At 37.3% G+C, this 144,179-nt stretch overlaps 3 protein-coding genes across 3 annotated transcripts; 2 read left to right on the top strand and 1 right to left on the bottom strand.

The window, feature by feature from the left end:
* The first annotated feature begins 11,774 nt into the window (after nt 1-11,774).
* LOC145775152 (coiled-coil domain-containing protein 57-like) lies at nt 11,775-28,140 on the top strand. The gene is made up of 21 exons (XM_082586385.1): nt 11,775-11,963; nt 12,649-12,708; nt 13,433-13,600; nt 14,180-14,383; nt 14,746-14,925; nt 15,673-15,827; nt 16,328-16,459; nt 16,910-17,035; nt 18,170-18,290; nt 20,862-21,098; nt 21,210-21,296; nt 21,434-21,548; nt 21,971-22,081; nt 22,462-22,651; nt 23,241-23,412; nt 23,798-23,894; nt 24,690-24,842; nt 25,987-26,062; nt 26,248-26,345; nt 26,732-26,866; nt 27,414-28,140. The coding sequence occupies exons 1-21, from the start codon at nt 11,775-11,777 to the stop codon at nt 27,578-27,580; spliced, it is 2,973 nt and encodes a 990-aa protein (XP_082442511.1). The 3' UTR covers nt 27,581-28,140.
* A 1,850-nt stretch (nt 28,141-29,990) lies between these two features.
* LOC145786332 (low-density lipoprotein receptor-related protein 2-like) lies at nt 29,991-112,640 on the top strand. Its single transcript, XM_082598007.1, has 100 exons — nt 29,991-30,213; nt 42,192-42,308; nt 43,418-43,534; nt 44,021-44,140; nt 44,554-44,664; nt 45,005-45,124; nt 45,468-45,584; nt 47,460-47,600; nt 48,229-48,345; nt 48,821-48,958; nt 49,147-49,313; nt 49,822-50,045; nt 50,548-50,748; nt 51,327-51,532; nt 52,035-52,175; nt 52,514-52,717; nt 53,091-53,292; nt 55,501-55,626; nt 55,901-56,038; nt 56,702-56,837; nt 57,459-57,540; nt 58,778-58,884; nt 59,678-59,768; nt 63,785-63,917; nt 65,025-65,137; nt 65,565-65,684; nt 65,898-66,020; nt 66,160-66,291; nt 67,089-67,205; nt 68,139-68,282; nt 69,381-69,500; nt 69,980-70,102; nt 70,781-70,980; nt 71,182-71,366; nt 71,669-71,897; nt 72,290-72,470; nt 73,689-73,819; nt 74,360-74,521; nt 75,033-75,169; nt 75,559-75,687; nt 76,050-76,218; nt 76,766-76,910; nt 77,078-77,247; nt 77,888-78,017; nt 78,541-78,750; nt 79,080-79,212; nt 79,990-80,164; nt 80,371-80,487; nt 81,143-81,262; nt 81,524-81,644; nt 82,127-82,281; nt 82,884-82,980; nt 83,747-83,896; nt 84,362-84,521; nt 84,944-85,084; nt 85,688-85,813; nt 86,332-86,455; nt 86,691-86,817; nt 87,286-87,402; nt 88,203-88,351; nt 89,222-89,321; nt 89,453-89,649; nt 90,466-90,587; nt 91,536-91,676; nt 92,102-92,271; nt 93,400-93,612; nt 94,310-94,508; nt 94,826-94,918; nt 95,162-95,309; nt 95,771-95,910; nt 96,218-96,388; nt 97,252-97,381; nt 97,769-97,868; nt 98,300-98,429; nt 99,282-99,406; nt 100,096-100,218; nt 100,475-100,598; nt 100,982-101,103; nt 101,776-101,833; nt 102,266-102,355; nt 103,039-103,185; nt 103,620-103,711; nt 104,021-104,189; nt 104,549-104,610; nt 105,064-105,217; nt 105,820-105,920; nt 106,296-106,414; nt 106,705-106,861; nt 107,044-107,214; nt 107,544-107,694; nt 108,122-108,247; nt 108,527-108,664; nt 108,934-109,016; nt 109,412-109,591; nt 110,059-110,272; nt 110,620-110,696; nt 111,150-111,237; nt 111,594-111,759; nt 112,127-112,171; nt 112,386-112,640. Exons 1-100 carry the CDS (start codon nt 29,991-29,993, stop codon nt 112,521-112,523), a joined length of 13,935 nt encoding a protein of 4,644 aa, XP_082454133.1. The 3' UTR covers nt 112,524-112,640.
* A 23,527-nt stretch (nt 112,641-136,167) lies between these two features.
* LOC145774207 (splicing regulator SDE2-like) lies at nt 136,168-140,305 on the bottom strand. The gene is made up of 5 exons (XM_082585387.1): nt 139,979-140,305; nt 139,258-139,371; nt 137,685-137,834; nt 136,632-136,935; nt 136,168-136,448 (listed from the first exon to the last, which is right to left on the bottom strand). The coding sequence occupies exons 1-4, from the start codon at nt 140,269-140,271 to the stop codon at nt 136,635-136,637; spliced, it is 858 nt and encodes a 285-aa protein (XP_082441513.1). The 5' UTR covers nt 140,272-140,305; the 3' UTR covers nt 136,168-136,448; nt 136,632-136,634.
* Between the last annotated feature and the right edge of the window lie 3,874 nt (nt 140,306-144,179).

Genomic DNA, 144,179 nt, shown 5'->3' on the forward strand with positions numbered 1-144,179 from the left:
CCGAAAACATCTCAACCAAGGTGAGTTCCCACATTTGAAAAAACTCATGGCTTCAAAAATGGCTCTTCTTGGTTCAACGTATTTGTGCGACCAATTTTTTTCTAAAATAGGCGTCATGAAATTTTCCTATCGATCGGTTCTGACCAAGGTCATGGTTCCGACAGACAAACACTTGGAAATGGACTTCGAATTGCGAGCACTTCCATTAAAGTGAATTGGGAAAAAGTAGTCGGAAAAAAAAGCCAGCTGCAAACTTCTCACTGAACTCATATAAAGTCAATGTGACAATAAATTTGAATAGCAGTTTTCTTTAGATATTTATGCATCTTGACTTATTATTTCTGCAAAGAGATAACCCCTAATAATGCCATAAGAATAACATGAATAACAAAAATAAAGTACTTTTTTGTGCCTGCAAGTACTAGAAATCATATGATAAATAAACGTGCGGCCCGCGGTTTCACCCAGTTATTTATATCTGGCCCTCCTGTAATAAAGGTTGCACACTCCTAACTGATAGCGGTAGCCCACTGAAATTTGTGCAGATCTGTTTTTAGTATATTTTTGTGAATTATTGTGGGGAGAAATTGACAATAGTTGTGTCTTTCAAAGAAGGAATACGGCATTAATATTGAGATGCTGTAACTGTAACGTCCGCTTCGTCTATTTGATTGCGACGTTACAGTGACGTATTTTGTTTGTCGTTGTTGACCTTTGCTCTCTTTGAACTGTCTAGATTGCTACCAACAACACAACACATGAGTTTTAATTGAGTTTCACGTGTTCTTATTGTGCGTTTTTAGACAATCTTTTAAACACAGGTAACTTTGAGATTTCTTAATTTGCGACCGTCTAGAGCAGTGGTTCCCAACCGGGGTGCCGCGGCACCCTGGGGTGCCAATTGCAATGCTCAAGGGTGCCGCGAGATATTGAGATATTACAATACTGTGGCCCAATCTTCATTTTAACTTTAATTCGTTAAGTAATTAACGGGTTTAACTTTAACCGTTAGGACTGCTCTCAATTCAGCGGCACCTAATGGTTGGAATAATTCCCCGGCAACAACACTTCAACTATCGGAAAACTTCACTCTGCCAATCTCGGTAACCAGCCCTGCGTCAAGAGCCTCAACAAGTATGCGAAACTACCAGGAGTAACATATCAAGGCTTTGTCAGTCCGAGGATAAAGATTCAAAACCAACCAAACCAAACGCATCATTATTGCCAGGTTTCATGATTTTATTTTGCGTTTCACGGCGCACAAAGTCAAATTGCAGTGATGGATTATCGGATTGAGCGACCCAGCACGATTATAAAATTGCACAATTGTTTGCGAACCATTATAAAATTGGAAACTTTTGTTGGATAAAAAAATTGACGAGTTCTGGATAAAAATTCAAAATTAATATCTTTTCGTTGGAAAGAAAGCTATTGTGCTTTTGCTGCTGTTTTCTATGTCATAGGCTCAGAGGCGCCGGAAGCAGGGGGGGGGGCGAATGCCCCCTTGTCCTCAATTTTTCTGTGGATGGGGGAGCAGGGGGGCAGTGATACCCTTTTAAGGTCATGTAAGCTACTGCACATTTTGCAATATTTCTGCTATTCGATTTTAGCCTAATTAGCCTATAATCTTTCATTTTTGTCTTTAAAAAAAGTAGGCCTATTCACGACACAAAATTCTGTATCACAGTAGGTTACATCATTATAAGATAGTTTGATGCCCTTCCGTGCCATTGTTCTTTGTATAACAGACACTTGTACCATTACTCGATAATGAGCTGATAGATGAGCATTATAGCTATAACTTGTTTTATCTTAAAACTTTAAAAAATGGCCTTTCAGTAATAAAAGTGCCCTTTTTTCATAATCCTGCCCCCCCAGTCAAAAGTCGTTCCGACGCCCCTGCATAGGCTATCTATGCGAGAGTGGATTTTCCATATTAACGAACACAAAAACGAGAACAACTGCTTATAGTCGAGGAAGAAATGCGGGTGGCTTTATCGAATTTTCCCCCCAGATATTATGGGACTTTGTGCAAGAAGTCAAGCACAAATTTCATACTGACTTTTGAATAAATACATTTATTTGAAATACAGTACAGTTATTTGAAATACAAAAACGTCATCAAATAGATCCAGTTTTTCCAGGGTGCCGCAAACTATTTATCTCTTTGATAGGGTGCCGCAAGATCAAAAAGGTTGGGAACCACTGGTCTAGAGAAAAGCAATTTTTAGAATGAAACAAAACGATTTACAGTACTATTTACGAATTCCCTTTCTCAAGGATTGACAATTATAAAAAAACGAATAAATCATAATGGTTGTATAATTCAATGAAAACTGACGTTATATCGTTGACTAATAAGTTATTGATTTAACCAAAACAAACCACAGGTGCAAACACAAATGCGACAGAGGCCAAACATTATAAAAGATAAACAAAAACAGGTGGCTTTTTTAGTACAGTAGACTTACAAAGAGATAAAAGCCAAATATTAACAAACGAGTCACAAATGAATGCAGAGGGCTTAAATAAGAAATTTGGCAGTAACAGTAACTACAAGTTGGTCAATAACGTTCAGGAGCACGCATCTCATTGATGCATGGTATAATCTGTTTTGGAACATTTTCTGCTGTTTTATTGTTTTTAAATCTATTTTGCAATTTTTTTCTTGCATAAACAATTAATGAGCCATAAGAATTTTTGTGCAACAAAAATGGGCCACGAAAGAAAAAAGGTTGAGAACCACTGCCATAGCCCAGGGGTGTGCAACGTGCGGCCCGCGAAGAAAAATTGTGCGGCCCGCGAAGATGTGCCAATTTTGAATAGTGTGCGGCCCGCGAAACGTGTTTATAATTTAGTTTAATCTGGTACATGTGAACAATTCATTGTGGAGTGGATTATTGTAATTTCGCACCTTCTGTTAACCATTTTAGAAATTTCCCACCGGCCACCGCTCATCCGATTGTATTTAATTATTTGGAACGTCAGCAGATCAGAGGCGGAGCCCTGCTCCCGTCTTTGGCTTTATCGCCTTTTTGTTTGATCTCTTGGACCAGGGGCTCCAGACACTTCTTGAGAGTGGGGGGGTAATTTAAGGAGGGGCGGAAACAATGTTTTGACAACGACAAGAGGCTTATTGGATTATCGCATCACATATATACTTCTGGGAGGTCGCTCCCAGACCCCCTTTGCATCACTGAAAGCTTCAGTTTCTTATACAGCGTCTTAGGCGGCAGGTTTCGCGCCGAAGACGCAAAATTTTTGCCTTTCAACACGTTTTAAAATCGAAAATTACTTCAACGAATCTAAAATCGCGAGCAAAAGCTTTTTAACATTTGCCACATTTTTTGAGGTTTTTAGACAATTTTGTCTGGAAAAGGGGATGTACGCAAAAATTTCTCTCTGTATTCTTCCTTGGCTCAAGTCCTCCAATTTTGCACTTCAGACGCTAAATGGTTAGATTTAAAAGTTCAAAAGCGTTAAGGTTAAAACTTTCAGTAACTTAATTTACAATTGCATGAATACAACGCAATAACCAGTGCCATAACATCCTCAGTGAAAAAAAAAGTTTCAGCATCTAGGGTCTAGGCCAGTGTTTCTTAACCTTTTCAGGCCCAACGCCCCCTTTATAAATTGGAGAACTTTTTCCGTCCCCCCAACAAAAACGATTAATTAAGAAAAGCAAATATACATTTGCAAGCATGAAAACAGTATACTGGTAGTAGTGGTTACGTCATAATGGAACTCACCAGATTTTGTGATACTGTATATTGAAAAATTCCTGAATTTAAACTTTAAATAGATAGCGTTAGTAAACAAAACGGTTGATCAATCAAATACGACGATGGTGTAAGAGAAATTGTTTGGCTATCGTGCGAGCATGTAGAGTAGATTATCCAGACAATGATGTGACGAAATAGTTACGCTGGTTGGTAGATGGGTTAAACCAGAATGCCCCCTAATAGGGTAATCAAAACGCCCCTCTTAAGCCGAGATAATCATACCGTCCCCCTGCAAAATCAAAACGCCCCCCGGGGAGCGGTACCGTTCCCGTTGAGAATCACTGGTCTAGGCCTACATTCAATTCAGAAAAAAATAAAAGCTAACATGCATTAACTTTTACAACAACTGAAAATATAAAGACATTGAGATTGAAACAATGCAACTGTAGTGGGTTTCGTTCGTGAGTGGTAAAATCGAAATTAAACAGTTTGTAGCAGTGAGAAACTATGACGTCACACATAGTGCATTGTGATGCGTATATTTTTGACAGGATAGTAGTTTGGCGTTGCCTTGCGAGTCGGAGTTTCCAAGCAAAACCCTCAAAAGTTGTGCAACAAAATAAAAACATGAAAATAAAACACAAAAGTAAAAAATATATTAAAAATATTTTTTTAATCTCTACATTAGTGGGGGGGGGCGGGGGGGGGGGGGGGGATAATTTTGCATTAGTTACCCCCACTCCGATTGGTGGGGGGTAGTCACCTCCGTGGCCCCCTCTAACGGAGCCCATGCTTAAGACCTTTTGTAGAGCCGGCTTGCGTCAAATTTAGCAGTTGCCTAATGTAGGCCTAGCCTACAAGCAGTTGGATCAGAACAGAGAACAACTTCAGCCTAGCGGCCCATTCCTTGCCAAATTTGTTGAACCAGTCAAAATAGCAAATTTGTTAAAATTAGAAGTAAAGAAGTAGAGGTATGGGAAGAAAACAAAAAAAACAATTGAAAAAGAGCAAAAAACAATTGAATGAACTCAATACAAGACTGCAGCAAAAAACAGGATGCGAATCCTCAGAAGAAAACTGAATTTGGAAACTAACTTGAAAAATTGTTGTATGAATTTTTGGCTCGTTTCAAGGACTTTAAATCTCATGAACATTTGTTTGGTGTATTCTCTTCGTCATTCAACATAGACATTGACAAAGCACCTGGTGATATCCAACTTGAACTGATTGATCTTCAAGAGAAAACGGGTTTGAAAGCAAAGTATTTAGAAATGAATCTTGGCGATTTTTACCGAAAACATCTCAACCAAGATGACTTTCCACATTTGAAAAAATTCATGGCTTCAAAAATGGCTCTTTTTGGCTCAACGTATTTGTGCGAGCAATTTTTTTCTAAAATAGGCGTCATAAAATCTCCCTATCGATCGATTCTGACAGACAAACACTTGGAAAATGGACTTCAAATTGCGAGCACTTCCAATTAAAGTAAATTTGGAAAAAGCCGTGGGGAAAAGAAGCCAGCTGCAAACTTCTCACTGAACTCGTTTAAAGATTGTGTGACAATAGCATTGAATAGCAGTTTTCTTCAGAAATTTATATGTCTTAACTTGTTATTTCTGCAAGGAGATCCCCTAATAATACCATATAAATAACAAAAAACTACTTTTTGTGCCTGCAACTAGCCTACTAGAAATTATATGTTAAATAAACATGCGGCCCGCGGTTTCACCCAGTTATTTATATCTGGCCCTCCTGTAAAAAAGGTTGCACACCCCTGCCATAGCCTATTACTATGGAGAATTTCCAATTCATGTTTGTTGGATCCATTATGTTTTCGGTTCAAGGATTGTAAGATAGGCCATGGCCAGTCTGAAGCACAATCAATGAGCGAAATGATTGCTTTTGGTAGGTAAGCTAATTTAACTTTTTCTGTATCACTGGATTTTTATCTTCGGACTGAGAAAGCTTCTTTGAGAGCTCAATCCTGGTACCGTAATTTCACATAGCTAAGAGGCTTTGAACCGCTGACGCAGGCCTTGTTACAGAGATTGACAGAGTGAAGTTTACGCTTGTGTTGAAGTGTTGTTGACAGAGAATTATTCCACGTACGCTGCCACGTATTGTACCTGTTGATTGACTGAATCTTTATCCTCGGACTGGGAAAGCTTCTTGCAGAGCTTAATCCTGGCAGTTTCGCATGATGCTTTAAATTACTGACGCAGGCCCGGCCGCGAATTTTTTCCCACGAACTTTCTGTTACTTCGCATAGAGTTTGTATTTACACCGTGTGAATGCAAACGTTTTTCATTGGCGTATTTAGTTCAGTGGTTTCGTCTTTTGCCTTACATTCGTGAGGACATCGGTTCGACGCCCATCGAAGTCAATTTTTTTACATTGATTTTTGCGGTGCACAAAAGCTTTTCATAAAAAGTAAGGTTAGGGTTAATGGGTTAGGGTTAATCAATTCGGAAAATCTTACTTTTAGACTAGTGACTAAAATCAATTTCTTTTTTCAACCTTTTTTTTTTATCTTGACTAGACTATAGGTGTATCTCCAGGCTACGTTTTTTTTTCAAGTTCAATGTTTAGATTTGGACCTGGGGCATGAGTAGGCCTATTGGCTGAAAATCAGCTGCTGCGAGGGCGAAAATCGGTAAAAACAGTTACGCGCGCCGCCCGGTAACCAGTAATGGCTACACTTAATTACAGAAATATGCAAATGAGAGAGAAAATTCGTGGAAAAAAAATTCGCGGCCCGGCCACCGAGATTAACAGAGTAAAGTTTCCGATTGTTGAAGTCTTTGCTGCTTGTGAATTATTCCATCCATTAGATGCCGCTGAATGGAGAGTAGTTCTAAACGTGTATTGCTCAAGTGCTGTTTCTCTAACAGTTTGATTGATTGTTAAAGTGTGATAGATAGAACCACAATCATTCAGGAGCGACGTAGTAGGCCTACATTTAAATGACTGAACTGAAACTATGCTATTCACGAGGTGTGATGTCGTTAACTTCTCATTCTCGAACAGTCGTTCCTGGCAGCAGTCGCACTGGTTCAATACAAACGAAAAATCGAATTATTTCTGTTTAAGAAACGTATAATCAAACGGAAACTTTTATTCATCATATTTTAAAAATGTTGTGACCAATGTCTTAATACGGTACCGTGGTAGAAAGTTCATGATGAAATTCGAATCATGACAGTGGCGTATTCTGGTGGGTTGAACAAGGAAAGCAATAAAACTCCTCGGGGGTTAGAGCGTGCCGAAGGCAAGCGTATTCTAGGGGGTCCGGGAGCACGCCCTCCTGAAAATTTTTGAAAAATTACACTCAAATAATGGATTATAATGCTTTCTGGAAACACTTTTAAGGTAATATTTGTATGAAATTTATTAGCAGATAAACCGCTATTAACTTATTAACTTAAAAGTAGCTCTTACACACGAATGGAGAAAAACTGCCGCTAAAATTAGAGAACACCAAAACTCAGCTACACAAAAACTCAAAAACTGCACAGAAACCCAACAGAGTAAGCGATTCTGAAATTGCTTCCAGAGATTAGTTAAAAGAAACGTAAATCGCGTAAACTTTGCGCTGCTTTTTTTCTTTGTTTCTCACTTGCTTCTTCATATAGCCAAAACGAGAGCAAGGGATGCGATACGAATCTCTGCCTCCATGAGCTTCCAACATTTTTTAAATTAAAACTGAGCTGAAATCATACGGGGACATAAGTTAGAAGCTGTTTTAATTCGAGTTCAGGTAAAGAAATTGCAAAATCGTTTTACTGAAAAATATTATCTTCTCTTTTTTCAATTTTGATAGGGGAAGCAATGCTTCCCTTGCTTCCATTGAGAATCCGCCCCTCGATCATGAGATAGAATGATGAAAGATTAGTTTTCATCCCATCATCCAAATCTTCCATTCCATCCTTGACATTTTTCATCTTCCAACCCAAATCTGCCTTCCATTTCTTCCCATCCCATTCCCTGACAATCAGTGCCCAAATAGGCTAACCTTTATCTTCTTCTTTTGAATAAGTTAAAAATCTTTTATGTTTCCATTTATAATCAGAAGGTTTGCTTTGCCAACTTCTTTTCTTTGTTTCAATTTAACTTTTAGCCTTTCATATTGTTCTTTTTTTTCATGTGACCGGTGAATTTTATAACCTATGTATATTTTCAGCCTTTCGCCATTGAAAACCACTCAACTAGTCAACTCTTGCAAATTGTTTAAAATTCTTTATCAAATTTATTGATTGCCTTGGTGCTTTGTACTAATCCTTGTTTCCTAGTCAGAAAATGCTTTGTAGCCTATATGATTGCTTTACACTTTTAATTTGATACTTTCTTTTGGTGCACAATTCGGATGGTGCAAAATTTTGCAAATCTTCTTTGATCTTGTTTGTTTTCTGTATTTGCTAATGCACTTTCTGCTGTTTGAGTTTAGCGTTTAATGCAACTACCAAAAATCAACTAAAGTTACAACTTGACGGTTTATTCCGTATTCAAATAGAATCGCAATTCTATTTTCTCTGCTTGTTTGTTATATGCCGATTTTGAAACAAATAAATTGACTTGACTTGTCCCCAGAATAACCAATCGCAATTGCTCGCTGTCCAGTGAGTAGGCTACTCAGCCTGGTGTTGACTGCCAGGAAGAACGTTCCTTTCTACATAAATTTTAGCAAATTTAGATTATAATAGGGATTTCCCCTGTTGTGAAGTAAAAGCTTTCAAACCGCTACATTTAAAACCACCAAGCGCTTACATTTGTTTCCAAAGGAAAAGTTCAGGGCAGTGATAAAAATAGAAATTTGAAACTCAGAAATCTGCAGTGACAACCTAAAAAGTTTGAAGACTTTGCAGACCTTAATATTTACATGTAAATGGGAAGAAGCAGAACAGAAACTGGGAGCTGGTGTACAAAATTTCCGCCCTGGTCAAAAACACCACAATGTCATGCACTCATACATTGCAATCGACTAGAAATATATGGTGAAACTACGTACTTTATCTTAGCTTATACTGTTCATACACTTTATCCTATATCTCTTGGTCGATTTTAATCTTTGACGTAGGTTATATCATGTCATAGCATTTATGACCATGGCAGAGACTTGTACACCAGCTACCAGAAACTAGAACAGCATATCATCAAGGCAGCGAACCATCACTTGAACACTCTGATTGATAGTTTGGAAGTACCTACTTTCCTTGGCAACACCATCATTTATAATCAAAACTGTGAGTTGCAGCCTCTGGATCTTTTGGGTTATATTCCTTAAAACGTTTTCTGTTGACAAGTGTCTTGCTTTTGATAGATGTTACAAAAACCTGTCAATCCAAACACTGAACGTTTTTGTGCTAAATCAGGGACTTGTGCAAAATATCCCAGCTAGCCTACTACGGTACTTGGAGGAAAAAGCAGTTAAGTTCACTATTTGATATCCAAATGTAAACCAGTTGTCTTCTTGTTGAGACAGTTGATGATTTAATGTTAGTATCTACTTTGAATTTTCCAGAAATACTCAGCAGAAAATGAGTCATTAATATACTTAGACATTTGAATCATAATGCTATTTCCCTAATTGTATATAGTCAATGTAGTTATTGTTTATATGTATTATGGTAACTATCATATATATGGAAACCGTGGCCTCTGTCAAATTGTAAACCATGCAACCATATAGCATATGATGACCATGCTTTCCTGAGCTCAAAACATAGGCTAGGCTACATTGTATAGGCTAGTCCATATTAGTGTTGGGCGATATATCAAATTTTCGATACGATACGATATCTTTTCAATATCGATATTTATTTCAATATCGTTCGATAATTCGTAACTGCAAACCCCTACAAAAACGTTGCCGAAGCCAAACGGCAAAAGTTGAAATTGCCTCGGCAATTGCTGTGAACGTTTATTACGAAAAAAATTGCACCAAACATAGAAAACGAGAAGCGAAAAATATGCTAGAGTAGTCTATCACGACCGCACTGTTTGATTTGTTGTGATGTAATAATACCAAAAGCAGCGATAAAGCGAGCAACGCGATACGCACGCTGTTGCGGTGATTCACGTTGAATAACTCACGGGGAGAAAAAGTAAGTTAAATTTGCGTTGATTCAACGTTCGAGTCAGCACAAATCGATTTAATTTTCCCGGCGGGTTATATTGCGAACAATGCCCAAAAAGAAATTTATGTTTGTTTTACATTAATTAGACATCTAGCGACGTTGAATTATCATAAAATAACGTTAATTGCTCAACCAAGTACCGGTAACATATTAATCGCTCCCTGCGAGAAGATTGCCTCGATTTAGGTATGCACTAACATAATTTCGGCATAGTTGGGATACTGCGAGCTACACAAAGTCTGTTTGATGAAGAACTAGATGTCAGAATCGGAATCATCAGATGCTGTATCGGAGGATGAGGTTGTCGTGTTATCACTGGAATCGCACACATCAAGAGGCTCATCGCTTGGCTATAAATCTACACTGTCTTCGCCGTTCGCAATGAAGCGTCCACGTTTTGCCGCTTTCGTGCTTTGATACCCATCCACACGCCTCTTTCGCAGAGCTCCATCAGAGTGTTGACTAAGGAGCAAATCTATGGCTGTGGCATAACGACTAGGAGGAATGACTAACCCTAACCTTATAAGCGCTCTTGTGGCCTCGGCATTTTTATTGCCGACGCTAATGCGCCATTCATGTATCTGCGTCGGCAATAAACTAATTTCGAAGACTGAGAAACTCTTTTCTTAATTAGTACAAAAATATCGAAAAGTATCGAAATATCGAGTATTTCTTCAAATATCGTATCGTTTTAATTTTTTCAATATCGCCCAACACTAGTCCATATGCATATTTGCACTTTTTTTTGAGAAACTTTAAAAATTGTATTTTTTGTATTAGAAAAATATTTTCATACTCTTAAGCATGTAATAATTTGTTGCTATTGCTGTGTGCAGTAAATTAACAGTAGCACAGGTTGTGATTGCTGTTTTAATTCAAAAATGCGTCTAAATACCACTGTCATTCTGGCGGAGTAATTTTGCATAATCCGCCTAATAAAACAATCAATTTATAAAAAACACACCGCAAATAATGCGATGACAGCAACAACATGTGAAGTTTGTGAACCTTAATAAAAGCACTTGTTGACATATTTATTTTTATACCGTTTGAAAGTCAAGATGCCACTTTTTTATGAAAATGCAGTTTTTCTAAATTTGAAAACTAAAAAACAAGTCACATAGTTATCATAACAAGTTAAGGTTACCGTACACAAGTTGTGGTAACATTATTGATAAATAAACTGTTAATTCTTTTATGTCAAATTATTTTTAATTGCAAAATATTTACAAATTTGTGAAATGGACGCAATTACGTCAAAAGTCATAAATCCGCACATGGATTGATTGGACCCCGTATTGATATAGTACAGCAGAAGTCGCCTATTGTGACACTTTAAGGGACCTTTGAAAAAATGTTATTATAGCTGAATTCTACCTGTACTTTAAAGATAGGATTGTTAAACATTGACTTACACAGTAGCATACACATTAATTACACAAGAGGGTTATTACTTAGGCTATGCTCTTCATTTTAAAGAAATGTTTCAGTAATTTAATGAAGTAGAATAAAGTATTTGGTATATTTTGAATAGCATTGTAAAAGCAATTTACAATGTTGATATATATATTGTAAAAGCAATTTTAACACTGTTGTGCTATAGAATAATCAAATAATCAATCCATGGTTTAATCCCCCCTGCGGCCTGCTCACCATTGAACCTACATGTTTGATATTGCTGCTGTGGGTCTTGACATGGACTTCTATGTGTATTGCAATTCATGGTTGCTTTCATGTCTTCAGGAAAGATATCTAGCCAAAGATACTTTGATAATCTTGTTAGTTAATTGCCAACCAGAGTGATGATATTTTTTGGTCTAATCACTAGCTTGTAACAACGAATTTACTGCATTTTTTACATTTCTAGCATACATTACTTTTATTGCAGATAAAGACATTGTACAATTTGTCACACAAAATGCAAGTTAATGAATTAACTTTGCTAGAAATTGAAAATATTGCATCTGAAAAAGAAAAAGAGTGGCATTCTGTGGCTACTTTGCAGATAAAAAAACTACAAGAAGCTTTTGCATTCAAGTCAAAACTCCACGACAATCTTTGCAACAAGTTTGCCCAACTCAAAGATGATTTTAAATATAACTTAAAGGTACATTTTCAAATGCTAATTTGCAACTTTGTTGGTGTAGATGTAAAAATAATATTGTTGGCCTATTGGTTTTTGTATTGCAATTCAATTTTAGCACAACACATTTTTGTTGTGAGCTAGTACATACCCTCAATCTGTATTTTATCTTATGGCATGATATTATAATAACAATAAATAGAGCAAGAAACGAATATGTACAAATCAAAAATGATGTGAACATCAAGTTCATTGAAAACTGTACAAAATAAAACTATAAAAATGGTGTAAAAAGTGACCACAAACGATGGCATATTGTATTGAACTCTCAACGGAATGAAGGGAAGTTATGAAAGTAAACTTTACCATGCGCAGTTTTATTATTGCTTTTGGCAAGGTAGCTTGCTGTCTTCATCATTAAAACAAGATATTGCACTTGAAAATATCTTTTTGAACATTTACACTGAACAATTTGAACGATTTTTGCATCAAACTGTGTGAAAAAATTATTATTTCTAAATGATCATGAAACAAAATGTGCTAACTTCTATGTTATTTGTGACAGCATAGTAATCTTAATGTTTTCATGTGTTAGAACAGCTATTGTTGAAAAGGTTTTGTTCTGCAATTGTGTAAAAAAGTATGTTTAAAATTTTTCTCACTTAGTTTCTAACCCTAACAAAGTAAAGAACACTTTTTACACTTTCAGCTTTTACAAGAAAGAGACAAGGAACTTAAAAGTAGTGATGAAGATCACAAAAGATTAAAAGTAAGATTTTAAAAAGTTTGCTCATTTGCTTGTGACATAAAGTTGAAAACGTAATATTAAAAGTCTCATTTAGTCAACTTATCCTTTAGTACTGTAATAATCTTTTGTTTTTTGATGGACCTGTCTACATGAGTCGGAAGATAAAGTTATCTTCTGCACCTAGAACAATTTTTCATTGCCATGGATGTTTGAGCATATAATTCAAACAAGTTCTAAAAGTGTATAATATTAAAAGCAAACAAAACATTACTGCAAATAAAAACACAGCTCTATTTTAAACGAATTTGTAGGGATCGAGGTTTAAGGGTGTATCTGTGGTAAATTTGGGGTGCTAATCTCCAGAATGGCATCCAATTTTTCTTAATGTGTTCTAGTTTTTGAGCTATTTAAAACTATTTAACTGTCAGTCTTAAGCATATTGTTGCATAACCTATGAGGGTAGGTTAAACACTTTACACTTTGATACAGTTGCTAAATGTCACTTAACACCTGTGTCTTCTTATAATCATATCATGGCCGTAGAAAGTAATGTGTTTTAGGAATAGTAACTGCAACGTATAAAACGTAGATGAGAAACAGTATACAGAGATGTGACAAATACTAAAAGCTTGGTGGTGGCAATGAATTGCTGAACAGCAAAAACCTAATAGCAGAAGCCTACTGTTATTCACAACCAAAAAGGCTGTTGGGTTTTAAGACTGACAGTTTGTTTTCTCTTGTGCAGATCAATGAAAGCAAACTTCTGTGTGAGATTAGTGACCTTCGTATAAAAGCCGACAACATAAATGAAGCGTTGTGTTTGGAAAAGCAAATTCACGATGAAATGGAGATTCATTACAAGCAGCAATTGATTGACAGGCAAACTGAGCTTGAAATCATTCGAACTTCTAAGGTTGTTTTAAATTTCCTCAGACTCAGAACTTAATTGAATTTTCATCCACAGTGAATCATTATGCATATATAATTTAGTTTTTTCACTCAGATCTACATAATAATGTTTTTATTGACCCTAATGTCTTTTTATTACATTAAACAGAAATATTTTTACTTCACAGTATTTGCAAAATGGTATCGATACTGTGATTATTTTATTTTAGTTGGTCTTATCTTGGAATGGTTTGAGACATGTAGCGTATATACTTTGTGCAATGCAGTAATATTCAATTTTACATGCTTTTTGTTGCACTGTGCTAATTATGCAGATAGCCTATACTTTGACTTATGCGTTTTTTCATACAAAAAGCTTCAGAACAATCATACAAGGGTCGAAATGACTCCACCATAATTTTAAATCCATTCTCCATTGCAATTACTTAGCAAAAGCGAAATTGTTCAAAATTCAGGTCGTTTTTATGAGATTATAAGTCTGACTCCTCGCTACATCAAGCCCAGATTAATTCAAACGCTCTATTCATTAAATGGATGTTCTGGTTGTATTTGAAACCGCATATTTTGTGTTGCTGTAAATCAGAATAAAGAAGTGGATGAACTGTCGAACGAACTGCGCAAAGCCAAACACCAATACGAGCACAAGCTCACTGGGTTGGAATGCGAGCTTGAAAGTCAGAAAGCCGAATTTGTTGCCGAGCTTGAAAGCTTGATGAAAGAAAAAGAAAATCAGCAGATGGAGAAAGAAGCGAAGAATCGAAACGACTGTACTGTTTTGGAAATGAAGGTTATGCCGTATTATAATTTTAGTGTACATAACAAACAGCTAGTACCGTATATCTTTATCTTGCTGAGAGAGTATTTGATCATATGATCAATGCTTGAGAGGTATTCAGCTCGGCGCCCTTTGAGAGCAGGCTTATGTGTTGTTTTAGACATTTTAGTGAGATGCTTGTTGGGATTAGACACAAAGAATAACTTTCTTGCCTTTTCTCCACTTTTTTAAATCTTTATCCATCAGTTAAAGGATTGACTGCAACAGTAAGCAAAAAGATGTGATTTTTGTTACTGATAAACTTTTTTGTGACTTCAATATTACTTCTTTTTACTTTTCAAGTCAAAAGTTTTCTATATATACTTTTTTTATAGAACAAACTCCTTCGCAAAGAAATTGAGCTTTGTCAAGCAAAAGGAAAAGAACAAAAAGAAGCTGCTGAAAACTCTGCCAAACAAGTGGAAGAGATTCGAAGCAAACTGCAGAAGACAGAGTGGGATTTGAATGACATGTCTTCAATGAAGAATGCAAGGATTCTTGAACTGGAATCACAGGTAATGCCAAACTTTAAAAGTCTAAAAGCATTAAAACATACGTTTTGTCACTGCAAGTTACAATATGACAAATTGTTACACATTTTTATGAAGAACTGCTTAGCACCATTTATAGCGCTTTTAATTATAATAACATAGGCCTAACCACAACGAAGCTTTTAATTAGCACTTAGCTTTGTAAGAAGCTAAATATATAGCTACATAATTTGATGCTTAAATAGTAAATTATTACAATACACTATGCAATGTTTCCAGCGGTTGATGAAGATGCTAGATGAAGGTCCAGAATGTTTCATCATTGTAACGCACCAGATTGAACCGAAACAATAACAAATATGAAAAGAAACAATATGTCATGATCCATATTCTTTTTAATGCGGCTACCTTGAAAAGATTATTTTTGGTGTTTGTGCTTTATTATTCTTTTTATATATATATATATAAATTTTGTAAAGTACAGCTAAAATCTCTTGTGCTGTTTTCCGTTTTTAACATGAAACGTCGGAAATAAAAAGCTAGTTATTTCAACATCTTGTGATAGTCTAGTCTGCAGTCAGCGGAAGAACGCAAGAAATTAATCTATAATTGTATTTTACTAATACTCCAATGCCTTTTAGAACTTTGGTAACAAATTTACTCCAAGAACAACGAACGCAAAGAAAGCTATCGAACGTGTTCCGCTTCTACGGAACGTTCTATATTATGATGTCTGATTGTCTGTGATTACTGAATGACATTAATTTATAGGTGGGGCATTTACAAACATTATCCAGAAAAATTGAACAAGATTTTGAAGAACGAAGAAAGCATTTAGACAAGGACATACGGGGCAAGCAGGCCAATCTTATCGCTGCTAAACAGAGTGGTCTTGATAGGGAAAAGGCCTTTGATGATGAAGTCAGGTGATTATGCTTAGTATTTTAAACAATAGAAATGTTAAAAAAAGATGCACCAGATATTACAAGGAGCAGTTTTTTTTCTATACTAGACTCTTTTCATATAAATTCTTGTATGCTGTTTGCAAGAACTCTCCAATGGGTTAGTTCTGTATTGGTTGTCATGGTGATACGAGGGTCCAATGCAAGGGTTTTACAGATTGGTTTCTTTCATCAATGTATGAAAAAGCTTTGTTCGAAAATCTTAAATTTCGGAAGATGACATTATGTAATTGATCTTACTGTTCTTGTTGATATTCTGGTTTCACGATAAAGATAATCTAACAAAAATAGATTAGATATTTATGGTTTCACCGACTTGGAGGTGGAAGTTTAGTCGAGCTGCGAAGCTATCCCAGTGATGGTCAGTCTCGTTCGTGGCTTTGCCTGATCATCATAGACGTCCAGATCGCACGATATTGCTTTGATTTTTATTTGGAAACTAGATAGCAAGCTTATATTTTCAGAAAACTCAACAGCCAGCTTGATCTCTCGAAACTGGAAACCAAGCGGGCGATCTGGGACCACAATGAGACTAAGTCAAAACTCAATGAGGAGATTGAAGAGCTTAAGAGTGAAATTGACAAATTGAATCAAAAGTAAGAAACACGTTTATTGGCGGTGACCTCCAAAAAGCAGAATTATTGCTGAAGGGCGCTGTTAACAGTATTGCCCTATGGTTGACCACTGACCAGGTACAAGAATTACTTTACTCTCTTGTCTAAGCAATGATCACATTCACAAAACGATTGCGTGATTAAGACTTAAACGAAACGGTGTAAATCAATTGCCGTCGCAGTGGAAAAATAGTACAAGTGGCCCAGTACTACATGCTCGGTGAATAGACGATTCTATAAGACTGAGAAATTTGGGGTTTACGACTTGCGTTTGCCAAAAATTGGCAACACAGGAACACGCAATGGTCTATCACCAATATGCTATTCCCATATTGTTTCACATACTGCATAAGCCGCTGTCTGGCCAAAGAACAACAGCGGATTTTTTTACTTTTTAATAGCTCCAGTTCATATGTTATCTTTGACTTCCAGGTTAGAGCTGGCGATGGTGGAGAAGAGCAAGAGCGTGGTGGCCAGGGATGCTGAGATCATGATGATGAGGAAGCGGGAAGATGTTTTGAAAGCAGAAAATATTCGGCTAAAAGACAATATTGAAAAGTGAGGAACAATTTATAATTATTCCGGTATGAAAGTTATTACAAACTACTAGCTGGGAGTCAACTCTGTACAATGGTTATACTATTTTCTAAGATGAGGTCGTTGGGCAATTCCATTTCATTCCGAAATCGTGTCAACTTGCATACATTTTTCTTTTTTGTAAAATACTAAAATTTAATCCTGTATAGTGCTGAGCCGCTGACACTTCTTCAGTTAACGCCAAGCACATTTGCTCTCCAAAAAGTCTTATAGAAATGTTGCAAATGCAGATCAATAGAAAATTGACTTATCTGTTTTTTTTGTTTTTTTTTATTTATTGTAAATCCTACTTCAATGAAAAGAACTGCACGAAGAGCAATAGAGTGGTTTTGCTATCTTGCGGCGGAAACACGCAGCCAATGTAATTGTTTGGTGCACAACTGTGCATTTCAATTTGGATTACATTGCATTTTACGTTTGCTTTTGTCTATATATAGTTTTCAGTTCAGTAAGTGTGATAATTCCAATGTTATTGGTAGCCACTTTGACAGGACAATTTCTCGTAAGATCGGGCGATGACATCGCCAGCCCATCAGAACATATGTTTAAGTGACTACCGTCCAATTGTGTGACCCTTCTAGCATTCAGCCAGAGACCCTACTTTGAACTTTGTTTAGCAATTACAGAAGAAAAAAAAGGAGTTATGGTTTGGGTGGGAATCGAGCACACGGCATCGAAATGACTATCACTGCCTTAATCATCTACACCAAGATGTGGACGGCGAAACGTTGACTCAGTTTAGTTTATATCAGAAATGTTTGTTTTTTTCCCTGCTACTTCTGATTCCTTGAAATTCTGTTCAAGTAACTTCTGATTGGTTCGATGTTTCATCGGTTTTAAAAAACTTTTATGTTTAAGTACCTACCAAATTTCTTTGTCTAAACGGTCCTCGTTGGCTGTAGACGTTTTAACCTTGGAAATACTTGCTTACCTTTTCAAGTTCTTCGACATTACTGAATTACCCTTTTTCTTTCCTGTGTTGGCACCAATAGACAGCAACCAGTCTACATTGAACATTCTTCGCAAAAAAACTTATGGTAATCATAAAAAATACCTTTAATTCATCAACGTGCTGTCAAATAAATTTTACTTTAGGCACAAGAGGGAGATATCTAATTTGGTCCAACGTGAGGAAGCAGTGAAGCAAAGCAAGTTGCAGATGAAATTAGATTTGAAGCGGAAATGTGAAGACGCAGAATCATCAGCTTTTGTAAAGGTATGAAAAATAATGTTATAGTTATTATATTGTATGACATTTCTTGTATATATTACTTTGATTGATGTAAATTCAACATTGTCCTAAGTTTGGTTAATGTTGTTTGGTTTGGTATTCACACTGGCGCCGACTTACGGGGTTACGAGGTGGCCACGCCACCCCATAACCGCTGTGGCGGAGTGGCAGCCACCCCGTTTAGATTACATTACTTACTGCAAATAAATGTAATTTGAACAGACGTTTAAACCTTTTTTTGATCATTGGTTTTCGCTTCAAGTCAACGTAAAGCCAGAGGTGAACCAATACAGTATGGCGAAGAAAATGATTGTTTTTGTCACAAGCATGATACTCGCGTAACATCAAGCAAGCTACGTGAAGATTACGCAACACGTGGCTACGAGTTTTTTCCTTGTTGTTGTTGCGATCGTTTATTTGTTACTTGTCATAAGTCATTGTTACATTTGTTAGGTTTACAATGGGATTTATTAATCAATAAAATACGATCTTTCCATTGCCTTCCTCAAAAATCTTTTTTGAAAAATTTTAAACTGCTCATAATATCGCTATAAATTATGACAGCTATAAAATACTTGGAAATGAAATTATCTCGATGATTGATAGCTCCACCCCTAGGCCCCTAAATGAATATCTATTTTTAAATTTCATTAAAAAAAATGCAATGTTTGAAACTTTTTGAGTTTTATTTAAAAAGTGCACTTAGTAAAGTAGCAGTTTTAACGTTCTGCAAATTTACACGTAAATTACATGATTCTATTCGAGGAAAGCTACACCCCCTGCCTATTCCCAATAATAAAAGCAACCTTTTTCAATTACTCAAGATTTTGCATTTTGAATTATTTTCCGATTTCAGTTGGAGTGTGCTGTCATCTACTTCATGTTTTAATTTCTACTTTGTTATCTACTTCATGCAGTAATATTGCGTGTCAATGCGTGACAAACTGTGAGGCGGGAATTTATTGGTCTGACATAGGAGTTGCTTGTTACATCATAGAAAAAATTACGAAAAGTCGTCCATTAAAAGTTTTCACTGACATTCTAGTTTTATTCAGCTTAAAGATGCCACCGAAAAAGCGTTCAAAATTGCAGCCCTCCATTGAGTCTTTTTTTGTTGCGTCTAGTCAGGATTTTAGCCAGCATGAAAGTGACCAAACGCCTGAACGAAACGAAAGTGTGCCACTGCCAAAAGGCGTTAGCACGATCAGGGAGATGGAAGATTATCGTTGCTTTCCACCACCTGCGAGGTGGAGCGATCGTTTAGTCTTTAGTGCATTCAGGCGCATAAAAACCTGCTTGCGATCTACCATGACGCAACAGCGATTGAACCACGTTCTAATTTTAAATGTTTATCAAGCTGAAGCTTCACGGTTACAACTTGACCAGTTGACAGTTGGGTTGACAGAGCTGCTGTTCGCAAAAATATTTTTGCCAAATGTTAAGTGTCAGAGCAGCAACGTAACAATAAAATTCGCGACATACCTCCTGTGCTTTGTTTTAAAGTTGCTTTGTAAATTATCAAGCTACAAATCAGGTGTGAAAAAAAAATTGCATCTACGAAACACGCTTAGTAAAAATCAAACAAAAACATGCAGTTTGAAAGTTTTTAGGTTGCCATATTGTGCTATCCGCCACCCCGTGCAAAAATAAAAGTTGGCGTCTATGGGTATTTATATTAACTTACAACTTTCGTTTCTAATACGACCAGCTTTCAGACTATAACATCAATGAGGGTTCTTAAACTGTTGTTTATTTGATGTGGCTATTCATTGTTTTGGTTTATTTAGTTCTAATTCAAATCATTTCTTGAATTCTCTATTTGATTTTGCGAAATGAGTGATTTTTGTTAGTTTAATTTTTATAGGTATTTGGTCACTAATTGATTGTGCTAATTCTGACAACTTTACGTAGTTGCAGAAGCTTTGAACCACTGACGCAGGCTCAGTCACCGAGATTGATTGATTAAAATTTCCGCTTGTTGTTAAAATGTTCTCAAACAGCAAACCTGGTCGTTTTCAGACGTTGAATGAATGTTAAAAATGAGACTGATTTGCTGTCTGGGTTGCTGCTTGTAAATTACTCTGGGTGCCGATGAATGAGACTGATTTACTGTCTGGGTTGCTGCTTGTAAATTACTCTGGGTGCCGATGAATGAGACTGATTTGCTGTCTGGGTTGCTGCTTGTAAATTACTCTGGGTGCCGACTGCCGATGAATGAGACTGATTTGATGTCTGAATTGCTACTTGTAAATTACTCTGGGTGCCGATGAATGAGACTGATTTGCTGTCTGGGTTGTTGCTTGTAAATTTCTTTATTCACTGGGTGCCGGTGAATGGGAAACATTTTTTGGTTCGCTTTGCTCAAGCGTAAACTTCGACAGTTAAAACGTAGTTTCATGATTTTGCCGCTTGTTCGTTCACAAAGTGGAGCGCTCTACCAACTCCGCTACCGCGGTGGACAACCAATTCTTAGTTATTTAGACTGAAGCTGATGGAGAAGATAAACATTGTATAAACGTGTGATCTGTTGTTTTGATGTTGATATTTTCTTACCAGGCTGAAGATTTCGCCAATAACTTGGCCAAGTCACGTGATCACTCTGTCGCCGAAGCAAAGAAGTGGAAAGAAGAACTTAAAGAAACAAAAGTCCTCCTCAATGCGACATCACGAGATCGAGACGTCGCCATCTTGGTTTTGCAGAAGCACCAATTGACTCCGGAATTTGAAGCTCTACTTCTTGATAGCAGACCGGACGAATTTGTTGGAGCTAATATCGCATCAGTACATATTCAAGTGAGCCAAGCTTAGGTTCTGAAATTGTTGAAATTCGTATACTCTTCGCAATGATTTTTAAGTGTAATGTTGCACGAATGCACGTGCATTAATGCTCTTCACCATGACCAGGACTTACTCAAGAAAAACAATCAGTTGAAATCAGTTGTGAAGCAAATGACAGAGGATATGGAGGAACTGAACACAAGAAAAGATCGGGTTTGTCCTTTTAGTTTTTATATATATTTTTAACTCAATCTATTTTTTGACCAAACAGAAAACTCAAACCACACGGTGTGCTTACCTCCATAACTTAAAATGACAGACAAACAAGTTACAGGGTTCACGTTTTATAGATCCCTGGCGGAAAAAACGAAAACTCTGAAAATTACACAAAATCATTGGAGAAAGAGAACTTGGAACTTAAAAGAGAAAAAAGAAGACTGAAAGAGAAGCTAACCGAAGAAAAAGGTAAGTTTCATTTCTATTTGAATAAGATACTGAAGAAGCCGCCTTTACGTTGGCGAAAGCTTTATTAATAAATTATGCATGTTTCCAAACCTGACTGATTTTGTTTACTTAATTAGTGGAAATATTGTCCTTTATGAATGATGTAATACTGATGTAATACCTTTATGAATGATGTAAGACATACTATATAATAATGGGTGTTACAAATTTCCAGTCTGCGTTTCCCCGTTTTGTCTACTTTATAAGATGGAGACTGCTGTTGATAGTTACGTATGTAAATTTACATAGTTTTGTGGGTGAAATCATGTTTTAAGAAATAATTTGCGTTTCATTTATTTACTTTTTTCTTATGATTTTTTAAAGATTTTAAAATTAAAAACTGTATATTTGCTATACTAAAAAAATGCATGCATTGATGTTAGGCAACGACTTGCAGCATCCAATTGAATCCAAGAGCAAGGACTCCGGTGTTGAGATATCGTTAAATCACCCGAAGATACAAGAACACATAAAAGGCTTAAACCATAAAATAGGTAAATGCCTTTCTGGTTTTGATGAACTGAAGTTGTCAAAACACGAGTTGTCACCACCTAAAAATGTCCTACTTTAATTCTTTCAAGTGTTTGATTTGCTTTCCAGACATTTCATAGCTCATTTCTCCCAATTGATTGGTTTTGATTTTGTGTGTTCGTTGATTGACCTGGTTTTGTTGGCTACAAATTGTTGTTGGGTTATTAAAAGCGAGTTGTGATGAAATTTCACTACTGGGAAACAGTTTTAAACTTGTTTTTGCTTACATGGCATGGGCGTTAAAAATAACTTATATTCTGTTCTCATGTTTCATTCATCGAGCTCGCAACAGGAACAGTGGAACACCCTTTAATTTTAATTGATCTTAACTTTGTTCTTCCAGCAAGTTTAGAATCAGAAAGAATCGACTCCAGAGCTCAGTTGCAAAAGCTGCAAGCTAACCTCGACCACCAGCTGTTGATCGGGCAGCAGCAAGTTCAAGAAGCCAAAGCAGCTTCCACAAAGGTACAACAGCTAGAGCTTGAAGCTACTGCTACCAAACACCGCACGGACCAGGAAATAAAACGTTTAAAGTGAGTTTTTCATTAAACCGTTGGCCAGTAGTGCTTCTATATCGACTCTTGGCATACTTTTTGTACGTAGACTAAAACATGGCTAAACAATAATTACTATTTCTCGATAGAAAAATATTTCTTGATCTAAATTTCGGGAAAACTTGTCAACTAGATCAACGTTTTGTGATCTTCTTGGTCATGGTGTGGTCATTTTCCAACAGTTTAAAGTGAACGGAATCAACATGTTGTAATCTCGTTTGTCGTTATGTCAATTAATAAACTGCATGGCGCAGCCTTTCTGCTTTTTGAGGATTACGTTACCACGACCTTGTAGAACAAGTTTGCCTTATCTGCGTTGAGTTTATATTGCATTTCAAGATGAAGGACTCAAAGAATTGTTGATAAATGTGAATCGTATTTTTTAAATGGTTTTTGGTTTAAGCATTAACTTTTCCACTTTAGTTGCACACTTGTTCATAAGCAAAAAGGATTATTTATTCAGAGTTGAATAAGAGTATTATTTTTACATTGATTCAACGTCTACAAACAATCAATGGAAAAAGGATTGGTTTTGTCATCTGGAATAACATACCGCATTTTTTCTCAGGAACGAAATTTCGAGTCTTTCTCTTCGCTTTCAAGAAGCTCGTTGTGAGGCGGATGAATATTATCGCGGAGGGATACAAAACAACATGCGCGTCATGGAATTGAGCGAAAAAGTTTCTCAAATGACCATTGATGTGGCCTCGGATACCCCCTGGGTGACAAACTCTGCTCAGGTAGAGTAAAAAGTTTTAAAAATACTCAACCTTTTTGCAGTCATCCGACGTCGCTTGATGTAATTGCGATGGTTCATTTTCTCTAACTATGTTATTGAATTAATAAAATCTTAAGGATAACGAATCTCGACAATTTAATCGTTTTTGTTTTACTGCAACGCAACAATAAAGTTAATAAAGCAACACTTCTTTATGTTTTAATTACAATTTGTTTGTGAATAGAGGAGTCCGGCGATCCCTATATTTTCTCTAGCTGAAGCTGACCTGGAACGGTCGCCATTTTTCAATGGCACAAGTTGAATTTCAAAAATGAGTTTGATAAACGTAAGAAAAGGCGGATTTTCTGGCTGGGTATAATTCTCGTCTCAATTTCATTGATAAACAGGCGAGTCTAGTTCAAGACCTACAAAACCAAGTCATGCACTTACAAAAGCAACTTCATCTTGCCAACCTCCGCGCCGGTTCACCTACTAAACCAGCTGGTGAGTGGCAGAATAGATTACTTGTTCGTTGTTAAATTATTGACCAAATATGAGTCAGTTTCTTAGTGTTTAGCTTGGTATCCATTTTAGTCGTTTTACATTGAATTGACGTCTTACTGCGTTGTATCTAATGTAAACAACTGAACTTGGTATGGTAGTTCAAGTAACGACCAGCTCTTCAAACAGACCAAAATTTTGCAACATGTTGCGGCGACGTTAACTTGATGGAAAAACGTGTAAATTTGAACGTAGTTCTTGTCTGATTTGTCAAATTTGAAAGGGCGCCGGTTCGACACCGCTCGAGCATGCGGCTGTGTCTGTGGCAGGACACTTAAAGGCATGCCTGAAGGTGGACACGAAGATTGGCTTCCTTGCCTTCCCGTCCACTTAATCTAAATCTGCAACCACCGGGTGTAAGCCTGGATACGACAAACAAACAAATAAGTGCCACATGGTTTAGATGTCCCATCACATTTTATTTAATCTATATTTCTTGTCCTTTTTTTTCTTTTGTTGGGTCGCCGACTTCAATTACCATGCGGTTTCTTCCTTTTTATAACGCTCCATCCTGCACCCTCATCTTGCAGCCCCACTTAAGGAGAATTTTCAAGGTCCTCTTTTTTTTCCCAAAGAGGAAGTAAACTTTGCTATTCTAGCGGAATCCATCAACCATAATTACAAGCTGCCTGAAACCGGTTACAGCCAGATCTTGTAATGTAGGAGATGCGTTTAATGAGTTACCGGAGACAAGTTGTCGAACTGGTACATATTGGCTTATCATTATCCTGTTTTCAGTGGATGGTAGCGCATCGGTTCTTCAACGGAAGCTCCGTGTGGCGAACGAGAGAATTAAGAATTTGATCCATGAGAAGACAATGCTCCTGGAGTCTGGAAACAAAATGAGAACAGAACTAAACGAAATGAAAGAAAAGGATAAAGGCGATTCAGGTACCGGGGCAGCATTGACATCAGAATAAAAACAACAAACTCATATCTTTAATATTTTGACTTCTTTAGGAAAGCGTTTGCCATTCTTGACCACAAAAAACACTCGTTTTATCGAAAAACAAGTGATTTTGTAATAAGAGTGTAAAAATTTGTAATGTTGATTGATGATGTTGTAAAATGTAAATCATAGAACTTACTGCACCTCAAAATTTTGTAATCTAATAATTTGACAAAATGTTGGTTTGGATGTGTTTATGTCGGCTTTTAAAATACCTTTTGATTAGCATTGTATCAGACGTTGTATCTGTGATAGCTTACATAATATAATTTCGTTAAACATACATGTTTCACAAGAATGTGAATTGAACTTTGTTTAACTATTTGACATGGTATGGATAGTGATTCAGAGCGACAAAGCAAGTAATCATAACCCTCCCTGGTTGCACACTTGGACAACTTGATATTTGGAATTGTAATTTTTAAATTATTTACTAAAATGTCGGTTATTTTAATTCTCAACGTTTCACCGATTAGTGAAGCGTTAGGCTATTTGAGATAGCAACTCTTCATTCATATTTTTTACTTTTTTTTAAAGATATAGGTCTGCCAAGCATCTAGTTCCTCATTGTAAAATCAGTGACCACTTGTATTGTTTTAAAGATACTGCAATAATATAAAGCTTTGGTAGAGAAGTTTGCTTTGTTGAAATAGTCAAATTTATCTTCGATTTTCATTTTATGTACATTGCAGTTTTAAGTAATTCCTGATGAGGACACTCGTACGTGTCGAAAACGTTTGAGTTAATTTTTTTAATTATGCTATATCTCCGTGGGTTATAAGCAAATTGTTCGTAAGCAATTGTTCGTAAAGCAATTGTTCGTAAAGCAATTGTTCGTAAAACAATTGTTCGTAAACTGTTTTTCGTAAAATGAAATCCGTAAAACAATTCTTCGTAAAGCATTTCTTCGTATACATCAAATTTTAACTGCATGCACGAAAAAATGCTTTAGGAAGAATTATTTTACAAAGAATTTAATTTTAAACAAAGAATTTAATTGTTTTACAAAGAATTAATTTTACGAACAATTGCTTACGAACAATTTGTCGGACACCATCTCTGTGTAATACGGCGTTTTTGTTACAGGAAAAGACCTTTTTGGTAAAGGAAGCGGGGATGGAAAACTGGATAAAATGGAGAAATTACAATACGATTTGACCAAGTAAGTGCAAAAAATAAAATGACAAAAAATGAGAAAATAGTGACCTTGTGTAACATATCTCACGTTATTCCAATGCGTGAGCTCAAAGTTAAGAGAATCTGAAAAATCTTTAAATTTTTGTTTTTTTGTAACAACCCTGATACTTTGTTGAATGAACCAATCTGGTGTTACTTTTGTTCACACAGACAAGAGTTGGCTTTTGCCCAACGTTTCACCCTTCCACAAACTGACACTTCTTCATTTGACAATTCATCTGGTGATAATTTCATTTCTTCCGATTTGGGTGAGTTTAACATTTTGATGATAATCATATTTGTGACCCCAAACAATGCATGATGGATCAGGTACCCCTGCACCTGCGCCATATTGTAACATCTCACTTATTTTAATCTGAGATGATTCCGGCTTGGTATGGCAGCCGTGTAATGCTGTATGCAAGTCAAGAATATTCGTTTGGATTCTTGAGAAGAATATAGATAGACATTTCATATTTTCATTTAGTTTAAATCTTTTTGATAAAGTACTTAGTTCACCAGCTTCTATTGCAGTATTGACTCAGTAGAGTACAGAATATTGAAACAGAACAGAGAAGAACTATTTATAGCATCGTATATGTGCTGCTTTGGTTACTTTTTCTGCTGCAAACACTAACGGTCATTTGACGATCAGCACCAGTGACGTCATCAACCGTACGAAGCCAAGCCGAACGACGGATGGTGATGTCATCGATGGATGACGCCTCTATGAAAGACCTTTGGAAGATGCTGGAACAAGCTCCATCAAGTCCATCCATAGCTAGTGAAGGTAGATACAACGGTGTGTGTTTTTTATGTTATTCCGTCTAGCAAAAAATGCCCTTTTTACTTCATTTCAGCGTTTGACGAATAATGTGAAAAGGGCAATGTTGCTTGCCTTGATTATGACGTGGTAGATCAACATCAACTACAGACGTTGTCAATCTCTATGCTCTCATTTACATCTGACCGGCTTCCTGAAGACAAATTATTGATTGATTAATGATTGTATGAACTTTCGTCTTCGGACTGAGAAAGCCTCTTTTGAAGCTTAGTCCGAGTTGACCCTTACTAGCTATTTTCATATTAAAACGTGTGCATTGGTTGTGCTGGTTTCCTTCGTAAACTCGTTTTCTATCTTTCAACATGTTCTATAGGCTAATGTGTTAATGCTAGAGCGTAAAAGTATATTCAAAGATATATTGAATCATTTGCAAACAAAAGTGCTCAATAGGCTACTGTATGAAATGTAAAAGGTAGACTATTCTTACCACTTATATTTTGTTTCATTTTATTGAAGTTGGTCCAGATCTTAATAGATAACGCATGTTTCTCAGGTATTGCAAAAGCTTCTGAAGCTCCACCTATTTCGAGGAAAGAAACTACCGATCAGCCAACCAAACAGCGCTCCTCTCTACCCAAGCGAAGGATTGTTAAATCTAAACCCAAAGTACGGAATTACAACTTCAAAGACGACAAACAGTTTCGGGCAAAAAAATCATAGAAGTTTTTCCAGCGTTGAAATATGATTTGAAATTGTACAACTACTGTGAAGTCGAATTGTAACAGCGTGTTCTGCTTTTACTCTTGTTTTATTGCGCTAGAATTTCTATTGTTATAGTTTGGTGATAGTTTATTAAGTTTATTTGATATATTATTCACTGTTCTAATCATAGGCGTTTGTGCTAAGGGGGGTATGCAGCTGAAATTCGCTTGCACCATATGTTTAAGTTGAACATCTCAACTGTAAAGACCCTGCTTAGTTTACAAAGATTGTGATTTCCCTCCTCCCAGCTGCAAAACCTGATTGAAAATAAACTTATTTTACCAAGCACGAGCTTTGTAGGCTTCCTATTGTCTTGCGTTTATCCCAATGCTGACACTCAAGTGCACTGGGCGTTACGTTAACGACTGTCATGCATTGTTCAGATTGTGTTTCCGATGAAGAAGTTTGCGTAACGGTGAACGAAATGACTTCTTGGGATAAATTATAATTTGCTTTGACTTTTGCTTATTGACTGGTTGAATTGAAAGTTGGGGCTCAATACAATAGCATAAAATGTGTCTTGGCAGTGAATGAATACTAATTGAGTATCATGTTTCATTGAAATTAAATAGATTTGATGAAATTGCAAAATCGGTTTCAGTATGTTTCATTTCTGACCACCACAACGAAAAACAATATATGCCAAACATAACAAAGGTCTAGAAAAAGATAGAGGCGACAAAACGCGAGCGTTATAACCTGGTTGATATGCAAGATAATCAGTTTAAAATATGGCACGACCACAACACCTTAAAGTCTACTATTACACAAGCGTCTATTTACTGTAAAGCTGTGTTGTTAGCGTATCATTTTGCATGCAACACTACAGTTCAGCAAAATTCATCTGTAAACGAGAGTGACGAGCGTTAGCTTGCGTTTAAAGTTATAGGATTAACTTTGTGACAAAAATACTGCTGATAGGCCACGCAAGTCAAATTTTCAGCTTCGAATTGGAACAGTCAATTTTATTGCCATGTGAACGAAACGGACTGACTCATTCAAATGTTGGTTGGTTTTTGAATCTTTATCCTCGGACTGACAAAGCCTTGATAGGTTGTTCTTGGTAGTTTCGTATACTTGTAGAGGCTCTTGACGCATTGCCGGTTACCGAGATTGGATTTACTAGGTGCCGCTGCCGCTGAGTGGAGAGCAGTCCTGAAATGCGTTGCTCAAGCGCACACCTTGAGAGCCGAACCAGCCGCATAACCACTGAGCTTACAATGTGGCCATTTTTTGGGTGTTACACTTTTTTTCAGCAGGTTTTAAACAGTTGGGTTGCAGTTTGCTCAATAGCTGTTTAGATCTAGGCCTACCATATTTTCATCGCCTAAAAAGAGGACACGTTTCGCCAGCAAGTAGAATTTTTCGCTTGAAGGATCGTTTACATCATTTTACAGTAGAATTTAGATCATTACAGTATAGGCCTACGCAGCAAAAGTTACCGAACAAGAAAACAGATTGACTGAAACTTATTTTTTCTCATTTCTAGTGCTTCCTTTAGACAACAAATGGTTTTATATTTTTAAGAGTCAGCAAAAAGTGAAAAAAATACCTAATTTTTAGACAGTTTCAGTCAGACAGCCATGATTGCAAAAATGTGTCAACTCAGGCACGATCTCCAGGAAGCGAGGCCTTAACTTTTTCAACAACTATGTCATTCCACTAAGTAGAGTGTCTCGAATCATGTGATCTGTATAACTGACTTTCAGGCGGCAAGAACATTTAGTAGTGAATGCACATATATCCGCTTTTCCACGCTCACGAGCTGCAAAAGCGCGAAATTTTTCATTGCGCATTTGGTGCATAGCCATAAACTCTGTCCGTAACACACTTGTGGCGATAGGTATAACGGCCAGTTGTCGCATTGCAAGCAAAAGTTCATCCACAGGTTTACTCACTGTTTCAGCGTCAGCTTGGAGAAGGCTGTCCCCTAGGGCTTGGCCGGTGCATTGGAATAATTGGGCTGAAGCTGCTTCATCAGAAATTCTGCAACCTTCTTTGAACGCCGCCCATCTTCTGGTGAACACGTTCCATTCTCCCGGAGAAACTCCAATGTCTATAATAGGTCGAATAAGCTTCGGACCAAGGTTTTCGGTTGTCGAAACGTTGCCGCATGACAAATATGTAGTGAAAGTTGACGGGTCAGGCAGAATCACAAAACGGAATCGACGTTTCTTGCGAGTAATTCCACATACTAAAGCATGTGCCGATCCCACCCCTCCTCAACCAAACGTCATTGCTCACCCACAGATCCTCCCATCATCTTCTTTTGCCCAGCCTCCTGAAACGGACTACTGCCCTCCCCTCCCTCCACATTTCGAGATAGGCCCTAGCCCAGAAATTGGAGAATCACCGATGTTGCCTCTCGATGCAGATCACAGTTCGCCTGCACTCTCCTGAACCACACCAGCCTCAAGCCCAAAGCTTTGTGAGCCACAGCACTCACCTGACCCTCCAAAGCAGCCGATACCTTTTGGATTCAGTGGAACCAACCGAACCCACAAGTGGAGTCCGTCATATTGAAAAATCGCCTGTTCTGCGCCGTTCTACGCGGTCCCGACGGCCGGCATTGGATTCAGACGCATCCTCCGGTAAATGGGTAATCAAGGGTTCGAGCTCGTAAGTCTACAACTTCGCCTAACGAGCTGGGGTGATGCACAAATGCCTGCAGTTAGCATGCTTCCTTGATTACTTTTGCACTCCTTTTGTCACGTGTACTCCTCAGGCAGTACTCTGTTTTATTCGTATCATTTCATTCTACCAGCTCAGTGGCCGAGTGGTTTCGCCTTCGGCTCTGCTGTTGGTAGATCTGAGATCGATTCCAGGTCGGGTCAAACCGAAGACTTCAAAGCGGTACCGATTGTGTTCTATCCTACATAGCGCAGTGAGAATGAGTCGGATAATAATGTGATAACATGGTAAACCTGATTTAAATTAAAAATGAGCCCTGTCGCTAAACGACCTTAGCTCTTGTAGAGCGACAATAAATAAAAACCATAACATTATTATCATTTCATTCTGGCAGGCTAGTGAACAACAGCTTCTTTTGTTCTAGTTCTAGTGTTGAGTTTAACAATCTTACGTTGTGTATTTTGTTGCAGAAATTGCGATTCGATCATTTTTCTTTTGTTATTACATTTAAGAAAAATAACCGTCTTTGTTCAAATACCGCTAAGTCAGACTAAGTTACAAAAGTGAGTCAGGAATCATGGTTATAGTTGCTTAGAAGGATCCTAGTCGCTGTACTCAGCCATGCAATGTAACATAACGGCAAATCTATGTGTCCATGAAGCACTAGCCCCAAATGCGATTAGGCATTCTTCCAAAAATCAATTGCTTGTAATTCCCTAGATTTCTATGCGAGACGCAGGATTGCGCTAAAAGCCCGCGATATTTGTGCAGATCAAGTGGATTCTAACGCACGTGACGTCAGAGGGAGTGCTCGGGCGCTACAGTAGCACGTTTTTCGTGCTTATTATTAACAAAAAACCCTCAATGTTTTTTGCTTGTTTTTTTTGGCAAAAACATGCATGTTAAATAGGCCACAAATAAACTTGAAGAAGTCTTGGGTTGTAGGGCGAAATTCCTCTGAAAAGAGTTCAGCGTTTAAAGGAAATTGGAATGGGTTTGAAAAATAATCTTTCAATCATTATCTTCGATCTGCTATCGCAATAGGCCTAGTTCATAGTAAATATTTTTCCAGACGTTCAGAAAAATTGTGGGCTGCTGCCATAATGACTGCATTGACTCCTTCCTCTTCTTGTGAATATGGTGTTGAGGAACAGACCGCAGATCATATCATTAACGATTGCACTATCTTGAAACCACCTAACGGAGTGAAAGGTCTGCGTGTCTTGGATGATGAAGTCAAAGACTGGCTGCTCTCTAGTAGCCTTCCAGTGTAGTACTGGAACATCGTGAATCTGGGGTGGTAGACTAAAAGTGGATTCACGAAGTTGATTGATTAAATCTTTATCCTCGGACTGGGAAAGCTTCTTGCAGAGCTTAATCCTGGCAGTTTCGCATACTCGTAGAGGATTTGAATCACTGACGCAAGGATATAAAGTCCAGGGGTGGGCACAGTTGTTCAAAGAAAGAGCCGCTTGCGGATACACCATAAACACCAGCGAGCCGCAAAATCAGTTGACACAAAATAACACATCAGCGATAAAAACACAATGATTGCTTTTCCATATCAGTTTTGTACTTGACTCGCTAATCTCTGAAAATTTGGACGATAAGTTGCTAACGCTGAGCGAATTCTTCCAAGTGTTCATTTGTCAAGGTTGCACGATGTTTTGGTTTTACAAAGTTCATTGCAGAGAATAAAGATTCATAACAATAAGTCGTAGATAAGACAGAAATGAGTCGTACACTGGTCTTTTTGAGTTGTGGGTATTTATTCTCTGGAACATGTGGTAGAACTCAATGGTAGAGTGGCACTTACATTTTTTAGAACCACAGCTTCTTGCATGTCAGTCAGTTCCATGTCTACAGCGGACATGTTAATGGCGAAAGGTTGGCGAATTGGACAGCCTTCCCTGACTACATCGTTGAATGGATTGTTGAGAATGAGCGATCTTCTTGGCGTCAGCACTACCTGACTATAGGCTACTCACTATAGAACAGCGAGCATTGTGTTTCACTAAACATACCGGTGTAGCCTCCATACTAGCCATCAAGACTTTCCCCAAAAACATGTAGATGGGCCCAGCCTCATGGGCAAAACACGTGTCTATCGCTGAGTTCTTGCTACACTCGACTGCCGAGAAACACATGTTTTTGGGAAAAGTGTTGAATTTTTTTGCTATTTGTTTTTTAGGTTATGTGGCTGTGCTAACTACTGATGTATAGCCTACTACATGATTTTCCATTCAGACACGTTTTAAACCATTCAAGATTTTGCCACCTTTTCCCGTTCGTTAACGTGCTGGTAGGTCTATATCGATTTTTGTAGTTAGTATCTTTTTCGTCTCGCACGCGATAATGACGAAAAATAAAATGATGATGATGATGAACGGATTTACAAGGAATGCAATGCATGGCTTTAGCTCCTGTAAATTTGAAACGTTACAATTCTATTGTTTAACAATGGCTACAGTAAAAGAGAGACTCCTTTTTGATCTTTGTATTGTATTGGGCGCAAATTAGATTTTGAATAAAGTGTCACAAATTTTAATTTTTACCAACCGATTTTTGCGCCCTTATCAATGTGGCGCCCATGGCTCGTGCCATGCCTGCCATACCCTAGGTACGCCACTGCTTAGTTGACAGCGCGAGATAACATTTATGAAGTATAATCTTCCTTTTTTTGTAATATTACGATTCAATACAAGAGCCACAAAATTTATGTTGTCGAGCCGCATGCGGCTCGCGAGCCGCAGTTTGCCCACCGTTGATATAGACCCTCGGCCCCAGAGATTCACACCACGATAGTTACAGCATAGTTTATTGCAAGTATTTTATTGGTGGTTTCATCAATTTCTTGTTTTTCTTTAAAGGTTGCGGACCCTTAAAATCATCCTAGGTCCAAAAGCCCCTTGGACCCGCTAGCCTAGTCAATGCTACTGACTATCGCTGTCAAGAACACAGCTAGGTGTAATTAGATAGTAGCATTGTGTGGTAAAATTCAATTAAAGTTTCTATATGTTAATTGATTTCGTTGCCTTATCTGCCTGCCTGATGAATATTCTGGATAGTTTGGCTATCTGACTCCATTAGACTCTTTCCACACAATTGTTACTCAAATTATAATTTTGAAGTTCTCAGAATATGTTCATGTAATTTTGTAGGTGTAACGAAATGAATTTAAGAATTAGTATGTAGAGAAACAATATTGTAATTTAATACATTTTAAAAGTCCAATTATTAGCACACAAAATACGAAATTTATTTAACTTTCTTTTTCTATGTATCTAGTCTATCCTTCTAAGTTCTAAAGACCAAATGCGAGCACTTTTATGGTCCGCTCTCTTGTATTTATCTCGGGATCAGCAGTTACATGAAAAGTTACAGAATCTTGAAGAAGTGAAAGAAAAATTTATTTCAAGTATTAATGGATTGCTGCAATAGCAAGATATGTGTGATTGTGATCCAACAGTACCATACCGAGGAACGACTCCAAAGCGTGCATTTCCTGTTTCGGTTTACACTGTTCACAGTATTCGCCATGCAATAAGACTAAGAGCTACAAGTTACGCCACAGTCACTATATAGGTCAACTTTTATTGCAAAAGAATTCGCAAAATTTTCCAAAAATTTTATACGTAGGCTATATAAATTGTACAAAACCGGAAGTTATATAACAGTTTTACATTCGCTTTAATAATTCAGTACAGCAAGCAAATAACAATTTTTGTTTGAAGTTTTACAATGGGTTGAAATAATAAACCACACAATAATGCCCATTATAAGCACAATATGAACACAGTTGTAAAATACAATTAAAATTTCTCATTCTCATGCGGTTTCAAAAGCCATTACATTTTCACCGCTTCAGTACTTAATGTTTGCTTAACTCACTGGTGATAAATTTAACGCTTGCACAATGCGTATCAGGCAATAAATGACTCGTAAACGCTAAAATTCTTGTTTTTTTAATCTCTGCATCAAAACTAACCGTGAAAATGAGATTGGAATGATAAAGTCTTTTGAACGGTTTATTTGTTATTTTTGACAACTTTGCATGCATTCTTGTCACCTATTGTATCCAAAAAAGCTGTTAACTGCGGGAAGAATGCCTCTTTTTTTATAACACGCATTTGTTGTCAATTTGAAATCAAACTTTTGAAGAGTAGGGCATTGTTCAACCTTCTTTCATGTTAAACTGACGCAATACCATAGAAACATACATTTTTTTGATTATGAAAGATGACTTGCGTTATTTGCTTTAAAGTGAATATAAATCATTTTAAATATTATTGATGAAGTAGTTGAGAGAACTCAGCCGAAGCTAAGTGTAGGAATTAGCCTGTCATTATGTGAAATCGTACTTTCTACCATAGAAGCTGTATAGACCTTAATCCCTTTGGTGTTCAGTTACACTTTTGAACAGGTTTCAAAGATTGTTTAATAGCACATTGGAATAAACTAAATAAGCATTGTGGCATTGTGGCTTAAATTATCTTTTGGTGATATAAATGGAATCTAATTCTAAAGTATTAATTTTTTTTATATACGTTACTTATTTTTCTTCACGTCAGCCATAAAGACACCGAACCGAGTTTGATCAACTTGAATCATACAAAGCACCCTCATCATACTTTGACTGTCTGCTGAAGTTCTCGACAGCTAAGAATAGAGAAACATGGTGAAGCACAGGCAACCCGCTTTATACCACAAAGCTTTTTTATCTGCTGTGATAAACGCCAAAAATCTGAGTAAAAGGTCTCTGCCCAGACAGCAACATCCACCATTTTTACGTGTAAAATGAATCAATGTAAAATGATGGATTTTGCTGTGTGGGTAAAGAGGTTCATTGGAGCCATATTGATTAACTCCTTCTTTATTAAGCAATAATTTGAATGATTTGCATCATAACAATGTAACTTACTCTAAGAGTAATACAAATGACATCCCAAAAGATTGGAAAACATTATTAATGTTTCAATAAATTGAAAAAGAATAATTCGTCTTCTTTGCTGAGGGTAGCTGGAAATAACCTAATTCTTTTGATTGCGTACTGACTTGAGTTGAGTTGACTCCAGTCAGACGTCAATATTTTCTTCTGTGAAAAATTTTCACCCAAAACGCCATTATTTTAAAAACAATATTTAAACTTTAATTAAAGAAAACTAAGTTCAAAGTGATCATGGTTTCTTCAATAGTGTTGTCTACATTTACTGCGCATAAAACATTTAATAAACTCAATCAGTAATTACCAACAGCGACGATCATACGCATGTTATTTAAATGATGTTATTTTTTCCAAGGCGCCAGTCCTGCAGACGAATTAATCCAATGTTTCTTTGTTTATCGTCCATTCTTTCTATCAGTCAGTAAAAGAAGACTTAATGAGGGAGGGATTGCGTTTGGGAAAAGGGAAGCAAAAAATACTTCTCTTTACTTTTGCTCTAGACAAAAAATATCAGTAGGCTATGTTTTCTGCGTGTATGAACTTGTTTATATTTTTGCAGTTGCAAATGTAGAAAAACAACGTACACAAGATGACGCTAAAACTTAATTGCAAATTAGTAGGCCTAATGTTGTAAAAACCCCAGACATAGTTTCAGTATCTGCTAGCATAACAATTTATTTTATTAGTCAGTAAGTAAGAAATTCAGATAAGACGAATCCAAAGAAATTACCAGTAATATTTGATATAAGAAAACTACCGCTTACTATCGTGTAAGCGGGAGAAAACTTTTTCTCAACATTGAGAAAATTCCAAGTTTGACTAGTGAGATTGCTAGTTAAATACTAAGAAATATAAAACATCATCTGTAACTGTATTATAAATGCGCTGCGCCCATATATGCTTTTTCAATGCGTCACGAGTTAGTTTGACAGCGGTCAAATGGACTCCCTGCTGAGTTTGATAACCTTGAATGATGCAAAACACCTTCATCATACTTTGGCTGGCTACTGACAATTTCTACAGCTGAACGTGCAAAAACATAACCAAACTTGTTCTTTTTATAGCATAAAACTTCTTTACCGGCTACAAGCAACATCTGGCATCCAAGGCCTACAATTCGTCTCATTTACTGAGGTGGTCAATAACTTTCATTACTTGTAACAAGTCAACGAAACTACTGTAAACAGTGGAAGTAAAACCGATGATACGCCAAAAGATTGATAATGACATTGAAACAGAAGTTTTTGAATAAATTGAAACATACTAAGTTATTTTCATCACCAATGAAGGTGCAATTCATAACCGATCAAGAACAGTATCATACGGCTTCTGCAAATTCGTACAGCATGTCTAGAAAATGCACAAATGCACAGCTTATTGTGTTCTTTGGCGATTCATCATCGGTTTTGAGAATTACAATGTCATCTTTGCTTGCTCTTCTGTGAGTTTTCAACAAAATCTCTGTAACAGTGTCCTACAGTTGAAGGGAGGAATGATTTGAAGAGGCACGTGAGTGTTTAAAGTTTAAACAAGTAAAGTAGGCTACCACAATGTGATGTAAAATCATAACCAAGACCGCCATTTATACAGTAGCCTACGCATTATACACTTGTCTTGCCATGCGTCTGGCAGTGACACTATTTATTTATTTATTTATAGGCTAATGCTTTATTTTTTAGAACATGACTGTTTGGAGAGCCACCGTATGCAAGAACTAGTTAGGTCATTGTCCAAACTAAAGCTACAGATATTGATGTTTGGTAGGAAACAAAACACTATTTTTCTAAATTTGAGTCTCAACCTGAAAATAATAGGCAACAGTCATATGTCTCTCTCATAGCTAACGAAGCTACGTGTAACCTAAAAATACAATATCCACAACTAAACTTTAAAAAAAAACTTTGATAATGTGGCATTGTAGCATAAAAAATTGACATTTCAAATAAACATTTTAAATGTTGTTACAAATGTAACTAGCCTACTACAAATAGAATTCAAAACTAACGGCTGCTGTGTAAGTGTGCATGGAAATCGTCGATTATGAAGACTAACCTATTCATTACTTTCATTACAAACTGTTATAAAACGTCCCGTTTATTAATGGTTCATTTAAACATTGAATTTCGGCGTTGGTAAGATTAACCGGCTAGCTACTAATGACATGTGATATTTGTTTTTTTAAGTGTGGTAAATGCTAATGCATCATCATTGGCATCATCGCTTCGTAGTGTATACAACAGAAACCATTAATGTAAATAAGCTTTTCAAACGCTTGAGAAAGTCTAGATGTGTAGAGGAAAATGATATTGTACTTTAGATTGGTTTCATTTGCGTATGATTCTTGCGATACGCTACCGGTCAACCTTATACGCTACCTTGCGATACCTGTCAACGCTACTGCTTGTATCAAATACAGTATGATTTTACGTCATCACGAATCGCTGTGATAGCATCCGTAACTAAATAACTTGTTGCCGGAATTAAAAGTAGGCTGACACAATCAAGCTTGTGCAACAAATTTAAAATTCTTTATTTGTTTTGAGTTGCACTTTCAATCAATCAAAACATTACAAAAGCATAGAAGCAAAAGTAGTTTCAATTCATTCAGAACGAAAGTGAAGCACTTGCCAACACTTTTTGCAAACTTAAGAAAACTTTACGCATCTTGACCACTTAAAATCCTGTCAGGTATTTCCTGCCGCTCCAATTATTTTAGAAGATAAGGAAATGGCCCTTATGTGAATCGAAGACAGTCAGTTTAGAATTTTAATTGTTCTCAATTGGGAAAAGAATTTTTAGCAACAACCTAGTCATAAGAAATTTTCAGTTGCTCTCTAAATCAGCTTCTTAATATAGAAAAATAAATCGCAAACAGGCTAAACAACATATATATTAACATTTGCTAGTGCTGGTGTGTCATCCATCACCAAATATTTTGTGCTCATAAAGTTGTTGACTGAAGGAAGCAAAAGTAATGAACCACAAAAAAAGTTGAAAAATTATGATTGTTTTTTGTTTAGTTTGTTTAATGCGGACTAACTCATATCTGAGAAGACAGTATAATGCATCATTACAATTCATATTTTCTCGAAACTTTGGATGTCAGCAAGAAAGACCGTTCTGCAAAGTAAAAAAATACGTTAGTTCGAAGAGTGTGTTTGGAATAATGACGATAATTTCTATGCAAACAAACTCACTACAATGAATGCACTTAAATATTCAGCAAGCAGCAAGTAATTAAGCAATAGTCTATTTTTTTTCTCTCAGAAAAAGGTAGGTTGTAAGAGAACAAGTAGGCTAAACATGACCTCAAAAACTAGTAGAAAAATATGAAATCAAAACATTTCTTCTGTGCACTCGCGCTTTTTTGCTTAGCACTTTGAGCATTTTGACATATTTAACATTGCAATTCATCACATAGATTGCAAGTTTTGGAAAAAACATCACTAGTTCTTGCTAAACATGAAGCCAGCTGTTTTGGAATTAAAAATGTTGAATATTTTTTAAGCATTATTTGAAAATGAACATTTTCTGTTAAAACGTTTACACTATGTTTGAAGCGCAATTTCAGACCAACACGCTGACAGGCAAACATTCAAAGATCCGATTCAAATAGAACAAATTTGCTTATCAGCTTAAATGACCGATCAAAAGCGGAGAGCCAAACATAGATCCGCTTTGCTGGTCAGATTATAGAGGTTCTCATATTAAAGTAGGCTACAATAGCTATTTAAAAGTTTCTTAACGTAGAAACAACACCACAATTGACAGAGTAATCTTTTAACAGGCTGTACTTCTTAGTTCTTGTTTAGTATTTGTTTAGTGCTGACAAAGAACTACGAAGTCTATGAAGCTGCTGCCAGCAATATGCTTTCTGCTTGTCTCCTGCTCCATTAGCATCATCGATGCGCAAGGTAAGATATTTTAAAAAGCGGTTTGTTTTTAACTTGCTTGCAAAGTAACTTTTTCCAATTTTAGACGTAGGCCTACTTTGTAAAAAATATCTTAATAAAAGTACGAAGGTCAATTGTAACAGCTAAAACTGGAGTCAGTTTAAATAGGTCAATCTTTGAAGTAGTGTGAAAGTAAGCCAGTTAGTTTTAACTTACAGTTATTGTTGAAAAGATTATATTAAAAGACATTGATTTTTTGTTTTATTTTGGCTATATTAAGCAACTGAAAAATGCTTTCACTGCAATGTCTTTAATTTGTACTCTGTTATCGACTGATGGTCAGATAGAATACAATCTGTGGGAGTAGGATCAATTTCAAGCTTTAACCTTACGACTTAGTTAAACCAGGAAGGTTATTTTTTCTAATTAATGTAAAAAAATTAACGAATGTCTAAATCTTAAGGTTTTGGAGAATTACAGTACTTGTTTTGGCTTGTAATGAAAAGAATAACCACAACAACACTTTGGAAAAAAAGTATGTCCCTTTCAGACAATCTAAAAATACAAACTGTATATTGTTCCGCTTGAATGAGTTTGATATAATCGTCACGATACGCCCCAATCATTTGCGGTTAAAAAAACTAAATTTCTGTAGTTTGCCTTTGCGAATTCAGTTGAAGGTAAAAACTGTTTATATATTTTGTAGCTAAGCCTTGTACATAGGCAAAGTACATAACATGTAAACTGTCGTGACGTGTTTAAAACAAGGTCATGAAAAGTCATGTCCCAAATTTTTTGTAGGCCTACAATAGCTCTGTTATTTGATGTACATTAACAATAAAACTACAGTACCTACATTAGATAATGTTCTTCACATCCGTTCTTACAATGTATTTGAGTTATTAGTGTAGCCTGCATTGCATTCGTGAAAACAAAAACACTGATGTTATAAAAGATTTTGACAAACCGAACATTTAATTTTCCAGTAATTGTCACGTCACATCCAAAGCAGACCTGTGCTTTTCCCAGTGTTACCAGTACGAAATATTTCCCCCCCATTTGAAGGCTGTTGCAAAATTAAATTAAGATTGGTAAAATTTAGCATTCCTTGTAAAGTATATCATGTTAGCTTTCGTCCTTGAAATGTGCACATTTTTTTTTGTATTATAATTTGGAAGCACACCTCTGTGAGTTGACAGTTAGGAAAATATTTAAAGCATTGGAACTTTTCTTAACGGTGTTGGGAAATTTACTGGTGAATGTCTGGCAACCTTGGTTTCTACTACCGTTTTCGGTTTAATAACTTGTTCAAGCGAGATTGCGGTTTGTCTGTGCAGCTTTGAACTTCGTCAAATTAAACAAGGAGTTTGACTTTTTTCTTGTGTACCAAATAACGCAATGTAAAGAACAAAACAAAACGTTGGTAGGCTAAAGTGGTAATCAAACGAAATGTAAGAACGATGAAATATAGGTTAATGTGCCTACAGAGTACACAGTATAGATGTACAATAGACTTGTAGAGTGTATAAAGTACAGAAAATGAAACCATATTTGACATTAATACACAACAACATGACTGACATGGAAACGAAATGTACAAAATTGAATGTTTTTGGTTTCGAGATATTGAAAAATTAAATCAGGAAACAGCGTTTTATTGAAAAATAGTAGAAAGGTTTTTGGACAAGATTTTTTCTAACGTTTACACGTTTAACGTTATTAGTGTAGACCAGTGCTCTTCAACAGGGATACCTATGATCCAGGGGCGTGTTAACCACTCCGTACCCCCCAGTTAGCGAAAGAGCCATGGCTGATTAGGGGGCTGTTCCAGACAATTGTTCACCTAATCAAACGTCATATAAAAACCGTTCAAGTCTACTGAATATTACGTCATGGAAGTTGCTAGAAAATGTGCCAAAATTGCACCATCGTTCATGGACTTGTGTCAAACCTGTTTAAACCTGTTTCAGTTTGAAACCTGTTTAAACATGAAATATTGCATCAGCCTCTGGAGCAGGTGTTGGGATGACTTCATAATTGTCTTGCATTATTGCGTCACAGTACTGCATACGTGAATTTGAGATATTGATATCTATTCTGGTCATTCGTGAAATGGTTGCTTGAGAGTTAGTCGCACATTTAACTGTTTGCTTAGTGCTTGACAGCTGGACAAAAATTCCGTCTTTATCTAAGTAGTTTGTATTGTAGTGACAGTTTTTAGAGGTGTACGCGTTGCATCCCGATTTCGATAGCCGCGGGCTAATTTTACAGGAATACACTTTTTGAAAAGACGTTTCGAAGGAGTGTTTCTTTTTCGGTCATTATATACAGACGAACGGATTCGGGAATCTTACGTTACAATTTTCCCACAAAGAGATTATGGTTTACCGCTGTGACCAGGGGCCACTCATTTTAGTGCGTCTAATTTTTTAACTGTTTAAAAAATAAAAAAGATTACTACAGAAGCTCGATGATAATCAATAGCTTAAAATGCAAGGCCGTATTTACTGGTTTCCAAACCTCCGACTGGAGGCTACCTCTACTTAGGGGCCCACTCATATAGTTCGTACAGTGTTTATCGGCTTGTAATTTCACCTTATTTTGCATTATAAAATTTTCTCGCTCGCTTTGCTCTTTCAACCACCTTTTATTCACATCGGCGATATTGGGCAAGCATATAGGGTTTAAGGCAGTGAAAAGTTTTTGTGTCCAAAATACTAACAAAATGATGCAATATTCCGAAGTAAACACTGCTCATTGTAATAGCTTAGGTAATTAATTATTAAATTGATTAATTTCAATGTGAATCGAGATAGGTTATGAAGTGAAAATGCTATTGGTGAAAGTGGAGACTCATCAGGTAAATTTTTGAAGTTCTAGCCTGCTGATAGACTACAACACACTAGCCTATACATACAAACTTTCACAAAATAAATTATTGAAATCCTTCTGCGGTTTTTGGAAATGGTAGGCTAACTTAAATTTTAAACCAAGGGTCTCAAACAGGCAGCCCGCGAGGCATTTTTACACTTTGAAATAATTAACAATTAGCCTACATATTTATCATTAGACTGTTCTAAATACTCGTTTTATGTTAAAGGGTGTCCTGGTGAGTTTGAATGTGCTAATGGCAGGTGCATACCCTCGAGCTGGAGGTGTGACGGAGTGACTGACTGCCAAGGAGAAACTCACCCAGGATCAGACGAAAAAGATTGTCGTGAGTAGTTGTGACTGTTACAATAACGCTAAAAACCACCTTTCCAAGCAGCAAACTCGTCCTTTTTTACATTGCTTTATCTATGTAAAACTTATTGATTTGCTGGCTTGGTTAGGCCAAAAGTATGGCATCATAGTTGGTCACAGCGGTGAACCATAATCTCTTCGTGGGAAAATTGTAACATAAGATTCCGGATCTGTTCGTCTGTATGTAATGACCGAAAGAAACACTCTTCTGGAAACGTCTATTCGAGAATTGTATTTCTGTAAAAATAGCCTCAAAGCTGTCGAAAATGGGGTGCAACGCGATACACCACTAAAAACTTGTCACTACAATACAAACTACTTAGATAAAAGACGGAAATTTTGTCCAGTTGGCAAGCGCTTAGCAAAACAGTTAAATTTTATGCGGCCAACTTGTTCAAGCAACAATTTTAAAATGACGAGAATAAATTACGATATTTCAAACGCACGTAAGCAGTTACTGTGACGTAATAATCCATAGGCAATGATAAGATATTCAAGCAACTGTTCAAGTTTGGCTCACACCTGCTCAAGCCCGGCCAACACCTGTTCAAGTAATTAAAGATTTAACGGTGATGTAATGTTATGCTGCAGCTGCAAACGGTTGTGCAGTTCAAGATTTAACGATGATGTAATGTTATGCTGTTTTCTAGCAACAGTCCATGACGTAAGACGTCAGGTTTTGTAGACAACGGTTCTATGTGAAGTTTGATATGAAAATTGTCCGTAACAATAGTAAGCTAAATTGACGAACATTAAACAAGTGCTGCATTTAAGATAGTTACAGCAATATTTATTGCCCCAAATTATAAGCTTTTCTAACTGAATTAGCACTGTTCTTAAATATCAACCCATTGTGAATAATAATTATATCGCTTTATGAAAACACCAATAAACGTGAAAAAATGCCAATTTAAATAAAAGCATAATTTTCTTGAATTTATGGATTGTTTGCTTTGTGTTGAATCGGTTTTTGCGACATTTTAAAAAACTGCAGGTCATTGCTGAGAACACAAAATATAAGCTTTTAAATATTCTAGAGTTGTTTTGCATGCAAGATAACCAGTTAAATCCGGTTTGTTCTAGCTGCTGCTACTTGCGCATTGGATGAGTTCAAGTGCAATGATGGGAAATGCATCCTTGGTGGGTTTCGTTGTGACGGCGACGAAGATTGTTCCAACGGGGAAGACGAACAAGCTTGCCGTAAGACAAATTGAGTTTATGGTTTGGTGGTCCTGGTCGACTGATCGTGCAAATCAGGCTTGTACAGCCCGCTTCACAAATCAAACAGCTTTTCATACGTGCTTTAATACTGTTTAAGATTTTGTCATCTTTCCCTTATAATCCTAGGCCTATATGCGATATCGAAAAGCATATTGGAGCTAGTACTTTTTTCTTATTTATGAAAAAGACAAAAATAAAAGAATGTAATCATATTGCAACAAAAACTTTTCAATTTTTTTTCTATCCCGATGTCTTCTTCAAAATACTGTTTTGTTCAGATTAAATCTATGCTTAATCACCTGATTAAATTTGATTTTGTATTGTCGATAGATGTGTTTTCTGGCAAAAATTCTCCGTCTTGCTACAAGAAGAACTATCTTTAGCAAGACATGTATAAATTTAAAAAATAGAGCTTGTGAAGTTTTTAAAAAAGCTGGTCTTAATATTTGTTTTCTTTTTTTCAAGCTGGAACCAGTTGTGATGCTGGCGAGTTTACTTGCTCGAATAACTTTTGCATTCCCTCTGAATTTCGATGTGATCACGTGAACGATTGCTCCGACTCGTCAGACGAGGGATCCGATTGCGGTACGATAAGCGTTTTGTATTGTAGGGGTTACAGGACGTTACACTGGTCCCTAAAAGCTCTTTATTATTAGGACAAATTTGTGGCATTTTGCATAACGTAGATTAGTGTGTAACTTTGTACTGTTTATTGCATAAATATGATTTGTCGTGGGCTTAAAATTTTAGAAAGGATATAAACCAGGATTTGTATTCTTCAAGTAAACAGGTTTTTTTGGTTGGCAAGTCTTTACGAGTAGGCAATTTTATACAAAAGTTAACCTCGATCTTTATTCTTCTACAGGTATTTTTTTTCTTTATCAATGTTGTTTAGAATATGTTGCACTATTGAGCGCGTAGAACCAGCAATTACGACACTTGGAGGAGTTTTAATGACGATTATTCTAACGAATACAGCTTTTGTTTTTGCACCGCAGCATACGAGACTTGTTCAGACCAGAAGTGCGGTAATGGAGCTTGCTACACCACGGCTCAAAGATGTGACGGGCAGTTTAATTGTAGAGATGAGACCGACGAATTCAACTGCAGTAAGCGGCTTCTTTTTATGCTGTGTAGTTTATGTAATATAAATATGTAAGTTGCAAAGCAGAAATGCTTTAATGCTATTGTCAATTTTGTGGCATGTTTGCAGAAGTGTTGATATCACACATGACTTTTAACTCTGACTTTGTTAGTTTGCTTTTTTATATGCAGAACAAAAACCTACCGCAGCCTGTTGATTTTTTTTATATTAATTTTACTAGACTTTGTTTGCTCCACAAAAGCCAATTCTTCAATTTGTTTCATCCTTTACTTTTTAAATTGTTTGTCAAACACGTTGAAATTAAAACGAAATGAAATTATTTAAGGTTTACCTTTTTTTTTCAGCCTCTATTAAATGCCCGACCGGACAGTTCCAATGCGACAATGGAAAGTGCATTCCTCAAAGTTTTGTTTGCGACGTTTGGAACAATTGTGGTGATAGAAGCGATGAGCCGGACACTTGTGGTGATGAATTAGGAAAAGCTTAACTCCTTTTTGCTTTATTCTAACTTTTAGTACGAAATTGGAATTCTAAGGCTCAACCAATCACAGTTGAGCAAAATAAAACCAAGATAAAAATACTTCGAAACAAAATTTCGTTGAACAGTTTTGTTTGAAAGATTTGTCACGAGATAAAATCGCCTCGTATAGCACATAATTCGTTTCCATCGTTAAGGTTTGCACCAATGCTGTCTAACTATCAAACCAATTCAGAGTTTTCTTTTTTCTTACGATGAGCTGAAGTGTTGATATTGAATAAATTAGCAGACAATATTTCTTAATCTATATACTGTATTTTCCCTCATAGTCTACCCATCCTGTCCTGGCAACACGCTGACATGTGACAATGGGGTTTGTGTCAATCAAGATTTCGTGTGTGACGGTACCGACAACTGTGGCGATGGTACCGATGAAAAGAATTGCAGTGAGTACGAGGTTTTGGTTTTCACCGCACGTTCAGCTTAAATTAAAACTGAAAATTAAATTTAAAATGTTGAAAATTAAAACAAATAGAAGCTGTTTTTTTGACCAAGTGTTCACTTACCACTTTTTGAGTTTAATACAAAAACTTATTTGTAAGGTTACTATAGAAAGACCTTTAGCTTGATTTGAGCATGTTTACATGATTTACAGTAAAATAAAAGACCCTTTCATGAAACGTTTGTTTATCAGTTTTGATGGCGTTCAATTTAAACAAGACTAAATTAATGGAGTAGACAGGGGTCACCAAATGGCGGCTCGCCACGCTGTAGCCTATCGCTGCGGCCCGCGGAAGGTATCAGCGCACAAGTATAACCAAAAATACTTTTCTTGAGGAGTCAATGAGCATGAAGGCAAAAAATACTTTCCGGGAAGCATATTTTCGCTTTGCATACGATTCCACCGACCGACCATTCGGATTGTAGTTCTAGGCGGGGTCGCTTAAAGTTATTCCAATGCGATCCAGGCACATTGTCACAGTGGTTGATTAAAACGTCTGTTTTCGAATTCCGAAGTTGTCTGTGAGCATAGGGTTGCTTATTTTAAGTTTGTAAGTGTCATGTAAACACTAGTGTGCGTTTCACCGTTATTGTGTTTTTCGAGCAGTGTTCCTGTTAAGCAAGTTTTTGTTAGCAAAATAGGCCGGTATGCCAACTCAATTTATAATAAATTGGCAAAATATTTTATATAAATTTAAACACATTTTCTGGTTGTATCAAGAAAATTAAATATCTTCTGACAGGTGTTGGTTGTATTACTTCTGATTGTATTATGGTTGTATTTTCATAAGACAACTTCTGGTTGTATTATGAGAAAATATTTAGTTTGGTACTGCAAAATGTTGTTAATCAACAATTCTTGTCATGCTGATAAGCACCTCAAGTGACAGTTGTCTAATAATCAAGAAATACGGTTCTATAGATTCTCACAAAAAGATGAAAAACCAACTCATTGCTTTTTTAGAGGGAACACCGTTCATGAGTTACGATAGAAACGTTTTTTCGGTGATTTCTACAAGCGTTTGTTTCATGGTGCCAAGTTTCTTTCTCCCTGTTATTGAAGCCTATTTTTCGCTGATATGTTAGCAGCATAACAGGTCACTGTTGTTGCCTGTATTGCGATGTGTCAAACATTTCTTTGGTTACTGAAACTGTTAATTGCAAGGTATCTTTTGTGAAGCGAAGTGACAACATCACTCTTGCTTGGCCATGAATATTCCAATGAAACCGTTCGCCTCGCTACAAGTGCGCAAAACAAGTGGCCTCGTTTATTAGACATTGTTAAAGAAGTCAAAAGTGTTGTTAAAGGAGCTTGGTCTGGCAGTAGCGTTGTTCGACTAACTTTGTTGCTGCGATATTCTAAGATAAATCGTAACAACATGTAACGCTGAATACTGGGTACGAAATGCGTTCTTTTCTAGCATAAGAGTCAACCTATTTAAAATTTTATTAGTGCGGCCGGCCACAGCTCTCCTAAGTGCCAAAGTGGCCCGCATTCAAAAAAGGTTGGTGACCCCTGGAGTAGAGAGTTTAAATTGTGTGGTTGTAAATGAAGATGGCTGTAGGAGTAGGCCTATATTTCTTATCCTTGTATTGTTTTCAATTTCCAAGGTACGCACTTATAAGCGATGTTTAAAAAATTTTATTTGCCAACTGCACTCATGCTGAAAATTAAGCTATAGTTGCTAAATGTGGCCTTTTACGGAGCAAAGTAAACAATAACAAATTTCAAAAAGCAAGCGGAAGCTTCTGATTCTAGTTTCGTTTTCTAATTACCCTCATTTTGTGGAATTAAATTAAATGTTTGTTTTTTACACAAGACTACGACAAGACTTGCTTGAACAACCAATGGAAATGCTCAAACAGCAGTCAGTGTATCAACATCACGCAATTATGCGATGGGTCGCCCGACTGCGAACACGGTGAAGACGAGACAAAAGAAGGGACGCTGAAAATTTGCTGTAGGACCTGTTTCTTGCTTTTTTGAGATTTTATTACTTTTCTGAAGTTATGTAGGCTAGGCTGTCAAAAAGGATAAGTTATAATCAGAAAACAAGGATAAAACTGGTTCAACGTGCTATTGGTTGCATTGTAAGTTACGATTTTTGAATGTTCAAACAACAATACATACATAATTTTAAAATTGTTATTGAGACTTTAATTACCATATTGTAAGCCAAAAATGTATCAGTTTTGGAATATTGTATTTTACTTTTCTCGTCAAGTCTTACAAAGCTTACAGAGTTTCCATTTTTTAACTTTTTCTCGCTTAATATCAGCTTAACAGAAATTGCAATTTTAATTACGCCTTCATTCGAATTGCAGTGATGTAATTATTCTTCATGTGATTGATATTGTTTTTAAAACTTTATATCAATTTGCCATGTCTGCAAGACTGCAACTAAGTTTTTTTTTTAATACAGCTTTATTTTTTTAGAAAAGAAAAATAATGGCTTTTACACCGTGCAAGCCATATGCGAAAACTTCTGACTTTTTAAAATGCTTTCAACTTATAAACAACAATAAAACTTATTTTAGCCACACTGTCAACACCGTAGCGACTTACAAAGATTTTAACTCTTCTTTCAGCATCAACAAACTGCGGAGTACTTAGCTGCGACTTTAGATGTCGGTCAACCCCTTTTGGCGGGATTTGTTACTGTGACGTAGGTCTGCAAGTGGCCGATGATGGAGTTTCTTGTGAAGGTGGGTTTATTCACATTTTGTAATGTTATGTAATGTAATACTGTTGTTTTGCATTTATCAAATGCTGGCATTTGCACAATAGCCTACAACACGAAAAACTTCTACGCCATGAAGATGAGAAAAGAACAAATAGTGCAGGCTACTTTTGGCTGTTTCGTAACGGTATGATTTTCAATTAACAAAGCCTGTCATAATAAAGCATATATTGTATGTATTTAGTTAACTTTTGAAAGCAGTTATTAAATACCAATCACTTTTCAATTTTTACGACTGTCTTTCAACAGATATCAACAATTGCGATTGCAACATGATATTAGATCGAGGAATCAGTTTTATTGTCAGTGAAATATTTTGAGAAGAAACCATTTTCAATTGACATAAAAAAGCAATTATTATTTCCCACAGTTTACGACTAAGATATTAGATTGTGAATGCGAGATCTCTTTCAACCTTTTCCACCATCTTTTGTTATCAGACTTTGATGAATGCTCCGTGTTTGGGCAATGCGAACAAATTTGTGAAAACACTGTTGGATCTTACAAGTGTTCCTGCGCGGACGGATACGCTTCGGAGATGCATGATGGTCATCTCCACTGCAAAGCTGAACCCGTTGGTAGGAAGACCTTGTTTTTTTAAACTACACAATCAGTTTTTTTACACAATGTAATAGCCTGCATAGTACCTTATGAAATATACGATTGTACATCATTGCACTCCTAAGTACTGCACTGGTGAGATTTAAGGTTAAAACGGTGACTTATTTTACCATATCAATATCAACTTCTTTACTTTTACTTGTAGCCGGTGCTCCAAGACTGCTCTACTCGGCCGGTGAAAACATAATTTCCTACGACATTGCAAACAATCGGGAGTATATTGCGGTGTCCGATGGTGCAGACAATCCAATGGGGGTGGATTACCACTACGAGAAAGGAATGTTATTTTGGGCAGACAGTGGATTGAAAAGGGTGTGTATGGGCTGCTTAAAACTTTAACAAAAGTTAAAACCGCAAAAATTGATTTTAACCGTGATTCAGTATTTGTGAAAATCAATAACTTACCAGAACGGTTTTTATAGTTTCAAAGCGATTTGCGCATGATATGTTTGAGTGTAACTGTTCGATACGACGTGCAATTCACACATTTAAAAAGTTTTTTTTTTTTCGGTTTATAGACTCCTATACAGTATACATGCCCCACTCTCTATATTCAGTAAGTTGTTTCACTGGTCCATTGGCATGGTCTTAGTGTAGACATGTCCGCAGTGTACTGTGCCTGATATTAGATCCAATACAACGTGGCGCAGAGGATTTACGCTGTTTCAAAGGCGCTGAAAGGACTTTAGAGATTTGTAACACCTCTGTGTGATCACCATTCAGACGTGTTTATGGTTCACTGATTTTATTTTGTTTATGTCTGTTATTTTTCTCTGATATCTTCACTGTTTGTGACATCATAATTTTCTTCTCTTTCCAGATCATGTCGTCAGATCTGAATGGGAATAATCAAAAAGTTGTCCTAGATAAGGCTATACAAGATCCTGAACAGGTTGCCGTGGATTGGATTGGAAACAATCTGTACATTGTAGAAACGTTAGTTTCTCGTATTGAGGTTTGCAACTTTGATGGGAGCCACAGGTCAGGGCTTGTCACTGATGGGATTGAAAAACCAAGGGGCCTCGCGCTTGATCCAACGAAAGGGTAAGTTTAATCGATATGTAACGGTTGGTTTAAAAATGTCACGTTTCTGTAACATTTGTTTGGTTGAGGTTAAAAATTAAGTTTAGTTCATGTGTAAGTTAAAAACTTTAATAGCTGCCTGTTTTAGGAGAGGGCTACTAGGCAGAAGTCTCACCGTCTGGTTAAATGAATTGATGTGTTGTTTTAAAGCTCACAAACTTACCACAAAGATCTATTTTACTATGGCAATCCTTTTCAGCCTCATCTTGGACGGCAGCGTTTGGCTTCCAGTCCAGATGCTATTATAGCGATGTACAGATTTATTTCTCTATGCAGTCAAACTCCCACTAATGAGCTTTCTCAGCTGTTAATTTTAGGAAAGTCATCAAAACAGACCAAAACAACACTTGTCATTTCCCAACCAGCAAATCCGTCCTTTTTACATTGAGTAAAGGTCTTGAGACGTTGAATCAACGTACAAAAAGACGGATTTTGCTAGCTGAGTTGAATCTTATCTTTGCAGATACATGTTTTTTACCGACTGGGGTAATGACAACACGAGGCTAGACAGAGCCTACATGGACGGCAGTGAGATCTATACCTTGGTTAACACTAACATGGGGTGGCCCAGCGGAATATCTTTGGATTTCGTGTCAAATCGAGTCTATTGGGTTGATGGGAAATTCGACTATGTAGAAACAATTGATTATAACGGAAAGGACAGGTAAGTTGTGATGAATAGATTTAATCACTTACTATACAAAATGGACTAACAATGCAGTGAAATAATGTTGTAATTTTTTATTTCCTGAAATACGTTGTTTAATTATGCACGTACCACAACAAAAATTATCTTTGTTTTTCTTTGATCGTCATCGCCATGCTTTAACTGTTTTGTGTATTTTAAAACAGTTTGAGAAAATACGTTTTTCCCAATTTCTTTTTTTTATCTGCTACCTTTGTTCATTTTTACTTCTGGGCAAGGTGTATTCTGCTTTCAAATTTCGATATCACGAAACATTCTTTTAGTTTCTTTTGAGACATTAGATGCAGATAAAGACGAAATAAACGATAGTTGCCAATAGCATGTTTATTTACAAAACTGAGTTACCCATTACCCGACAGCTTTGTATGTGATTAATCATGTTTTGTGCTATACTTTTCCCTCTCACTGGTAAACTTTGTTTCCTTCTGTTCAAAAGTTGCAGACGGCGTCAAATATTACAACAAGTAATAAGTTCCAATAACAAAACAAGTTTTCAATTGTGCAGTGTTTCCATCAGCATTTTTAATATTGCCCAGACGCACCATATTATCTGGAAGTACGACACTGCCACATCCCATTGATATGACCATATTTGAAGACCACATGTACATCACTGATTGGACCAGACTCGGTGTTCTAAGAGCCAACAAGTTTGATGGAAGCGACTTTTCTATCTACACAACCACCGGTGGGGCCGACCCATTCGGGATTGTGTCCTATCACCCCGCTAGACAGCCCCAAGGTAGGTGTTTCCCCTCTAAAGAAGCGATCAGACCTTTATTTGGTTTTGCAGCCAGCGACAGTAGAAATATTAACAATTAAGAAAGCATGCAGTTTCCACTTTCTGAAAATGCAATTCATGCATATTCAAGTTAAATCTTTGGATAGGTGCTTCTGAACTTGCAGCTTTAGAGTAAAAGTTAAATCAGTGCAAAAAGTAAGCAAGTTAAATCAGCCTAAGATAACTAAAATAGTTTTATCAGCTTGTAAATATAATATAAAATAGGCTAAATGGAATATTTTTATACACTATTGAAATAACAACCGTTTTATAGGTTAACGTTACTACAATATTTCAATACAAATATAAATCTTGTCATGAAATTAATAGTAACTTAAATACAAAAAAAAAAAAAAAACGCTTTAGGTTACTTAGTTATAATTCAACACAGCCAGACCACTGAAGCTATCAACCAAATTCCATGTAAAACATTTTTTTTTATAAATTTTAAAATGTCTTCTAGTGACCAACCCGTGTGCAGTTCAAAATGGCGGATGCGACCACTTGTGTGTCCTCAGTCATGCTTCAGACAATGACGGCCTCGGGTACAAGTGTCTTTGTGATCCGGGATTTGAGACTAATGTGGATGGAAGGACTTGTTCTGGTGAGTGATGTTGAATAGTGGCAATATTACGTTTCATAAACGTTAAGACATTTGCCAAACATTAAAAAAAAGGTTGCATTTACGGAATATTTATTGAAGTATATAAACAAGGACGTCACTTCAACTGTTTTTGTTCACAAGCATAGGGTCCGCTGCACAGGTAAACAAAGTTATTTTGCAGTCAACTAATTCCGGTTCACGTATGTAGGTCTTTTTACCTTGTTGTTTGACTTAAAAGTAAAATATTTGGTCTAACAGTCCGAAATACTTTACATTATCTTTTTTCGTAACAAAAATGATGAAAAATATGTCTCATCCTAACCAGCCTTTCTTTTCAGTTGTGGATTCTTTTTTGTTGTTCAATACTTACAATGCAATCCGGGGAATCCCCACCGGACAATTTGACAACAAAGATGTGATGTTGCCCATCCTTGCCGACAGGCAAACGTTTGTGTCGGTTTCTGCTGACGCACCGAAAGGTTATGTTTATTATGCTGACTCATGGAAAAAAATTATTCAACGAAGACTTGCGGACGGTTCAGGTTTGTGCTTGTTCTTAACGATTTTTCGTTTGCTTATGTCAATGCTTTTATCATCAAACATTAAGTAGAAGCTCTGCAGAAATGTGTATCTTTTAACTGCGAAGAATTTAACTCGTCGGTTATTTTCTTCAAAATCTCTGTATGCCAATAGATATCAGACCAAAATCATCTTTGATTTGTTCAAGTTTTTTTTTTTTCAGATATATACAAGAGGTAACATTACGTTCTTCATATTGTGTTTTCTGGTTTTCATATTATTACATTTTCAAACTTTATATTAAATTTTTATCAAATACTTGCAATTTACTGTAACAATTAGCTAAAATCGGAAAAAAACGCATGAAATAATTTTTTTTATTTGTAAACGTCGCAGACGATCCAACCGATGTCGTCAGCAATGGGATAACCTACGTCAGAGCTATGGCTTTGGACTGGGCCACCAACAACCTTTACTACAGTGACAGCGGGCGCCGAGTCATTGCTGTTGTGAGGTTGGACACAGATCACGACTTAAGAAAGAACCTTTTCACCGAAGTATACGCACCCTTGTCAATTGCAGTGCATCCTACACGGGGGTAAGAAAAGCATTAAAAAAAAAACATACTACAATTAGTGTGGCTCTTGCCCTTGCTTTTCTTTTCAAATTGAAAAACTAACTTATAATCAGAAAACAAGGAATGAATCTTAACTTTTTGTCAATGTGTTGAAAATATCATAAATTGTATTTGTATTACACCACACTGAGGCCCATGACGAACTCATTTGCTTACAAACTCGTGCCCTCAAATAAGTTGTAACGGGGCCTGGCTCCAGGGGCCAGGCTTCACCTATGAGTTTTGATATTTTCCATTTACTGTGCTTACCTTTAGCATAGTCAAACTCAGATGATCATACCATAAGAATGTAAATATGTTTATTCTTTATGGTCATCATCGCCGTATGAGTTCTTTATGGTGAAGTTGTAAAAATTTTGTTTTGTTTTTTCTCGCTTTTGTTTGTTTAGTCAGTTTAGAATTTGCGCCGCAATCTTGAACAGGTTAAATAAACAGGAATGACTCCCGGCTTAATGAATCAAACCATCTCGATAGTGTTGACTGCTTGTTAAATGGCAATCAGCTGGAAGTACTTGGTGTATTAACCCAATCAGCAAATCAGTTTTTTTTTTACTTGACGACGTCTACAGACGTTGAATCAATGTAAAAACTTAACTGGCTTGCTGTCTGTTAAGTGCCAGCTGATTAAAATGTTGATTGCGCCTGCAATAGGAAGTCTTGAAAGCACTCATGCGTATCGAACCGTTCTGTTTTAGCTTCCGCATGTTGAAACTAACACGCTTTGCTGACCATAATTGATAAGTAGGCTTATGAGAGTTAACAATGGTTTGTTGGTTTTGAATGTTTATCCTCGGACTGCCATTTGACGCAGGGCCAATTACCGAGATTGACCGAGTGAAGTTTGCGATTTAGGTACAGCTGAATGGAGAGCAGTCCTGAAATGCGTTGCTCAAACGCACACACTCTGAAAGCCGAACCAGCGCCGCTTGATCTTGATTCGGGCGTGTAACCACTTAGCAAAGTGGTGCAACGGAAAACAAACTTTATGGAAATATGACTTTTAAAAACATTGAATCTTGACGTTTTTTTGCAAGTTGAGTCCTTTTTGCGTAAATTATGTATTTGAGTAATTAAGATCAGCAAGCGAAAAAGGTTTTTTCAATGGTCGTTACTTTTGTTACATGTTTATCCGCTTTTTTATTTTAGTTTATGTAAACTAAAAAGGAAGTGACTGAAATTATTTTCTTTTTTGAGCTCGTGTTTTCTTTTTTTGACCTATTCCATTCATAGACAAACAAAACCTAACAACCACGTCCACACGGCATTTAACACAATATAATAACATCAAAATAAACTAAAAATTACAAACGTTTTCGACCGTATTCTTGTTAGCCTTAATTAAGTAACCAACTGACTGATGTTCTCCATAAATTGAAATTAAAAAACTGATCAACATAGGCAAATGCTAAATGTCTTCACATAATTTTGCGTCATTAATTTGTGTTTTTCCTTGCGCAATTGAGCGCCTTGTGATTTTGCCTCTCCTCTGCCTTACCGCTTCATTCTTATGCATTTCTTTTTTCGATTTTGTGTACTGTAGGCCTACTGTATATACACAGTCCGATGTATTGAGCTTTACGCATGTTGCGTAATTCTAATAAAGCTGTTTAATCATAAGCCTAGAAATGACATTTACGTTTTAACAACATTGCAATTATATGTTGAAGTTCACTGGATTTGTAGGCTACAACACTACAGCGAATATATTCTTTAAATATTCTTACAAGCTAATATTAGACTTAGTTATCATTGATAATTAGAAATTAATCGTAATTTATATTTACATCACATTAATGTCTTAAATTTTATTATTTAAGGTAGACTGCAGATGCATCAGAACATGGTCTATTAGTAATATTTGCGGTACAACTCTTGCAAATTAGTAAAGATTCTATGTCTATGTTGACGGTGCTCTGTCACGTGAAAAAATTGCAAGATTCCTCTTCCCTTAACAAGCAATGCTTAGCAATACCACAACATTTAACATTATAACAAAACATTTTAATTTATTTTGTTATGTTATAGTGTTAAATGTTGTGGTGTTGCTAAGCATTGTTTGTTTAGGGTTAAAAAAACAATTTCTCTACCCACATTGTACAGTATTATCTTTCCATAACTCATAAGATTTTTTATATCATCTCTTTTCAATTGTTCTCTGTACAATTTCAGGCTGATGGCTTGGTCCACTGCCGGTCGTCCCGCCAGGATTAGGACAGCCTGGTTGGATGGGTCTCATGCTGTTGATCTGGTCAACACCACCATAGGAACACCTTCGGATATATGCATCGACTTAGTGTGAGCATTTGTTGATAGATGATGATTGATGTCGAAGCCTACTTTAACAGTGTGTTTTTATCAATTGAGTAAAAGTTACATATAGAATGGAGAACTCCTCGCAATAGCACAGCTTCCAGCACAACATTAATTAACGTTCTATAAAATACAAATACTCTAAATCACAGAAAAGTTACTTTAGAAAATACCACGTGCTCTGTGAATCTTTTTTCTCAGTGTAAACTTTACTTATGAAAGCAGGTTTAGAAGTTCTTTAAATATTCTTTCATTGCAGATCTGGTCAGCTATATTGGCTTGACAGCTACTTCGACAGAATTGAAGTGATTCATTTAAACGGATATGGAAGAGCGCAATTGAAAATCAGCCCGTCTTTGCAATACCCATCATCGCTGACTTATTTTGAGGACTATGTGTTAGTTTTCTTTAATTTAACACATTTTTAGTTGGTTGACGAGTCTTTATCCTCGGAATGCAAAAGCCTCCAATAGGTTATCCCTGGCAGTTTCGCATACGTGTAGAGGCTTTGAACCAATGACGCCGGCCCGCGTACCGAGATCGACAAAGTGAAGTTTGTTGAATGTAAATTATCCCATACACTATAGGCCGCTGAATGGTGAGCAGTCTTTAACTGCGTTGCTGAAGCGCACACCCCGAGAGCCGAACCAGCGGCACTTGATCTTGAATTTTTTCTTGTGTACAATGTCTAGCGGCTTGACCAACTGAGCTAACATGGCGAAACTGAGCTAACGTTTTTGTAATATCACAATTAATAACAATGTGTTATAGCACTGTATCGCAGATATGCGTTGCTCTCAGCACTCAGCAGACAATCTACGAAAACTTTTAGTTAAGCATGAATCTAGTTATGGCTGTTCGTTTGCAATAATTTAGTTTATTAACCAAAAACTGCATAAAACACTATGCTTAATCAAGTATTAACTACTTACTATGCTTACATCAAGTAAAAAACTATAGCTTATATACCTGCACACATAAGCCATAGATGCTTAAACGTATAGCACATCAACTTTATGCATTTGCTTGGTAGTTAATTTTGCTTTATGTTTATCTACAGCTACTACACAGATTCGAGAACCGACGTGTTGTCGAGAGTACACAAGTATGCCAATAACTATCCCCTCAATGCGGAAGTTGTCAGAGAAGGAATTCCCTTCGCAAATTCAATGTACTATTATGACAAGGATCTACAGGTATTGTCTACCGGACTGTTTTACCAAGAAACAACTTGTCTTTCTAAACTTAAAGAAGCTTACATTGAATACTGTTCATACTTCTGCTGGCACGGTATGTGTTGAAAATGCAGCAATACTTAGCTGTCTATGATCTGATTGCATTTGCAAATTTCTTGGCATGAAAATTTTGAGGATCTTTCTTACCGATTGGTTTGTTACTACCACCCCATAGAGCAATGGCTTTCAACTGAGAAATAAATTTACTTCCAAATTTCGTTTCGTCAAATGGGTAAATTTACTAAAGAAAATACAAACTGGGCCATATCATAGGCTACATGTCAAAATCTGACTTGAAACGAAAGATGGAGGTAATTTACCTTCAGTGAGTCGGCAACGGGTGAATGAGAATAAAAAGGTCGAAAAACCTGTGAAGTATAGAGGTTTGTTTTGTTGCGATATTCACTGTTGGTCAGTGCTGGTTATATCGATGGTTTGACTGCATCAAGGCTATTGCAGAAGAAAACCTAACAAGAAAATATTTCACAATAACCTCCAACAATAGAGAAGGCTACATGTTTACCTAAAGATGCCTTAGCAATGACGCAGAGTTGTAGCATGTTTTTCGATGTTTTATTGCAGAACAAATACGCTTCAAACCAATGCAACCGACCGGAAAATCCAAACGGACAGTGCCAGCAATTTTGCTTTCCCATCCCAGATCGTGAGTAAAACAAGAAGTATTTTCACGGTTTATCATTATCATTATGTTTCACGATCAGGAACAGAAAAAGCAAGCGAGAAAATAAGAAATCTTCAATATTCAATGTACCTTTGTGACAATATAAAAATAGTGTAATTAACATTCATGTTAGATTGTTGTCATTCTCTTTTGTCGTAAAGCTCTTAACAACATATTTGCTTAAAGATGGGATTTATTACAGAAAGCCGGTGTACAGATGATCTATACAGTAGTATGGTAGACTACTACAGATCAAGAAAATGAAGTATTTTCTGACAGGTGTCAAACCCACAACAATGCTTGATATGAACGACTCGGTTACATGTCTTGTAATGCAAGGAAATTTATATTCACACGAGTCAGTTCAATCATATATAGCTAAAAATCGATTTTTAGCTATATATGGTTGAACTGACTCGTGTGAATATAAATTTCTTTGCATAGACTACTACAGTCATTGCAGTATTTATGGTAATTACTTTGACTCAAATCGGGGTTTGCCGCGCCACGTTCGTATGAAGCCTACAATGTTTTAATTAAAAAATATATATATATATAACTGCGTTCAGCAAAAATATTTCCCACTTTTTTAAACTTTTCCCAACTTTCCAAGTTCACATTTAGCCTATATTTTTAAAGGAGGCACCATAGAAAGGTAAAGTTTTGCAGTTAAACTGAATGTAGCCCAATCTTAATAGCAATGCCGTTATAAAAAATAAATTTTTGGAAGCCAAAGAATAAAAACACTCAGTAATGAAGCAACTATATGAACTATAGCTATGCTTGTCCAACATCTAGCCCGAGTTACTGCCACTTTTTCACGGGTGTAAAAATGTAGAGAACCTCAATGCTTGGAGCAGCAAAGAAAAGGTTTAAACGTCAAAAGAAAAAAACATAAAAAAATTTAATTTACAAAATAAATAATATATATATTAATTCAATTTTGGTAAAGAGACAGATCAAACCAAGCAACCACACGGCATTTAATGTAATATATTATTGTGTAGATCAGTTATTTATTTTCAATGTAGATGTAAAATCAGTTATTTTTCGTTACTTGGAAAGGGCTAACATGTGTATGGCCGAAAACGTTCGTAGTTTATAGTTTATGTTCAATTTAATGTATGATGTTAAATGCCGTGTGGTTGCTTGGTTTTATCTATCTACAGTATATAATTATATTGTATTCATATAATTATTTTATACAAATATGAAATAGGTTCTCGGGTATGTGGATGTGCTGATGGTTTCAAGACTGGTGCAACGTCATTCGCCTGTATCCCGGATCCGGATAACCGTCCTCCACCGTTGTGCACAAGCAGTCAGGTCAGTTGAAGACGAGTTGATATCTTCATCGATACACCATTGTAGTGATTTCCTGCCTGCTTACATTCAAGGTGAATCAAATAGAGCTGAAAAAATGTGCTAATGAGTTGCAGTTTCTAAAAAGGCAAATTGTCCGCCCTGATAGCTCAGTTGGTTAGCGCGTGACTTCTGGAACGAAGAAGCTTCAAGGTCAAGCGGCGCTGGTTCGACTATCGGGATGTGCGCTTGAGCAACGCACGTTTAGAACTGCTCTCCATTCAGCGGCATTAATGGATGAAATAACTCCCCAGTAACAAGACTTCAACAATCGGAAACTTCACTCTGTCAATCTCGGTGCTGAGCCTGCATCAGTGGTTCAAAGCCTCTACAAGTATGCTCAACCGCCAGGATTAAGCTCTGCATGAAGCTTCCCCAGTCCGAGGATAAAGGTTTAATGAATCAATCAATCAATGGAAAAAAGATGACATTTTTGTTAATACTTTCTTCAGTCCGCCACGTTTTATTTTATATAATACTCTGTTAGGTCCGAAGCAGTCAAATAGTTTCAACAACTGAACAGCAAAGCAAATTTTTGACGAGTACTTTAAAAACATATTTTTCAAACAAAAGTAGCTTGCTCAGTGAAGCTTCTTGTTCTTACTGTAAGGTAAGGCTTCTTACCCATTGTGAATACAGTGACAAGATTAACACAACAAAAAGTTTTGATTGAAGACACTTCTTTGCCGTCTTGATATTTTAAGACGTTTTGCACTCCAAAGCGTTATTTTTATTTTTATTTGTATGTATTTTCCAGTTTCAATGTGACAATGACAGATGCATTTATAATTTCTACCAATGTAATGCAGTCGACGATTGTGGAGATGGTTCCGATGAAAAAGATTGCGGTGAGAAATTCACATTCAGATTAGTTGTAGCCCACAGTACACTGTAGGGTGGAGTGAAAAAATTTTTTTTTTCCAAATCAAAAAACATGGGGTCTGTATACAGGCCAAATGACCCAAAACGGCTTTTCAAAACATTTTTTGGGGGTAGCTGTCAATATTGGCAGTGCTACCACCACCTGGTGGCCACGAGTAAGCAAAAATTCTTAAATACTCCATAACTTTTGATACACACATGCTAGAAGGTTGGTTTTGGTGTCTATAGATGCGTAATACACATGTTTATATCTACTCTAAGAGACATGTTTTCTCTAAAACACTTGTAAATTGAGTTATTAGCAAAAAATGATTTTGACTGAATTTGACTGATCATTTATAAGTGGAATTTACTATGTACTGTAGTGTAAGGCCCTGGTATGCTGGTACTGTATATAATAATGTTGTATGTGTAGGAAAAGTAATTTACATGTAGTATTTTATATATTATAATGAATTACAACTTTTTCAATTCACCATTCTTTTTGTAATCAGTATCACATTATATTTAATCATAAACCCAATTGGCAATTAATGATGTTTTAAATTTTGGCAAATTCAAATTATTTAAATCAATGACATTTTAGATTGTCACAATATAGTTTACTAATTTACTGTGATAGCAATATTCTTAACATTAGCTTACCAAGTTACAAAAAGCAATTTACTATCAATTATTTAATTTACATCAATCGTGTTGTTCATGTTTGTATTATCATTCATAATCAAATTCAAAATATTCATTACTTTCGTCAACAGCAAAATTGTTGTTTCGTGTCATCTCTTTTCATTAGTTTTCTTGATTTCAGTTTTTGACGAATCATTCCATCACGTCGAGCAAAACCACAAACAGATGCACTTGCTTCGGTAACAACTTTAATATGCCTTTCCACGGCTTGGTTATGGCAAGGATGATTCATACGAAGGGGTGTTCTCCTAATTTCATCAATGTCGCTATTTGATAAGCTTCTTAGAATGGGTGGTTCTGTCAGCTCCAACACATTCATGTTTACTAGTTTGTAATAACATTTTGCACCAAAGTTTAACTTGGGAATAATGAACTTCCTGACAGTGGCTGTAGAAGCAGGCGTCTCTGATTGTTCATCCTCCTCACTATCTGATTGCTCCAATGCCCCACCATCAAAGTTGTCTGAATCAAAGATTACAGCTGATGTTGTTGCATTACCACGCAAAGCATGTATTTTATTGACGGCTATTCTTCTGGTATCCTCATCTTCATCTCCAAGCATGCCAAGTAATATATTTTCAGGGTTTGTGAAGAAAGCATTTCGTTGCAGAGTTTTCAGAGCAATCTTCTGTACTTTTGAGTTTGGAAAGGTCATTACTCTTCTAATCATGTTGTAGAAATTTTTGGCACCATCAGATATTGAATGTTTGCGTTTAATTTCAAACCAAGAGGGGAAATAAACCTTTATGCAAAATTCTACAATAATGACAAGCTTTGGAGATGGCGTTGATACAGAAACATAAAACCTTAAGATCCTACATGCCAAAGTTAGCCATCTTGAGTGACACAGCCCACCGACTTCTAATAATGCAAGATCTGCATCCACATCACCAAGAATTACCACCCAACATATTCTGTACGAATAATACTGATCCGAACTGAGATCATCCACAATAGCATTTGGTAATTCTGGAAAATTAACACTGGAGATTGCTTTAAATGGGACTATATCCCAGTCAGAAACAGATCCAGATAAGCATTTCCCAATATTTCCAGAAAAGGAATCAGGCCCCTTGGTTGAGCCATCAATTTCCATAAAAACATGGCGCAAAGGAAGCTCATTGCAATGGAGCAAACAAATAGCCCATTGTAAAGGCCTACCTATTAGTTGTTCCAAGCAGTGAATTGCCCCTCGATGGGCTCCCGTCATGGATGCTGTACCATCGCTACCTATCACACAAAGATGATCCAAGAGAACAGTTCCTTCCAATTCGTTATGAAGCACTTTTGCAATACTGATGCCCTTTCCATCTTCAGGAATTACATGAGACAAGTAGAACTCGCCAGGTTCCCCTACTATTACATAATGCTCTTCAAGCACAGAATTGCGATAATATTTGCCGTTAATTTGGGTAACACTTTGAGTTGAATCTTTCCTTCCATCTACGTATATTCCATCGACGTTTGAATATAACTCATCATCGTTCTTACGCATTTCTTCTCTGTATTTAGCTCGTTCTCTTCGCAACTTGCAACGGTCTATAACAAACGTGGTTTCTTCATTTGTTATAATGCCATGGTCTTTCAGAGCGGCGGTTGCTATTACAGAGGCAACTCTGTCAGACACACCGTACCTGTCACATGCCATAGCCAAATTGTGATAGGATGTCCTATTTTGAAAGCCAATAGCAGGAACTTGTGGACCAATGAATGATGAAGAAGATGAAACATCACCATCATCTTCAGATTGTGATTCACCACTAAGGGATTCCAATGACAAAGAAGGTTGATTATCTGACACTGAAGTACCAGTAGATACAATACTAGCATGTGCTTTTCTAGCAAAAAGAACATCAGACGGTGTTAATATTTCAACAGAAGATGATGTTTTGGCAAGCCTTGGTCCTTTTTGGTCATTGAAGAATGCATAGTCATCGTCTGACATTCTCAGTTGATGTTGCTTTTCATGTTCTTTACGTCGCACAATATCATAACAAAAGATATCGAAAAGTTGGTTTGCCTTTTCCATGAAGTCTTCTATATCTTTCTCATATTTTGCTCCTCTTTTTTTTTTCGGGTATCTGTTTAGACGACAGAACTGTTTTACAAGGTCAAATATTTTGTGTGCAACTGTGGTGTGATGTAGAGTATAAACATTGCAATAGATCCAATGATTAACCAATTCTAGTGCAATTTTACTGGCTGTTTTTTCTTTTGTCCAATTATCTTCGTGTAGTACTCGTTGTAAAACATCTTTTGCAGTGGGTAGCTTCCCATCAGGAAATAAACTCTTACTTCTGAAAACATAGTCTTTGTGCAATACTTTTTTAACTTGTAATTGACTTCTTGTTCTCATCATAATGAATAATAAATAGCTTTAAACAAAGTTACAAGTAACTTATGATAAATTGTATTTCTGCAAAGGAAAAAGTATAACATTAAATGTTATTTTTGTTAAATTTTAATGCAAAAATCAGTTTTTTGCAAATAACTTAATTTAGAAGCATTTTAAAGAAAACATGTCTCTTAGAGCAGATATAAACATATGTATTTTGCATCTATAGACACCAAAACCAACCTTCTAGCATGTGTGTATCAAAAGTTATGGAGTATTTAAGAATTTTTGCTCGCTCATAGCCACCAGGTGGCGGTAGCGCTGCCAATATTGACAGCTACCCCCAAAAAATGTTTTGAAAAGCCGTTTTGGGACATTTGGCCTGTATACAGACCCCATGTTTTTTGATTTGGAAAAAAAAATTTTTTTCACTCCACCCTACAGTACAGTACTGATGCGTAAATGAAACTGGGAGGCTGCACGTAAAACAAGATTGAGATAATACAGTGGGGCTTGGCTGCATTGTCAAAAATTAAGCTCAATGTTTGGTTTTAATCCAAGATACCTTTCACACAAATTTACTTGCGACTGTGTTATGATATTTTGTACGATTGTGCTTCGTAGTTTGATTACGATTGTGCTTCGTAGTTTGATTACGATTGTTGATTACGATTGTGCTTCGTAGTAGTTTGCTTTTATTACAACCAAACCAGAAAATATTAGAGAAAAAAATTTCAGTAAGCGAATATCTTTTTATTTCTTTTGTTGATATTTTAAATGTAGGCTAGCAATTTTACCAGCAGAAAGTTTAAAATATTGAGACTTAAAGTTGAACACAAAAAACTACAAAATTGAATCCAAAAATAACTTTTTTTCACAAGTGGTATAGACTTTACAGTTAACATAGAAAACTGTGTGGAAACGAAAAAGCACAGAATTTCAAAATGACTTCATTTGCAGGAAACTTCACCTGCCCCTCCTATAGGTTCACATGCGACAATGGCAAGTGCATATACTCGAGCTGGCAATGTGACGGCGAAGACGATTGCGGCGATAACTCAGACGAGAAAGAAGACGAATGCCCCGAGCCTGCGTAAGCACTCAGCAATAAAACTGCCTTTTTATAACATGAAACTTCTTACAATTTTAAAAAAACTTTTGTCTAACACTTTAGCGTGTGGTTTTTTCTTATTTTTTTCATCAGCAACATCTTTGTCAATATTTAACAACTTCCAAACAATACCGGCTATTTTTTTAGAAAATTTTTGCAGCCATTGCATTTTTGTTGTATTTGTATAAAAGTACATCCAAGTAACAGAATAAAATCAAGTTTTGAACTAACAAGATTGAACATTTTCAAAGTTCACGTGATAATACCGCCTTGATAATGTTAAACATAACGGTAATACTTATAGCTAGTATACCTTTTCTGATGATGCTAAATCCAGGCCCCGATTTAGGGGGGGGGGGCAAAGGGTGCAGGTGCCCCGGGCCCCCCGACTTTTGAAGGGTCTCCCTACGTGGAAAAAATGTGATTTTGTGTTATAATTTTTCCTTTCAGCCTTTAAAGTTTCTGCAAAATGCTGTGCAGTACCGGATTAATGATACTGTAGTTGTAGAGGTGATTTTTCGCGCCGTTAGAGCAAAAAAATTTTTTGCACGGGAGCCCATGATCTAAAAGTGCCCCGGGCTCTCCATTAGCTAAATCCGGTCCTGGCTAAATCCCAAGTATAAGTAACATAAAAAAGTATAATAAAATGGTATAATGTACAAATAATAGCGTAATACAATATAAAAAATACAACAATAAAAATAGAATCACATTATAATAAAAATGGTATAATTGAAAAGATGTAATAAGCAATTAAGCATTATATAGTTCATACACACTAGAAGTTAATTTGCCTTTATAAATCTTGCACTTTGCGCTGAATCAATTTCCTTTTTTAGGACTTCAATAAAACCAACTGTAAGGATCTGTGCCAACAATGCGAATCATTAGATAGCCTCATACTTATGTGAATTATTTTAAACGTATTTTTGGTAAAGTAGCCAACCGCTTGTAGATGAAGTAGGTTCCAGTCCTACTATTTTCTTAGTGCTATTTTTTCACATGTTATTTCATTAAAGATTTTTGTCAGGTTGTCTAATTGTCAGTTATAATTGTACTGAAATAAATAATTTGGGACGAATTTTAAAGGTCTTGTCGAGACACGCTGTTCCAATGTGACAACGGGAAATGCATTTCGAAAGTTTGGGTCTGCGACTCTGACAACGACTGTGGCGACGGAAGTGACGAAAAACAGGATCTTTGTAAGTGACGGTACCGACATGGACGAAGGTGGCCAAAGTCCTGATAAGGATGCATTCTTCAAAACAAAACTATTTGAGCTAAAGTTAAAAATATTTACTTGAATTTTAGCTAAAAATAAATTTCAATGTCCATTCTAAAACGCTCGATCGGTAGTAGCGACGGGCGGTGTGTACAAAGGGCAGGGACGTAATTGTCCAAGTGCATTAAGTACGCCATAGAAAATAAATAAAAGATAATTCCACCATAGTACAGAAAATGCACTTTAAAATAAAAACGTTTCATACTGTACATAAAGAGGTACACAGCAATAACTTCAAAAATGCACAACCGACAGCACGTGCTCTGGGTAGGTTTTTAACCATTTTCTTTCGGAGAGCGTACAACCACACCCATCACTGTTTACCTTTAAAAGAATCTTTTGTGTAGGCGAATCCCGCACATGTTCTTCGAATCAATATACGTGCCCTGATAATGTTTGCATCCCTCTCTACATGAGATGCAATGGAAACGACGATTGCAACAACGGTGCCGATGAAGACGATTGCCGTAAGTAGAAACGGCAGTATCTCGAAACTTTTACTTCTACGCGCGAGGACATCCCCGATTGAGCGTCGTGCGAAAAGTAGAAAACATTTTTTTATTGTTTGCAATGCGTGGAGACCTTTAAGTTGGATATTTTGTTTTTAAGTTTTGATGTTTTGAACACACACAGTCAAATACATGGTTTATGTTATTTGTTTTTTTGTATCGCATTTCTAGCCCCTAAAGAATGCAACCCGAACTACAGCTTCGCATGCAGCAGCGGAACACAATGCATCAGCCTCTCTTACAAATGTGATGGGATTCCTGATTGCAGCGATGGTTCAGACGAAGATGAGTGCCGTGAGTAGGATAATAAAAGCAAAGTTGGTAAAGTGTAAGATTGTTTAAAAAGTTAAAAGGCAAAAACTGCCAAAAAGTTATTTGATTTTTTTATGAACATTTTTGTTTGTTGTTAATTTCAGCTCTATACTTTTTTCAGCACCCAAACCGCCTGGCCTTTGCGAAAACGACGAATTTCAATGCCAAACCAGCGGAATCTGCATTCCCCAGGGGTGGCGGTGTGACGCAAGAAGAGATTGCGACGACGGTTCCGATGAGCCGCCATCTTGTCGTGAGTGCCTTTTGTTTTGCTTGAACGTTTTTGAATTGACACATCCTGTTGTCTCTATCCACCTACTGTCTTTACTGAATTAAGTGAGACTGTGTCTTTGAGTTGTAAATGGCCCGTTGAGTTGCATTAGCGTACCTTGAAGTAGGCTTTTGCAGTTTGTTGTTTTGAATACTTGCTGAAAGCACGCTATTGACTCTTGACGATCTGGAGAAACTGGTGGCCGAAGATATCAAATCAAAAAGTGAAGATCCCAAATGTAGATACTAAACTCTTGTTTAGCAAACGTTTCGATAACTAGACTATTTTCATCTTCAGTGGTACTGTTTTCATTTTCAATTCAATAGCACAGAAGATAGAATTAGTCTAGTTTTCGAAACGCTTGCAGCACATAAGGGCTCTTTATTTTTTTTTATTAGATTGACCAAAAATTCCAATTATTTTGCTTCTGAACTTACCATTGTCAATCAAAACTGTACAGAACTAGTGATCCAGGCTAGTAAGGCAAAGTCTATAACGTAAAAAAACAGCGAAATTGATCCTACGTGTGGTATAAATCACTAGTGAATTACTTTAATCATTTAGTTTTTGTGAAGCCAAAAGAACGTTAAATTGTTTATGTTACTGAATGCTAATATGTTTTATAATGATATACAAACCTTATGCTAAACGTCAATCGGTTGCACAGTACACACATTGCAGTGTGTTTGGTCTGCTTGTGTAACATCCAAACATGTACAATGTGAGTGCGTGTATCTCATAGGTTAAAGAAACTAAATTCAATTACCTTTTTATTTCAGCTCCCTATACTTGCGCTTCCTATCAATTTAAATGCGACAACAACATATGTGTGAGTCGGTATTACACATGTAACGGCAACAACGACTGTGGGGACAACTCGGACGAAAAAGACTGCCGTAAGTTTGTTATCGTATCAGTAGTGTAGTAGAAAGATGAGTCCTTTCTTGCACTACATGACCTTGATACATTTAGGTCTTTTTTTTCTTTGTGATCACCATTGCAGATACCGGGACGACCGTAGGGGTAACTAAACACGAAAAAAAGCCAAAACATAATATTGTCTGAAACAAGACTTGGCGTGGCCGCATCACCTCAATAAAGGAACAAATGCAAAGACAAAACTTAGCTGTTAGAAATGTAGATGTGGAGCAGTGTATTTGAAACAAAACTCGGTCAGTCTAGAAGCTGAAATCACCAACAACATTCTGCTGATGTTTGCAATGTTTACAAATAGACTAAAAACAATGTTTAACCTCAATTTAAATGATTTAAGTTTATTGCGCTACACATTTAACTTGGCCACTACCACCATGATACACTATCTGAGTGTTCGGTATTGCACAAGACATATCTTTCAGTTTTCTGTGCTTAGTATGACAAACTAAAACTGCTTTTCCGCATACAACGCAGCACACAATGGAAATGTTCTTGTCATTCTTTTTTAGGCATTTCTGACGAATTGCTATTATACGTACGTTATTATTTGATACTTGGAAGAAGTTTTTCTGTTAAAACGGCCATCTTGGTGTTTTGTATCGCTTTTGTTTAGCAATATGGTTGTGTTCTCTATTCAGTTTAGTGCGAATTGCCTTCGCGGAAAACTTATAAACATTAAAATAAACAACATTCAAAAACGAACCGAAGAAGACGTTTTGCTGTTGCTTTATCTGTAGCAAAACGGCCATTTATCAACTATTTTCCATCAAATAACAATTTTTTTTAGTAGCATCATTAAATTCCTATTAAAATTGTGATTTGCAGTGCATGTTATTTCTACACAACGACGCTATTCTGACGACTGATAACGTAATTTTATCGCAATTTTGCAGCCACCCCCCCTCCGACCCTTCCCCCTCCACCATGCGGCACCATGGAATGGGAATGTCCCGTTGACAACTCATGCATCAGCTACAACGAGTTATGTAATGGAGTCAGCGATTGTCCTGGGTCGAGTGACGAAGGAAGCTTCTGTGGTGAGTCCGAAGTTTTTTCAAGAAATGGAACCGTATCACAAAGACTAGATGTCACTTTCAATAATTGGTTGTTGCAGATTCATTTTTCCAGCTGTTAGCCTAAAACCAGTATGTTCATTTACTTGTTTATGGATGCCGACCAACGTAAATAACTAGTCGTGTTTTATTGGTGATATGTTTCATGTTTAGTGTCTTCTTGAAACTATTGGTCACAGCGGTAAACCATAATCTCTTTGTGGGAAAATTGTAATATAAGATTCCCGAATCCGTTTGTCTGCATGTAATGACCGAAAAAGAAACACTTCTTCGAAACGTCTATTCAAATTTGTATTTCTGTAAAATTAGCCACCTGGCTGTCGAAATTGGATGCAACGCCGTACACCACTAAAACTTGTCACTACAGAACAAATTACTTAGATAAAAGACGGAAAATTTGTCCAGCTAGCAAGCACCAAGCAAACAGTTAAATATGCGACTGACTTCCAACAAACAATTTTACGAATGACCAGAATGATTTGCAATATTTCAAAAGCACGTCAGCAGTTTCTGTGACGCAATAATGAAAGACAATTATGAAGTCATTCAAACAGGTGTTCAAAGCGGCTGATGCAATACTTTATCATTCTAGGAACAATGAGCCAAGATTGCATCATTTTTTAGGAAAAATTCCATGACGTGATACGATAAGATTCAATAGACCATGTCGGTTTTTATATGACGTTTGATTTGGTGAATAATTGTCGGGAACAACTATTATCTGTTATTCCATCACCAACTTTGTATCTCACCACTAGTTGTTTCTATGTTTCATCCTTTTAATCTTGTAGGCTATACATAACGGCAAATAGGGCATTTTTGAATTTTCAAGCGTAGCAGCTGATTGCATATTATTGGCATTGTTTTTCAAAACGAAGATCAAAGTTTTTACAAACAAGTTTGAACTTTCCTTTTTTCGAAAGATTTCGGCTCGACCCACCATTGGTTAAATTTGTTATGTGGTTAAGTTGCTTATATGAAAGCCATGCAAGCAACAACATTCGAGAGATACATAACATATAGCCTACATAAAACATGTAATAAAAGCATTTCAAATTCCAGATACGAACGCTTGCAATGGGTATGGCTGCACGGACAACTGCGCTCAGCTGCCGTCCGGTCCGCTGTGCTGGTGTAAAGGAGATGGATATGTTTTGCTAAATGACAGCAAAACTTGTGCAGGTAAGCAGGATAGTAGTAAAATAGCTAACATACGTATTAAAAGTTTCAATTGGTGAACAAGATTTTTTTGAATTTGCTGAAATCAATCAATGATGATCACTGTATAATTGATAGCTAAGAGCTGAAGGAGTTACTGTGGCGTCGAACAAAGATTAAAAATAGCATGCAAATATGGCATAGCTTCGCTAGAACGTTTACACTGCCAACTGAGCAATAATGACGTTTATCGGATTCCTAAACGTAGTGAGCTCAGAGCATCATTATCAAACCCCAAGTACAAAAACTAGTGTCGCATCAACTCATATCAGACTATATTGCTTTTGGTCCGTTGAAAGGCTTATCAGACTCCCAAGCTATGTAGCAGCAGTAATTTATTACACCTTCAAGGAAACTTTTAGTATGTTGGCACTTTACAATTCTCATAACCTGAAAATATTTAACAATTCAAATCATAACTCTATTATCTTATTTCTACGCAGACATAGATGAGTGCAGCCTCAACTACTGCAGCCAACAATGCGACAACACAGAAGGATCTTTCTTTTGCAAATGCGAAGACGGCTACAGGCTGGACACAGACGGAAGAACTTGCAAAGTCACCAGTACGTTTGCAGAGAAACTTACTGTTGTTATGCTGATTCGTCTTCCAACAGAACTGTCCGCAGTGTTTGGATAATGGTGTATACATCACGTGTATGAATTGTAATGAAGATACGCCTCGACAGCTGAATTGGTTAGCGCGTGACTTTGTTAACGAAGAAGTTTCAAGATCAAGCGGCGCTGGTTCGACTCTCGGAGTGTGCGCTTGAGCAACGCATTCTAAGGAGTGCTCTCCATTCAGCGGCAACTAATGGATGGAATAATTCCTCGGCAACAACATTTCACCAATCGGAAACTTCACTCTGTCAATCTCGGTGACCGAGCCTGCGTTAGTGGTTCAAAGCCTCTACAAGTATGCAAAACTGCCAGGAATAAGCTATCAATACTTTGCCAGCACGAGGATAAAGATTCAAAACCAATCAAACCAATGCCTAATCAGCAGATAGATCGATTCATTAGACTGATTGATTGTTTCAATAGCAATGAAGAGGAACACTCTAGTTTTCGAAACGTGAACACGAGTTTAGTATCTACATTTTGAGGTCTGTATTTTTTTATTAGATTAATTTTGACTTTTTTTATATGTTGTTTGGTAGAAATGGCATTGCTTTGATTTGATGCTTTTTTGCATCACACGTAAATTTTAAGTTATTTATCAAATTTTTGTGTCGATCATGCAGGCGACGAGCGTCTTCTTTTGCTGTCAAACAAACGATACATGTACCAGTACAACTTGGATACCAAGCAGTTGAGAGTGCCTGTATACTCGTCCGACATCGAAGCTCTTGATTTCGATTGGGCATCTCGCAAAGCTTTCTTCTCTGATTCCTCGTATGGATTTGTTTTCTCAACATTCTTGAACGGCACAGACAAAAAAACGGTAAGTTAAAACAACGGATGGAGTCGTCAGCCTGAGTTGAGAATGCTTAACGTTAAGGAAGCTAGACAGACTACTGTACGTCAAAAATACAACACATGTAACATTATAATATTTCATTGCTTTTATTTTTTCTTGAAACAATTTTACAGCATGCGCAACTACTTTTCAAAATATCGAATCACTCTTTGAATTCATCACCAGGTTTTCCGAACTGGACAAGCAATAACAGAGAACATGGCTGTGGACTGGGTTGCGAGAAACTTGTACTGGACCGACTATGAAGTTGGCAGCGTTGAAGTCATTGGACTGGACGGGAACCACCGGGTAGTGCTGCACACAGAAAACGTCACGAATCCAAGGGGGATTGCGATCGATCCCAGAGATGGGTGAGATGATTTTTTAGTATGACAATTTAGAACCAATAAGCTGTGAACTTCAATCGTCTAGTTGGTTGTAAAGTAGAAACCTGGTTGTGCAAAATAAATTGTACTTAGTCAATGACAACTAAGCATTCCAGTCTTTGTATGATCAATATCAGCCCTTTGTATGATTCAAAATAATTTTCTGTGATTTTATGCTCAACTTTTATTTTACATTTTAAGTTAAGCCAATCTTAGTCTATAAATGGTCACACATTTCAATCCCAACGCAAAAAAAACTTCAAACACTGTTGTTACGTGCTTCACAGATACCACTACCTATTTTGGACTGACTGGGGTCAAAATCCCAGAATTGAGCGTTCTGATATGGACGGAAACCATAGAAGCGCCATCGTTACTGACGAACTGTTCTGGCCCAACGGCTTAGCGATAGATTATCCCAACGACATGGTTTATTTTGCCGACGCCAAGTTGGACTTTATCCACCGGTGCGACTACCATGGAGGGAAAAGGACTGAAGTGTTGGCTGGAGATCTGGTGAGAGATTTGTGTTAATCGAAATAAGAACCCTTGTTTTGCAAATGTACAAAAGTTACTTAATTTTGGTTAAAAAATTAATGATTCAGGCATGGTCTTATTTGACTAATTCTTTTAAGAAAAGTATGAGAGCTTGGCATCAGGGTTGATTACGTTATTTAGCTACCCTTCTGATACTTTAAGAAGGTAGTAAATGTAGTTTTTAAAGCAGCATACTACCAAAGAAAACTTTAAATGTTTTCTCAGTGTTTTTTTCATAAAAGAGGCTCTCAAAATTTTTTCGGGTTAAATAGAAGTAATTATGTTTGGTTTCATTTGCTCTGTTTGGATTTTTGCATGGCACTGAGAAATCTTTTTGTGGTGTTAATATTTATTGCACATTTCCCTTTTAGATATTACGCCATCCCCATTCTCTTACCGTGTTAGAGGACACTCTATTCTGGAGCGACTTAGAAACAAGAACAGTGTCACGATGCAACAAGTGGAATGGTAACAACAACCAGAGCACCATCCTCACTGGGTTGATCTACCCGTCCGACATTGTGGCTTTTCATCCTGTTCGCCAACCTGCTGGTGAGAAACAATATAGAACAGAATTAATATTGTTATGTCCGGTTGTGGTGATTGGTCACAGCGGTAAACCATAATCTCTTCGTGGGAAAATTTTAACATAAAGTTCCCGAATCCGTTCGTCTGTATATAATGACCGAAGAAACACACACTTGAACTTCTTTTCAAACAGTGTATTTCTGTAAAATTAGCCCGCGGCTATCGAAATGGGTATGCAATGCCTACACCTCTAAAACTGTCACTACGATACAGATTACTTGGATAAAAGACGGAGAATTTGTCCAGCTAGCAAGCACCAAATAAACCAGTTAAATGTGCGACCGACTTCCAACAAACAACTTCGAGAATGAATCAGAAAAATTTGTGATAACTCAAAGGCGACGCAACATTTCATGTTTAAACCGGTTTCAACAGGATTGACACGAGTCTTACGGACGATGGTGCAATTTTGGCTCATGTTTTAGGAATTTCCATGACGTAACATTCAGTAGACCCGAACGGTTTCTACATGACGTTTGACCAGGCGAACAACCGTCTGGAACAGTGATGTTTAAAATTGATTGGAAAGAAATACTTCAAACAAACTATACCTTTTTTAGGTTCATAAAGTCCTTTATTTCAAAATATAGGCCTAGATACTTCTTGATGCTTCTGAGATTATTTTATTAAAATAAACATATTTGATTGTGTGATGGTGAAGCGCTATAAGTTATGACTTATGACCAAACACTTTTTAGCCGTAAAGCAATTGAATACGTGAATTCGAAGAGGATCCAACACCATTTTTTTCTGATTTTGCTTTTTGTATTTTGCCGATTCTTTTCAATGTTTTCTAAATGATACTTGAAAAAACTGTCTAAATTTTCAAGCTTAAACATGAGATATACACCCCTCAGTGTTTCCATTGGTTTTAAAAACGATCAAGTTCCAGCAATTGGGCTTCAATTTTTCCACAGAATCTTCATCGGTTGTAATTTTCTAGCATTATACTTCTTTCCTGTATATCTAAGCATATAATCGTTATCGAAATTCCACCATGAAAACAAATGACCAAAATAATTAAAACGCATTTATCTTAAAAACACATTTGAGGGAATTGGGCCTTTCTTGAATTCACGTATTCAATTGCAATTCGGGTTTGAAAAATATGTTTTTAACCATTTAAATGTGAAAACAACCAAACAGTTTCTACATCGGCTCATACGTATTAACTGCCCTCAGGTACCAACTACTGCCAGGAAAGTCCTTGCTCTCACTTGTGTCTCCTTGGGAACTTCAGACCTCGCTACTACACATGTGCCTGCCCGACAGGATCATCGTTAGTGGATGATCATACTTGCAAAGTTAACGATGTATGTAGACGTTATCACAACGCATTGGGCTAAAATTAAAAAGTATAGCGTTCAGCTTTTTTTTTGTTTCTTGTATTATGATATTCGAATACTGCGTATGACTAATGATTAGCTGAATAAACTTAAATCGAAAATGACTGTGTGCACAAGGCATCTTTATTCCGGTACTTAGAGGAGATATTAAATAAATTTTCTCCCAATATTTAATTCATATGCCATTTAAAGAAAAACAACTAATTGCCGTAGAAAAACGTGTTTTCGAATATTTTTTTTTAATTCTTGCGATGCTTGCAATAGTGTAAAAATAAATAAGAGGAAAAATATCAGTACGGAAAAAACATGAATGAAAGAAAACTGGTTTCCACAAAAGTAGCTTCATAGAATTAAGAGTTGCAGACTACAGTTAAGAAAGCTCAGATATTTCTCATCAGAACCATTTTTAAAGAAACTAGATACATTTTTAAATATTCTTTTTGTTTATAGTTTATGCTAATACCTAATGCTTCATAAGACCACTCAGTTGACACTCAATGATTCCAGACTGACTTCTTGGTTGTTGGGACCCCGGAAAATATATTCGGGATCTCTTTAGACCCGACGGACCAAAACAACGACAAGATGGTTCCAGTTACCAACATCGAGAATGGAATCGATGTGGAACACGACGACACAACAGGAATGATCTACTGGGTGGAGCAATCGGTACGGGAGATGCTTGATAATTCTATAGGACCGCTTAGGCATGAAAATATATTTCAACATAGCCACCTGGAAACACGGCTGATTTTTCACATTTTTGTAGACTTAATTTTGTTTTCAAGTAATCAGTGAACCATGGCAAAATGTGACTTTTATTAAACTTTCAGTAAGACTGTGCAATAGATTGAGTTTCGCTTTTAGCAGCATGATCGTTGCTTGTCGTTTGTATCTACATTTGTGAAGTTTTAGTAAGACTGTTAGCAAAGGTACCTAAAAACAGAGAAACAAAATTGGGTGTATCCCCAGGTAGCCATATTTTCGAAAAATATACCCTTTCCAAAAAACAACATGCTTTAACATTATCACAATTATTTTTCTCACTTTTCCTCCGGTTATCGAAAATTTTTTCTATACTTTACCGAGATCCCAACCATGACGCAGAATAATAAACAGGCAATTGCTTAAACCATTAACTGCTGTAGTACATAAATTAATAAATCATTTACGTTTTTAGAACGGCATCATATTTCAAGTGAACGTCAATGGTAGCATGAGGGGTGTGTTTGCTGGCTCCTCCACTGTAGGAGCTCCTAACGCTCTGGCCGTTGACTGGATGTCTAAAAATTTATACTACACTAACCCTATTGGAAAGTAAGCGATATTGTATGGCCTATCCATGCTGTGTTAATTCGTAGTTTTGAAAGTGCGCAATATTTTACAACTTATGCCACTATTTTATATAGCAGGAAGATTTTGTTACTAGGACATCGAGCTACTGTAGCTCAAGTATGCAAAAGTGACAATTTCATTTTCATAAGTAATTGTAGTTACAGCAATTGACGTTTAAAATAAACTAATATGATTGCAAAACAATGTAGTCTGCTGTAAACCATTACAGGAACATACCCTACAAATTTTCATAACGATGTTAATAAATAACACTGAAGAATTGGCTATGGTTATTGTAGCAGTATAGAAAAACTTAGATATTTTTTTATCAAGATTTCCATAAAAAAACTTGTTCCCTCTCTGCATTTCAGGTCGATAGAAGCAATTAACATAAACCGGGGCACCAATGGACGACAGTACCGCAAAGTTATCCTTAGCAACATCGGCAATGAGACAGGGGTAGGAAGTCCAGTTGGAATCGCAGTGGACCCTCTAAATGGGTAGGCGTAAACCATGCAGGGTAGGGGTATATCAATTCCAATAGCAACAAAAACAAAGCAGTGTGTGATGGTTTTTATTGTATTCAAATTTATTCTCCGTAATGAGAGGGTTGGACGTCAGTAAATTTCGATCCGGCTTGATGGCGGCTTTCCACGTATTCCTATTTTGAACGTTGACCGCCACAAGGTTCCCCTTTCGGAGGTCACTCCGCAATTTATCGCACCACCTCTTCTTTGGGCATCCACGTGGATTACGCCCTTCTACTTCTATCGACTGAACCTGCTTAGGCCAGGAGTAATCTTCCATTCGTTGTACGTGGCTAGCATGCAGCTTATATTTGATTGATGCAATAACTTTTCAGCCGACTCTACTGGAGTGACCAAGGTCTTGGCAACATTCCACGAAAGATATCGACTTGCAACTTGGACGGGTCCGACGTGAAGAATCTGGTCACCGGTGATTTGAATGGCATCCAGCATATTGCGCTCGACATACTGGCAAGGAAAATATACTGGGCCCAAACAGGAGCGGTAAAAGCAATACGCAGTCGTACATAGCGTTAATTTTAAGATTGTTGCATACATAAAAGGATTTCTCAACTGTTACTATTAGTATCTTTCTAACCAAGCATAGTTTTTAAGAAAAACAAGTATTCTTGAAGGGTGCAAAGGTGCATGCTTCTCAAAGTTGCTTTTTGTTAAATATGCTCTTAATTCACGCACGCGTTCAGGAAAGGCGAAAGCTACATACCTGACAAATTTACATTTCAGAATTGCAAAAATTAGAGAGTGCAGCGTTTCTCAGCACATCAAGCATTTTAAAATTTCAACTAGACTTTTAATGACCAAGAATAGTTTGTAGAATCTAAAACTCAACCGTCGTTGACATTGTCAGTTCGACTTTGTTTTTTAAATTTTTGACCATTAAATTATGCTATGGGTAGTTGGATGGCAGTTTTTGAAATCCAGTGTAGGATATTTAATTTCATTTGGTTTTTGGAAATATAATCGCAAACAACTTACCATACATTAAACAATTTGTGTTAATTTCCCTTTGAATTAAAACCCTTTGTTTCAGATCAAATCAGCCGGCTATGACGGAAATGACGTAAGAACAATTGTCTCTAACGTGGCCCAGCCCATGGGTGTCACTGTGTTGGATTCCTATGTCTACTACACAGACACAAGCCTTGAACTGATAGAGCGTGCTGACAAAAATAACGGTAATATTAAATTTAGTGCATTTACATAATATGTAATTTTGCTTGAAGACTAAATTGTTGATCAGCAAAAAATGTTATTAATTTCTTTCTTTCATTAATTTGTCAACTTCAAAAAAAATATTGCAAAAACTTCAAAAAGAAAAACTATTTAAAAAAAAAATACTCAGGAGACAACCAGATGACCCTCCGGACCCAGATCGAACAAGCAACTGCTCTCAAAATCTACAACAGACCTCAAGGTAGGAAGAACGCCTGTTACCATATCGTTGATTGTGAGCAATTCTGCTTCCCTGTCGGTCCTGCTGGATTCACTTGCGCTTGCGGTACTGGATACAAGGTGAATATGTTTGTAGACGATTTGTTTGTTCACAATTTTGCTCTTGTCTTCTTTTAACAACAAAATGTTTTAGTCATGATTTCGTCTCAGATTAATTGGGCTTGCTACGTTAACATAAATTCCATGAACGCTGGATGGATTTCAAAGAAAGTTTCAATTTCCAAAGCAATTTTGTTAGTTAAAATAAGATTAAAGTCGAATCACACTGCTACACCATGCTTCATACAATGCATGAATTTTCTCAATACATTAAGCTGAATAACAAATCAGACACGCTGAATTGCCACTGTGTGAAAGTTGAACAATAAAAACAAAAAGGACGGAGGTTATGATGCAGTAGCTCTCTTCAGGAGTGAACTTAAATATCGAATTCATCATTAACGCTTCGAAATGCTACTCTTTATCACGGTTATTAAATTCCCTGCTTACGAAATCCAAATCGTATTGGTCATGTCTATTCATGTTGCAAACAGACAACATGTCTTATGTAAACATATTAAACTTGAATATGTTAAACTTGATCACTTTGCTCGGCTTCGTATGCTTATGGTTCAACAAGACAAACACTCTATCGAAGCTCTATATTTTATGTAGTTGATTATTTTTTGGAAGCATGACGGTCTTTTCAATGATTTTTCAGTTGGGCAGCGATGGCAAATCGTGTGTTCTGTACGAATCTTTCGCAGTCGTGTCCCAAGGAACTCTGGTACGAGGTTACGACTTGGAGACAAACAACCATGGCGATGCTCTCAACCCAATATCGGGCTTCCGTGAGTTGCTGCACTGTTGGGTTTGTGGTGGAAAAACGCCTCCAATTTTTCAGCCAAAAAATAATCAACAGAAATGCTTTGGCAGTGGAGTTGTTATCTAACATAGTTTATTGCATTATTAGTACGCCAGGTGATATATATTAAGTATTGTAATACTGTAGTAATAATAATAGTATTTTTATAGCGCCACATTCATAGTAAAAGCAATACTCCTAGACGCTGTACATGACAATAGCAAACAAAATTCAAATCACACAAAGTATCGCATAAAATAGAAATTCTCAGACGAGTCTTAAATTCGTTTTAGTCTCCTGCGTTCTTTCGAGTTAATAAGTCGTCTTTTATTATAATGATTATATTACAGAAGCACATATCTTTTTTTTATGTTAAAACATCCCATAATTAAAGTGGCTTACTGTTAATTGCAAACTAGCGTTTGGGTCATGGCAAAACGTCATTTAATGTCCTGTGTGGTGTCATTTTCCCACATCACTTTGATTGATGTAATGATTTTCAAATACAGTCATCAACTGCACTGCCTTGGATGTTGACATGTCCACCAAGACACTGGTATGGTCCAACTATTACCCTGGTGGAAGCTATGGAGGATATTACGGTTCAAGGTACAATGTTCTTCGAGCGTGGACCATAGACGGCAGTAGTGCGAGAGATTTGGTGCGTGACGGGATTGGCCAAATTGGAATAACCAGCGTAGCTATGGATTGGGTTGCTAGTAAGTGGCCGCATTTAAGACTAAAATGTGAAGTTGAATAGTTTTAGGTTGATTTAAGAATACGGTCGCTCCAAACTCACCTAGGCCTAATGTGGCTCACTTCATGCATAGCTGCAGCTACTGTTGATTGATTAAAGAAAGTGGATAATTTTGCAACTTTTTTGATTCCATAAACCACAAATCTTTCCAATAATAGTAATTTTTAAAACAAATCCCTATCACCTCGTTGGTGTATTTCACTATTTACGTAATGCAAAAAGGAAAATTTGATAGTGGAAGCTTAGTAAATTACTTCATAGGCTACCTCAGTGTAATAATCTTCTTGACAGAAAACATTTACTTCATCAACGCTTACACCGATGAGACGTTCATTGAGGTGGTCAGAGTGGACAAACAATATCGAGTTATCTTACTGAAGACAACCGACCAACCAAGAGCTATTGTGATCAACCCTCAGAAGAAGTATGTAAATATTAGTCTAAACAATAAATACTGTACTATTAATACTACAAAAAGTGCTCAATGCCAAGCAAAAAGCCAAGCAGAGCGAATTAAGTCAAATATAGTTATTAGTGTCTAAACCCTTGACAGCCTGTTTCATCTAAAGGAGGATCATCAGAAGGTCCTTATTCAAATAAAATCAAGATTTCTATTTGATTAAGGATCTTCTGATGATCCTCCTTTTAGAGTGAAACAGGCCGCCAAGGGTTTAGACTTTAGAGACTAATAACAATATTTGATTAAATATTAGTCTATAAATAAAGTGACTTGCGTTCTTCTGGTGACTTGCGTTCTTCTGGTGACTAAAGGCTACTAGGTTACCTCCTGATGTTAAGGATCATTTTGTCAGTATGTTTTTGTGTCGTGCCATTTGTTACTGAACTGGTTGTGTTTACCTGTTTCAGCTCACTTGATTAAGTCAGTCATGCTGACTAACGATACGTCGGTAATAAAAGCTAGGTATCATCCTTAACATCAGGAGGTAACTTAGTATAGTCTATAGTCACCAAAAGAACGCAAGTTACTTTAATTATCAAATTTCCTTTATTGTTTTCAAATCTCTTCTGAAGAAGCAATCTAACTTACTGCATTTTGCCACCATTCAGGAGCTGAATGGAGCAAAATTGTTTAAAAGACTTGAAGTTTTTTTCCATCAAAAGTTTTCCAAATTTGTAGAGGTAGATCGTTTACTATTGTTCGTAAAAGACGCCACTTTAACACGTGGAATTCTGTGTCAAGGTATTTGTATTGGTCTGACTATGGTCAAAACCCAAAGATAGAGCGAGCTCACCTGGACGGCACAAACAGAACAATCATGGCACAATCTGGGGTTGTTAGCCCACGTAGTCTGGTTGTGGATTATACCACGCACGATATATATTGGGTCGATGAAGCTGCGTCGACAATTGAAAAGGTAGATTGAACATAGATATGTTTTTTCAGTTGATTACACGATTTTGTTGACTTACTTTTTCTCACCTAACGCTATTTCCATATGTAATGGTCAATAAGTCATGTATGTTCGTTATATACTTTCTAACTGACAAAACCAATTCTTTTTACATTGATTTGAAAAGAATTTGTTTTGGTAACTGAATTTCTTCTTTACTCTTTTTCTAGATGTCTTGGGATGGACGCAACAGAAAGATTGTCAGGTCGGGCCGCAACTACCCAGCGCCCATAGGAATATCCATTTACAAAGACAAAATGTACTGGATCGATAACAACTGGAAGACGGTAGGTTGCGATGTTAGCTTTATTTTGTTGTAGAAGATTGAAATAAATACGAAATTCGTATAGGAAATGAGACTTGAGTAGAGTCTACAAGAAAAAATGAATGTGAAAATGCAATTGCCAAGCATTTTGAGATGGTGCCTAACAAATAGTACAGTATTTAAGATTGGATTGGTTATACAAATTGTTACATTTACAACCAAAGTGACCCATGCAAAGCAACAATATCCTATACTGGCATTTTATTTGTAGTATTATCACCACATAAATTAGTTGTACACATTGTGTAGTTGAAGAAATGCTCTAATTCTCACAAACAATGTTCACACATGACTTTTTGTTAGTTTTCAATAATTTTTCTCCTTCACAAAATAGCACGTCCTCTACTTGGTTTCGATGACGCAACAAAATGTTTACGTATAAATATAAAGAAATAACACGGTGAATTCATAAACTTAATTTCACGCTAAGATTTCGCTGTACAAGTGTGGTTTCAGTGTAGGCTATTATTTTGTCTTTTCAATGATATTATTTTTCCAATCTTATATTGCTATCGACTTTCAAGCTTGTATGACGTCGGTTTATTACAATTGCGTTCAACTGTTTGCAATGGAATGTGGTCACAACGGACACAAAATATTTTTTGACTTCTTCTTAGTTATTCCGAGCCAGCAAAGACCCTTCCAACACAGACGAACGAGAGGAAATTCGGGCTGGCCTTGACGCAATGCAAGCTCTTACAATCTACGACAAGGAAGTTCAACCAAGCGACACCACGGTGATTATATTGTATATAAACATTGTTGCTTGTTACTGGCACTTTACAGTTTCAACTCCTTGTTTAAACATTCATATACTTATCGGAAAGCTGTTAGAACATCAGACAAGATTTTTTTTTCTTTTTGCTCAATACGAATGCAGAAATGCACATAAGAAAAATATCTTACTTTTGCACTTGCTTTGCTTCAGAAATACGCTACCAAACGTCTTCATAAATGTTTAGTAATTTAGCCTTTTTTATTTTTTCTCTACGTAAAAGAACAACCCCTGTGTACCAAACAACGGCGGATGCGACCAACTTTGTTACGCCATGCCCGACAATACGAAAGTATGCGATTGCGCTTATGGAAAAATTCACGACAATGGAGTCGATTGCACAGGTAATTTCACTTTTTTGTTTTTTATGTTCATTTTTGTCAATTTTCCTTCTCTATTGTTCTCAGTACAGAAATCCTGTGTCGGAGACCAACAAACTGAATTGGCATGCATAAGAAAGGCAGAGTTCTTCGCCAAAGCTGCATTGCCTGCACTTCTTTGCTGTATAAAAAATAAATATTACTTTAGTGCAGAGGTTGATCTTAATGTTTTTGTTACGTCAAACTAACACATGTGCTGTATGAAGAAAGGACTTGTTATACTGTCAAAGCATGATGAGTTGATGACTAAAATAAATTATCGTTTTATGACTAAACATATCTCCCAATTTAAAGTTGCTTTTTACCGGAAAAAGAGAACTGAAATCTGATATATTCTTAAATTATATGTTTAATACTTCATGCATCATGTTTAACTCTGTAATTTATATCAAAAATTTAAGTTTTATGACATCATCCATGTTGCAACCGATGCATTCGTGTTGCAGATGTCGACGATTACGTCATTTACTCGACTACTAATAGCGTGGCATCCTTCCACATCGACCCAACTGACCACTCGCAGCCCTTCACTCCGCTAAGTCTACCTTACCCCATAGCACTGGCTTACGATAAGGAAGAAAACAGAGTTTATTTTGCAACGGTAGGCGGTGTGATTAAACTGTGAAAAGTCGGCACATAGCAAACGCTTAAAATGATGTTTTTTTTTGTTTTTTTTTTATCAAAAATAGAAGCTGAAACTTCCCAATCATTTTGGTATTTTTATGCTGATTAGCAGAAGGGCATATAACTACAAGAAAGGTGCTTAGTAAACAAAACATAATAAATCTATAAAGTTTTTACAGTTTTACTAATGTTATTTGACATAAAGAATACAGTATTTGTTAAATGATTTTCCATTCTTGTTATTAATATTTGCAATAGAGCTTCTATCAAGTAGTACAGCTCTTAATTTACTGGTTTGACAGATTTAATACTCAAAAACGATAACTTACTGATCATCTGTCACATCTTTTGATGAAACATGGTTTATAATTATGTTTTAATTCTTGCATTAAAGCTGATAGAATGTGTGTTCTTCATGAAAATATTCCTTATGAAAGACGATGAGGTTTTCCAACATTTTTGTACTACAGTTTTGTTTCCGAATTGCATGGCAACGGAAGAAATATAAACATCAAATATCACAACCAGATTAAAACGAGTATTGTCTGGATTACAAAGCGTTTATTCTTTCTCACACAGAAGCAAGGATCGTACTCCAAAATCGGCTACTTCTCTTTAGACAGTTCACCACCCAGACCTTCGTACATCCTGACATCCGGTTTAAGATCTCCTGAAGGTGCAATGTCTCATAATTATTTTACTAAAAACTGCTACTTTTGTGAAAATCTTTGTTTTCAAATTTAGCTGTTTAGAAAAAGTGGTCAACTTATTGCCACTTGTTGTAAACTGCACCTTGGGTGACAACCAGGCGCGGATTTATGGGGGGGGCCCAGGGGGCCCGGGCCCCCCCAAAATTTTGTGAAAAATTGTAGAAATTGTATGTTTCCGCATCAAATGGTTTGATAAGCTTCTAAACAGCTGATATTAGTCCCTCGGCATCACAATTGATGAAAATGGTTCTTTTAATGTCTATTTTATAGCATATCGTATATGTCGTAGTATCATTGTTCATATCTGTTTAGCCTTTTCTTTCTTTTTAATTGATTTTCAAATTTTCTGGCCCCCCCCGAAAAAAACTCTTAGATTCGCGCCTGGTGACAACCAAACTCTTTCTAGAGTCTAGTTTCAGTATCGTGTTGTCGGTCAGTGTAAGTATAAGTACATTATTATAATCATGAAAGCTATCATTGTCAAGAAAGAAGCTATGAAATCTATCAAGATGCCAATGATAAAGAAAAATGCAGAAGTCGCTGCAGACAACTGGTCGACCCTGCTGTTTCGGGATGAAGACCAGGCTTTTTAAAGCAAAATAGAGAGAGAGAAAGAGAAAAAGAAAGGGTTATCGTTGGATTTTCAATTTTCTAGACAGCAATTACCTGCAGTACGTCATGACTAGTTGTTTTTCTTCCGCAAATTTAAAATTTCAAGCATTCATGTGTCAGGTTTGGACTTCGACTGGCTACACAAGCGGCTGTACTACACGGATGACACTCTTAACATCATTGGCTCGGTGGGAGTTAATGGAAGGAACACAACAGTTGTAATAACTGGGCTGGATAGACCGAGGGCTATTGCTGTGGATCCCTGCAGAGGTATCAGATGTGTTTACAATATTAATTTGAATTTACTAGTTTAACGCTAGAATGGACAGACGTTAATCTAATTTACTACCTAAAAAAAAATAAAAAATTGCGAAGCCGGGTGGTGAGAACGTCTGCTCGACGTTCGAAAGGACGTAGGTTTGACACCGCTCCAGAGCACGCGGTTGTGTCTTGGCAAAAGACACTTAATGGCAAGCCAAAGCGGAGCAGCTGACTCGAAGACTATATGTCACTTCGCTGCTTCCTGTCGTCTGTTGTATCGCATCTGTGATTGCAGTGTACTGTATGTTATCGCAATGGGCGCAAATAAAAACACGAATCTTATTATTAAATCAAAAAGTTTAGAAAAACTTGTGAGTGATTTAATTTTCTTACGTAGATTACTGTCGTAAGAGTTCATGTTCTGCTTTCTTACGCTAGAAGTCTAAAAATGTAAAGAAATGCTGTAAATTCCAGGCTTTATATATTGGACCGATTGGGGAAGTACGGCCAAAATAGAAAGAGCGACTCTTGCTGGGAATGTACGAACAACCATCGTAGGGGACGACCTTTATTGGCCGAACGGTTTAACCATTGACTTTGACGAGGACAAACTTTACTGGGTGGATGCCCAGCCGTAAGGAACATTTCTTTGTTAACTATCTGTTTTAATCAAATCCATTTTTTTATATCTTTTTAAACTCTTTAAGAATTGGATCAACATGGTGCAATGCTGTGGTGGTCAACAATGCGATATCAAAGAAAATGTTTGTTCAATAATTTCAGTGTCTTTGGACGCTGTTTACTGCTGTGTACTTTTCTAATGCTATGTCGTATAAAATATCGCTTCTACTTTTTTCTAGACCTCTGCTATTTTTGGCATGTATTGTTTTTCGTTGTGACGGTCAGAAATAAAAAAAAGTTTACTACTAAACAGAAAGTTTTGAGTTTAACAACCCAGTTGTGTGGCAAACATTGGTTGCTAGCAATTGGTAGGATGGTAAGAAACAGTTGGTTCAAGTTAAGTTTAACGTTTGTATTTGTGTTATTTCTGGGTAGATCGCACGAAAGGATTGAAAGAAGCAACATGGACGGGACAGAGAGGACTGGAGTGTCGATGAGTTACAACCATCCCTATGCAATAACGGTCCTTGACCAATTTGTGTACTGGAGTGACTGGCAAACTCTGACTATATATAGGTATTAGCTTGCATTACGATATTCATCGGTGATTGGCTGAAGCCTTTTTCAAACCCTGTTCTGACAGTTTCGCAAACTTGTAGACTTGTGGAGGCTTTGTCCCACTGTCGCAGCCCCGGTCACTGAAATTGACAGAGTGAAGTTTCGCTTTGCGCTGAAGTGTCATTGTTTATAATTAATTCATGTATAAGTAATTCATTAAAACCGGTTCCGCAACACGAATTAAATTTTATTGAAATACTATTGTGAGTGTTAGCCTGGTCAAATGTTTTAAGGTTCAGACTAAGGAAAAAAAGCTATTGATTTGTTTTCTTAATTAATTCATGCATTGAATGCCACTCATAAAAATCATTTCTTGAAGTACCATATTCAAGCGTACACGCCAATAGTCGAATTGTTGTTCCTTAAACCTGGTACTTCAGTGGTTGCAGGTTCCGGTGTTTGTAGACTGATATCTATGGCTCAACAATCTCCATAATTCAGGATTCAGTAAAACAGTATATAAGACTATCTCTAAAAACACAATTTTTATAAAAGTGTAATTTATTGCCTGTGCAATACATCGCTGCCTTTTTTTGGTTCAATTTTTTGTTGTATTTAAAGAGCAAACAAGGAAGATGGCGGGTCCGTCACACCAATGACCACAAGGCTTACAAGTTCACCCATGGACGTTTTGACCATCTCTCCCCGTATGCAGGGCGAATGCAAAGGCTACAACCCGTGCAAAAGGTTGTCGCAGCAATTAGTGTTTTACACGTTGTAGTTGATTTGACTTTTTGAAACATTGTTGTTATCCCTTTTAAGATTGTGCTGTTAATTTGCGTTCATTGGATGGTGGTATTTGCGCTGCAATCTAATCTTTTAGTATAATGTTTAAGAATTGATTTCGCTATAATAATTGCATCTTCAGCTTATTCAAATAGAGTTTGAACAAGCTGAAGATTATGCTTTGTGGCCATTCTCAATGACACAACCAAATGAGAAAGTGAACTTAAAACTTTTTTATATCGAAATGAAACCAAGCAAAAGCGAGACGAAGAATTTTGCTTCGAAACGATATATTTTCAAATTTTGAAATATTTCTGTTTCAAACAATCCTATAGTAGAAATGTATGAAAAAATGTTCATCACAAATTTTACATTAAATTAAATATCGCTTTTTACAACATTGGAGGCCTTGGATTTACAACGTATTTTTCGTTGCACAGTGGGTAAAGCTCTTCTGTAACTTTGTTTCGCTATTTAAGGTTCAATGGAGGATGCAGTCACATATGTACGCAAGGTCCCAACAACATTGCCGAGTGCAGTTGTCCTACTGATGATCACAAAACTTATTATCTTGCAAACAATGGAAAAGAATGTATTGTCGATGTAAGACAAATGCTGTGTTTTCTGTTGTGATCCTTCTTGTACTACATTAGCTTTAGTTGTAATTCTATTAAATTGCAGTAATCATTTGCAATCAAGTAAACAATTGTTGGTAAAAAACTATTTTCTTCACAAACAACAACGGTTTAATTCTTTTTTTTTTGTGTTAGCTATGGGCCTGAACGTTTTATCAACGTGTTTTTACTTCAAAATTTTAACACCTGCATTTCATTTTCAGAACGGGCAAGATCGATGCAGTTCCAACCAATACACGTGTCCAAACGGAGAATGCAAACCGCCCAGCTACGTCTGTGATGGCTACTCCGATTGTCAAAGCAACACTGATGAATCCGCAAGAGTTTGTGGTCAGTGGCGGAAAATTTATCTTAATTAAAGACTAAAAATCAAACTTATCATATAGCCACCGTTTTAAAGGCTAAACTTTTATCATAATCGGAGCACTGGTTTCTGCTGATTTTGTTCAACTTTTCGCTAGTTACATTTGCGCACATTAAAAGAGCAACCCAGGCACTCTTCTTTTAAGTCATATAAACTTACTTCAATTACTTCAAAAACTTTATTTTATAAAGCTGCTTACTGCTTTTTGGCAATAATTTTAATTAACCGTGTAAAAGAACCATATACCTATGTACCAATGGACTTTTCAATATCGCTTATCAGTTATTGTTTGATGCAAGGCTGTGTTAGTTGAGTAGGCTCTTTCTATAATTTTTGAATTTTTTGCATTTGTAATGGACGACAATCTTTTGTATCAAAATGCACCATTACGTAGGCGTATTGACTGTTACGTTAACCATCACATTTTACCACAGCGGACAATACTTGCCCTCCCCACGTCCATAGATGTCCCAGTGGCAAATGCATTCCCGTCTCTTGGATTTGTGATTTTGACGATGATTGCGGTGATGGCTCGGACGAGCAGAATTGCAGTAAGTGTTATTGATTGATATTCATCAGAAGTCTGGATTATGCAAGTAGTTCTCAGCTTCACCAGCATACTTGCTGCTACAACGACCTTTATATGATTCCAGCATAACCTTACCAAGGTTGAAACAAGTCTTTCATTTAGTCCATAGCAGTTTTATGCGCTCATTGCACTAATTCCGCCTCAGCATAACTCATGCCAAAACACAATAAAAAGCTTTTTAACTTAAAAATCCATAGAAACAGCAGGTAAAAAACAAAAAAAATACAAAAACACAAAAAATTTGAAGTTTTTGAGTAGGCTATCATACTGTTCAATTGTTCATATATAAGTTAAGTATACACCAAGTCTTAACCTTTTTAGTGCCTCTTGTCGATTTTCTAGAGTAGGCTACGGTAAGTTAACTTGTCGCAATCCCTAATACAAACTTTGAACTAAGTTATGCAATTTTGCTGAATATGTCAAGTTAGTTTATTTTGTTTCAGCAGGGTCATATATAAACCAGCAAGCAGAGTAAATGTGACTGTCAAAACAATGCATTGTGCAACTGCTGGTTAGATTCTGGCGCAATCAGAATGGTAGCGAAACACCATAAGTGGTCATCTAGTCAACCATCACCCCACAACAATAAATCTAACTACACGTTCATACACACAGGTTTGCAGAGGCTGGCACACTTTAAGAAATAAAAAGGGTTTAACCTCTGAGATTGAGAAACAACTGCTGTTGGTTTGAATCTCCATTCCCCGACTGAGAAAGCCGAGAAAAAACCAGCGACCAATATGAGTCTTTGTTTTCTTTTAGATCAACCCACTTGTGCCCCTGGTGAATTTACTTGCGCCACTAGCAGATGCATATCCCAAGATGACGTCTGTAACGGATATGATGACTGCAGAGATGGTCAGATAACTGACGAAAAAGATTGCCGTGACTCCACGTGTAATCCGAGCTATGTAAGTATATGACTTGCCTACCTTTTACAGGCCACCATATCTTAATTTGGAATATTAGTAAAAAACACCATTCTCAAATGCATTAGCATGTTGACCACTTCGTATCCAAATAAAAAGTGATATAACCCATTAGGCTAAACCAGGAGTGCCCAAAGTTTTGTAGCCACGGGCAGCATTTCGCTATTTGCGATTCTTGGCCGGCCGCATTAATTTTTTCGCTTATTTCTGTTCTTGAGTTCCGGGCTAAGCTTTGTATAAGTTATTATAGGGTAACTAACCACGAGTTTGGTTATACTGTATCAAAACAACAGAACTCCAATGCAGTTTTATTAACTCCAATACAAGTTCTGAAAGTCATGCCGCTTCAACTGCAAAAATTCAAAAAATTTTGGGAAATCTGTTTACAACTAGGTCTACTAAGTTTTCCTCATCATATCACTTAAGAATGTTATGAGCCCAGCGGGGCCCGCAGATATTGTTTACGCGGACCCCACTTTGGTTACCCCTGTGCTAGACTTCAGATATTCGTTAACTTTACGTCAAAGCTAACGCAAGCGTATTGTACATCATCTTGTTTAATGCGTCAACTTTGACGTAAAAAAGTTAACATTCTTGACTGTAATTATAGAAGCCATAAGACAGCATCTTAATTAGAGACTTCCATTCTTCTTCGACTCGTATTTGAAAGGCTAATGCCTACACTCTTTCTCTCCTACTCTCTCTTTCTCCGCAAATAAATAGCACTTTGAAATATGTCAAAGGGCTGATGAAGTAAATGAGCGACATGGCAGTGAGATGCTAGTTTTGAAGGAATAGATCTTGAAGTTGATACGAAGCGGTTCAATCTTAAACATCACCTTAATTTCACAGCACAAATGCAACGCAACCAACCTATGCATTCCAAAATCTTTTCTCTGCGACGGAGATGATGATTGCAGAGACAACAGTGATGAAGACCCACTTTTCTGCGGTAAGGAAGATTCTGTTTGTAATACGAATTGTAAAAATCATTATTTACGTACTGAGACAGTTTTCGACCATAAAGCCTTCGATATGTGATTTTGTTGTTCTTTCTTAATCAGTTGTATTTTACGATTTCAGCGGGCAAGACATGTCCGTCAGGGTTTTTCCAATGCGCCAACAAGCATAAGTGCATACCAAACTACTGGTATTGTGACGGCTATGATGACTGCTCCGATGGCTCTGATGAGCCTGCTATTGGCTGTGATCATCCGTCCGTGACATGTCCGGAAGGGTCATTCAATTGTGACAATGGACAATGCATCGATACAGATTGGGTACATACTACATATAGCAAGTTTTTGAAAAATACCATCTTCAGTTAAACGTTTACCTGAAGACACTGGCGATATTTAGCCTACTTGGCATCGATAACACTGTGATCTACTACTACAGTATCATAGCCGATGCGGCCTTTGATGAACTAGATGCTCAGTTCGTAAATTCTTCCAATGTTCCCTTTGTCGTGCAGTGTCCCAAAGTGTTCTTGGTTGGCTGATTGATGTATTTCGTTGAAAATTAGATATAACAACCATAACTAACGTAACTAACACTGTGATGAGGAGCAAAAAATACAGTTGTCTCATTTATTATGTCCAAAAAGGGTGTTTGCTGTTTAGCACTGTTAGCTCATGGCGGGGGTATCAGAAAAAGTTAAAGTATCACTATGCTACATCAATTAGTTGAAGTACGGGACTTTAGTAAAGTCCCGGGTTGAAGTGCAAGAAATCCTTGAAATTTAAAAAGATAATTTCAAATTTTCTGACTGCTGTTAGTCTAATTTTTGAAGAAACTAACTCTGATCACATGCGTAACTCAGATTTTCATAGGTTACACGTGACCATTGAAAAGTTAAATTAAGCTTAACTGTGCAGCCAAAATTCTTTGGATTCAGAAAAAAAAGCACATTTCAAGTAAATTTCTGAAAAGTTTCATTAAAAACATTTATTTATTTGTTAGTTTATCTAACAAACATTTATAGATATTTTAACATTTATTTATAAATAAAATGTTAGTTTATCTATTTACCAACATCTATCAAACATAGTTCAATGTAGAAACGATATAATTTTTGTTTTTAATCTTGACTGCAGATTTGTGACGGTGAGAACGACTGCGGTGACAATTCAGATGAAGATTCTCGTCACGACTGCGCCAGTAGAACTTGCAATAGCGACGAGTTCACTTGCGTTGCCAACCCGCCTGGGTCCAGCAGGTTGACTACCTGATATTTTGTTTTTCACTTGTGACAAGTTTTTGCTAAAACGGATCTGGTTTTACCACACTTTGTAGTGCAAATAGGTCTTTAAAAGTGATCTGTATGCCATTTAAAGCAAAATCTCATTCAAGATATTTTGTCACTAAACTTGATAGACCTAATAACTGTGTCATTGGTTCTCAAATTCTCTTGATTAACGTGGACCATGGTCACCTGGAGATGCGGCCTGATTTGTCACATTTTGCAGATTTAAATTCCCGCTACTGCTAGTGTCTGATTGAAATTTTGTTAGATTTTTTACTTTTTGCGGATTCGTAATGATAATTATAAAAGCTTTTTGTTGCCTTGGAAAAGCAGTAGAAAATGAAAAAAAGTAAGTTGAAAGACGTTCAATCAGGCTGTTAAAAAGCGATTAACAGTCTGACTGAAATTTTTGGAATCATATGGTTTTGTTTGTCAACGTCTGATGGTGTTTAAACCCAATTTGTCACCTTGGAAAGACTGTAAAACAGACGTTAAAATATAATTCAGATATAATTTTTAGAAAAACTCAATTACGCAGTCACCAAAAATTGACAAAGTTTAGAAAATTCTGCAGACTGACAAATCAGGCCGTATCTCTAAGTGGCCATGCGTGAACCTACCTATTTTGCTTTATGGTGGGCCTCAATTTCTAAGGCATAATTCAACTAATTTTTGCAGCAAAAAAATATAATATTTGAAATTGATTAGTCTACGTACATATTAATTGTTTTTTTATTGTATTCGTGTGCATTTTTTTCCAACCCAATGCCAGGAAGAGGTAGGCTATGTTTATGATGACGTGACTATGAAACTATGAAGTCATTTTTAACTAGTTGTTTTCTTAATTTTATTTGCTTTTTCTGCTTTAACGTTGAACTAAACAATTACGGCAATATCAAACTTTTTTACTTGTGTCCACAGATGCATTCCAGATTATTATGTCTGTGATGGGGAAGCCGATTGCAAAGACGCTTCAGATGAGTTGCAAGATTGCCCGCAGAGGAATTGCACTGACGGGGAATTTGCTTGCAAGAATGGACTTTGCATCAACGATATTTATACGTAAGCCTATATTATACATTGTCATCTTTACGTTTTTTCCCCTTTTGGTCATCATTTACGGCTGAAGCAGGCCTACCTACGTTTCATTGTTAATGCAAATGCTATAATTTTGATCAATTGGATGTCTTTAAATATGAAGTTGACTTACAACAAAAAGATTATTTGTAGCCTACTGTAATATTTCTCGTAACCTATCATTTTAAATCTTGCAAAAAAGCGATTTAGTTATGATCACTATTCACCAGTGTTTTCAGGGGTGTGATGCAATTTGCAAAGGCGGCAACATGAATTAATGTTGTCTTAACTAAATTTTTCATACTTCTGGCCAATAGCGCTATAATTTCAAGAAGACGTAAAAAAAAATAACAAAAACACCTTTCAGAGTAGGAAATGAGAATAACTGGATCTCTTTGTTTTTCACTTAGCTGTGACCACAACAACGACTGCGGCGACTACAGTGACGAACATACCGACTGCGTGTATCAGACGTGCGCGTATTACCAGTTCACGTGTGAAAACGGAAAGTGCATATACAGCTGGGATGTATGTGACGGAATTGACGATTGCGATGACAACAGCGACGAAAGGGATTGCTGTGAGTATTTCTAATGGAATATTACGTTGGTGTTGCGTCACAAACCGCATAATAATGTAGCCTACATGACGGCGGTTTTACTAACTGCAAAAACATGTAGAAGAAACCACATAACTTATGTACCTAGCGGAACCTAAAAAATATGCAAGTTAGGCTACTCCATGATGCATGTGCAACTTGTTATTGTGATTCACAAACAGGGATCGCACGTGATTCTATCTTGATCTTTCCTAAAGTGATCAAAAGTTAAACCACATCTTTCCATCGTCCCCACAACTGGTCTTTGTGTGCATAAAAGTTTTTTCTCTCTCTCTGTGTGAAGCATCAGAAACTGTTTTGCTATTGATGAACTGTTTGAGAAGGAGTCGACGGATGTGGCTCACTTTCCTTCCCTGCTCTTAGGTGGTGTGTGCATTCAGACTTTCAGTGTTTTAACAACAGGTCGTAGGCCATGCTAATGTCATATCAAACCAGTGGGTTCATTAATACAATTCCGTTTCTTGGTTTTCTTGTTGCGATGGAAAGCCAGAATTATAGCTTTTGTAAAACAAAAGTTTATTGAAAAGCCCGATTGGTAAAAGCGATACGAAAAATGATATGTTTCTAAAATCAAACAAGACTTTGCTCTAAGTGTTTGTATGAGGAATAAAGACATTTTGAAGATTGCAAGCGACCCTAAACAATGAGCTAACAACTTTCTTGCATGAAACAGCCAAGACAGCAAATCAGTCACTTTTTGCATTGATTCCACGTCTGTAGAAGTTTCTGGTTCTGTAGACGTTGAATCAATGTAAAAAGCGAGTGGTTTGCTTTGTGGGAGGTTTGCTGTACCGGATATTTTGATTTTCTTCATCCATCTTAGAGTTGATTATTAACTTTATTGGTGCAGTAGTAATGTTTTGTGAAATTATTACATCGACATATCAATGACATGAATGCTTCAAAATTAATTTGCTTCTGATCACTTCAATTTCCACACTTACCAACAACCTTTCAGAGAGGTTCAAGGAGTAAAAGTAACTTCAAAGTAAACCCTTTAGAGGGTTCTTGCATATCTATTAAATTTAACTAAACAGTAGTAACGTTTACTAACTTATGGAGGTAATCTGACTGTAGCAAACTTTTTAGCAACGGCTACTCCAACCTGCCCCAGCGGTCAGTTCACATGTCTCAGCGGTCAATGCATCGACGCGAGCGTAGTCTGTGACCGAAACCCAGACTGCACCGACAAGAGCGACGAGTTGCGTTGTGGCCTCAATGAGTGCGCCCAGATAGAATCGAACCAGTGTGCACAGATTTGCGTTGACGAACCGACCAGCTATCATTGCGAATGCCAACCTGGTGAGCGATCGAACTTGTTGACATTGAAAAGTTGTTTTTGGTTATTTAATGCACTGTGGATGCAACATAAAGCAATGTCATGTGCTGTGGGATTATATTGCTAGTATTGTAAAGTACTAACTGCTGAATGCAATGTTTTTCTGCGATGTAGCGCTCCTCAAAAACAAACGCATTTCTGCTATTGTGGTCATACAGCAGGGAGTTTGGAAAATTGTTCTGGATTTCGTCTACTGATCTGATCTTACGGTTTATCGTATCCAGGCTTACACCTGGTGATTAAAGATTTAGATTAAGTGGACGGAAAGGCAAGGAAGCCAATCTTCGTGTCCACCTTCAGGCTGGCCTTTAAGTGCCCTGCCAAAGACACAGCCACATGCTCTTGAGCGGTGTCGAACCGGCGCCCTTTCGATTGCCGTTCCAGGGCTCTCACCACTCGGCTATGCAGCCAACATCTTACGGTGAATCGGTGATGCAATGACTCCTAAAACTTATACTAGGCGACCATAACTAAAATACAAAAGCTTAGTTACTCTTTTAAGTAGGTATCCAAAATAATAGTTACTAAACATCCCCTACCGCCTTTTAAGCACCTCAAAATCAATTTCGATAAAGTTGATGATAAATCGGAAATTTCCAAAAAGGTAATGTCATTATGACCCTTATATCCTACTCACCCAACAAAATGTTTTACAATTAGGTTACCGCCTCATGCCTGACGGCAAAGCTTGCCAAGATATCAACGAGTGCACGGAGACACCGGAGGTCTGCTCACAGTTGTGTGACAACACGGAAGGCTCTTATTACTGCAAATGTGGAAATGGGTACCTCAGAGAACCAGACCAAAAAACATGCCGTCAGAACTCAGGCATAAACCCATACTTGCTCTTCAGTAACAGGTAATTAATTATGTAGAAAGAGCAATCTTTCTGGCTGAGTACTCATCAGTACAACAAGCATTGCTTTTGAGCTCTGTGACATGAAGTTATGGTGCGATACTGATGAGCGCAGCCTCATGGGCGAAACACGATTCGATCGCATTATTATTGCTACGTTAGACTGCCGACAAACAGAAATAATTACTATTTAATTTTCATTTATTTGGGTGAGTGTAAGCGAAATGCACTATCCCAGCACCAGTCACTGATTGTTTTGACAATTTGTATCGTTTTTCGTATTCAACAAAGTGATGTCGAAGCTTTCTGTTACTTTACAGATACTACATCCGTAGCATAACAACAACAGGCAGCAACTACCAACTGGTAACGCAAGGCCATTCCACTGTGGTAGCTTTGGACTATCACTACAGGTCTTTTACACAGTTGCCATTGATTTTTGTAGCTAGTTGAGTTATAAAAATACGATGAATATTTTGTGACCTGACGTTTAGCAGTATTGTAACAATGTAATTACGTTTTAGTTCATTTTTGTTGCTTTCAAAATCTGAATTAAGCTACCAAATTCTCTAATCTAAGTATGTAAAAAACATGTGTTGTATAATCATAATGTATGATAATACGATAATTGACGTCGCTTCGATGCAAATTTGCAGCGACAAAATAATGTTCTGGAGCGACGTCACTCGAGGAAACATACAGAGCATGAAGTTTGATGGAAGTGAAAGGAAAGTAATCCTTAGTCGAGAGGTGCCCAACGTGCAGGGCATGGCAATTGAATGGGTGACAAGAAAACTTTATTGGGTACGTTTTAGTTTAAGCTAATTGACGAAGGTTTTGTTTGCTTGGGTTGTTTCAAAATTAACTTTTGGTTGAGCTGGAAATATAAACCACCCAAACATCATAACGTTTCTACACGTTGTCTTTTTACGTGTGTTCAAATTTTAGGTTTCCAGAACGTGCGTAAGGCAGCATTTGTTCTGTTCTTGAAGTCTGTAAGATCCCTGGCACAGTAACGTGTTGCAAGCTATTGATACTTGCGCTGTTTCAGAATAACACTTTCGTAAAATAAACCTATCTTTGAAAAAGTTCTTAAAAGGCCTTGCACCAAGTTAGTTTTCAAAGATAAATGTCTAACTGCAGACAAGCCAATCAAAATAAAAATATAAAATAAAACAAATATAAAAGACAATCTACTGTAAAATGAAAGTAAAAAATATGATGAAATAAAACGTAAAAAAATACTAAGAAATCTACGATCACAGGTGGACGCTTCTGTAGACGCTTTGTTGGTATCTGAAATGAACGGTACAAGCCTGAAAACTTTGATAAAAGGTTGCATTGATGTAAATAGAACATATTGCTTCGATCAGCCGAGAGCTGTGGTCGTCCATCCCAAAAAAGGGTAAGTTAGTTTCTCAGTAAATAACTCAATGGCTTAGCGATTTTTAGCTAGTGATACAAATAACTATCAGATCTCACATGGCTTGTTCTTTGCTTGTGTCTGTAAAGTTTCCGTAAATCAATTTACTGGTTAAATTTTATGATTAACTCATTATTTCAATCAAATAAGGTAAAAACAACTTTTACCGAGCAATGAATCAAGGCACCTATTATTCAAATTAGCGTGCAGTAAACTTTATTTTGCGTCAGCAATCGCTACTAATGTCTCTGCCTCGTTAACGCTCTTTTTCTATGACTTGCATCTTCAGAACAATCTACTGGACGGACTGGGGGGTAAACCCATACATCGCCCGTGCTGGCCTCAACGGTATCGATGCGACTCCCATTGTGACGTATCGAATCAGCTGGCCCAATGCCCTCACCATCGATTACGTCACGGAGCGCTTGTACTGGGGTGACGCACACATTGACGTAATAGAGTGAGTACATTTGATTCTAGGTTACATGGTCATCATCATGTGTCGTCTCCGAGCCGGAGGTTGGCTGTCAATTGCTTTCACACGTCACGTTCTTCAGATACTCTTTTTGCTTCTTCAATGCTTGACAAGTCACCCCACTGTTTTACATCATCTCTCCAAGTTTGTTTTCTTATTCCTCTGCACATCTTTCCTTCAACCACACCTTCAATTGATGTAGTTATCCTACCGGTCCTCTTAAAATATGTCCCGCAAATTTCATTTTTTGTTTTTTGTTAGTTTTCAAGGATTTACATCATGATGAATTTACTTTTTAATTCTTTAACGCATTGCTGCAATCGAGTAGACTTCACAAAAAGTGATTCAACTAAGTTACAAAACATAAAAGTCTGTCATAAATTTGTTGCTGAGAAGCTTGCTAGTTTAGCGAGAAAAAAAATGCTGAGAAATTGTATTCAGCATCAAAATATTGTAATATGTCATTACTTTTCTGCATTAATTTTTCTAGTTTCAGATTTAGGTTTCGTTTTGTATCACGTTGCATTTAATCTGGCTTAATTAGCGTAGAACTTTTTTTTTCATTACTTTTGATCTTGGTTTGCGAGAAGCGTGTCAGTCAAAATCTGATAACTTCCTTATGTGCTTTAATCCACTACATGCCAAGTAGACTGTTTGCTTTCATTACAACCTCAAAACCCATTTTGGGCTTCCAACATTAAAAATCATAACGAAAATATTGAAACAGACTCGATAAGTTAATAAAACTTTGCATAAATTTGGTCACCGAGTCACTTTTCACCTCCTTTATGCATCTTCGAAAAGAAAAAGTTTGTTTGACAATGAGGTTGTAATACACTCGCTTTCAGGTTCAGCGACTTGCAAGGAACAAACAGACATATTCTGGACATGCGACAGAGTCCTCCTCACCCATTCTCCATAACATTCTTTGAAAGTTACATCTACTGGACTGATTGGAACACACTAGCCATGTACAAAGTATGCTTGCATCAATGGATTATCTCCCGCAAGTAAACGTGGGTTCTCTTTGCATTGATACAACGTCTGCAGATGTTATATCAATGTAAAAAGGATCCACTTTTGCTTGCAGTTGCAATGTATCTTTCGTTTAGGGTCCGAAAAAAGCTGGACAACAACGTCGTTTCAATTTTACTGTGGAACTCGGTAATTCTATGAGATCACATCTTGCCTCATGAAATTACAATAAATCATGGAAACCATTACCCGACAGCCGACACTAATTCTTTCTCGATTCTGATAGGCTACTCGAAAAACCTTGACTAGAGTTCATAGTCAAGTGCTTTTTCGCCGCTGTACTACATGCATAAACATCCAACCAATCATATGCCTTTCCAACTTTTATAGGCACATGCACTGGATGGATCTAACTTGCAGATGTTGGTCAACACCACCCATCGCCCATACGACACTCATATTGTGCATCCATATCGGCAAGACTCAACCTGTAAGTTATTTTTTTACTTGAATCAATATTAAAACTCCAATGACAACAGAAAGCTTTGAGCGTAATTAAACCGCAAAATTATCTTTCTGAGAATGATTCAACTTAAAACATCTTGCTATTTTAAAAAGCCTATTTCACTTGGAAATCAACTCATGTTTGGTCCAAGAAGCACTTGTTATATTTATTATTCTTTTAAACCCTGATAATGCTAAAGTTTGAGAATAGTTTTTGTAACCTGGAATTATAGTTGGGAACGTTATCTTACATTTGCGATATTGTGTATAAAAACCAAGGAACAGCCTGTGGAACAGTATTAAAACCTTAAACTATTTTTCAGTTGAACTAGCAGCAGTACTGTTTTGCGCACCACTCAACGTAGGAATTACTATCATCAGCTGCAGACGAAGCAAAACTTTTTATCTTGATTTTAGTAAAAAATCCATGCGCTGTAAATAACGGTGGATGTTCGCATCTGTGTTTGCTATACCCTGGTGGCGAGCATAGAGAATGCATATGTCCGGATCATTTCGTCTCCATCCATGTGGGGTTGGACTCAAACAGGTAGGTGACCAATGCTTTGATGTAAGTTTGCTCGAATTATTCTAGCGCACAGTGACTTGAAGCAGGAAAATGTCTATAGTTTGTTGTTCGTACAGAAAGTCTCTGATATTACAAGCGTTATATGTGGCAGAACCCTGCAAACTCTGCTTTTTCATCCTTAGACACCAGGTTTTCAACGTATTTATATCTTAACAATGACATTTCAGCAGAATTGCCTAGACGTTTGTGGCTTACACCTAAGAATTTTTACTAACGTGAGTTCCCTGACCAGTTATTTTTGGATTGTACCTAACTTTATGATACAGAAATATTCTACTATACATCTTCAGGATCATTAAATTTTCCTCTTGATAGCTCAGGTGTAAGTTTTCATTGCTGAGGTAGTCCTGATTTTTAGAAGCCTGTATAGAGTTTGTTCGTTCTCAGGTCGATTTGCTTAAACAAACACGTTTTTTTGCGTTTTATTTACTTTACACTGCTTCCCATTTATTGCAGGCTATCATGAAAGACTTTGCCATTAGTGTCAAATGTTGTTTTTTTCTACAACCTTGTAATAAACCGTTTGTCAAAATTAGGTAAACATAACGATCAAGTCATATGAGACATCAAATGAAAAACATTTAGCAAAACATAGATTAACACACAAACATAAAATGCTCTTGTCTTAGGTACTCCTCGTAGCCTAATAGCTTAAACTTGAATCGTGAATGACGCACAAAGCAATAAAAATAAAATTTTTGTTGGTTTATGATTGAACTGACTCGTGTGAAAATAAATTCGTTTGTATTACATAAATACATAAACACGCTTTTGTGCACTTTGATACAGATTCATACTTTTTTTCCTTTCCAGATGCGTACCACAATGCTCTTCCGCCCAGTACCGCTGCGACAGCATCGAGAAGTGCATACCAGTGTATTGGCAATGTGACGGCGTCAAGGACTGTCCCGATGGAAGCGATGAACCCGACACATGCCGTAAGAACTTGTGACGTAATAAAAACTTGCACTTCAGCTATTTGACCATTCAACTTTCATCTGAACATCGTTGATAAATATTGTACATTCATTAGAAACATGTATTTTGGTTTTAAATTTTTTATTGGTTACACTACTTGTAAAGAAACTAAATACGACTCACAAACGTAAAAATTAGTTATTTTTTTAAAGTTTCCGAACTTGACTGATTTTGTTTATTTAAAAAGTCTTAGCTTAAAAGTTGTGGCTTTTTGCGGCTGTTGTTTTTTGCTAGACCCTTGCTATGTTACAGCAAGGAGTTTTTTTTTTGCTTTTTGTCGAAAAGAAAGAATGAAACTGAATTATTTTCTTATTTTATAAACCGCTCTACAACCATCGCCAGTCACGGCAACTCCATTTTGTTAACAATAACAATTTATATAGTTTTGTGCGACGTCATCGTTTAGTGTACCACGTCGACATCAGTTCAGCAGGTCATAGTCCTAAGAAGACCGTAGGCATTCTCTCTAGAGCAGCGTACTGTTCATGCATGGGAGGAATCAAAAGCTATGTGATAGGGGCGCCACTCCGCAATCAACAGCATGCCTTTAAGTGTTTTACCAATGAGATCGCCACATGCTCTTAGGGGGAATCGAACGTCGAACGATGGCTATCATCACACCGACGTACATCTTACATTTCCTTTCCAGCGCCGCGTCATTGCGATGCTGGCTACTTCCAATGCAACAACTATGAATGTGTATATCCTGAGTACATATGCGATGGAAGGAACGACTGCACTGACGGAAGCGACGAAACCAACTTTGATTGTAGTAAGTATAAACTCGACTTTGTACAGTTTATGACACAACCAATTTTTTATTATTTTGTGCTGATTTATTTCATTTCTTAGAGTATTTTTTCGTATATTTTATGATTTTTTGAAGTAAAGATAACGTAATTATTTACAAGCGCTTTTCGTTGTGTTGGTAATTGATTTAATCGTGCCAACTACTAATGACTAAATCTTTGATTAACAAAACTAAATGTCGTGCTGTAGCTTCAAAGGGCAGCTGTATTTTTCCGCAGGCGACTACACTTGCACGGAAAACCAATTCAAATGTTCCAATGGAAAGTGTCTGACAAACGCAAGGGTTTGTGACGGAAATGACGACTGCGGTGACGGCAGTGACGAAGACCAAGCTACCTGCGAGTAAGTGTTGTCCATGCAAGATTTTTCTATTGTCGATTGTTATTAAAGACGCGGACTCTTTGAACATGTCAAAATGGTTTCCTTTTTTTCATTTGAGCTCAGCATAATAATAGCACGATGATGATGCTGGGTATATCTTGGAGTGCTACTCAGGAAAAGTTTAAATTTGTCAAACTTTTTAAATGACAAGAGCAACCGAAGGCACTGAACTACATCTATTAAAGCACTTCTACAAACTTACCAGACCGGACTTAGGTCGGTGATTCAAAGCCTTTACGCGGAAGCTATGCGAAACTGCAAGGAATAACGTACCAGAGGCTTTTCCAATCCTAGGAGAAAGATTTAAACTTTAAACCAACCAGTTTTGTCGCATTTTATTTCAGTGCGAGGACTTGTCCTCCAGGCAACTTTCAGTGCACAAACAAGAGATGCATTCCCAGCAACTGGGTCTGTGACGTCGATGACGACTGCGGCGATGGCAGCGACGAACCGTCCGCGTTTTGCCGTGAGTTTATGAATAAAAAACTTGTGATTGCTCGTGAATAACAAACTCACAGATCGATTGTAAGAAAAATAGGATATTGCACTTAATGTGAGGTTATAATGCCTCATTACTCGTTTTCTTTTAAATTATATAAAAGAGTTTGAAAGTTGTGTAATTTTCGATGTGTGGAGCTACATGTGTTTGAGAAGTTGCTGACCTTATTGTTTTTACTTACAGATACTTACAGTTTTTACTTTGCAAAATCACATGAAAATATAATTATTCAATTCAAAAATCTTAAACGCTGCAAATTTTGTTACTTTTTGTTATAGCTACAGCAATCGATTTCTGACAGTAGGCTAACAGGTCATGTGTTTTAGCAGGGTTGCATCTTTTTCGGTACAGTTATTTCACATGTAACTATTTCCTGTTAGTGCAATAAGCCTACAAGAAACCAACCAATTTTGCGTTCACTTTCGGCTATGTCATCAAGTGTCATCTAACATATACCCGCTTGCTTTGGATTGGTGTCGAACCCACTTTTTTGTGATTGTGTTACAAGCATACTCACCATCCAGGCACATAGCCGGTTACAAATCCAATTAGAAGTGCATCATGTATTGTGAGCCATGTGGATGAAACGATACAATCTACAAACTAGTGCTAAATTTGAAATGTGTATCTTGTTTACAGATGGTACGGGTCATACATGTGACATCGATTCAGAGTTTTCTTGTAAAACCAACTACAGGTAATTTACATTATCCATAGCGTATGCCTTTATCAATACCGATTCTCTGATTGTGTTTAAAACTTTAGTGAAGTAACAGATTTATCAGAAACCGTTATGGTTCAATGTAGTTTTGATACTGTTTCGTTTTCACCTGTTTTATTGCAAGTACGGATACATTAGTACTCAGTTGTTTATCGTCAAACTTAAGTTTACTTGTAACTTAAGGTCGTCAAGTCTGCATTGTCAAAAGTTTGTTATTTTCTAGTTTATAACGTGTTTAAAGAGGTTTTCTAGGTCTTACCTGTGTAACTGAAATAAAAAAATTGAAATTGATTGGAGGCTTTGGGTTTTATCACATAACGCAGCAGCTTGCAGTCTTTTGTCTTCTCATTGCGAGCTGTGATAAGTTATTTTGTTCGTTGTTGAGTTAAAATCATACAACCCTTGCAGGTGCATACCAACATGGGCAGTTTGCAATGGTAACGACGATTGCTATGACAACAGCGACGAAGAAGGATGTGCCGATAGAACTTGCCACCCGTGAGATGTTTTTTCTTTTTTATATTTATTTGCTGCTTGTGTTTAGAAGTGATTAAAATATTGCACAAAGAATAATACTAGAAAGACTTCCGAAATGTGTCCATTTATAAAACAAAACTATACAGCATTAGACGAAGCAATGCCAGTGCTCGCGATATGTTATTTATATTTATTATGTTGAACATAATTAACATTATTGTAACGTATAGACTTCTTAATAACGCAACACCGATTGCTCGAGAAAATTTTGACAAAAAAGAAAAAATTCTTAGCCTCATTTTATGAAACTTAAAGCTAAAGCAAAAAAAATTAAACATTTTCAAACCCTTTTGAAGTTTCCTAAATCTACTTTGAAGAATCATCATCATTCATCTGGCGTTTGTTCTCGCTAGCAGGGGCCCGCCAGTTTTTGCAGCCCTTTTGTCATGCTTCCCGGTTGTTGGGGTTGAAGCTACCGAGATTCTTTGCATTGATGTCTTCTCTCCCCAACTTTCTAGACCCATTAAATTCTTTTACTTTTGCCAAAGAATACTGCTTACTTTTAGTTTAACTGGGCAAGCGTGATTGCTTGCCATATTACACACTTGCCCATGCTGATGAAATTTATCGTAGGTCAACTTCTGTTTGCAATGTAGACAAAAATACACAGACCTGACTAAACGCTAAACCATGCTCTATTGCAGAACTGGAGATTTTCGCTGCACAAACCATCAGTGCATTCCGATGCGATGGAAATGCGACGGCTTCAACGACTGCAGCGATGGTTCTGACGAGGCGGCATGCGCACCTCGAGACTGCACTGAAAGCGAATTTAGATGCGACAACCAAAAGTAAAGTTTGTTTTCTGTACAACTAGAGACAAAAGTATATTAAACTCTTTGTTGAAATGTTGTGATGCCATTTGGAAATTCTAAGTGAACCTTTAGTATCACTTCTTAAAATTTAACCCTAGCTGCTCAACGTTAGCGGTAGACTACTTAACATCGTGTGATTAGCTAAATGTTTTGTTATTTAGAAACAACGATTGCACTTTTGCGAATCAGGCATTGTAGTTTTATGGTTGCACTTTGTCTGTTATATTTCATAATTTGTAGAAATTGTCGTTTATGGACCAATGGACCATTCTGCCTACGCTTGTGCAGTGTGCACAGACACTCTTAGGGCTAGGCCTATATGTAACGTTTTAGCAGGTAGCTTATTCAACAAGCGATTGTTTGAGTAGGCTAACGTACGAATGATGTATGTATTCTACTTTTAAATTTAGTTGCATCCCTTCGCGATGGCGATGTAACCAGTACGACGATTGCGGAGACGGTTCTGACGAGAGAGGATGCACTGCACTGACCTGCCAGCCTGGTATGTTCATTCGTGGTTTGTAGGCTATTGCTGCTTGTGGTAAGTAGGTATCCACTATTAGGCTACTGACGATGGCTTAAAGTTACCTGCAACAAGGCTAGGTTACCGATGACCCCAACGTACTTGTCATATCGTTATATCTTTGTTTTCAAAAATACATTCTCATAACGTTGAAAAAACGTAGCGAATTCTGTAGCATGTTTGAAAAGTTTATTTCTGACCAAAATCAGAACAAATATATGTTTGTTTGTGAAGAACATAAGGGCTGCTGCGTCCCAACTATTTGGCAACACAAAACTTTCCTTTCAGATTACTTTGAATGCAAGTCTGGCCATTGTGTGCCTAGCTCTCTGACATGCAACGGGGATCGAGATTGCTTGGATGCCAGCGATGAAGAAACCTGTGTGCCCAAATTTAATGGAAAATACTGCCCGCCTAATGTATTTGAATGCGATAACCACGTCTGCATAAACAACAAGTAGGTTACAGGAAAATCATGAATTTTAAAATGCACTTTTCAAAAAGGTTGATTCTTGAATCGTATTTTTACAAGGTATTGTAGACGTAAAAACTTTTAGTTATAAACGTTTGCTATTTTTTCTTTATTTGAGAGCGAATTTTGCACCTCTTTTTGAAGTATTTTAAAGAACTGTCTTTTGTTCAAATTTTAAAACTAATAGCCTTAACTTTCGACAGGTTTGATATCAATAGGTTCTTTATGCACTAAACGTTACAAAGGTTATCTGAACTATGAAATACGTTGCAATGCCTACAAGAAAAATGCCACTACTTCAAAAATCAGGCTAGTTGAGTAACTTACAACTCGATGCATTTCAGTTTGCGTTGTGACGGAAAGGATCATTGTGGGGACAATAGCGATGAGTTCTCTGTTGTTTGTGGTATGTTTTTGAAAATATTTTCAGTTTTTTAGCCGTGATAAAAAATTAATTATTGCTTTCGCCAAACTATCTAACGATTTTTTTAAGTCGTTAAGCCAATTAGTGAACATCACTTCCATTTATTCAGAATCAAACAGGTCTTAACGTTTTATTTGTCCGTTATGTAGTTGAGACAAAATCAATTCTAATTTCTACTAGTCTATACACTACAACTACTGTATACACTACCAGCACCCGTGGCTCAGTGGTTATCGTCTTCGGTTTTGGTGCTGGTAGCCCTGGGTTCGATTCCAGGTCGGGTCATACCAAAGACTTTAAAAAAGGTACCGATTGTATGTAACGATTTACGGAGATAGCAAATGATTATATACACTACAACTACAAAAGCAATTGCGGATCGGTCTTCTATTGCTTGCAATATAGTAGGTTAGTTTCATTTTTGTAATTATTCAGAATCAATCGACTGCAGCCCTCCAAACTACCGGTGCGAAAAGACGCGAATCTGCATCTTTGGTTCTAAAGTCTGCGACGGATATGACGATTGTGGTGACGGAAGTGACGAAGCCCTCGACAAGTGTCAAGTCACAACTCCAAGCAGCCAATGCATGTAAGTTCTGATTCAAGAGACTGATTAGCTCTCGATGGATTTTATTTGGATGTTTTTGTTTAAAAAAAAAACGCAGTTTCATATCTCGAAGATGTATTTTTACATGCTTCAAAACCTGTCCTTTTCTATTTTCTTCTTTTACCTTCGAGGTATATTTGACTAGTTACTAATTCTGCAATGAAAAGTTAAGTCTGATCAAAATCTTTCAGGCACATATGCTGAAAAAGAAACGTTGGATTATCTTTTTTGTAAGCTATACTTTACAAATAGAAAGGCATGTATTGTATATTACGTACCATACCCGTTGTACAAGTTTGAATAGCAATACATTACATCATGAGTGGCAATGAATGACGCAGTTCATACCACACGCAATCGCCAATCCAACAGTTTACAATAAAAATAACCAAATTAAATGACATGAGGCGTTCTACTGGTGCAAATTAAGCTAAACTATCACAAGATGTATACAGTGACAATCTGCTTTTATTCCGATGTTTCGTCAATCAGAAATAGAACTCCTCATGTTATTTAATTAAATGCCTGGTGAACAGCCTCATTCAATTTACAATGAAAATAACTGACAATTGAAATAATTTCAGACCCGGGCAATTTAAATGTTTGAACGGGAAGTGTATCTCCGACCAAATGGTTTGCGATGACGTAGATCAATGTGGAGATGAAACTGACGAGATTGGATGCCGTAAGTCAGGGTTGCCATTTTATTAAAATATTATGTAGGCTACTGAGAACAGTGCTTTAGTCTGAGGACGTTGAACCAATATCACGAACTGATTTTCTGATTGGATTGAGATTCTTAAAGCATTCACTTACTGTACTGTTAGATTCGAAGGAATTTATCACAATAGGATTTATCATTACTCTGTAGTTAAAATCTTTTGGCTTAACTCTTGAATCGATAAGCTGTTGTTTCATGATTTCTTAGAAACTAACGTTAAATGTTCACCGAAGTTGTGTTTCAAATATCACAACTAACAGTGAACACTCAAAACAGCAGTAGCCTTTGACATTCACTGCTCTAGTTTACAGACTGAACATTTTGTGTTACACTTTCCAGACAAAGGAGACACCGACCAGACATGTGCAAATAACCCTTGCGAGCAAACCTGCACCACCATACCAGCATACGGCGAGCTGCCAGGATTTTACCTTTGTTCTTGCAAAAGTGGATTTAGAGTAAATTTATTATCGATTTGGTTGCACAGTTAGTTTACTTTGTTGTGATTTCTTGTTTATCTCTCTTTTTTTTTTTTTTTTCATGTTAATTTATATCATATATCTATATTATATCAGTTGTTATATGACTCGCTGCTCTCTATTAGCCTTCCAGTGTAGTCCGAGAACATCATGAATCTGGGCTGGTAAAGACCCTCGGCCCCAAAATCTCTCACGAAAAAGAAGATATCACTTGTCATTTTTAGTTAGTGCAACAGCACATCATTAATTTTACATATTTCATTTTGAAGGTAAATCTTGATGATACACATACCTGTTCGGACATAGATGAATGCAAGGAGAACTGGGATGCTTGTCCGCAGACTTGCAACAATTTCAAAGGATCTTACCAGTGCACCTGCCTGGATGGATATGACAAATCTGGCACTGATCAATGTTCTGCCATCGGTAGGAGCAACTTTTAAAAAAACGAAAACTGTAGAAAACTGTAAGGCGTTTTTCACTTGTTAAGTTTGTAAGTTTTTCTCGACGTATTTTTTTGTAAGTTTTACTTCAACCATAACGCTAGCATTAAAGTGTTACGTCAATACTTGCAAGCATTTTTCAAAAATTTATTTTCAAAATTTCAGGCTTTTCTGTCCACTTAGTGGCAGACGAGCAAGAGGTGAAGCTGTACGACAGTGCCAACGACAGAGAATATGACTTGATTGATGATCAGATCCGAACGTGGGCTTTAGATTACATGTACACCAAAGACAATAACAGCGTTGTTTTTTGGACAGACACAGCATCCTTTACTGGTAATGCAAGTTTCTGTTGTAGCTCCCACTGTAATTTTTGCTAATCTTAACACCAAGCATTGTGCCAAAACTAAACGTAGCTAGAATTGCTAAGCTCCGTGCCTAGCGAAGACCCATGTACTTTATGTACAGTTCATAGAGCTTCAGCTAAATGACTATTGTTTTCATTTTTGGAGTAGCCGGCTTTGGATTTATATCTTTAATTTAAGTTCATGCCAATAGAGCACAACTCTAAGTTCCAATACAATTTTTGAGCAAGGGGCAATTAGCTTACTATTCGATTAGTTTCTTTGTAATCGTACAAACGCCTTTTTTCTTTGCTTTTTAAGATTCCAGTGGAGCGCAGACCACGAAGCCGAAGATAATGCGAACTCTCATGCCCTTTACTGACTGGTCAACCACCAATCGCGGCAGACCACAAGTTTTAAACATTGATGACCTCAAGCAACCAAACGGTCTGGCTGTGGACTGGGTGGGCAAGTAAGTTACATGAACATAAAGTTGGCATGTCAGTTAGTAAAATTTAAGACATGCGGAAGCCTAGACTCGAAGGAGTTCCTACATATCTGCCTTGTGACAAACTAAATGTCTTATATAACAACTTACCATCTACTGACAACCAATGGCCAAATGGCGGGTGGAAGAAAAGAGTAAACTGAACATTTTCCGGTATATAGTTTCTTGTGTTCCGGAAGTCATATCTTCAGAAACGTTGTTTTCAGAATAATGTTTTGTGGTTGAAGTTTTAGGTTACGGTAAGTAAATGGGAAGACAAGGAAGTCAATCTTCGTGTTCTTCTTTAAGCTTGTCACAAAATGTTTTTCAAGACGCAGCCTAGCAGCCTCTCGCAAGATCAATTATATTCATTTAAGTTTCTGGAAGGTGTTGTAAAAAATGTTGTTTAAAGGAATTTGTACTGGACTGATGCAACTGCTGGAACATTATCAGTGTCTTTGCTGGATGGCCGGTACAGAGCAATCATATTTTCAAAACTGGACACACCTCACGCGATAGCTGTGAATCCTGAGTACGGGTAAGTCAGAGAAGGTTTGCATTTTGCCACACATTTAAACAGTGTTTGTTTGTTACCGGTATGCTATCCTAACACTCATTGCAACCGAAATGGTCAGATAATTTTCAGTTGTTGAAAGGCATATTAAGTATAACTAATAAAACAGCCTTATCTCAAAACAGCAAGTGTCTCAGTGTCAGGAGAAATGCGAATTGCAGCAACGCACTAACAATTAAAACAACAACTCATGCTTTTTTTAAACAAGTATGGCAAGCAGCTAACGAGTTTCTACTTTTCCAGATACATGTACTGGACCTCCCTTGGCCTTTCTCCGTCCGTCTATCGATCTCATATGGACGGTGGGGAAAAGAAGAAGCTGGAAAGCATTGTTGTTGCCTATCCCACAGGGATAACGATTGACTACCAGAACAGCGGAAGGTTTGTGATGGTAGACACTACGTTTTGTTTCATCTTATTAATGTGTTTGTTTGCCAACTTATAGCGGCTTCACTTGAAGCAAAACAATGTAGAAGTTCCACCAAAATGCAATAGAAAAGAATGGTTATTTTTACAAGTGAAAAACTCTTTATGTTCAATTGAAGAATTGTATATGTTCCAAGAACTAACGATAACTGTTGTTGGATTCTTCAATTCTAGGCTTCAATTGATTTTGCATTGCATTGTAAACACAAGTTTTTTTATTCTAGACTCTACATCAGTGACCAGGAAGGCAACACCATAACATCCGCTGACAGGCATGGTCGCGACTTTAGGATGGTAGCAAGAGGAGGTGATCAACCGATCTCTACTGTTGTAGTTTCAATGTCTTTTAAAGTAATGGGTTTCATTTCGTTCAATGCACTGAGTATATTGAAATTATCGCATCAATGAGTCCAATGATTCGTAAAATTCATTTTTATTACAACACAATTGCTTTCATACGATGTTAATAACATAAAAACTTTGATGAATGTAACGCAAAGGCAAAACTGCATCACCTTATTGCAAAAACATAGTAAATTTGTAGTCAAGTCTCGTCGCCCATTCAAATATTACGAAGTTACATCATAGTTTAGTCCAGAGTTTGAATTCTTTTTTTTATATGAAAACTATTTCCGATGTGCTAGCGTGTGACTTCATAGAAAGCCTTCGCCTCACTCGTACAATTGCCTTGTTTGTGCACAGGCATTGGAAGTCCAGTTTCAATCGAGGTGTTTGAAAGCACCGTGTTTTGGACATCAGTTGAAGACAGAGCCATCTACCAGCAAGAGAAATACGGTCGCGGAGTGAAAACGTCTCTTCGAAACGGCTTCGTAAAACCCACAAGTGTTAAAGTGTTCCACCCGTACAGACAGTCCACTACCGGTAAATAGCAGCTTATAAATGGCCATGACAATTTTGAGCTTCTATCAAGAAAGTGAATAAACGTATAAAAAACGTTCTAAAACTCTTTCCTTGCACATGTTCTTGTTTTGGTTTCAATACCTCTGTGTGGATTCGCTAGTGCGGTTTTTTCGTTGGATGGATCATTGAGGAAACGAAAAAGCCGCACCAGCAAATCGAAAAGCTACAGGACATGCTAGTCAAGATTTAAATAAAATTTCAGAAAGAAGTTTTTTTAGAAAATACTTCTTTTCGTTTTGAAAAACAGATGAATATTTGCAACTACCTTTAAGGAAACTATAGTATTTGCTCAGTTGGTTCATGGTAAATTTGTACCATTTTACTTCTATTTCCCATTGGTTGCTGATAAAAAAAACTGCAACTACGGCATAATGTGAGTTTGTTGGAATGATTTCATTTACTAACCGCCCCTTTGCCGTTATATCCAGTTCAAAACCGGTGCAAACCGGATTCGTGCAGTCATCTTTGTCTTCTAAGCCCGGGATCATACACTTGTGGCTGCCCGGAAGGAACTACTTTTGTTCCCGAGAGCGCTCGTCAATGCGACGCTAGTTATGAAGCTGAAATGCAGCCATTGCCAGTTTGCGAGTGCAGGAATGGAGCAACGTGCCTGTATGACACCAACGGCACTCCTTCTTGCATGTGAGTGAAAAGCTTTGAAAACAGTACCGAAAACGTTGGAAAACTTTTTTCCTCTCTATTTTGATATAAATCACGAAATTAGTGTATTATATTTGTATGACCGTTGAACACTTCTGAAAACACCGAGATATCTCAGCAAGAGGAAGAAAAGCGCTTCCTCAAAAACACCCAGATATATTTTGGCACAACAGACATGCAATAGTTTGGTTGATTTTGTTGTTTAGGAAAAAGAAAAAAAGCCTGATCAATGATGCTTCGATATCAATTTCAATGTGACAACATGCGTTGAAGTTTCGCACTAGACACAGACACGCTGACACATGATATGTATATTGCTTTTTTTACAGTTGTCCACCAGGGCTTTCTGGCGCCAACTGTGAAGTGGGAAGAGAACATCAAACCGGATCTGCCATCAGTGCAGGATGTACGTTTGTCCGTAGCAGTCGTAACACTTGTAGATGAAAATTGTAACTTTAAAAAACGCTAATCCGTTCGTTTTTTATTTTATCATATCCCAGTTTACACTCGATAATTGAAGCTTTTTGGATCACATAGATACAAGACAAAGAAGCTTAGCCTACTTTTGTCCTTTAGTTGAAGGATTTTATCAAGTGTCTTACCAAGTTGCAGCCACGTACTTTAAATGACCATCGAACAGACTGCCCTTCAAGCATGTGGCACACAACTTACATAGCAACCCAATTGTTGCAAAACGCATCATTGTTGTTATTGCAAGAGTAAACTATATATCAAAAACTTCATGGCAGATTTTTATGAGCAACATTTTTATTCGTGGTTTTTGTGGTACAGTAGCAATTAAAGCATTGGGTTACCTTTTTGCCTGAAAAGTTTGTTGTAAATCTGTCTTCTTTTGCAGCTATTATTGGAATCGTTATCGGCGTCATAATTGTGGTTATCATCCTTGCAGTTGGCTACACGATGTTTAGAAAGCAAAATACTAAAAGGTAGCCTTGGTTGTGCTACGTTTCATAATTTGAGGTTGTTTCAACGTTAAAATAGAGAAAAGTCGAGTTAATTTATTGTTTAATAATGTGAGTTATTAGACTGTTCCGCTAGTCTTTTGAAAAATGTTTTCATTCATAGCTTCTTACAAGTTCTTCAGCTGTTTGATATAAAGGTTTGTTAAAGAAAGGTTTGATCAAGATTTTATATCACAATCAAAATGTATAATCAAAATTGGTTGATGATGATGATAGTGAACTCAGTGGAAATCCTTTCATTACTGGGTAAACCTAGTTGGTCAACAATAATAGACATTAAAAATATTTTTGTAAAAATTGTCTCCAACTTTCGTTTTTAGTTTCGATAACGTGTCTCTCCCAAGCTGGAGCACACCAACCTTGCCCTCTTGCTGCCCTGGATTCAGTAAGAAGTCAGCAACAGCCGCGTTTGATAATCCCATCACATACCAACCATCAGTGGATGACGATTATCCTCCAGCTCCTGTTTTAGAATCAAAGATCGAAGTTAGTCAAATGGGACTGTAAACAAATATTGTGGGGTTTTTGATGTATTTGCATGCAATTATAATGTAATTAGATATTTTAGAATTCTACTTTAGCAGGATGAAACCTCCTTGCTAAAAATCCGAGGTCCAGGTCTTGAATGAAGTTAACTTATGCGCATCGCCTGATTTTCTCTTCTCTCTCCTAGTTACTCAAACGCACTATGTAAAGTTACCCACTCCATTATGCAAGCAAAAATGGAATTTAGAGTGAACCGCTTGGACATATGTGTCCCATGCACTTAGCCGATTACCCAGCAGTTAAATTTTTGGCACATATCATTAGTCCAGATTCTTGGTTAAGTAATTTTTAATTTTTTCTTATTTAGGTTGACGCATCTGGTTCATTTGCTAACCCATCCTTCAAAGCATTGGTAAGTTAACAACTAATTTTTATTATAAAGATTTGATCAGTTGTATCAGCAACCTTTTCACGACGGCGAACTGTATAGCGGAATTACTTCAATACAAAACTCTCACTCAGTCCTTGAATCCTCTCTGCTGAAAGTTATCGCTCTTTGTGACAATGGACAACGTTTTCAAACAGTTGGCTAACTTCATTTTTTATGACCATTATTTTTATTTTAGGAAAAATCGAAAAACAGTGACGACCCCGTAGCAACTGCCCCATCGACAACAGGCGGAGTGGTCAATCCTGGTTTTAAACCTCTCGGATCATCTGACATGGACTCACATCTCGTCAAGAATGAATTCAGCGATGTTTAAGGACCATATTATTTTACTTCATACTTCTTATTTTTATTTCTAATTCCGTCATTGATATATAATTTTTTGTACCGTATCGACTGTCGCATAAAATCAATAAAACAAAATCGTGCTTCACTGTAATTGATATTGCAAATAATACTCCTTATTTGTTGGCAATTCAGAACAATAACGTAGCCAGAAAACAAACTAGGGGAGCAAAAGAAACTGTTGGGAGCAGTAGCGTAGCCAGAAATTTTTAAAGGGGGGGGTTTTGACCACCCAACGGCGGGGGGTCTGGGGGGCCTCCCCCAGAAAATTTTGAAAAATTACTTTGAATTTGGTGCATTCTGAGAGCATTTTCAACAAAAATGTAGATACGAATATTCCTGTAAAATGGTGTTGTCCGGTAGCATAGCAAAAGGATAAGATCATGTTTTCTTCGGCATTTTTTGGAAAAAAAGCTAAGTCACTGTGTTTTTTTGTTGCTAATTTCTGGCTGAGATGTTTGAATGTTTGGTACTGGCAAAACTCGCTCTTTTAATGCAATTTTGTTTAAAATTAGGCAATTTTTTTTTAAACTGAAAGCATCATTCTCAATGTCGTGACGTCACACGCGTGCCAAAGGGGGGTTGTAAACCCCAAACCCCCCCCCCCCCTTGGCTACGCCACTGGTTGGGAGGCAAACATTTTAACACGTAGCAACTGAATGCAGCCAAACATTTATCAATCGTCATTCAACATGTAATACAATGTCATCAAAATGTTGTGACTTAATAGCATTAAAGCCAATATTTTTTGGGAGGTGAGAGCAAAATAAAAACTTTCAGGGGCGATTGCTCACCAATTTTATAAGGTCTAAAGCTTGATTTTAACCACATAGCTATAACCATTGGCACTTTGCCTACATAGTCTATATACTATATGGAGTTGATGGTTAGTCGTATCCTATTACGGTTCTTAAATTATTTATTTCTGGCACACTGTTTTAAAAATTATTAGTATCAATACTTAAACAAGTCGGCAGTTGTGAACTGAGAAAACGGCAGTTGAGCAAGTGAAAACTGAGCTAGCAAGTGGCTAAAGTTGGCAAATGATGAAACTGAGCAAGACGAAGCTTAGCATGTCACAAGTCAGCAAAATCAGTTGGTTTTGTTTTTGAATCTTTATCCTCGGACTGACAAAGCCGTGATAGGTTATTCCTGGTAGCAGTGGCGTATCCTGGTTGGTTGAGCAAGGGAAGCAATGAAACTCGTGGGGGAATAGAGCGTGCCGAAGGCACGTGTTTTCTAGGGGGGTCCGGGGGCATGCTCCCCCGGAAAATTTTTGCAAAATTACACTCAAATAATGAATTATACTGCTTTCTGGAAACACTTTTAGGGCAATTTTTGTATGAAATTTATTAGCAGATAAACAGCTATTAACTTATTAAAGGTAGCTCTTACACACGAACGGGCAAGGGGCAAAAATGCGACTATAATTAGAGAACACCAAAAACTCAGCTACAAAGTCAAGTCTAGCTTCGACCTCACATATCCTGTCTTATTCCAAAGTCTATCCAGCCAGGATAACAGTGTAAAGCCAACATTTGGCTCAAACTTTTGCTTACAAGGCCGATATTATAACCATAACAGTGCCCTAGATTTTCTCATTACATAGCTCACTGGCACAACATCCAACAGAGCAGAGTTGCCAGACTATGAAAAAGTCTTAAAGCCAAAATAATACAAAGAAAAGGCCAAAACAAGAAAAACATTAGACAAAAAAGGCCAAATGGATATATTTACCTGTTTCTATCAAAAATAATAAAATTTACATATATATTTTATAACTTGTAGTGGATTTTAATAAATTCTAGCAAAAATAATTCTGAAAGTAGCCCAAAAATAGCAAGTTAGCCTATAAAAGTAGCGAATGAGTTTTGATCCGCCACATTACGAGTATTAAATTAAGTATAGAACATGTATTGAACAATGTTGAATATGGTTTCATCTGGTAAGGTTACAATATTAGAGAAATATTGATTATTATGCATTTTGAAAAGTTATTTAAAAGAAAACTAATTCGCGGAATTTGGCTAATCTGGCAACCCCGCGACTGGAAGCAATTTTTAAATCGCTTCCAGCGATTAGTTAAAAGAAACGTAAATTGCGAAAACTTTGCGCTGCTTTTTTCCTTTCTTTCAAACTTGTTTCTTCTTATTGCAAAAACGAGAGCAATGGATGCAATACGAATCTTCGCTTCCGTTGGCTTCCAACTTTTTTAAAATTAAAACCGAGTTCAAAATCATACGGGGGGGCATGAGTTAAAAAACCGTTCTAAATCGCATTTAGGTAAAGAAATTACGAAATCGTTTTACTGAAAAATATCAGCTTCTCTTTTTTCAATTTTGACAGGGGAAGCAATGCTTCCCTTGCTTCCATTGAGGATACGCCCCTGCCTGGTAGTTTTGCATAGCCTACTTGTAGAGGCTCTTGACACAGGCCGGTTAGCGAGATTGGCAGAGTGAAGTTTCCGGTTGTTGCAGGGAAATTCTTCCATTCACTAGGTGCCGCTGAATGGAGAACAGTCCTGAAAGTGCGTTGCTCAAGCGCACGTCAGTTTAATAAGCGATGACCAAACAAATCCGAACTGAAAAAGTAAATCTCGTTTGCTTTGCAGTAGCATAAATGTAGGCTACTTGCTGACTTGTCACATGCCGAGTGGTCTGAACACTATGCTTGAAAAATATTTATACAAAACAATACCGAAAAATAGTCTATGTATTTTATTTTTAACCTTTCTTTTATCGATATAATAATACAAGTAGGCTAGAGATGGGCAATTGCGTAGTAGCCTAGCACTACTTTGGTAGTAGCCTAGCGATGCTGCATGTATTTTATAATAGAGGCTGAAGAAGCTTCAAGAGCCATTGGCTTGACTCTTGGTGTTTTGCGCAAAGGAAGCTGCATTGACATTGAACGGTCATTTCCGTTAGCTCAGTGGTTACGCGCCCGGCTCAAGATCACGCGGCGCTGTTTCGATTCTCGGGGTGTGCGCTTGAGCAACGCATTTCAGGACTGCTCTCCATTCAGCGGCACCTAGTGAATGGAATAATTCCCTGGCAACAAGACTTTAACAATAGGACTCTACATTCAGCCAATCTCGGTAACCGGCCCTGCGTCAAGAGCCTCTACAAGTAGGCTATGCAAAACTACCAGGAATAACTAATCAAGGCTTTGTCAGTCCGAGGATAAAGGTTATAAAACCAAACCATTGGGTATCTTAGTTAGTTTCTTCACATGGAGAGACTTGATGGCAAATCCAACACCAGACTCACACCATTCGTCAATGCTGAAGCCACTCCAGAAGAAGGTGTAGCCGCCTTCTATTTCAGACAGATGTCCTGAATCGGCAAAGCGTGTTTCACTTAGGGCAGCAATATCGATGTTGTAACGGGCCAGTTCTCTGGCCACGAGAGCGATTCTACGAGCAGGTTGGAGTTTGGGTTATCCAGCAATGTTCTGACATTACATGAAGCGATTTTGAGACTATAGAATTTGCTTTTGTTTTTTTTGACCGCGTGTAGGAATCCCCACCAGCTGAGGCAGGCTTGCCAGGGAACGATAGGCTAAAGCAGGCTATTTTAGGGCACCGAGGCGAGCAGAGCGTTCCTAGATAAGGCTGCTCAGTCGCTGAGGGGACTGTTGGATTCCACTGCTGCTCGGATTCACTGGAAAACGACCATGTGGCCTGAGCCGCCTGTGTGTGGGATTATGGCTACAGATTGGGTGTATCCGCACCATCTGGTTCGCCGTTCCTCCATTGCCACAAAGCTTCTTGTTCCAGAAACATGACTTGCGCGTGGTTTTGTTTTAAGTGAGAGAGGGGTGCGCATGACTCCAACCTCACTCTCTCGTCTCAGGTTTCATGGTCCAATGGCAAGACATTAGACGATTGGGTGAAGCATGAGATGCAACATGTTGATCATAACGTCTTCGTGTCAAGGCCTATGAGAGGGGAGTACGGAGGGTACGGCATACCCTTGAGGGCCCAGGCCTGTGTTTGTTGGGGGGCCCGAAATTGTGATTTTAGGCTATAGTTCAAGCGCAAAAATATTTGGTTAAAAGTAAAACCATCCTAAACAACTAACTAAATTCAAGCATAAAAGTTGTTATTCTTTAGTTCTGGGGGGGGGGGCCGTAATGTAGCAAAAGGGCCCGGAAAGGTAATTGAGTGCATTGCGAGAAAATTAGGGGCCCAAAGTATAATGCTTTACGTGCAAAAATGTTCTGTTAAAAGCACCCTAAATTAAATCATAAAATTTAGTTATTCTCCTGTCTGTGGGGGAGGAGGGCATAGTGTAGAAAAAGTAGGTTTGAGAAAAAGCCCGGGTGGTTATTTTTGTGGTATTTGAAAAAAGTAGTTTTACGCTTATTTCACTTTAAAATGAAAAATTTCGGAGTTAGGTTAATTGCGGGAGCCGAAGAACACTTTCGGAGCAGGAGCAGAGCCGGAGTCAAAAAAAGTGACTTCTGTCGTTGACCTCTGCTAGGCATGTGGTGAATGCAAAAGTCAATGAAGAAAGTTTATTGGTCAAATGATTAATTTGATTATGTTTTAACAAGATGTTCTGTTTGAGCCTTGGTAGAGAGCTTGACTTGTTGTAGGCTACTAGATACATATAACACTCAGTAAGGTTCACATTTTAGCACAAAAAAAAACAAGAAAAAAAACTACAAAATCCACCGTTTTCGACTCCACATAGTGTCCTCATCAAGAATAATTAGAAGCTACATCTAAGAGAAATAAATAAATGAACTTGAAATTTTGCATTAAAGCTGTAGCCTACAAGCGACACCTCTCAACAGCACCATCAACTAAAGACACACGAATTCAATGCAGGATACACAAATTGGCAAGGGACAGATCACATAATATGCACAACACAAAACACTAAATAATAGTTTTATTGCAGCCTGATTGTGCACAGATGTCCAATTCTGCAGTAAAATGTTGTATGGTGTGCAATACGCCTAAGCAAACATCAAGTGTTTTGCCCAAGACAAAGGGAGCCCAGAGTGAGAGGGGGGCCAAAAATGACTCTTCTTACCCCTAGAGAAAATTTCTCTCAGAGGCCCTGCTTCGTGTCACATCATACTCTTGGGCACGTCCTGCAACTATGATACTGGGTGGTGCCTTCCTGTCCGTTGAGCTATATCCGGTGATGAGCTTCTTCGGCACAGTCTGCCACAGTGCCACACATCCATGTTTGAATAGGCTAAGGTGACAAGCCGAAGTGGTAGGGGAGACCGGGGAAAGTTGAGCAGGTTTTTTTTTTAAGTCTAATTTTTTTTTATTTTAGGCCTACTAACTTCTTCGAAGACTCAAGTATTGCACTTCAAAAACATGCTAATAAGCCAAGTTTTAAGACAAAACTGGTTGGTTTTATTTATTATTTTGCACTGTATTCAAGTTTAAGTAACGATTGCGCAACTTGCCCCGGATTATTTTCCGGGGCAAGTTGTGCAACACCTTGGTGGGCAAGCTGTGTAGCACCATGGGGTAAGTTGAGCAACATTAGTGCCAGGGGCAAGTTGAGCAACATATTACGACCATATTACAGTTGCACAACTTGTCCCGTTATCAATTGCACAACTTGCCCCATTCACATTTTTTTTAAAGAACAAAAAATTTCAAGAAAACTAACAAATGTACAAAAAAATTTTACCTGCGAAAATACAACTACATCACATGTCTACTGACCCCTGCTGCTAAAGTTTGACTAGTTCTATTGTGCATCCAAAAAATCAAAATTTCGTTTGCATCCGAATTTAGATCCTAAGACCTAAACACCTTATAAATCGTTGATCAAGCCTAACCTGCCCAAAAAACTGATAACTGCAATTCACGTGCTTCAAAGGCATTATAGGTAAAATATAATAATGGCGTAAAGATTCATTACGCTCTTTATTTCCTTTCAAACGGGGACTTGCACAACTTGCCCCGTTGCACAACTTGCCCCGGTCTCCCCTACTACTTGAATTTGACCCATAGCTGGGGTCCTGACAGGTGCTACTGCTACGGGCCAGAGCACACCTGGGAGTAATGGAAAACTAAGGGGTAACTCCGGATCCATATTCTCCATAACTCCAGAGTTCCCACACTGGAGCTTTTCCCACCGGTTGCAGTTTTAATGTCATGCCCAAGACAACGAAGATGCTGCTGATGAAGCTGTTGTAAAGTTTTTCAAGAAACCAAGCATGCAATAGGCTATGATTTATTTTTTGAGGATGGCACCTATAGCCTACATTGTTGTCAACTACTTGACTGGGTGGTGAGAGATACTTGAAAAGACTTGGTTTCGACACCGCTCCATACAAGCTGCTGAGAAGATACCAAATGGCATGCCAAAATAGCTTAACTGAAGCATTTAAGTCAATGACTATAGTATGTAGCCTATAGCCTACCGGTGTAGCTGGTAGGTGTCACAAATGTTCCTCGACTGTCGAGTTGAGCAAGAATTGACACCGATGGGCACGTTTTTCGCTTACAGCCTAATATAAGGCTAGACTCATTAGCAGTGTAGCAGCGGTCGAAGCACTGTGGCATCAGCTCTGGTGGCATGACTTAGTGGTGTGATATGGTAGCCTACTGATAAGCCCAGTTTTATTGTCAAAATATGTGTCTTTTGTTTTCAATTTTTTGGTGCACTTGATTGTCGAGAAACATTGGTTGATTAGAAAAATGGCTGTCATGGACAGGGCCGGATTTAGCTGATGGGGGGCCCGGAGCACTTTTAGATCGGGGGGCCCCCTGCAAAAAATTTTTTTGCGCCTGTGGCGCGAAAAACCGCTTCTGCGTCTACAGTAGCATCAATCCAGCGCTGCACAGCATTTTGCAGAAACTTCAAAGGCTGAAAGGAAGAAAAAATAACACATAACACAACATTTTTTCCACGTAGGGGGGCCCTTCAAAAGTCGGGGGCCCCGGGGCACCTGCCCCCTCTGCCCCCCCCTAAATCCGGGCCTGGTCATGGAGGCAACATTGGTATGGTTAGCACACAGTCTCTATAGAGACTGTGGTTAGCATATCACAATGCTTAATTTTGTAGTGAGTTATAGGCTATGAATATACGTTATTCACCACCCTTGCGTAATATGTCAGGTGGATTGCTCCGTCTACATAGGTTACATGTTATTTTTGAATCAAAAATAAGCATCTAACAACATTACCAACCAATGAAACATTTTTTTATTGATCGGCTCACTTAAAATAACATTTGGCATTTTTTTCAAGTGCATTTGACATTTTTTGAAATTTAGGTCTGGCAACTCTGTTTCAGCAATCAGACAGCACAGGCTTGCCAAATTGGCCCTTTTTAGAGGTAGTTGGCCCCAAAAAAAATTGTTTGGCCCTTTGGCCTTTTGTTTTCAATATTTGGCTCTTTTTGGAAGCAGTTGGCACATACTATCAAACTAGCTATTTAAATAAATGTCTTTTGGAAATTGAGACTGAAAAGTGTTATTACGATTTTTTAGACAGTGTTTTGCTGACAATGTTTATGCCAATGCCAAAGATTCGAGTGGAAATACTGTAAAAGATGAAGATTTGGAATTGTTCTTGTAGAATGTAGACTGTGTTGTTGCAATGTTGTAACGTTATTGACCTTGTTAACGTTATTATGTTTTATTAGCAACGTTATTAACATTATTGAACAATTTGGCTCTTTTTTACCCAGTTTGGCCCTTTTTTCGACATTGTTTGGCTCTTTTTCTTAAAAGCTGTCTGACAACCCTGAAATTCAACAGACCGGAGATTTCAGTTCAGTTTCAGTGGTTTTTATTTCTGACTGACCATCACAGCAAAAACAATACACGTCAACGTAGCAAAAGGCGAGAGAAAGGTAGAAGCGACAAAATGCGAACGTTAAAACATGCTTGTGACGCAAGTAAGTTATTAAGTTGAAAGAAATTTGGCATGGTCGCAACCAGTGCCGGTCTTTGGGGTGTGCGAACCGTGCGATCGCACAGGGCCCGCAAATTAGGGGGCCCGCATTTACTCAGAAAATGCAGTAATTTTTGTCATTTCCAATGGAAAAATTCAACAAGTGAATTCAACGGAGGAATTAGCAATAAGAAAACATAGAAAAACAACCTATTTCGTCCCCTGAAAAGATCGAGAAAAAAACAACTTTTAGCTGAAATTGCTCATCGGAGTTGCCGCAAACATTTCAAAATTTCTCTCGATCTTTTCAGGGTACGAAATAGGTCGAAATTCGATTTTGTTGACAGTGGACAAACGTGTCCAGTCTGAGCAGCTATCTCGGCGGACACAAGAGATTTAACTTCGATCGTCATGCTTAATCACTTTATGTTGATAATTCTTCACTAGGCCAAACCATTGAAGAGTCAAAGTGCCGCGTAGCTGCTCAATACACAACATAACTGATTAACTTCCACCGAAAGAGGTCGTGTGGCTTCTTGCGTCACAATTTTCTGGGTAGGACTCGGAAAACATCAGCACTAACGTTACTGTTTTCTGCTGTGCAAAGTTTCACTAGGCTTTATCCTTAGGTTTATTTTTGTGTGTCATGTGAGCCAAAGTGATGGGGAGCAAGTACTGTAGGTTCATCTTATTCATTCTCACTTATAAATTTTTTTCCTGGGCCTTTTCTTTCTTACTGTAATACCAAAACTTAGCCTACTCGTATAATTTAATTTTGTAACCAACCTTGCCTTGTCAATATATTACTCGGAGATCAAAGCCAAACATTGTGATATAACACTTGAACTAAATTGCGCTGATTAGTGTAGAAGTAGGTAAGTACTCCCTTCCATTCTTAACGAAGAATTCACCGTTATTATGCTGATGCAATGTCATCAAACGTTGAAGCAACTTAAAATTCCAAAGCTTTTCTGCTTAAATGGAAGCTAAGGGATACAGCATTAACATTTTCTAGATGCGCTCTAGAATGTGCTGGAAATTATATTCTCTCAACAATTGTTCATGCTATGCAATCACGTCAGGGTTAGAAATGTTTAAGGATTCAATCTATTTCGTACCAGGGTTAGGGTACGAAATCGGGGTGCGACTTGTTCAGGGGACGAAATAGGTTGCATCCAGACTCAACATAGAGACATACCTTTATTTCCGAAAAATGCCAAAGAAAACATGATCTTATCCTTTTCCTATGCCACCGGACAGCACCATTTTACAGTAATATTCATACCCAAATTTTTGTTGAACATGCTCTCAGAATGCCCCAAATTCAAAGTAATTTTTCCAAAATTTTCTGGGGGAGGCCCCCTCAGACCCCCCGCCGCTAGGTGTCGCCTTCGGCAAACACACCGGCAGGCTTCACCCGCCGACCGTCAAAACACCCCCTTTCCTCTTTCAAAATACCTAGCTACGCTACTGAATTGGATCATTGTCATTGGGGCCCGCAAAGTATATTCTGCACAGGGCCCGAAATTCCCTAAGACCGGCACTGGTCGCAACACCTTCAGAAAAATTTAAGATAAAGGGAAATAAAAGAAAATGTTACAAACAAAAATAAAAACAACAGCGGACAGCCAATAATTTTATAGCTTTAGCTGATATTTTCAAGAATTGTATAGTAGTGTATAGTCTCCCACTACTCTCCAATTTAAAGTGAAAAAACTACCAGTAACTCGTTTATGGAGACTTTGCATAGAAACAATGCGTGAAAAAATCTAATCGCTGATCGCAGTTGGCGGAACAACGGAGTTGCACATCCCGTAATGTACTGTCCCTGGTTAGGGTTAGCGGAAACTGCAAAACTGCGGAAAAATATTTGGGGAAACTGCGATCTGCCAGGGTAAGAGCATAGATTACTCGATGGTTAGGGTAAGCGGAAACTGAAAAACTGCGGAAAAATGTTTGCGGAAACAGCGATCAACGAGAGTTTGGGTTAAAGCAGTGGTTCCCAAAGTAGGCGCCAGCACCCCCTGGGGTGTTTGCGACCATGAAGGGGGCGCTGGCTATAAAATGGGCGATTGGTGGGGGACTGAGAGTAAATCGGGGCAGTTACAAGAAGAGGATTGCAAAGCATTCTTTGCTTCAAAAAAATACAAAAGAAGATGGTGGCTATACGAGTTCTGTGGCAGACATTGTGGCAATTATGTTGGCAATGTTGCTTCGCAGTGCCTTACAAGTTTGTTGAGGTTTAACATAGCGCATGACAATTTAAAGCACTGCGATTACGCAAATTCGATCTTACAATCCGAGAGTGTTTTGATTTAGCGTTCGTCTTAATTTATCTTTGAAGCATTAAAAGAGTTCTTTGAAGCATTTGAAGCTGTCATTAAAGCAGTGAATAAAATTAAAGCGCACGCTCTGAATACACGCTTATTTAAATGATTGTGCAATGAGAATGATGAAGCTTTTAAGCGCTTACTACGGTACTCCACACCGAAGTACGATGGCTTTTCAAGAGAAATTGCCTTGCACGATTTTATTCGCTGTTTGAAACTATCGTGGAATTTCTAAATAGTTGTGATCCTGGCCTTGCGAATGACGTCCTGGTTGTGAGAAGTGATATCGCTTACTTGTCAGACATATTTTCCGAATTTAATGAATTAAAATTATCTCTTCAGGCTAACGAAATAAGCTCATGTTGTATCAGCGAAATTTAGCTGGACAAGAATTTTTCCAATTCTCAAGCTTGCATCAACTTGATACCAGTGACAAAGGCATATCTGATGTTGATGTAGAGACGTACAGCAATCACCTTGAAGAAGTACACAAAGGCATGGGAGTTCGATCCCAGGATGTATTCCAGTTAGAAATCCATGACTGGATAATCGACCCATTCTGTGATATTTCTGAACATGGAATTCTTGAGGAGGAACTGATAACAATGCAAAGCGATTTTGCACTCAAACCGATGTTCAATATTTTGTATCAATCGCTCTGGCTACAAAACCAAATCAAATAAATACCCTCACGTGCGGAATCGGGTCAAAGTTTTTATCATTGCCTTTCCCAGCTCATACTTGGTGGAGCGTGCATTCAGTGCCGTGACAATGCTTCTGGAGAACAAAAGAAACCGTCTTGATACAGTTAGACGGGGAGACTTAAGATTGTTCCTATCCAAACTGGAACCCGATATCAAGAGGGTGATGGCATTGCACCAACCTCATCCGTCTCATTAGAGTTGGACTTTAAGTTGTGGTGAATGAAAAATAACTTTGGTTATACTTTTTTATCGAAGGGGGCGTTTGATACTCTGTTCGTTGTCCAGGGGGGCGCTATTAAAAAAAAGTTTGGAAAACACTGGGTTAGAGCATAGATTACTCTATGGTTAGGGTAAAGGTTAGCGGAAACTGCGGAAAAATGTTTGCGGAAACTGCGATAAGTTAGGTTTAGAGCATAGGTTACTCTATGGTTAGGGTAAGGGTTAGCAGAAACTGTGGTTAGCGGAAACTACGGAAAAATGTTAGCGGAAACTGCGATGAGCGAGGGTTAGGGTTAGCGGAAACTGCGATCAGCGACTTCGTCTTTGTGCTATCTTTCTCTCGATCTTTTCAGAAGGAAAATTTTAAAATGTTTGCGGAGACTGCGATCAGCGACTTCCGCTTTTTTTTAATTTTTTCTCTCGATCTTTTCAGGGTACGAACTGAGGGTACAAACTGTTCAGGGTACGAACTAGGTTGCATCCCTTTATTAGTGCCGATTTATAAGGGTCTGCTACTATTCGGTGCTCAGTCCGATTCGGTGAGTCTGATTCGGTGAGTTACTAACTTCTAACCCCTAACCCTAAAACGGCAATGATAATAAAACGGCAATAAGATGCTATGGTACCCAATAATTTAAAAAAAAAATTGAAAAAATCCCCCGTTAAGGGATCGGACTCACCGAAACGGGCCATTCCGGATTTATAATGTGTTTTTTTTTTGTACTAAATACAACTCATTCCTTCCAGTGTTGCGATAGAGAGATTTTTCATCATTGCTGATAATGTGAAGTAAACTTAATTCACTTGTACAACAACCTTGCAAAGGCTTTAATAAAATAGAAAGCAACTACATCTGCAAATAAAAGGATACATAAATAACTGCTTTCGAACGTACATAATGCTGCAACAACAGAACTGAATGAATGAACGAATAAAGAAAACGTAGAACCAAGGCAATAATTAACTGAGTAATAAGCTTGAGGGACAGAGCGCCGTGCTCAGAAACACACGACATTCTCCCCCTCTCAAAATTGCATTATATATAGCACAAACACGCAAAATATAGTTCATAAGCGTAACTTGGACAGCAGGTGTGATTTTACATGAAATCAAGCAGACTGCTAAAAATATGGCACTGCACCATAACGATCAACCGAACGACGAATACGAGTAGATCTGCGTAAGTGTGTTGTATCAGTGGTGGGCGAAGACGATGACATAGAGTGATCAGTAGTTTCACGTTGTACAATGTCGCCATCGTCACTACGCACACTTAAATTTACATCCGGTGATGTTGAAGTCACGTCATTATTTACAAATCCATTGGGTAGAGCAATAGCCTCACCATTCGCCACTGGAGGAGGCAAACGTGTTAAGTTTGCTTCGACTAGAACATCCTGGTCAACTGGTAAAACAGGTTCATCCGATTGTCCCAATGGTGCAATATCTTTGAGAGAGACCGTTGTTTCTCTGCCAGAAGGAAAACGAACACGAGCATAGTTAGGGGTGGCATGCATGAGCTCTACTTCGTCAACAACAGGATCATACTTTGATAAACGAACATGACGCCGTAGAAACACTTTATTTGGTGTTGATAACCATGTCGGCATTGAAACTCCAAATGACGATCGACGTTTATACACAAATAACCTTTCGTGAGGCGTTTCATTTGTAGCGGTGCAAAGCAAAGAGCGGATAGAATGCAAAGCGTCGGATAGCACGCTTTCCCAGCGCGACATGTCAAGTTTACGAGACTTTAACGCTGATTTCACTGCAGACCAAATTATTCCATTATACCTTTCACATTGTCCGTTTCCAGGAGCATTATAGACAGACGTCCTACTGCATGCAACACCATGACTATTAAGATACGATGATAGTTCTTTGGACATGAAAGCCGAGCCCCTATCAGAGTGTACATACGCTGGCATACCAAACAACGCAAACAATTGGTTTAAACAAGAAATAACAGTTCGGGCATCAGTACTTGCACAAGGAAACGCGAAAGGAAAACGAGAAAATTCGTCCACAACTGTTAACATGTATTTGTTCTTGGACACAGACGGCATAGGGCCTTTGAAATCTAAACTCAGTCGCTCAAACGGCTGGGTAGCTTTAACAAGATGCGCATTAGGTGGTTTATAAAAGTTAGGTTTGATTTCTGCACATACGCTGCAGTTTTGCACCGTTTTCCGAACGTCCTCGACAGAATAAGGTAGATTTTTAGTTCGAACAAAATGAAGCAAACGAGTTATACCAGGATGGCATAAAGACACATGAATATCGTGTAGCACATTATTATGCATCGTAGCAATGTATGCTCTGGACAGTGCATCGGGAGCGGAGTTATATTTCCCAGAGCGGTAAACAATGTCAAAATTGAACTCACTTAGTTCCATGCGCCATCGTTGCACTTTATTGTTTTTAATTTTGTTATGATTTGTGCTTGAGTACATAAATGAAACTGACCTTTGATCCGTCACAACCGTGAAATGACGACCACTTAGGAAATGCTTCCATTTTCGTACTGCTTCGACGATCGCTAAAGCTTCCTTTTCTACGCTGGAATATCGAAATTCACTCTTGTTTAGCATCCTCGAAAACAAAGCTACAGGGCGTCCTTGCTGATTCAGCGTTGCTGATACTGCGTTGTCGGATGCGTCGGTTTCAAGCACAAACGGGAGTTGTTCATTTACTGTCCCAAGAGTAGCAATGCTCAAATCTTTTTTCAACGTGGAGAGAGCTTGTATTGCTTGCTTGTCAAGTGGAAAAGTTTTTGACAAAACCAGAGGTTTAATTTTTTCCGAGTACTGAGGGATCCACTGCGCATAGTAAGCAAACATGCCTACCACGCGCTGAAGTTCTTTAGCAGTGTTAGGAACAGGCATTTCAATAACTGGTTTTACTCTTTCAGGATCTGGTTCAACCACACCTTTCGAGATGCGATATCCTAACAATGTTATTGTTTCTACGCAAAAACTACATTTGTCTTCATTAAACGTTAGATTACAGTCTTTTGCAGCACCCAGGAAAACTTGAAGATTTTTATCGTGCTCCTCGCGCGTCTCACCACACACAGTAACGTCATCAAGATAGGCAAATGTTCCTTTGCAAGCATATTTCGAAATGATTCCATTGATAACTCGTTGAAAACAAGGCACTGCATTCTTAAGGCCAAACGGAATCCTTTTAAAGTGATACAGCTGTCCGTTGGCTTCAAAGGCGGTGTACTCTTGTTCTTCAGGCAGCAAGGGAACTTGGTGATAAGCGCTGCGTAGATCCAGAGTAGAAAACCATTTGTACTGAGAAACATTGTCTATAATGCTTTGCATGTTCGGAATCGGGTAGGCATCGAGCAAAGTAAATTTGTTTACTGTTTGACTGTAGTCCACGCACATGCGTTTTTTATGGTTTTCATTTTTTACAATCACCAATTGAGCACGCCATGGTGAGGTGCTTGGTTCAATAACATCATCACGCAAGAGTTGAGCGACTTGATTCTTTATAAAACTTTGATCAGCTTTAGAATATCGACGTGATTTGGAAGCGATTGGGCAACAGTCTCCTGTCATATGCTCAAATAAACGTACTGGCATTGGGCTCCTCAAAGGTTTTAAGGCCCCAAGGTTCAAAGATTGTTCAGATCCTCCAAAGTTAAAATTTACGCATTTATGTTGTTGTAAAAACTTACGTCCCAGAGTAGTCCGTCCATGACACTGAATTTCACATCAGCATAATCGCGATCCAGGAGTTGTAGAGTTGCAAAGCAGGAGCCTCGAGTTTTCACTGATGAGCCTTTTACAGCTAAATCCACATGCTGCTCGTCACTATAGCTTACTTTCAAGTTAGCGCGATGACTAAATTCATGGCTTATGTGGTTGTTTTGGGCGCCCGTGTCAATAAGGCATTTAGCTAGTTTTCCATTGATCTCAATGGGTACGTTTACGTTTTGATCTGATTTAGACAGCGATGTGAGAGCTGACAAGCTTGTTGATTGACATGCAGCGGTTGCGTTACTGCTGGTCGAACGGCACACATTAGCGAAGTGGCCTTTTTTGTTACATTTGTAGCAAATCTGTTCTTTGGCAGGACATTTGTCTCTGGGATGAAGTCTTCTGCCACAAAAAAAGCATTTTTTCTGCTCTATTGCAAGGCAGTCGCTTTTGCTGATGTGCGCATACACATGTGACTCTAGTAAATTTACTAGGATGTCGAGCTTCGCTTGCGCATCTGCACCCTCAATCCTTGCTATGTAGTTTCGAAACGTCCGCTTCCAATGTTGCCACTTTCTTGAGGCTTCCGGGGAGTTTGTGTCGACCCCAAACACTTGGGGTTGCATGAACTTATGCATAGCTAATATTTTATTAAATTGAAGTAAACTTAATTCACTTGTACAACAACCTTGCAAAGGCTTTAATAAAATAGAAAGCAACTACATCTGCAAATAAAAGGATACATAAATAACTGCTTTCGAATGTACATAATGCTGCAACAACAGAACTGAATGAATGAACGAATAAAGAAAACGTAGAACCAAGGCAATAATTAACTGAGTAATAAGCTTGAGGGACAGAGCGCCGTGCTCAGAAACACACGACATAATGCCAAAGCGGGCAGGACTCAGTGACTCACATTTTGAGATGCTCGTGTTTTTAAAAGATGCACTTAACAATAAATTTCACCTAAAACATGTTTTCTATAACGACGTTGAACTGGCAATGTAAACGCATGATATTATTCGTTTTTACAGTCATTTTGAGATGTAGCAGGAAAAGTAGCGATAGTGCGCCCTACTTTTATGGAATGGTGGCTGGTAGTGGTAGCTTGCGCTACTTTAGCCGGAGTAGCGGTACTGGGTAACGCGCTACTTTTGAAGTAGTGGTTGCCCACCTCTGACTATAAACACCTGAACTGCAGTATTATCCTGAAATATGATTGGCCATGATTTGTAATTTGTATCCTTTGTGGTTTGATTACCGTATAAAGAAGATTATGTGATTATCCACTAGGTCTATTCAGTATTTACCATATTGGACTGTATGATCTTAATATTTATTTATGTTTTCGTCTTTTAATTTTTATTTTGATGTTTCAGAAATTTGTGATAAATTGCAACTAATTTTGTTGCTTGTTGATTAAAGCCCAATGTATTGAATACAATTGGAAGTCTTTTCTTAGACAGTGAAGTTTTTGTCTTCTTTGGTTGGATCTTTAAAGCATTTGTGGTGGATTGTGTGGCAAAGTCTTCAATCAAACTTCTTTAGTTTAGTTATGGTACTTCCTGTGATATCGAGCCCAATGAACTCATTTGCAGAAAGTTTAACTCTAAACTCGTTTCTTGTTCGAAAGACGTTTTTTTGGCTAATGAATTTAGCATACTTTGGAAGGCCTCGAATCCCTGTCATATTTTCTTCTATATTTTTGTTATTTAACTTGCCAGTTATACGCATTGAAGTTAACATTCATTTTGATTGAGTAATGAGTATTCATTATCGCATTGATATTTTCAGAAACTGGCACAACCTTTAAAAATTATAATTACTGTTATGTTGTCTATTCACTACTATCTTTGGGAAAATAATTGCATTGAAGAACTATAGATCAATCTTGTTTTTACGTCTGATATGTGCCCAACTCGGCTAGATTATTTTATCCCAAGTGACACAAATGAAGTAAAATTTGTGTGGCAGCAACTTCAGCAAACTTAATATTGAAGACAAGTTTCATTCCTTTTATTGTAAATTAAGCCTACGAATGATCGGTATTACTACATTGCTCTATTTCTTACAAGCTGAGAGAATATAGGTCGTTAAGGAAAACAAAGTATATGAATGAACTGTGCTGAAGAGCTGCTGTATTTATCACTAGTTTTCTTTGCACTCTATTTTTTTTTTATTCTAGTTTCAAAAAGCATGCAACTTTAAATAGAACAAAGTGTTTCTGCTAAAGTTTGTTTTCAACCATTGCTTTTACTATATATTCCAACGTTTTTAAAATAAATAACAATCCGCCTGTATGTTGCATACTTTAACATGTTGTATCAACAAATAGTGATGATTTTAAAAGTTTTTGTGTTTGTTACCTGTATTCAAAAAATATTGTAGAAAAGTTATTTTTGATTACCGGTATTTCCATTTTATGTGAAAAGCTGTATTATTTTAGTGGTGCATAACCTTCAAAATTACTTTATCTCAAAATTAACCGGAACAAGTCTTTATAGCTCAGCTTGAATGATGTGATCCAATTGCCACAAAAGTTGCGATGACTTACCCAATTGACGCCAGTCGTCATGTTTCTTGTGCTTGATGTCGAGGTTGATGTAATTTGCTCTGCTTGGCATTGAGCACTTTTTGTAGTATCAATAATATTTATTGTTTAAAAAGATGCTTATATTGCTTATGTTTTATTTCTTCGTCGTGTCACACGGCCGTAGCTCAGAGCATCGCGCAAGCATCTTGCTTTATCGTTGAACTCGATTAAATCCTGTACAGAGCATCTTCCTTTTAGGACAGGGCATACGAGTAGATATTGCATCGTTTGCTCTTTCAGGGTGGAAGGGCTGAGAGCTTCATATTGGCCAATGTCGGCCTGGCTGCAAGCTCCTCCTGCGACATGGGCCCGCACATTGGCGGCGACCTCATCTTGACCCAGTGGGACAACTGAAGCAAGGAAACTTTTTCTTGACTTCAATCGCTTGCATGCTGGGGTTTGACCATGTAGTGGGTACCGGTATCTCAATTCCATGTCCTTATAAGATGTTCCCTTTCTGCTGGTCACGCTTCTTTTGATCTTGGGGGAGTACTTCCTTACAGCTTTGGTTCATGGGGTCGATTTTCTTGGCATGTGCCTAGCGTTCCCAAACTGGGCAGGCATTGCCTGCAACCGAGTACCGTAACATGGGGTGACTTTGTACACTTTTTGCGAATTTCTGTTTACTTTAAAAAATTCTTAAGTGATGAGAATAAAAGTTAGCATTAAAAATACCTCTCAAATATGGGTCTTTCCAATACAAATGTGATTACTTTGAAAAACAAATTGAAAAGTACCTTTTTTTCATTTAAATGGTCTGTTCAAAGTCACCCGGCAATGGGGAGTCTTTGTAACGAACCTAGAAAACGACTGAATTTCAAAGTTTAACTGGCAAGAGATGGCTTTAAAGTACTGAATACAGTGGAGTTATTCCCCAGTAACAATTGCACTGTTCAAATACATTATTTGAATGCAATTCTTTTATTTATTTTTACTATTAGGTTACGGTGTATCGAAAATGAAGAACAAACCTATCAGGCACACAACGTTGATGTTTAGTTAAATAAGGAGAAACATTGAGCAACTAAATATCAACCTTGATTCAATACTTAACTTCTGACGTTGTGCAATGTACAGCGTTGACAGAACGTAGCGACAAAAACAACCTAATATCAATGTTAAATCAACGTCACCAAAACAAAAAGTTTTCTCAATTTTCAAATATACTGGTATGCTAAGAAAATTTCAACGTCAGGGTCAACGCGTTTTAATGAATTTTAAACGATAATTCCTTGTCGTGTGAATGCTGAGAAAGCAATAGGACCACATACAAAAAAATAGGAAGACGATGCATCTTGCAGTACCTATCGTAATCGATATTTGTAAAGAAATTGTTCAACAGTATTTGTAAAGAAATTGTTCAACAAAAAGTTTTTGTTCATCAATAGTCTTTGCTCACTGTTTGTCTACCATTCATGTGAATCGACAGCAAACTTCAAAACTCCTCTTCGTAAAATTTCGGGAGCTTCTACTTTTCCAATCACTTTGTTGTAGGAAAACACACAGATTTCCTTTTCATCCGGAAACACAAAGAGGTCTTTGTCACATACTCGTTGAGTCTTGCTTCGCACAAAGGAGGCTTCATATTCTTTGCTGCTCGTTGTAGTAATGGATTCTACTTGTCCTAGATAGGCTTTCATCTTGAATGTTCGCGGAGCAAAGTTCACCAATAACCAATGCCCTGCTCTTATGCTGTCTTGACTGACCGGGAAAACTCCAGTAACGTTAGGAGTTTCCTGTGGCACTGTTGGTGTAGTGATCAATGTAGATGTAGACTCCTCTTCAGAGTCGTCGCTGTTTTGTGGCGACGGTTCCACACGACTAGGACCAGCAATCTCAACTCCGCTTCTTGAATCAGAGCCACTCTCAGCAAAATCGTCGGTACTGACCGATTTTCCTGGCTGTACAGAAACCCTGATTCTCTTCCTTCTGAAGGTCGATACAGTATTCCTCTCTTTTAGCAGATCCATAACACTTTCATTCAGGACTGCATTGGAAAGATTTTCTGTTCTCCAGCCTGGCAGTTTTCTTAGCACCATATTTCTATCAATAGGAATGATGCCACAAGCACGAAATCCTGAAATTAAATTTTCAGCACTTCTGATGTGGATTCTATCCTCCAATTTTTTTAAGAGCTGTGGAAATTCGTCTTTGGGAAGAGATGTTGCAGACATTCCTCCTTGTTTTTCTTTCCATTCTGACAGAATTGCTCTCCAGGCAGATTTAAGTAGCCGAAAATAAGCAACATCGAGTGGTTGGGTGAGATGCGTTGTATTGGGTGGGAGAAACAAAAAACGAATGTTCTCTTTTGCACAAATCTCGATGATGCTCTTAAATGAGAAGACAAATTGTCTCCTATAATAACTTTCGGGCCAGGTTGTTTCTTTGCTGCAGGAAGGAAAAGAGATTTGAACCAATCCTGAAACGTGTGGGAGTCGAACCACCCACTTTTCGTTCTGTTAAATCTAGTTCCTTTGGCCCCTCCTTGACACCACCGTTCCCATAAATGTTCTGACTTGTAAACCACATACGGGGGCAACATGTTTCCTATCCCATTACCACAGAACATCAGTGAAATAGAAGACTTCGTTGCATTTATTGCCCTTTCGGGATATTTCACGCCACGTTTAACCACAGCCTTTTTTCTCCCGGGATCATCCGTGCAGTTCGTTTCATCGTAATTCCAGATATTTGTGGCTGGAACTCCATGAACACTTTCTTCTAGATTGTTAAAATAATCATTTATCACTTCTTCATTTACTTCGGCTCGAGAGAGCTTTATATTTTGAGTGATCCTATGAGTGAGATCAGTGTGCCGGGAAAGATAACTTCTCACCCAGTCATCTCCATGCATATTGTTTTTGAACCTAGCATAAGATTTTCCAGCTTTTTCAAGCATTGTCTTAATTAGCATGCGTATTTCCATCAAAGACATAGGTGCTCTCCAAATGGACAAAGTCATGAGAACTGTTTTTAGGTCTTCTTCTTCCGCCCTTGACAAAACACACTGGCCCCCACATTTTTTGCTATGCTTATTATGGCATTTGTTGCTTAGTGTCGCAATGGGTATACTGTATTTCTTAGCAGCTTGTCCCATGGAGAGGGTTTCATTTAGAATCTCATCCAATGCAGCTTGCAGAGTTTCTTCTGAGTAATTTATATAGGGCCGACTACCAGGTTTTCGTTTATGTTTTCGAGGCATTCCAAAGCAACAAAATTTGTTTAAATACAATATCACTACAATAGGCTGTACCGTACGGTAATTCAATCTTTTAAGCTGAAATGCAAATATATAATGCTACTATAGGTTAAAAAAGAGGGAAGCCAACAACTTGGCCTCAATAACCAGTCGCAACGAGCCTTTTTCAATGAAATGATCTCACTTACTAAAATGATCTTACCAACTGATCTAGTACTAAAACGATCTTACTTTCTCTAGCTCTAGAGCTGCGTAGCTTTTGCAACATGTTGGAGAAAAAATGTCGAGAATTTCCCGCCATGGAAACGAGAGCTTCCAACATAAAAAAACGCTAAAGTTTGCCTTTGGATTAATCCAGGTGTCTGTTCAAACTCACCCCAGGGTATGTTTAAAGTCACCCCATCAAAGTTTTTTCGCTGCCATACAAAAATGGGACTTGCAACAAAAGTTTAAATTGTGGCTTCATAATAGTGACCAAAAACGTGATGCAGGATTTTAATATAAACGGTGTACCTCAATCGTATTCACAACAAAAATATAGATTTTTCGAGTGTACAAATTACAGCTCAATTGATGTCATTGCGTTTACATCAATTGGTGAAAACCTAAATAAGTTGGACACCTCTTACATTTTCTCAAGATAGTAGACAACCTAACTAATACCCACGAGTAACAAAAGTTAAAAATTTTTAATAAGGAAAAAAAGTGCAAGATAGTTAGTTAAAGGTATAAAAACTTTTAAAGTCACCCCAGATTTTAAAGTCACCCCATGTTACGGTAGCATAAGTCTAAAGCAGTTGACCGTATTGTATCCGGAAGGGCACCCCAATCAGAGTTTTGGAATGATAATAATTTGAACATCTTCTTGAAGGAGGAAGATGCAAGGGACAGGGTGAAATGGAGAAAAGGGATTAAGACAATTGCTGCGCGGAAACAATCGGCCACCCCCACTAGTGGGGAACAAACCGACGATGGATTATGATGAGTCCGCAACTAATTCTGTGTCCCGCTACTTCATGAACAACACAGAGGAGCAGTTTCGTATTCTTGCTACAAGTAAACTTAAAATATTTTTTTTTTTAAATGTTAGCGGTTCATCTGGACAGCACCTCAATGTCAGGCACAAGAAACAACCAGATTTTAGCCACGTCATAAATTCGTGGACCGAAATTACTAGGTGTTGTACTGTGATTGTTTGACTGACTGGTGCTGTTATTTCATTGTTACTGCCAGAAAATACAATATAACGCGCAAGTTGGGGCCAATTATTTTCATCCATTATAAATGAATAATACTAAAATAACAATGCTCGTACTCTCTACAGCAGGGCTTTTCCAAACTGAGGGGTGGTCGCAACCCCGAATGGGGTTGCCAAACAAATTTAAAGTGGGCCTATAGTAAAAATATACTGTATATATAGTGGGTAGTTTACACAATAAACTGCCTACAACGGGGTCACATAGAAAATCGTTTTCTGAAATGATGTCTCACGATAAAAAAAAAAGATTGAGAAGCTTTGCTCCATAGTATCGGTATTGCAACTTTCCATAAACAATTTTATACTTCTGGATTCCCATATACCTATGCGTGCATTTGTTGGTCGTTTGTTGCTCAATGTTGTTGTGTCGTCTTGCAGTCCTTCGTAACAGGGTGTTACTGTGTATGGATATGAGACGTACTCTACATTGTGACGTTTGAGTAACGGCCTAAATCTAATTATTATCGGTCTGATTTATTGCTCTCCCACGGTTAGTTTCAGAAACGACTGACCATCACTTAGAAATATCGCACTAAACGCTCTATATTTAATATCATCATCATGTTTTACATAAAATCAGCTTTCGGTGGAAAACTGGCCAACCCACTGCTGCACAGAATAATAAGCATGAACATTCTTAAAATAAATTCGAAATTACAATATACCGGGTGACCGATATCATGCATTGCACTCAGGGAATCCCTGATTGCACTGTATCCATAAATTAATTATTTAGCAGGATATAATTGGTTGTGATTTGTTTTGACGTTTGGAAAACATTTCTTTATGGGTAACTCTGTAATTGCGGCTGTTTACAAAATTCATTGTCAGTTTGTTATTGGTGATACAACTGAATTCGCTTACATCGACACTTGTTGGTCTACTCCAAATGAAAACTCCTGTCTTCTCTACTTATATTGGAGTTCGCCTATCATATCAACAGTTCCTCTGCGTTATCAACCTTTTTATCCCTCGGAGCACATTGTTCATGTTCTCGTATGGTTGCAATTTGTTTATTATCCCACCCAAATAAATCAAGCCAATATACTGTAGATTCAATGCAAACAGAGACAAATTTTTGTGGCTGGGGTTTCACTCAGCGAATTCTTGCATTGGTTTTGAATGGTAAGAAAACTTACACACTTAACTAAATTCGTACATATGGTGTAACAAAACATCAAAAATAACTCGTGTGTTCAATAAACTTGTCACAAAAGCAAAGTCATTAGCGATTTTGTGGAAGTACAGCTCCTTGCAGTTTCGCCAGTATTTCGGATTTCGTAAAGGTGTAGGCTTGATAAAGAACGCTCAGTAGTGTGAAAGGGAGGGGGTGCAGGATGTACCTTTGAACTTCAGTCTTGGTGGCCGGGTCTGTGCCAGGAGGTTAGTTAAAAGCCCCTACATTACAAGGATGCAAAGCTACCAGAAACCTTTTAGAGGCTAGGACGAATATTCGAAACAACTAAACGAAAACTTCATGTCAAATGATGTAGCATCATTCACCTAGCTAAGATAAGTTACCGGTATGCATACATTCTATAAGCTACAGTGCAATTTCCTCCCACGCTCGTTGCGCGCAAACAAAAAAGTTATTATGTTCATCACTCATAGAGTAGTGTTGCAAATAATGAGTCCGTAAAGCCAAGTTCGCGAAGACATTACGAATTTTAAACGTTTATTTAAAAAAGCTACTTTCACTTGCCGGTCACGAGACATCTAGCACATTGTTGCCAGGTGTATTTGAAATCAAATAGAGCTCGTGTTTTTACAAAAAACAACTTCATGCAGAAAAATAGCTCTCATAGTACAGCAGTTGCTATAATGGAAGTGTCAAAGATTTCATCATTTTTTGAACATCAACAATTCAAGACCCTGTTTCTTTCCTAGGCTTTCTCCTCTTGGGCCTTCCGTTGATAGATCAAACGTAAGAATACGTTATGTTGGTCAGAGAGGACGAACTAGTATGGACAGGATTCTTGCTTTGAGTGTTAAGTTGTAGTTCTGAATAAGGAAAGTACCGTAGTTATTAATTAAGTAACTTTCGAAAACAAAACAGGCGAATATCTAATTTTTAAGTCATAGCCTACATCAGCTAGTATTTTTCTTTGAATTTGCAAAAAAAAAATGCACTGCTTGTTTCGTGAACGCAAAGTTGAAAATTAGATCGAAAACTGCAAGAGTTACCTTTTACTTCTCTCCTGCGTTCGAGGTAACGTCCGTTTCTTCCATTTTTGTTTCTTGTTTTTCTGCATCTTCAGTGCTTTGTTCCACATTTTCTTGTTTTAGTTCCTTGTTCTCCTGTGGCGTGCTTGGGTTCTCTTCTGTTACAGCTTCTGAGGTTTGTGATGATGTTCCTGTCTCTCCATCACTGTTGGTTTTGTCATCTGTGCGAAGAGGAAGGTCTTCATCAGAATCGGAAGAGTCAGAAAGATCGTCCAATCCTAGCCAAAGCTTGCTTTTCTTGGGAGAAGGGTCTTCTTTCTTCAAGCTGGAATGCAACAAGTTTAAATGCAGTTTACTCAGTAATCTACAACCACAAGCGAACTGCTTCAACGCAGTTCAAGTTATTTTCATTTAAGAAACAGCATTAATAAAAAAACCTCCTAGTTTTCTGAGAACAACTTTACAGAGGCCGCTTTTTATGGGGTTAAATAAGTTTTTTTTCCAATACTTTCACGAACTAGTACTGTAGGATAGTGTTAAACGTAATGTTTTTAGCTCGCCTATTCAAAAAGCGAACTGTCCTTATTGATTCTTCAGCATTACCATCTACAACACATGCATTGATAAAAAGCATTCTAATCTTTTATAAAAATTCCATTCTCAAAAGAAAATAGTCAACCATGGACAGGGTGCGAAATGGATAGTCTCAAACCGAAAGACAGTAAAGCCACCAATAAAATATTAACACACGGCATTTACAAGCACGCCAGTGCCTACAGTGAGTTTGAAGCAATAAAGGTTAAAACCAATACCAACTTCAACAAGAAAACAGCTGTTGATATTAAAACAACATACATTTAGAAACAATGAAAAGCACATCAAATTGCTTTATACGGCAACTGACTTCAACACACTCATTAGCTTCATCAAAACCCTACAGCCATGTGATAGTAAAAGATCCAAATTTATATTTTTTTTAATCACATAGTTTTCAAAAAGCTGACAAGTGACAACGAATGTAATTCAGGCACAAACAAAGATAATTATATAGCTTAGCTACAGGATATAAATTACCCGATTTTATTTGAGTTTCGTTTTGTAGCAGCTAGGCCTTTCTTCAGAGCATCCTCAACAGAATCAGCAGTTTTTTCTAAGCTCTTTTCATAATCCGGGTCATTGAAGAAATGCTTGGGCTTTTGCAGTTGTCTCTCTAGTTTCTCGATCCTGTCAAACAGCTATGTGGTGATTCTATATTTAATACCCTGGGCAGACGAGTCTCCCGCAAGTCAGCAGTTGTGAACTGAGTAAATAGCAGCTGAGCAAGTGACAACTGAGCAAGCAACATTTCAGCAAGTGGCTGAAGTTGGTAAATGATGAAACTGCACAAGTAACAAGCCAAAACTCGGCACATCACAATTCAGAAAATTCAGTTTAGCCGGAGATGACCAAGCAAATCCGAACTGAGCAAGTAAATCTTTTTTGCTGACTTGGCCAGTAGCTGAAATGTACCGGCTGATTGTCTCATGCTGAATGGTCTGACGACCAGTTCAGACAAATTCATTTCAATGTTACAACAGTGACAAAAGTTAAAACAATGAAATGAAGTTTATATCTTACCATTACCAGTAGCTACAGTATATGTTAACACCACATTGACTTCGCCTCATAATTTTTATTTAACGGTCCATACAATTTTTGAGATATGTCTGTCTTTACTTCCCTTAGAGTTGGAGAATAAAAAAAACATTTGAAAGTGTAAGTAAGGAATGCAACCTAGTTTGTACCCTGAACAGTTCGTACCCTAAAAAGATCAAGAGACAAAATTAGAAAAAACCAAAGTCGCTGATAGCAGTTTCCGCAAACAAACAAAAACTCTTAGGATCTTTATCGGAAATTTTAAAATGTTTGCGGAAACTCCGATCAACCCTAACCCTTTCAAAATGTTTGCAGAAACTGCAATCGGCAAACTTTTAGGATCATTACTGGAAATTTTAAAATATTTGCTGAAAAACGGTTCTATTTTTTTCTTTCGATCTTTTCAGTTTGTTTGTTTGCAGAAACTTTGATCAGCGACTTCGGCTTTTTTTTAGTTTTTTCTCTCAATCGTTTCCTAACCCTAACCTCTTTTAAAATGTTTGCTGAAACTGCGATCAGCGACTTCGGCAAACTCTTAGGATCATTATTCATTAGTTACCAGAAATTTTTAAAATGCTTGTGGAAACTGCGGAAAAACGGAAACTGTGATCAACGACTTCGGCTTTGTTCCATTTTTTTCTCTTGATCTTTTCAGTTTGTTTGTTTGCGGAAACTCCAATCAGCGACTTCGGCTATTTTTAATTTTTTCTTCTCGATCTTTTCCTAACCCTTTTAAAATGTTTGCTGAAACTGCGATCAGCGACTTCGGCAAACTCTTAGGATCATTACCAGAAATTTTAAAATGTTTGCGGAAAAACGGAAGCTCCGATCAACGACTTCGGCTTTGTGCTATTTTTTTTTCTCGATCTTTTCAGGGCAAAATTTTAAATGTTTACGGAAACTACGATCAGCGACTTCGGCTTTTTTTAAATTTTTTCTCTCGATCTTTTCAGGGTACGAACTAGGTTGCACCCGTAGGTAAATATGCACATTTTTTAAAAAACTGTTATACTTTTCTTTTTCTTTCTGATGATCTTTTTCTGCTTTTTTCTTAACCCACTCCATCATTTTCTTCTCATTGTTAACATCCCGCATTCTACGTCCACTCAGGTCTCTGCAAGCCTCCCTATGCAATAAGTTTCAACCATTCAAAAATAGCAACGCACATCATCATTTGCAAAAGAAAAGAAGTTTAAGTCAGGTTATTTGAAATTGAAGATACAAACTATGAACACAGTTTTAACATGAAAACTTGAGAAATGAGGTTTGATGATGAAATGATATATACTATATTGAAGTACACTATTGTTGATTGGTAAAAAATGTATAAAGTATTTTTACTGGCATTTTCATAAAAGTAGAAGCTTATAGCGGTAAAAACATTCATCTTGTCAGATGCAATTAATGGTTTTGAATTACCAATTTATTTGCATTTTATGTCTAAAGTTCCATTGTTACATCAACTGGCAAGAAAACCATCTGACGGCAGTATGGTGCACTTAGTCTGTACATGTGCTTGTAAAAACAGTCACATGCATCAATTTAGAGTCTTAAGACACAAACTCATAGAAAAGTTTTCTTCACAAAGTAGCAATACTTTTAGTCAATGTTTGAACAACAGTTTATATTAGTAAAACTTTGGTAGTAACAACACATATTACTTAACTAGAAAAAGTTAATGCCCCAACAATATCTTAATCAGTAACTCAAACCATACACCAACAAGGTCTTACATATTTGTAGTTTTTTCAATTTGGGATCCAAGAGCTCGCAGCATGGAACCAAAGCCACCTTTGCCTCCTTTTAATCTCAAATGGACAGTAAAGGTGTCATTTGCAGAAACCTGATCATCATTAGTCACACTTAATCCGTGTCGGGTCAAATATATGGAAGACCGTATGCCAATGGGCAAGAGATGAGATTGATATAAATGGTTGCTCAAGTCTTTCACAGTAGAAAACAAACTGATATCGGTCCAACAGTCAGAAGAAAAAAATTCATCAAACTTAATGCAAACTTTCACCATTTTAAATTTACAATAGATAAAAAATCTAGAAAAGTATGCTGAAAATTAAAAAACAACAATGGCTGTAATCATGCTCAAGGTAAGTGCAACATGTCAAACCATAATAACAAAACTAGTAGGCTAGGTAGTCCATGGGGTTTGGAAACTGGGTTTACACATACAAAAAACATGGTACTGTATGCAACATAGTAGGCTTACGGTAGTGCATAAATATTAATGATGTTTCTTAGAGGCTGTCTATAAAAGACCTTTGCAGTCAAGAGGGAGGTGCAAATTGCGGATTTTTCTATGACACACTGCAAAGATTTTAGGAGGAGTGAGATATTTTTTGCAATGTTATGGACAGTCCATTACGGTACATAATAGGTTACCAGGACCAATAAAAAAACACTCCGAACTCATTGATTTTAAGCCTTCCACAACCTCACTAAGAAAAAAATCAGATTGCAGGAGCTTGAAACCTACCATACACTATAAAACCTTGAAAATTAGGAAGTCTATCCCAGACCCCAGTCCACTGTTTCCACTCTCTTGCCATGGAAAAGTACTAGATTTGACTGAAAAAAAACACTAGATTCACAAAAAAACACTAGTATTATACACGATCATTTACATGCACAATATACAAAAATTAAAGCCAATGGCGTTAGTGAGTGTTAAAAGTCCTTAAAATTTCAAAATCAAACTGAATTTAATTGAAAGTGAGAGCCCTGAAGTCATAGCTGTAGGAAAGTAAAACATTTTGGGGGGCGAACAAAATTTTCCCGAATTTGGCCTTTGCAAATATATTGTCAAAAATGCAATATTACTCACAATTATCTCTGAGGTAGTGTAGTCTAAGAACTCCACACTCATTTAATGTAAGCCTCCGATACCATATGATAGGCTACGCTACCTAGCCTACTTTAGTCTACTTTGAACACTTTTCACAGTCATTTACGTGTATTTTTTAAAGTATTTATGCTAAATATCTCAAATTTGGTCATCATTGGGTGTAATTAGACAAAAAATTTGAGTGCACTTTGAAAAGCACTACAAACACATTGATGCAGCCAAACAAAAATAGGTAGGGCTACATTGAACACTGTCCAAACTTATGCACACCAACATAGCGATAAATCGCTAAAAAAACACTAGATAGCAAAAAAAAAACACTAGATGCAACCCAAAAACACTAGATCTAGTGGAAAAACACTAGGAGTGGCACCACTGGGCACTGTCCCAGTCCCGGTCTCACCAAAACTGTACTTGATTTCATACAGAGGTTGCCACGTCACTTATAACTTGTGCTTAAAGTTTCGTTTTGACCACTAGGAATTATTGAATTCATAGCGTACTTCATACCCACTTTGAATACTACTATTTGGCAAAGATGAACGTATAGGCCGCAAATTCTACGCCATAGACTTGCGGCGTAGACTTTTTGTTTACGGGTAAGTCTTTGTCAACTTGACCAGAAAAAAGGGAAAATGTAACCCATGGTGTCAGATTTTGATGAAACTTAGACACTTTGCAGAGCAAGTCATTTTGAGAAAAATGATACCAATCTCAGAAAAATCGGCTCAGCGGTTTTCGGGATATGGCCATTTGAAAATGAGGTGTTTTTGCGTTCGCTCAAGCATGAAATTAGTGAAAAGTTGGTACAACAAATTTTAAACGTAAATAAAACATACACCATTAATGTTACAAACTTCAAATTTTGTGAGAACTTAAGTTTGGTTGAAGTCAACACATTTACAAACTTTCAACAATTTTGGTCATGGTTGAATGATTTTGAAGACAAGTTAATATTGTTGTGGAATTGAAATCAATCAACCGTGACGTAACTTCCAAGCACTATACTGAAAAAGGCCCCTCTTCAATTTTTTCGAGTAATACATCATATGAAAGGTCTTAACTTCCCCTATACAGTGAAACAAAGATATCTTTGTGTATTTGAGAAAATCTAGGTGTAGTAAGTCGAAATGTACCATACACACAAAGTGGCTAAATTGATTGTTTTTATAATTGTTCAACAGTGCTTTGCTTCCCTTTTTTCCAATTATGCACAAAATATATACATTAGTAGACATAATAGGTAAGTTGAAAGCTTTGAATATCTTGCTTAGTCAATTAACCATACTAATTACTATGACTACTGAAAATCAAAGCAAAGATTATTGAAATTCAATGTGTAAAATGTTTCACTTGAAATTGGTTTTTAATGATTGTATGGTTTAATTCTAGAAGGAAATAAAACCAAGAATACTAATAGAAAAGTGGCTCTTTTTACCTGGTCCAAAGATGCAATTTAATCAACAAAAAAGGTTATCGTGCTTTGAGAAATTTTAAGAAAAACATAACGATATATCACAAAATTTGTCAGCAAAAGCCAAATGATAATTATATTGAACTCTCATTGCAGTTTTGAACCATGATAACTTTTGGGCTGCTTTTCAATTTATATTCCCAATTTAAATAATTGGTTAAACTGGATATTAATGTATATATAATATATTCCAAAGCATATGTGTGACAGAAATTAATTATTTATTAGCTGATCTCCAATGAGTTTGAATTTGTTGCTAACATTGCATGGAAAATTGATATTGGTCTTGAGTAGTTGCAAGGGTTGGATTGTCTACAACAGGGCTTCTCAAACTATGGGTCGCGACCCCATATGGGGTCGCGTAATGAAATTTTGGGGTCGTAATAAAATAGTTTAATTTAGTCTAGTGCCGGTAGGTTGTAGTCTTGCCATGATGTCAATTGACCGCAACCGTCGGTGTGAAATGTCGAACGATAAAATATAACCAATCGTAACAATTGATGCTACGCTATCATTGCTGACCAAAAGTAACGAATTGGGTACATTTGTATTGTTTTGTTATAGTCTTAATTAGGGTCGGATTATTCGTTTGTTATTTCTTGTTTTCATTCGTTGCTTTTTTCATGTTTCATTGTTGTTGTTTTCATGCTCCTTTCGATATTGTTTTACTACTTCAGAAAGAGAATTATAAAGTAAGCCAAAAAGAACCGAAACAAATTGAGACAAAAAACTAACCCCATTTTAATGTCATTAACGTGGATGTCCCCATAATGGGGTAGCATAGAAATATATTTTTCAAAATGGGGTTGCAGAACAGAAAAGTTTGAGAAGCCCTGGTCTACAACACACAAAACATGTTCAAAAGGAATCCAACATACGTCTTTGGTTCTTGGCCAATGAAAAGATGGAGACGGTCCATTAGGGTGCAGAAAATTTACAAAGATGTCACCATTTTCTGTGTCAACTACCAAAGTTACTCCAACATAACCACTTTCCATCATACATGGCTGCTACAAAGTTACCTTGATTGATGCTTTTGTTGCTGTACTTGGTATCAAAGTTGAAAGTGTAATTATATGTGAGTTCATTGCTTATTCTTTTGATGCCAATTTTAGACTTGTCAACTGGTTCAAAGTAATGAAATCCTTTGGTTCCTTTTATTGCACTTGCTAGCTTGTTGGCAAAGAAAATTTCATTTGTGCCTGCACAAACATGATTTTGGCCTGGAAACATCATGGTCTTTCTTTGCCACAAGTCATGGTAAGTCACCTTGCGATGGCACTGGAGGCACTGTAAAGCATTCCATAGCTATGGAAAGTTTACGAAGACCTCTACATCATCAAATTGGTACTTTAGATGAAATGATGGATCACTGCACTGAAAAGTTGCCTTCAATACATTTCATAAAACTTCTCAAGGAAGATTTGACGAATGAAAGAAAACGTCTGGAAGAAAGGTGGAAGCTAGCAAGTACAATAAAAGGAACCAGAGGATTTCATTACTTTGAACCAGTTGACAAGTCTAAAATTGGCATCAAAAGAATAAGCAATGAACTCACATATAATTACACTTTCAACTTTGATACCAAGTACAGCAACAA

Source organism: Aplidium turbinatum, chromosome 1 (assembly GCF_918807975.1).
Source record: "Aplidium turbinatum chromosome 1, kaAplTurb1.1, whole genome shotgun sequence".
NCBI classification, from domain to species: Eukaryota; Metazoa; Chordata; class Ascidiacea; order Aplousobranchia; family Polyclinidae; genus Aplidium; species Aplidium turbinatum.

Bases quoted from the DNA above. Each gene is read 5' to 3' on its own strand.
- LOC145775152 (XM_082586385.1), top strand. From the start codon at position 11,775: ATGCAAGTTAATGAATTAACTTTGCTAGAAATTGAAAATATTGCATCT. The intron at 14,926-15,672 runs GTAATGCCAAAC...ATTAATTTATAG, and splicing joins TTCTTGAACTGGAATCACAG to GTGGGGCATTTACAAACATT. The intron at 24,843-25,986 runs GTACCGGGGCAG...TTTTTGTTACAG, and splicing joins AAAGGATAAAGGCGATTCAG to GAAAAGACCTTTTTGGTAAA.
- LOC145786332 (XM_082598007.1), top strand. From the start codon at position 29,991: ATGCAGATCACAGTTCGCCTGCACTCTCCTGAACCACACCAGCCTCAA. The intron at 65,685-65,897 runs GTAAGTAGAAAC...TCGCATTTCTAG, and splicing joins TGCCGATGAAGACGATTGCC to CCCCTAAAGAATGCAACCCG. The intron at 91,677-92,101 runs GTAAGCCTATAT...TTTTTCACTTAG, and splicing joins TGCATCAACGATATTTATAC to CTGTGACCACAACAACGACT.
- LOC145774207 (XM_082585387.1), bottom strand. From the start codon at position 140,271: ATGGTGAAAGTTTGCATTAAGTTTGATGAATTTTTTTCTTCTGACTGT. The intron at 139,372-139,978 runs GTAAGACCTTGT...CTTATTGCATAG, and splicing joins ATTGAAAAAACTACAAATAT to GGAGGCTTGCAGAGACCTGA. The intron at 136,936-137,684 runs GTAATTTATATC...GTTGCATTCCAG, and splicing joins CGAAACTCAAATAAAATCGG to CTTGAAGAAAGAAGACCCTT.